General features: G+C 44.0%; 2 protein-coding genes across 7 annotated transcripts; one reads left to right on the top strand and one right to left on the bottom strand.

Annotated features, from left to right (window-relative positions):
• The first annotated feature begins 8,772 nt into the window (after positions 1-8,772).
• Positions 8,773-87,129, top strand: LOC308409651 (ras-associated and pleckstrin homology domains-containing protein 1-like). Of its 3 annotated transcripts, XM_080902555.1 has the most exons (20): positions 8,773-8,982; positions 44,203-44,261; positions 56,644-56,772; positions 56,863-56,971; positions 57,372-57,511; positions 57,600-57,842; positions 58,778-58,933; positions 59,765-59,935; positions 65,422-65,496; positions 69,489-69,566; positions 72,806-72,880; positions 72,973-73,057; positions 75,882-76,003; positions 76,481-76,546; positions 76,687-76,830; positions 76,907-77,017; positions 77,128-77,226; positions 77,871-77,991; positions 79,480-79,610; positions 81,664-87,129. In XM_080902555.1, the coding sequence occupies exons 3-20, from the start codon at positions 56,644-56,646 to the stop codon at positions 84,022-84,024; spliced, it is 4,416 nt and encodes a 1,471-aa protein (XP_080758681.1). In that variant the 5' UTR covers positions 8,773-8,982; positions 44,203-44,261; the 3' UTR covers positions 84,025-87,129. The 3 variants fall into 3 exon arrangements, with proteins under 3 accessions (XP_080758681.1, XP_080758683.1, XP_080758682.1); XM_080902557.1 differs by lacking the exon at positions 65,422-65,496; XM_080902556.1 differs by lacking the exon at positions 44,203-44,261.
• Positions 87,130-93,093: 5,964 nt separating this feature from the next.
• LOC308410584 (uncharacterized protein) lies at positions 93,094-106,391 on the bottom strand. 4 transcript variants are annotated; one of them, XM_080904005.1, is made up of 15 exons: positions 105,888-106,391; positions 104,439-104,525; positions 99,555-99,667; positions 99,314-99,355; positions 99,194-99,220; positions 99,027-99,098; positions 97,338-97,403; positions 97,059-97,085; positions 96,938-96,982; positions 96,817-96,852; positions 96,656-96,736; positions 95,973-96,069; positions 94,765-94,874; positions 94,082-94,201; positions 93,095-93,770 (listed from the first exon to the last, which is right to left on the bottom strand). In XM_080904005.1, exons 2-15 carry the CDS (start codon positions 104,512-104,514, stop codon positions 93,753-93,755), a joined length of 930 nt encoding a protein of 309 aa, XP_080760131.1. In that variant the 5' UTR covers positions 104,515-104,525; positions 105,888-106,391; the 3' UTR covers positions 93,095-93,752. The 4 variants fall into 4 exon arrangements, with proteins under 4 accessions (XP_080760129.1, XP_080760130.1, XP_080760132.1 ...); XM_080904003.1 differs by having other exon boundaries at positions 93,094-94,201; XM_080904004.1 differs by having other exon boundaries at positions 93,094-94,201; positions 104,439-104,658.
• Between the last annotated feature and the right edge of the window lie 37,788 nt (positions 106,392-144,179).

The following is a 144,179-nucleotide window of genomic DNA, read 5'->3' on the forward strand; positions in this document are numbered from 1 at the left end:
TGAGGGGGGTTATCACAGTCCTCACTACGTGAAAGCTATTTGCCACGTGCTAACAAACACCATGTTCAGTAAAGAGAAGTGAGTGACTGTCAGGTAGGAACATTTCCTGTGTGAAGCTATGAAACCATAGAAAACGAATACCCACGTGTCCCCACACACACACACGCACAGTTACAGTTGCTTTTGTTTGTTTGTTTTGTTTTTGAAGCAGTGGGCACTGAAACTAAACCTGCACTTTGTTGTTGTAGCTGATACTGGCTGTCAGTCAGCTTTTATTCGCAGAGTAACAAAAAAGAACACAAAACAGAGACTTTTGATGTGATCCACTTTCACCCATCTGTGTGACTTGCTGTGGTCTGTAGTTCTCCCTCACCCACTAACTGCATGTGTGTTTTGTTTGTCTCGCATGTGTGTGAAAAATCCATTGTATGTGCAAATGTACACTTTCAGACTGGATATGTTTGTTGGACGTGTTTATATGGGTGTACATGTTGCTGCAGACTCACCTGTAAACTGTGTGTGTGTGTGTGTGTGTGTGTGTGTGTGTGTGTGTGTGTGTGTGTGTGTGTGTGTGTGTGTGTGTGTGTGTGTGTGTGTGTGTGTCTCCACATGTTTCACTTTCACACATTTTTTTAATTCTTTTAAGAAATTAAAACAAAATGGAAAAAAGACCAAATCTGTGGGTTTTGAAAACCAGCTTCAATGACACAAATGAAAAGGGGGGCCCATATGAACCTATCTCTCTCTCACTTTCTGTATTAATTAATTAATTAATTAAAAAGGTAGATAGATAGATAGATAGATAGATAGATAGATAGATAGATAGATAGATAGATAGATAGATAGATAGATAGATAGATAGATAGATAGATAGATAGATAGATAGATAGATAGATAGAGTAAGTCCACATCATCCTCTTCATGCATGTTGTCTTACTCCAAGCTGTATAGGCTCGAAAGCCTACTACCAATTAAGCATATTAGGTGATGTGCATCTCTGTAATGAGAAGGGGTGTGGTCTAATGACATCAACACCCTATATCAGGTGTGCATAATTATTAGGCAACGTCCTTTCCGTTGGCAAAATGGGTCAAAAGAAGGACTTGACAGGCTCAGAAAAGTCAAAAATAGTGAGATATCTTGCAGAGGGATGCAGCAGTCTCAAAATTGCAAAGCTTCTGAAGCGTGATCATCGAACAATCAAGCGTTTCATTCAAAATAGTCAACAGGGTCGCAAGAAGCGTGTGGAAAAACCAAGGCGCAAAATAACTGCCCATGAACTGAGAAAAGTCAAGCGTGCAGCTGCCAAGATGCCACTTGCCACCAGTTTGGCCATATTTCAGAGCTGCAACATCACTGGAGTGCCCAAAAGCACAAGGTGTGCAATACTCAGAGACATGGCCAAGGTAAGAAAGGCTGAAAGACGACCACCACTGAACAAGACACACAAGCTGAAACGTCAAGACTGGGCCAAGAAATATCTCAAGACTGGTTTTTCTAAGGTTTTATGGACTGATGAAATGAGAGTGAGTCTTGATGGGCCAGATGGATGGGCCCGTGGCTGGATTGGTAAAGGGCAGAGAGCTCCAGTCCGACTCAGACGGCAGCAAGGTGGAGGTGGAGTACTGGTTTGGGCTGGTATCATCAAAGATGAGCTTATGGGGCCTTTTCGGGTTGAGGATGGAGTCAAGCTCAACTCCCAGTCCTACTGCCAGTTTCTGGAAGACACCTTCTTCAAGCAGTGGTACAGGAAGAAGTCTGCATCCTTCAAGAAAAACATGATTTTCATGCAGGACAATGCTCCATCACACGCGTCCAAGTACTCCACAGCGTGGCTGCAAGAAAGGGTATAAAAGAAGAAAAACTAATGACATGGCCACCTTGTTCACCTGATCTGAACCCCATTGAGAACCTGTGGTCCATCATCAAATGTGAGATTTACAAGGAGGGAAAACAGTACACCTCTCTGAACAGTGTCTGGGAGGCTGTGGTTGCTGCTGCACGCAATGTTGATGGTGAACAGATCAAAACACTGACAGAATCCATGGATGGCAGGCTTTTGAGTGTCCTTGCAAAGAAAGGTGGCTATATTGGTCGCTGATTTGTTTTTGAATGTCAGAAATGTATATTTGTGAATGTGGAGATGTTATATTGGTTTCACTGGTACAAATAAATCATTGAAATGGGTATATATTTGTTTTTTGTTAAGTTGCCTAATAATTATGCACAGTAATAGTCACCTGCACACACAGATATCCCCCTAAAATAGCTCAAACTAAAAACAAACTAAAAACTACTTCCAACAACATTCAGCTTTGATATTAACGAGTTTTTTGGGTTCACTGAGAACATGCTTGTTGTTCAATAATAACATTATTCCTCAAAAATACAACTTGCCTAATAATTCTGCACTCCCTGTAATATTTCTAATAAATACAAGTAAAGGATAAGTCCGTTTATAATTAACAATGAACCAGTTAAGACGTTATATCCACAACAGTGAAATTCATTTGGTGAGTAGTTGCCCTGTATGTTAGTACATGTACTAACATACAGGGCATGTCAAAGTTGTAACAAAGTTGCCTCGTGAAGAATTAACACGCAATGTTAAAACATTCAGTTTTTCAGAATTTACATAAATGTTTCAGTAATGTGGATTCAGTTCAGCCACATAAATTCACACGGTGCCAGTTTACAGCAAGAGTCGCTTCAACGTGCTTTGTTGATGATCCCTATGAGCAAGCACTACCCGCAGGTGTGGGGAGGAAGACTTCTGCTCTGTGGAAAGGTTAATAATGTGGTTATGCTTCCATCTCATGTGTTGAGTTGATATTTAAAATATGCATCTTCATAGACGGGTTGAACACACACACACACACACCACACACTGTGTGTACATGTGCAGCCATTAACCTTCCCTTGTTCCTCCAGTGACGAGCTCACAGCTTTGTGCAAGGGGATGAAAATAAAATGTCCCGACATTTCAAATTAGCAGCGTGGGCTGTGAGTTGGAAAGCTCGTCAAAGTACTGAGATACGTAATGCACATTTAAAAAATATAGATATATGTAATAAGTGGGTGGAAATCTTTGATTGCTTTTTCCATTGTCTTTCTATTATAAGTCAACAGAGGAAGCCAGCAGGGGACGTCCCGCTCCCGCTGAGCGCACCACCAGGTTAAAGTTCCACTGCCTGCTCGTCTCTGTTTGTCTAATCTGCGGCTCTTTGTTGGCTTTGGCTTTGGAAAATTGGTGTTCTTATTTGGCATGCAGTCTCTTTGCACCCCACAAGTGCAGGGTTGAGCTCTAAAGTTTGAGCAACAATAAAAAAGTTAACCCCATCAGAGATTTATAGCAATGGCTCTCTTCAGCTAGTTAGTGCCAAACACAGCATGCAAGTCTGTGGCTGAGAGCTGCAGCTTGTACCTCCTCCTCTTCCTTCCTCTCTGCAGCAGCCCCAAGTGTTCTGCTGTAAAAAAAATCAACTGTCTTATTGAAGCCAGCAGGTCTCCCATTTAAAATGGTTTAATTCCATCATTGTAACACTGACAGGTGGATTCTTGGGATTAGACAAAGTTTTTTTCTGTGAGTGCAAAGAAAATGAAATACAGCTGCTACATTGTTAAACTCGGTTGTGTGTGTGTGTGTGTGTGTGTGTGTGTGTGTGTGAGAGAGAGAGAGAGAGAGAGAAAAGCTAATTTAGCATCTTTTACCCAGCTCGAAATCACAGCATAGTCGTGTCCAACCGGCTCTAATGTTCACCAGCTGGGCAGCACCTTTATCTGGGTGCAGTGATGATAATAGTCAGATGTGACTTTGTGTTCACAGGTTTCTTCGTGAGGCGCAATGAGGACATTTTCACTGTCCACTGGTTGGACCTGGCTGAAGCTCAGGAGGTAGAGTGGGTCATCCACTGACTGGAAGACTGGTGGGTTGATCCCTGGCTGCTCCAGTTTGCATGCCAAATATGCAAATATCAATGGGCAAGAATCCTCTTAAGCACAGGAAAACATGCGGCCTGTTGTATAAAGTGCTCTGTGCGCTCCGGGAGAAAAGAAAAGCAATCAGCCCATTTAACGTTCAAGTCATGTGTGAGGGCGTTCATAAGGGACAGGTGTGCGAGTCTCTCCCATCGTCTCGTGGACCATAACTATGATTTGACACATGGAGAATGTTGTGCTCTTTGTAGCAAGCTGGTAGCTAGAAAATAATAATAATACTAGTAATATTTTCATATTGGCTCCTGATGGGACTCAGCAGATAGTCCATTGTGAAAAATGCACCATGTTTGACTATGATGATGATGCTTGGCAGTACAAACAGAAAAAACAGTAACTAATAACTTTCTGTCACACATTGACAGAGAAATGTCAAAAGGAAGAGTAGAGTGTGTTTGAACGCTGTGATACAGGTGTTACAGCACCCTCTGCACTCCTGGCCTTTCTTTGCTTTCACACAGATCTTTGAATTTTGCTGCGCAGAATGACGAGTCAGCGCAGTCTGACAGTCTGACACTAGAGGGAGCTCTCTGGAAACTCATTTCAGTTCTACATATTTGTCCTATGGAGAGAGCCATGATTGTTTTCCGCTAACTGACGTACCTCCTGCAGACCGTGCTTTGAAGAAAGCATAATATTTTTTCTTTTGTACATATAATGATTGATTTTAAAAGTGTGCTAGGTGTTAGACCCTTTAAAATAATAATAATAATAATAATTGTTGGGTTGTGTTAATATGAGCTACCAGACATACCAGAAAATAACGTATTATTATTATTTGATCCTGTCGGGGTCTCCTTTTAGTAAATTAAAATATGAAGCTTGTGTGGATCTGCATACATCACTGTGTGCACACCATAGATGGACTGGCCATCGGGCATACCGGGCATTTGCCCGGTGGGCCGCTGGCGATTTTTTGTTTTTATGGGCCGATGGATTTTTTTTTTTTTTTTTAGGAAGGGTATATATAATGAAAGGTGTTGGATTGGCCAATTGGTCATGATCGACTCTGGGCTGGACCAATTACAGCCGAGGAGGCCGGATGCACCCTCCCCCTTGTTTAGCAATCACGTGATTTTCGCGCATTGCATGCCGGGAACTCGTGGCAAAACAATCCAAGTACCGCATCAAATGCAAGCATTTGCAGCACCGCAAAACGTTCATTCTCCGGTTCCAATACCTTCTTGTTTTTTCTTTGCCGCACAAAATAGGAATGTACAAAACAAAAGGAGAACAATGCCGGTCCGTACAAAGACAGACTCGACGAAAAGTCAAAGAAAAGATACACAGCAAATCCATCATGTCCAAATTAACACTGTCGGATTTGATTTCAACACTATTAAAGTGTCTATATGGGTCCACACCAGAGAGTGTTAATTTAACTCTTTTTGGAGAGTTGGTAGTTAACTCTGATTTAGTGTTAAACACCAAATCTGTCTGGAGTTGATAATTTAACACTTGGTGTTAAGAGTTTATATATTAACTCTCAAAGAGTATTTTAGTTTAACTACGTAAGAGTTATCTTCTAATTCATTCTAAAAAGCGGGAATTTTACTGTTCTGAACTTCTAGAAATTTCTTTTGGAAATAAACATTTACTAAAAAGATGCAATGGTTTTTGAAAAACATTTATTCTGAACTGTGCACCACAATTTCAAAACATTTTCTGAAAGATGTAACAGTATACATGTTCTCACTTTCATTAGAATTTTGTTTATCAAAAGGTCTGACATGGTAAATGCAAATAACAGCATTCTCATCACCTATTTCTTCAATACAATATGCATGTCCTTCATTCATCACTTTGTGGAACTTCAACGCACTTCTGCTCTCCCCCATATTCCATCTTCACAAGCATATCCTGTGTGGAGATTGAATAAAAATTAGTTGACAGTAATTAATGGCACAAATAATCCAGTAAACAATTGCAGCACAGTAAAAAAAAAAAAAAAGGAATCCTCTTTGAGCCATTACTTGTGTAAAGTATTTTCCCAAAAGACAAGGACACAGGCAACAGGTAATACTGAACTAAATGTAAAACCTCAACCTTTTTCATTTTTACCTAAACCGTGTGCACAAAACTCTGGAGGGATCTATGCTAACGTAGAATCCAGTCAGGACGTCTGCTACTGCTCGTGTTTTTTTTTATTTTTTTTATGGGCGATCGTTTTCAGGCTTCAAGTAGCACCATTATACCAACATTTCACATTCTAGACATTGTTTTAGGTGTATTTGACCAAAAGTTTGACTGAAAATTCACATGCAAGCTTTTTTTCAAGGCTGTGGTATTTGCCCGCAAACAATACCTTTCAGCTAGCTAAAACAGAATATTATGCTATCAGCGAGCAACATGGCTAATGCCTTTCACACAGCTTTGTCTCAACTCCAAAGAGCCACAGAAGTAAAAGCTCATAATAACAATTGAAACAATCTTTGAAAAAATGACTTACCAAGCATGGCAAACAACTCAAATATGTAGAGCAAAATGTTCTGAAACGGCTTCACTTCAGCTTCGATTGGAGCCGTGCTGGGGGCGGAGTCTGTGAATTTACTCTGTTGGTGTCATAGCCCCTGTAGGAGTTCAGAGTTAAGAGGTCAAGAGTTAATGTTTCCATTGTAACACCTCCAGATTTGACAGAGAAACACTCATTTTTAACACTCGATTTTAACTACTATCATTTTACACCTCAGAGTTACATTAAAAGAATGTGACTCTGCTTAGAGTAAAATTAACTCTACTTTTGCAAGGAGACTATTAACACCAAAAAATTTAACACTTTTGAATTTGCTGTGTACGAGGAAAAAATCAAAGGAGTGAACGGGTCAGACCCTTACGAGCACACAGAGTGGACAAAAGACGTTAGCGTGCTGCCCAACTTTCACCACGCTCAGATTTATAATTATACGGTTCTTGGAGTGAGTGCATACACTCGTGAAGTTTAGTAACTTCAGGTCACTGCAACAAGCCCAGGTACAGTTTACCGACGGATGGGTGCAGGACCTTGAAATGCACCGTGTAGAACGAAAGACCATCGTACATATCATAAGTTTACCAGTCTCACAAATCGTCTTCATAAATACACATTCGTTAACCGTTTATTAATAGGACCTTTGAGCTCAACGGTAATTAATTAGTAGTGGAAATAATTTCTGGTACAGAAATGTAGCAGTGACAATAATACTGTATGCTGTAATCGCACTGGACAATTAGTGATACAAAACAACTGTTTTATCCTGTGAATAAAAGTATATGTTTTTGTCAATGTACCATAATAACAGAAGCGAAACACAATATTGTGTCAGGACAATTCACTATTTATGCACAATAAATAAAGGAGCATAGCGCGACAATTTCTGTTCAGCGCCAGACTTGCTTGTAACCTATATCATCAATTATGTTAAGAAAAATGATGTAATAACTACTACAAAACTCTGACCTTTGTGGGAATGCTTGGAGCAGACTAACCTGTGAGCTGGAGTGTTCTGGGACGTTATATTTGGTATATCCAGACCATCCGTTGGCTCTTACTTCGGAAACATGGCTTAAAAAATTTCTCTTCAACGACGTAATCCGATTAAAAAAAACGATCTCTTTACCCGTCGGCTTCCCGTGGCTGTCATGCGACCGGCTATTGCAGTTAATAATACAACAGCTTCTTGACATTTTTTGGGTTTCTTATTATCGCTGTGTGACTGAGTTCAATTGAAAGCCTGCGTGCGCTAGTACCTCTTGCCACAAATTCCCAGAATCCTTTGCTGTTTTACCCCTGAATGACATCACATTTTCAATCTTTATCCTGGTGGGCCGGTCTCTAGTCAAAATGCCCGGGCCGATTTTTTGTCCCAGTCCAGCCTTGGTGCACACATGCACACAGTGATGTATCCAAGTCTGACCACGTGGATGTAAAAAGCTTCTTAAATCGGACCAGGTGCCTATTTTGTGTGTGCGTGGTACATGTTGGCCCATTATATTATATTATATTATATTATATTATATTATATTATATTATATTATATTATATTATATTATATTATAAACTTTTCAAACAGATGACATGAGAATAGAATAGAATGAACTCATCAGCACCGATTGGTTAAGGCTGATTTAAGGGTTGGGCAGGACAGGAAATGAGCCACCGGGAACGCGCAGTGTGAGGATACGCGCTCCCACAAGTTTTTTTGGGATCCGGTGTAGCGTCAAGTCAAACTGCAGAATACCGGAAGTGAGGCGTTTTCGGCTTCACAGTAAAAGCTTAATTCCTATTTGTATGGTCCTTATATGCACTTTATTCTCAATCCTTAAATCTAAAATTTGATATACAGAGAAAAAACAAAAACTTCCTTTTTTTATGTAATATACACTGGTCTGTGTGGAGTCTGGAACTGGATTATTTCCCTCAGTTTAACTTCTACAATGACAAAAAAAAAAAAAAAAATCCAATCTAAATTGAGATAAATAAAAAATAGAACCTAAAAGTGTTTAATATTGTGTAGCCTAGCCAAATAAACATGAGAAGTGGCATTCTCAAATGTCAGTACTAATAATAATGCTTTTTTTTTCCTAAGGCAAATGAGCTACAATTAATATACAAGAGAGTAGCCCGCTACCACGAAGTTATCATTACAATGTAAACACATAAATATGACATAAATATGTTATCATTATTTATTGTCAGTTATTAAATAATAATAATAATAATAATAATAATAATAATAATAATAATAAGGGCTCATCTTTCTAGTTTTATTGTGAAAGTCACGCCGGAAGTGCTCCGAGTGCCAGCCTCCAGTATCAGCAGCGGTGTTGGGATTCAGTGTAGCAGCAAGGGAAATCAGTGGAATCTGGGCTATCTGGGAAAAGGGCAGTCGGTGAAAACCGGCAAGAATCCCGGCGAAGTGTCCACCGTGACACCGCAGAAGCTCCCGGCGGACTCCTCGGTCCCGTCTCCCGCTGCTGGCTGCGGTTTTTCCTCCCTGGATCCGCACAGTAAGTAGCCCGATTCCTCGCTCACCTAAACGCATCTTCATCGCACCGCATTCACCCTTTCCCTCTCTCTCGGTAACCTTTGTGGATCAAGCACTAAAGCGGCTTCTCCTGGCTGCTGGAACACCGGAGCTTTTTCGTTTTGTGACAAATGCATCACGATTTCCATTCGTTAACATCCGCTGCAATAAGAGCTAATTAATTCCGTTAGAAGCTGCATGTGTGCAAAGAAAGGAGAAGGATGTGAGGGGGGGGGGGGGGGGGTGACAGAAAAAAGGCACTGGGGTGTCTGCATGTGCACACACGGGCTCGCTGCTCGTAGTGTCACACTGCGCCGGGGCCTGCTGCGCACACACTCCCAGCCTGTATGCGCAGGGTCGCCGGGGAACAGCAGCCGGCTTGCATCGCCTTTCCAGGCGGAATATCGGCGTAGCTCCGAGGCCAGGCATGCCGGGCTGACGCGAGCTAGGCGTGGCCTTCATATAGCATTACACAGATATGGGCGTGTCCCCCGCAGCTGCCTCACAACTCACTGCTGTCCTGTTAAATCGCATCCACATATTACGCGCATTGATGTGATTTGAGCATCAGTTTCCATTTTCGTGATGTTTTGTGTAATAAGCAGACGAAGGCTCGCCCCGAGGCTTCTTTAAAAGTCCTTCCAAACGCAGCATCATTAGACATGCAGGCCTGCCATCTGTCTGTCTGTCCTCCTCCCGTGCACCGTCAGGGTCTAACTTCCTCTCTTGTCTGTCCTCCTGCTCACACTCCTGTCCGTCTACACTGACGGACCCAGCAGGGTTAGAAGTGGTGGTCAGCCATTTTTATGTGTGTTGCTGTAAGCTGTCAGGTGTTTAAATGACGTGCTCCACTCCTCAGTGTTGGTGGTTACGGTGTGTGCAGTGTTGTTTGTTTTTGAGTCCATAGAGATGTGCAGTGGTATTAGGAAATGCTAGCAGGGCGGTTAGCTGAACCCACAACTGTACAACACACAGATTCACATGTCAACAACCGACCTTTTGGAAGCCTTTCCTGCACAGCCAGCCATATTATTGACACTAAATATAGGGGCGTGGTTTAGTTGTGTTACAGCCATTAGAGGTGTGGCTTAGCAGGCGCTGATTTGATACAGCTCCCAACAGGCCATGTTAATAATAATGCTAAAATTACACAAAATTATCTTATTTTTTAATATAATATGCAGACACTTACACAATATTTCTGCCAAACCACAGTTATTGTGATTGTTTTTTTTATAACCAAGAAGAATATCATCAGTACTTTTTATCACATGCTGGTATTACTATTTGAATTGTATGTTCCATGCTGGTGTGCATGGCTGAATGCGTGTTGTATAAAGTGCTGTGAGTGCTCAGGTAGAGTAGAAAGCACTGTATAAGAACCAGTCTGTTTATCATGACCACTTCAAAAAGTAGTGAGATGGCAATGACGAAAGATCTTCCTTTTGAAGTATCCAATGGTTACTCATGTCTGTCTTTTATATACAGTCTATGAGAGAGAGCAGAATATGGAGCAGTTTCTCTGATTAACGTGGTTACGGTTAATCTTAAACTCCTGAGTGCAAACCAGACCGAACAGGCAAACAGCTAGAAGGGCAAACCTGCAGCTCCACATGGGAGATTGTTCCAGGAGCTTTGCTGGGAAGATTTCAGGTATGAACATCCTGACGCGTTCACTTGCCGTGCTCGTCTCTAAGGTTCTTCGACAGGCTTCCTCCTGTCATTTCAGAGCGTCCGTGTCGAAGCATGTTGGTTTTTGCTGGTCAGATGCTCCAGCATCTCCATACAAGACTCATGTTGTTTTTCCTGCTCGTGTCTCCGTGGACCTGTTGCTACAGCTGCACACGTTTTTACACAAGTCTCTCCACAGCTACAAGATCTAAGCTTCATTCACTCACCATTGTAGTAAAAGGAAGGGCTGTGGCACACACTTTGTACCAATGTGTGACTGAAGATGTAGGAGCAGTGTAGTGTGTTCAGTCACAGAAGCCTGATGTAAGTGTACTGATGTAGTGCAACATGAAGTTGTACTTACAACTGATTTTGTGGGAATGAGACTGTGATCACAAACTCTTCTTTAACTGAGGAGTTAATCGCGTCCACTCGTGACACAAGACAGGAAATGATATATAAAGTATTCAGAATGATTTCACCACACTAACAGCTTTAAACGTTTCTCATTCAAATGTGTGATGCCTCATTTCAACCAAATGTTCTTAAAACCACTCGTAAAGGCGTAAACGTCTGGAACTGGGCTCGTCAGAGCTCCAGTCTAATCGTTCTGGCAGTTTTGAGAAGTCCCGCCTCGATAACGCGCTCGCGTGCGGCAAAGTGGGGCAGGATCCCGTGTCTCCGGGTGGTGCTGAGAGTGAACTGGAGTATAAAAATCTCAGATGCCCTAATTCCACTCAAGGCTTCCCCAGCTATGTGTGACCAGCCCCTGGACTACACTGTCCACTGTGCCCTCACTAACATGCTGATTTAGTCACCTGGCGCCTTTTTAAACAGCGTGACACCATTTTTGATGGTTTTAGCATTGATGCAGTACGAGTTGCTGCTTATTGCTGGCAAGGTGTGGATTACATGTTTAAATTGTTTAAATATCGTGAACATCATTTGGCTAACCATTGCAAGGCTCTCAAAATTTCAAAATCCCTGGTAGCCCTTCGGGCAGGGACTCTTCAGTTTTTGGTAGCCCAAAATAAATGTAAGTAGCCCGAATAAAAAAGAGAGCAATTTTTTGATTGATGTTTTGTTTCCTTTACAATATTATACATTAAAGTATAATATTGTAAAGGAAACAAAACATTCATCAAAAAATTGTTGAAACACAAATTACAACATTGTATAAAAAGTACAATCATCAACTCAAACACTTGGTTCTAATTGAACAGAAATTTCTATGAACTTGTAAGAACTGTGTAGGACATGAATCAGTCTGTGTCAGATCCTGAATTTGAAATTTCCACTGAAGTCACGGGTAAGAGGCAAGTGGAACCAAGATCGAGGCCGTTTGCTTTTTGAAGTTTGCACAGACTGCTACATTGTGCCAGTGGTAGTTCACTCTTTGCAACATAGTAGCTGTTCTAAACTGATTTTTCAGGTTTATTTTTAGTATGTTATTTGCAATTGGTGTTTGTTCTGGGAAAGATATTGCAGACTGAACAATAATGCATTTCTTGCATTTCTCATGGGTTCTAATGGGGGCCTTTCTTAAAATGACTGGTCCCAGTAACAAAGGCGCTTGTCGACTCAGAAATCGAGAGAAAACCAACGACACACCCGGCAGAACATTATGTTATTTACACGGGTGCACATAAGTGGTCCGCATGTGCGCATTCGCTGTCAAAATAAAAGACGCGCACCAGATAAGAAGTTGCAGCGCGCGTTTGCGTCCATATAAAAAGCGCTGTTTTTTGTCCTAGAGTGGGATTTTCAGGGCACATTCTGCACCACATCTCTGTGCGTTCATCATTTGTTTGAAGCCAGCTCACCTCCTGCAACCACTTTTCCAAGAATACGTGCTTCTTTTGTGGTTCGGACTCCTTCTGACATTTGTTTGGAGGTGGAGGAACATCACAGTAATTGCTTAAAGGAGCTTCTTCGACATCTTTAAGAGTTCTAAACAAATGTCTGTCCTCCTCCTGAAAATCTTATGTACACAAACACGCGTTGCAACTTCTTATCTTGTGCGCGTCTTTTGTTTTGACAGCGAATGCGCACCTGCGGACCACTTATGTGCAGCCCTGGTTATTTAGCTCGTCATATTGCAGCCACAGAAACTCTTTTGTCCATGAAACCATAAAGCTGCACTTTCTTTTTGCCTTATAGTCTGATTTGTCACAACTTTTCCGTTTTGTGGTAAGCTTTTCTTTGGCTGTCACTTCTTCCCCCTGACCTGTCTTATTTGCCTCAGCAGAACTAAAATATATATCCTGCTGCTTTTACACACGGACTCACATAAGCTCAGTGATTCTCTGCGCGATCAACCTCTCACATGTTTAAGCTGCGGGAGATTTCACTTGTCATGTTTGCATAGTGAGCTAACGATTGATAAGACGATGTCAGAGGAATTGGTGCACAAATTATCATCACTCACAGATCAGTGCTGTCGCTCTCTATACACAGTTCGTGCGATTGCAAAGTGAAAGCAAAAAACAAGCGCAAATTCAAACACGATTTCAATATGTCACATATTGACAGTGGCTCACCGATGCCAATGACATAATTACCCAGCTACATTTCCGAAAGAATGCAAAAGCATTGACATATATTTTTCCTTCCTACAATAGCCCGACGGGCAGGGCAGAGAGAGATTTTGGTAGCCCGACTGGAAAAATCACTAGCCCCGGGACGTCGGGCTAGCGATTTTGCGAGCCCTGCATTGCAGTTAAACTCACCTAATTACCAAGCGCATAAACATTATAAACAATAATATATTGTTGAGTAATCATCACTGCTAATAAGTATACTGGTTGCTTTTCTTGGCAAACCAGAACATGAACAGGCTTCGCTGATTTGGTGCAAGGAGCATGTTGCATAAAGCACTTAATGCTGGGCTCACACTCTGCAATTTTTGGCCCATTTTGAGCTGATTTTTGAGTCGTGCGACCTTTTTGGTGATCGGCCCGAGTTTGCCCTTCATCGTGCATCGTGTAGTATACGTGGGGCAACGACAAGCGATTAACACCTCACGACCAGCTCCCGATCATCAATCGCTTGGTCGGGAGGATTTCAAACTTGTTTGAAATCCTCCCGACCGTCGTGAGGGTGTCACCACATGTCGGTGAAAAAATCGCACAGTGTCTGCCCAGCTTAATGAAGCAGCTGTGAAAACCTGCGCATGTGTGGTACAAGTACAACCTGGGGGGAGAAAAGGTGATGTTCTTTATTTCCCAGATATTTTGATCAAATATTACTGATAATTATACTGCATTGCACAAAAGTGTTGAGGCTCTCTTCAATATTTTGCTCCCAACCAGTCAGAATTTCCTGTAGTCTTTTAAAGCAGTGTTGAGCTGCCAGGCTTCTTGGGACATTGGCTGCCTTACCCACCTCAGCTCACCAAGGCAGTACAGGCACTGCCTTTTAATCCAGTCCTTGTACCCATGAATCATCCAAGCATAAAACACCTAACTAGAGAGAGATGAGTTAGTGTTGTGTTTACATGTACCAGACTTAGCAGTTGTGCCATTAGCTTGATTTTGTTCCCATTTCTGTGGTTGAATCCATGAAAAATGCTCCAATGGAGACACTTTGGAAAACTGCACCTCTTCCTCCTGTAACTATATACACTATATATCTATGTGCACTGAACAGATATATTTTAACTTTCATGTAGAGTCTTAAGCACAAGACATTTTGCTTCACCGAGGTTTATTAAGGTTTTACAGTAACAGGGCAGGTAATGTAAGGGGAGAGTTCTCCGGTAACTAACCTTCCCCAATACACACTCAACGTCTTTGAGTGTTACAATGTTACCAAAACAGTAACATTGTAACAGAGATCCTGAACACATCACGATAAAATATCATACGACGATATAATCACACACACACACACACACACACACACACACACACACACACACACACACACACACACACACACACTTTGAACTACACTGAAGTGTTTTAAGAACCTATGTAGTTATAAGATTATATATTAGTAATTAGGATTAATGTGTGGCCTTTGACCATGCTGTGACCTATTGTCAGAAGGCAAAGCAAAGGGCTAACCTGAGGGTGTCCCCTTGGGCAGGGCCCTCAGCCAGGGCTGCCCGTACCCTGGCCTGTACCTGACCCCTGCAGCTGTGTTTGGACGGGTGGGAAAGTTACTCAGCAACAGTGGGCGGGGATACTGATCCCTATATATCAGGGGACCAGAGGACACCCCCAGCACTCGTTTCCCCTCTGCTGATGCTCTCTGTCCGTCTCTGTGTTGTTCTGCTGTCTGTGCTTAAGGCTGTACACCCCGGGGTTTTGCTTTGCTTGCTTTCTGCTATGTAATTCTCTTGCTAAATGTCTGTATGTATTTTTCCTGCTGTTCATATGATTCAGTGTATTAAACTCTGTTCCAGAGCATCTTTTTAAGTGTCTTGATTTTAATTGGATCTAAAGAGGTTGGATCTCCACATCCTTGGTGGGAGAAGGTTATCAGGATGGCTTCAAAATTTACGACCACAACCTCAGACACTTATTTCTACTGTTAGGTTTAGAGGTGCTGGCCTCTCTTTTACACCAGCGTCACTACAGTAATGGGGGTGGGGCAGAATGCAGATGGTATGTAAACTGTATGGAGATCCTGTTAGACTGTCGGTTCGAATGAATCAGATTGACTAATAAATACGCATGGTGGTCAGAACAAAACAGTCCGGTACAAACTGCAGCAGATGTTAGTAAATGAGGTCCAATGATCTCAAACATGCTGCCAATGCAGTAAAACATACATGGGTTGAAAATAGGGCTGCCATGATTACTATCAAAATCGTCGACAACTAACTTAATAGTCGATGTGTCGTTTGAAGCTTTGTAAGATCCCGAAAGATACAGGAATAAGTAGTAGGATTTAAGAGTGTAATAACGGACTGAAACAGAAGATGGCAGCACTGCATGTACAAGGAGTCCAGCTGCCGTCAAACCCCGAAGAAGAAGAAGCTGTGTCCGGTATCGTAGCTGTGTCCAAATTCAGGAAATGCATCCTCCTGAGCCCGCATTTGTAGGCCGATTACGTTACAGCGACACGACAGACTGTCCAAATTCGAAGACTCCTCCAAATGTGGCCTTAGCCGTGTAAACTTCAAATATCTGTTCGGTTTATCAAGACATCACATATTTGCAAGAGCGCTCCGACGTTTTCGGAGACGTCTGTTACCGACCAGCTCGATAGTGGGGTTCAAGGCTCACTAGAGCACAGCGAGAACAGCGGACTCCCTGCACATCATTTTCAACCCCCCGCGGCCTTTGGCTACTCAGGTTAAGCATGATATATAAGTCACTTAGATAACTTAAAAATGTTGTTGTTTGGCTTTTTTCAGTATTTTATTTGTTCCTGAGTAAATCGGTTTGGCTGAGATTAAAGTTATAGTTTTTACACAGCTGAATAAACGTCAAGCAGAGAACTGATTATCAGAAGTGTGAGACGGTGGAGAATATACTCCGGTGTCCTGTTATATTTTAGATAGCAAGGAGCAGACGGCTGAGTTTATTAAACTTCACCAAAACAATCTGCAAATCTGCAAACTATCATCTTGATTATTTTTAGTTAGCACAGACCTGAAACACTTCAAGCTGTAAGCTAATGATAGTCAGTGTTGGTGAAGTTTCTTGAAAAAAGTAATCAGTAACTAATTACTGATTACTTCCTCAAAAACGTAATCCCGTTACTTTACTGATTACTTATTTTCAAAAGTAATTACTTAGTTACTTAGTTAGTTTTTAAAAACACGATTTACAACCTGAATAGGTGATAAAGGGATAGATCTTTCAGCCCAATTCTACTTTTTCTACATAATCCATCATACAAAATGTAATCAAATGGAAAAGTCTCTTTTTAAAACTTGTTTTATCAGTTTTAATCTTTTAACTTTATGCATCAAGCAAACATTTAATTATATGCAACATTCTCTGACTGGAAGAAATTAGTTTAACATTTAAACCTATTCCAGCACATAAAATAAAATATTTTTTGTGTTTACACTCACTCTTTCAGATGCAAGTAAAACACAGCAGAAAATAAATAAAGTCAAAGACTCAGCGGTCCTGTTGCTCTATTTTCACCTGTAAAGCAGGAGTGGGTAGGCGGAGGTTTACCCTGGTGCAGGTGTGCCGCGGTCAGTGGAAGAATCCGCGAGTTTCTCTGTGAGTTTCCCATTACGTCGTAGCGCACTCGGTGCTTGCTTGGAAGTTTAGGGGTTTTTCGCTGTAAAAAGACGTTTTCTTCCCACGCACAGCGGACGCTAATGTTTTTGTCACTTTTTATGGAATCAAACTCAAAGTAAGGTCAGTACTTCCACGCTTTAAACGCTGCACGCTCATACTCTCTCCTGCACTCGATATATGATCCATTGTTGATCTGCACACAGCTGTTGTCACGAACGTCGCACTCGCTTATGTCACTGTCATGAGACATTCTCGCAAAAAAATATCACGGTTTTAGTAACGCAGTAACGCAGCCTTCCTACAGGAAAGTAACGGTAATCCAATTAGCTTTTTTGCAATAGTAATTCCTTACTTTACTCGTTACTTGGAAAAAAGTAATCGGATTAACGCGTTACTGCCCATCTCTGCTGATAGTTGTATAAGAGCAGATGCACGCTGGTGCAATAAGCCGTACGTTTTACATGATCTGATTAGTCGACTGTCAAAATAGTCGTTTGTGGCAGCCCTAGTTGAAAAACCAAAGTGCAGCTGTGTCATTCATGGTCTGGCCTCCTCTGCAATCTAACAGAACAAAAAGCAGCTGACATCCAAAGAAGAGCTTTGGAGCGCCCTTCAAAAAGCTTAGAGAAATATTTCTCAAGACTATTTAAGCAATAACTGGAAAGCTTGCCTTAGAGTTCAGGCTGTATGGACGAATGAAGGCGGTCATACCAAATACTGACTGTCAAGCTCAACTGTTTCATACTTGATATTTCCATGGATGTCTGCACATGTTTCAGTAACTGCACCTTTTTCCCATTTTCCTAAAAAATCGAAAGAAATGTGGGAAGACTTTTGCACAGCACCGTACCTGCTTTACATCTTCACCAACTGCCCAACAATAAACTATAATACACATAATAACTGTAAAATGATGTGGTACATAGATTATAATTTAACATGTAATGAGGGCCGTAGGTCGATGATCGATTTTGTAATCGTATCACCAGACCTGCGACCATATGTTCTGGACACTCGGGTAAAGAGAGGGGCTGAGCTGTCAACTGATCACCACCTGGTGGTGAGTTGGATCAGGTGGCGGGGGAGGACGCTGGACAGACCTGGTGCACCTAAACGCGTAGTGAGGGTGTGCTGGGAACGTCTAGCAGAGGCCCCAGTCCGCGAGATCTTCAACGCACACCTCCGGCAGAGCTTCAACAGCATTCCGAGGGAGACTGGGGACATTAAGTCCGAATGGACCATGTTCAGCGTCTCCATTGCCGAAGCTGCTGCATTGAGCTGCGGCCGCAAGGTGGTTGGTGCCTGCCGTGGTGGTAATCCCCGAACCAAATGGTGGACACCAGAGGTGAAGGGAGCCACCAGGCTGAAGAAGGAGTCCTATCGGGCTTGGTTAGCCTGTGGGACTCCGGAGGCAGCCGACAGGTATCGACAGGCCAAGCGGAATGCGGCTCGGGCAGTGGCTGAAGCAAAAACTCGGGTGTGGGAGGAGTTCGGAGAGGCCATGGAAAAAGACTTCCGGACTGCCTCGAAGAGATTCTGGCAAACCGTCAGGCGTCTCAGGAGGGGAAAGCGGTGCTCTACCTGCACTGTGTATAGTGCTGGCGGAGCGCTGCTGACGTCGACTGAGAAAATTGTCAGGCGGTGGAAGGAATACTTCGAGGACCTCCTTAATCCCACTGACACGTCTTCCGAGGAGGAAGCAGAGTCTGGGGATGAGGGGAATGACCCGCCAATTTCCGGGGGCGAGGTCACTGAGGCAGTTAAACAACTCCTTGGTGGCAGATCCCCTGGTGTTGATGAGGTACGCCCCGAGTTCCTGAAGGCTCTGGACGTTGTAGGGCTGTCCTGGTTGACACGCCTCTGCAATGTTGCATGGAGATCAGGGGCAGTACCTGTGGACTGGCAGACCGGGGTGGTGGTCCCCATCTTTAAGAAGGGGGACCGGAGGGTGTGTTCCAACTACAGGGGGATCACACTCCTAAGCCTCCCTTGGAAAGTCTATGCCAGGGTGCTGGAAAGGAGAGTTCGTCCGCTAGTCGAACCTCGGATACAGGAGGAACAATGCGGTTTTCGTCCTGGTCGCGGAACACTGGACCAGCTCTTTATCCTCTCAAGGATACTTGAGGGTGCATGGGAGTTTGCCCAACCAGTCTACATGTGTTTTGTGGACTTGGAGAAGGCATTCGACCGTGTCCCTCAGGGTGTCCTGTGGGAGGTGTTGCGGGAGTATGGGGTGTCTGGCCCATTGCTACGGGCCATTCGATCCCTATACAACCATTGTAAGAGCTTGGTTCGCATTGCTGGCAATAAGTCGGACTCGTTCCCGGTGGGTGATGGGCTCCACCAGGGCTGCCCTTTGTCTCCGGTTCTGTTCATAATTTTTATGGACAGGATTTCTAGGCGCAGCCAAGTGGCGGAGGGCTTTCGCTTTGGTGGCCTCAGAATCCCATCTCTGATTTTTGCGGATGATGTGGTTCTGTTGGCTTCATCGGGTGAGGGCCTCCAGCTCGCACTGGAACGGTTCGCAGCCGAGTGTGAAGCAGCGGGAATGAGGATCAGCACCTCCAAATCTGAGGCCATGGTTCTCAGCCGGAAAAGGGTGGAGTGCCCACTCCGGGTCGGGGATGAGTTCCTGCCCCAAGTGGAGGAGTCCAAGTATCTCAGGGTCTTGTTCGCGAGTGATGGGAGAAGGGAGCCGGAGATCGACAGACGGATTGGGGCTGCAGCTGCAGTAATGCGGATGCTGCACCGGTCCGTCGTGGTGAAGAGGGAGCTGAGTGTAAAAGCAAAGCTCTCAATTTACCGGTCGATCTACGTCCCTACCCTCACCTATGGCCACGAGCTGTGGGTAGTGACCGAAAGAACGAGATCGCGGATACAAACGGCAGAAATGAGCTTCCTCCGAAGGGTGGCTGGCCTCTCCCTTAGAGATAGGGTGAGAAGTTCGGCCATCCGGGAGGGGCTCAGAGTAGAGCAGCTGCTGCTCCACATCGAAAGGAGCCAGCTGAGGTGGTTCGGGCATCTGACAAGGATGCCCCCTGGGCGCCTCCTGGGTGAGGTGTTCCAGGCATGTCCCACCGGGAGGAGGCCCCGGGGCAGACCCAGGACACGCTGGAGAGATTATATCTCTCGGCTGGCCTGGGAACGCCTTGGTGTTCCCCCGGATAAGCTGGAGGAGGTGGCTGGGGAGAGGGAGGTCTGGGCCTCTTCGCTTAGGCTGCTGCCCCCGCGACCCGGCCTCGGATAAAGCGGATGACGATGGATGGATGGGATGGATGGATGTAGAGCTGGGCGATAGAACGATAACGATATGTATCGCGATATAACTTTTTCTCGATAGAAAAATTTAACTATCACGATAGACCTCGCCGCTCTTGTCCTCTTAAAAAAAAAAAGAAGAACAGCCATTCCAAATTACGTAGCGCAGAGCCGAACCAATCACAGCCGCAGCGTCACGTCATGTGACTTGTTACGTACAGCACAAGTGCCAAGCCGCACATGTGTATTTGTTTGGGAAGCAGCCAGCCACCGCACCGCCCGGGTAATGGAGGAAATGAGTGTGCCGACTAGAAAAATCAACCGAGCGTGACCGAAGGTTACCGAAGAGAAAACAGATGATGGTTCCAATGCCATAGAGATTGTCGAACGGAAGAGCCATAGAAGTTCCGTAGTGTGAAGGTATTTCGGCTATTTCAAGTCTGACAAAAAACAGAGTAGCGTGCACTGTAAATTGTGCCGAAAGCAAGTCTGGAAATACAATAAACTGGTGCATGCGCTACGTCCACACGTACCCGGGTATTTTTGAAAATTTTTTCTATGCGTTTGCACCTTTCGTCCACACGTAAACGGCGTTTTTGGTCACTGAAAACGAAGATTTTTGAAAACTCAGTTTTTGCATTTACGTGTGGACTAGAAAAACGGAGAAAACGCAGTGTCAAAGGTTTGCGCATTTTTTGACGTCACACTGTGCGCCACGTTATTGTTTCGGTGAAATGAATTTCTACAATACTGTTACTGTTAATTCTACTCTCTGCAGTGTTTAAATGCTTACATATACACACACAGTTACTGTCCCTCCACACATACGACTCGGGTCTGCTTCTATGCCCCAGCTTTGTTTACTTTTTCCCACCGAGGCTTCTAGACTTCTGATTGGCCAACATTTCTGCACGGTTAGGAATCTAGCGCCACCTGCTGCTTTGGCATGTTCATAGCAGCGTTTTCCTTCATTTCTGCCTTTATGTGTGGACGGGATTATTTTTTTAAAACGAAAACGGAAAATCTCCGTTTTCAAAAATACCCGTGTACGTGTGGACGTAGCCTCAGTCTCTGACTGGAAGCGCTAATTCGTCATTCGGCTTTTGTCAGACTAAAGTAACTGTTAAAACTGTTTGAAAAGCTAAGCTATACAACAAGGAGAGATTGAGAATTTCCTTTTAGTTCTCAGTTTATTTGATATTGACAAAAGTTAGTCAATTTTGTCTGTTCTTCTGTAAAACAAACTAAGATTTATTTTTAGAATTAATATTTTGTTTCTAAGTGGAATTGACAATTTAGTAGTCTGTTTCGTTTGTTCTATTTTGAAACTTAAACGCTTTAGCGGCTGCCTTTTGTGTAGTTTGCAATATTTGCCTTTATTTATCTGAAAAAGTACATCTACCCTGTTGAACTTATTATGGGAAATAAATATTTAAATAAAAACAAGCTGCTGATTATTTCACATTTTACTTGTGAGCAACGGCACATTTAAATCTTACAAATGTAGTTATTTGGCTTATATCGTGATAGATATCGTTATCGCCTGAAACGAAAAAAACATATCGTGATATGAAAAAATCTTATATCGCCCAGCTCTAGATGGATGTAATGAGGGTAAATGTATGCGTTTTGATGACGAATGATGTCAAAGCTGATCTAAACAGTTATGTTTTGATTGGCTGTTCCCATTCCACGCTTGTATCCACTGTGTAACATGCATTTACAGCATGATGGGCTGTGCACCGTTAGCACAAACAGGAAATGGCACTAGACTTAAGTCAATCAAAGCATGGCTTTGGGATGTCGTGGACAATTACACATTACAAACAAACATGTTTGTACAAAGATGACGTTAGTTCATTCACGAGGCTTTCCAAACACACGGCCACATCATTAGAAGCACGCTGACAGTTCTGAGGAAATTAAATTTCCACCATGAATGTTTGCAGCATGGAGCGAGGACACATCGAGTTAACCTGTTATTTCTGCTGCCTTGAGGCCTTTGCCCTCGCACCTTCAAAATAAAAGAAGGATCTGCTCTAATGTATTGACACAATGGAAGGAGCAGGTTGCTGTTCGATTAATAACGCAGACGATGAGTTTGTTTCTTTTAGCTCTCTCCGGTCGTCTGTTGCTGCTTCCACTGTGCGTTCTCATTTTGTTCCAGTTGGACATGCATTTGATTGGAATCATTATTTTGATGAGAGCTCTCAGTGACTGTGCGAGGCTCTGCTTGGTTGCTCAGCAGCACTTAGACCTCTGTTATGGGAATTAGCCCATCTGCGTTTCCGAGCAGCGCAGAGGCCTACGAGCACAGAGTCGACGTTTGGCCTCGTGTGCTTCCTCTGGCATCTGTATCAGCTGCTCTACTGCAGTTTGTCAGTATATTGCCACTGGAGGCTAAGAGAGGTCAAACTAGGTCACCATCTGATGTTTTTGGGGTTTTTCTTTTGCATGTCTGTCCTCCTCTAGCCAAGTGTATGGAAAAGTCATCCCTCCTTCTCTCAGGAAATTCCATCTCATCCCAGGGGTGAGACAGACAGAGGGTGTGACGGAGCAGCACAGCACATCAGCAGGGACACTTTTCCAGCACATTGAACTGTTTGTGTTTAGACAGTTTACCTTGGACTAAGGGAGTAAGAACTCCAGTTTGATTCACACACTGCAGGGACAAAAAGCACTGGACCAAACCTCTGAATCTTTGAATTCAGCTGTTTTCAGTCCCACTGCCACTGGTGTAGAAAATCAAACAGCCAGCCACGCTGTCTGCCTTCACGAGCTGCTGTGAATGTATCGAGATATCCCATAGTCAGCTGTAAGTGGTGAAGTTGAACCGTTTGGAAACGTGGGATTAGTGCTGGGCGATATGACGATATATATCGTGTGGACATTTGTCTTCTATCATTTCTAACATCCATCCATCCATCCATTCGCTTCCGCTTATCCTTTTCAGGGTCACGGGGGGCACTGGAGCCTATTCCAGCTGTCATAGGGCGAGAGGCAGGGTACACCCTGGACAGTTCGCCAGTCTGTCGCAGGGCCAACACACAGGGACAGACAACCATTCGCACTCACATTCATTCACACATTCACACCTAGTGACAATTTGGATTATCCGATTAACCTATCCCCACAAGCTGCATGTCTTTGGACGGTGGGAGGAAGCCGGAGTACCCGGAGAGAACCCACGCAAACACGGGGAGAACATGCAAACTCCACACAGAAAGACGTGATGGTGGAATTGAACTCAGGACCTTCTTGCTGTGCAGCAACAGTGCTAACCACCGTGCCACCGTGCTGCCCAGTCCTTGATCCGAGGTACGTTATGCCCGGTCGTTAGTAAAGTCGAGTTGCCTCGCTTATACGATGCATGCCGGGCCAAAGTAGAGCAGGATGTTTGCAGTGTCGTGCATTAAGCCTTGGCTGCTGACCTGTGGACGAGCAGAGATACGCAGCCCTACACGAGCGTAACCATCCGTTTCATTAACAAAGATTGCACCCTCTTCTGCTGTTTACGGACTGCGAGGTGGTGTATCGTGATATATATCGTTATCGTGATATAAAATAATTCATATCGTGATAAATATTTTTTCCATATCGCCCAGCACTATGTGGATCTCAGCCATGAAGTTCTTTGCTTTAAAGAGGAGAAATAACAAAAAGCAAATATGATTGTGTATCATGTTAGCCCTTTGATGTGCCATTATGACAGCCGAGGAAGGCTCTAGGACCTGCAGTCCTAAGCAGCTCAATAGTTCTTTAACCTTAAAGCTGTCACCAGACTACAGCGGGTCACTCCTGAGGCCGTCATCAACCCAACCGGAGCTCTGACGACAGTAACAAAAGGAAAAAATGTCGCTCAAACTCCCAAGATATTGTTCATAAAACAAAGGTCACATGGTTAGAAACCTCAGAGCGGGACTAAAGTGGACATTAACACCACCCCTCAGACGTCGCGGTGCACGTGCAGATGTTTCACCTTTAACAAAGACATGATTTCATGCTAAAGCACCTCTGACATCGTCTTTCCCACATATTTCAGCTGTTTGAAGTCTGATTGGAAATGTCCTTGTGTGCACACAGCGTGTCATAAATGGCCAAAGAGTGAGCTGCAGGGTATTGTTACACACCACCTGTGCGTGGTGCTGTGTCAGTGTGAAGCCTGCAGCCACACATTATCACACAGCGGGATTATGGTCAGCACCCAGAGAGGCTACATGCTGTCTGCTTGGTCACAGCTTGGTGGAAGCAGCTTCCTCCTCAGCTATTTGTTTTCCACTGGTTGTCAACAGCAAGTCTAAAAGTAGACATCAGTCCACTGATGGTATCTGCCCCAATGTTACACCCACACCCACTGGTGATTGTGCGTGTTGTTGATGTTGGTTGATATTGTTTCAAACCCACACACGGGGTTTCCACGTTAACCCCTGATAAGAGCTGGGTTTTTCCTGCTCGTTAACTTTGAGGCTGGTTTAAGATGAGGGTTGGACGACCGAGTTATGCATGAAGTGTTTAAGCTCTGAACATATGGATTTATGAAGGCAGTGCAGTGATGAAGCTGCACGTGTGTGTGTGTGTGTGTGTGTGTGTGTGTGCGCACACTGGTAGAAGTAAATGGTTTTTACTGTTTGTTGTTGAAACAGGCAGCTGGCAGCTGAATGCAATGACTCAGCCTGTGTGTGTGTGTCTGTTTGTGTGTGTTTCTCTGCCTCCCACATAGACACACACAGTATTAATGGAGTATCCAGATGAGTAGCAGTACTCTGGTCTCCAGTGTCTCCCCTTAGTGGACAACTTTGTAAAGAAAACACCCAGCGGGTAAATCAGAGACTGGTACAATGATCCTTCCTGTACTTGTTAGCAAATCTCAGTGGTTTTTATTGGATTGTGCGTAAGGGAAACACGTACACGCCACTCAAGGTTCAGAGGTCAGGGATGCCATAGAGAAGGCTGCTGTTGGTCTGAGATAGGGCTGGGCGATATATTGAGTTTTTTAAAAATATCGATATATTTTCATATGAGATATAAGATGTGACAATATCGTTTATATCGATATAGTCTATGTTACGTTATAATTAGCCGCAGGTTTGCCTCTCTTTCGTCCACTCTTGTCTCTACGCAACGTTACTCGGCCTCGCCTCTCCTTCACTGAACACAACTCCCCCTCCCCCATAGCTTCACCTGCAGGCAGCGACAAGATGAAAGCGGAAAATCTCCGTTAGCGAGTTACCTCGGATCGCCCCGTGCGTGGGGCTGGACGGCGTCAACGTGTTAGCGAGCTAACCGCGCTAACGAGCTAACCGCGCTAACGACATGCAGCCCGAAGGGGCTGCACGGCCTAAAATCCTTTCATTTTCTCAAAACTCGACAGTGCGCCTTATGTATGAATTCTGGTTATGCTTACTGACCGCGAACCGATTTTATGTGGGACACGGCGCTCAGCAATCTGTCAAAAAATGTTTTAATATGACTTTGCTAAGCTACGGAGCTGCACCACTTGATGGATTGTCGGAGGATTACGGCTACCGAGGAGGAGCCTCGCGGAGTGATACGTTCTGTGCTTCAACGTAATATTACCGTACTGTGTGTGTATAAGGATGGCACCTGTTCAGAGACGTGGTGCAGCTGTGAAATCTGTCTCTTTGTTATTATGCTCAGCGTCTATTAGTTTACATTTTGACTGCACAATTGTGAGCTTTTTGTTATGCACAAAAACAACATTGTTTTCTTTTGTTTATGGAGCATGATTATTTAATAAATGCTGATAATTTATTTTTGAGTAATTTCTTCATGTACATCTACGCTGTATGTAAATAAAAGTGCCCGTGTGACATCTGGGACACAGTGTGACTAAGAACTCTCTTTTTGTTCTTAACTTATGGCTTTAAAAAAAATATCGAGATATGAATTTTGGGTCATATTGCCCAGCCCTAGTCTGAGACACATTCCTGTCATAGTTTCAGTGGCTGAACAACACGACTCCTGGAGAAGAAACAGACTCACACAAATCAAAGTAGAACTAAGACAAATAAGGTTCAAACATTAATACTGCATCAATCTCTAATGTGACAACTAGAAATGTGTTTTTGTAAAACCCAAAGACGTCCACATATAACTGAGCATTAAAATGGTATGAAACACCTGACACAGGAAGCTCAGGACATGTTGCTGTGGAAAGCAATGGTTAGCTGTCTGAGGTATCTTAGCAAGAAAGTGAAGCTGCAGCAGCTGAGTTTCCAAAAGGTTTCAGTACTTCTGTGACAACGACAGCCCGTCTCCACTGGTCTTTATCCACCGTGATGCTGCCGTCAGCCACAGATGTCAACAAATCCAACTCGAGCATCAAGAACAAAAATGCTTTCTTTTTTATATTCTGGAGTTTAAATGGTTCCAACCCCTGCATCTGACAGCTCGGTGCTTATTTATTATAAAGCTGTGGCTTCTAAATAATAATAATGGATTGGATTTATATAGCGCTTTTCAAGGCACCCAAAGCGCTTTACAATGCCACTATACATTCACTCTCACATTCACACACTGGTGGAGGCAGCTACAGGTGTAGCCACAGCTGCCCTGGGGCAGACTGACAGAAGCTGCCATATCGCGCCATCGGCCCCTCTGGCCAACACAAATAGGCTGTAGGGTAAAGTGTCTTGCCCAAGGACACAACGACCAGGACAGAGAGAGCTGGGGGATCGAACCGGCGACCTTCCGGTTGAGCTTCCCAACCCCCTGAACTATGGTTGCCCCACAGCAATGCAGCACAGCAGCATGTCCTGTACTGTCCTATAATGTGAGACACGTGGACAGCGAAGTGTTGGTATGGATGTGTGTGACGTTTGCAGATGTGTGTAGTCATCTGCAGCAAACGCTGAAGTTCAGCACCGCTGCGTCTCTTTAATCCCACACAGATGTGGAGACAGATGCAGGCTGCTGTTGCTGTATTACTGCACAGCCCTCATTCTTGGAAAATTGAATGTGATTTCTTCTTCTCTCCTTTTTTTCCTTCCATGTTTATCCCCTGAGCTGCACGACTCTGCCAAGCCACTCTCTCTCTTTCTGTTTCCGTCTCGTCTTTGTGCGTCTATGTCCCTCGACCCTCGCGGAGATCCAGGGGCCGGCTGTGCAGCTGGGGATCAGGACTATCGTTCTGATTGCACTGAGTGGAGCCTGACATTGTTTCCTTCTTTTTAAAGCTCGCCTGGGGAACAGTGCAAGAAGCATTCAAATGCTTTACGTCAGATTCAAATTCAAGAAAATGCTCATGGCCCTCACAAGGAGGCGGAGTCTGACACGCAGTAAAAACAGGATCAGCGTTAAACCCTGAGAAATGACTGGACTCAGAATCCAGTCGGTGCTTTCTGCAGGCAAATAAAACAAGTTTTAACTAAATGCACGTAAACATGTGCATGTGCCTGCATCGTAATAATTCCCTGTAAAGTCATTTCCAGCACAGAAATCTCTGCAGTGACTCAGTACGTGCTTTATTTTTCCAAATTTCCAAATTCAGTGGAATTTGGCTCAAGCCAGATAACACACACCAATGAGTTAAACTGCAGGAATGTCTTAAAGACATAAAGACCTGGATGGCCGCTAACTTTCTGCTTCTTAATTCAGATCAAACTGAGGTTATTGTACTCGGCCCTGAAAAGCCTAGAAATATGGTATCTAACCAGATTCTTACTCTGGATGGCATTACCTTGGCCCCCAGTAACGCTGTGAGGAACCTTGGAGTCATTTTTGACCAGGACATGTCCTTCAACGCACATATTAAACAAATATGTAAGATTGCGTTCTTCCATTTGTGCAACATCTCTAAAGTTAGAAATATCCTGTCTCAGAGTGACGCTGAAAAACTAGTTCATGCATTTATTACTTCCAGGCTGGACGACTGTAATTCATTATTATCAGGATGTCCAAAAAACTCCCTGAAAAGCCTTCAGCTGATCCAAAATGCTGCAGCAAGAGTCCTGACAGGGACTAGAAAGAGAGAGCAGATTTCTCCTGTTTTGGCTTCCTGTTAAGTCCAGAATTGAATTCAAAATCCTGCTCCTCACATACAAGGTCTTAAATAATCAGGCCCCATCTTATCTTAATGACCTTGTAGTACCATATCACCCTATTAGAGCACTTCCCTCTCGCTCTGCAGGCCTACTTGTTGTTCCTAGAGTATTTAAAAGTAGAATGGGAGGCAGAGCCTTCAGTTTTCAGGCCCCTCTTCTGTGGAACCAGCTTCCAGTTTGGATTCAGGAGACAGACACTATCTCTACTTTCAAGATCAGGCTTCAAACTTTCCTTTTTGCTAAAGCATATAGTTAGGGCTGGACCAGGTGACCCTGAATCCTCCCTTAGTTATGCTGCAATAGACGTAGGCTGCCGGGGATTCCCATGATGCACTGGGTGTTTCTACACCTCTCTGCATTGAATCATATCTGTTATTAATCTCTGTCTCTCTTCCAAAGCATGTCTTTATCCTGTCTTCCTTCTCTCACCCCAACCAATCACAGCAGATGGCCCTGTCCCTCCCTGAGCCTGGTTCTGCCGGAGGTTTCTTCCTGTTAAAAGGGAGTTTTTCCTTCCCACTGTCCCCAAAGTGCTGCTCATAGGGGGTCATATGATTGTTGGGTTTTTCTCTGTATCTACTCTACAATGTAAAGCACCTTGAGGCGACTGTTGTTGTGATTTGGCGCTGAATAAATAAAACTGAATTGAAAATTAAATTGAATGTATTTATAAAATATATAAAATTCCAACATTTGTTTATCAGTTTTAATCTCTCCCTCAGAACATGCTATATCATGTTTAGGTGGAATCTAGCGAGCTAACTTCCTGCTAACTTCTAACTTAAACTGAATAAATCCTGTTTTCATGGATGTTAAACTGATTTGTTTCACTAATTTAGGTTTTAATAAGCTCACGTTCAAACAGGACAGAATGCTGCATTTACAAAACAGTGACTATTCCATTACAGAAGATTCCAGAGAAAACTGGAAAAGGTTCACTGCTTCCTGTACGCGTCTTTTTCTGCTTTGCTGTTAACGTCGCCGCCTGTTTCCCCACATCTGCAGATCTCTGTACAGGGAACAAGGAAACTTGGATTTACTGAGAACAGCAACAAACTCTGGAGGTTAATGCGCTCGAATGACTGGATCGCAGGTTGTAACTTGTGAATGATGCAGTGAGTGATGGTCAGATAAACGTCTCCCTATCATCACCAAGCAGCTCCTCTGTCAGGAATGTCAGGTGCTTAAAGTGAAAGTCATTCTGATTGAAATTTGTCTTCTCTCTTAAACAATTTCCTTTAACTGCGTTCTAAATATGGGCCATGCCGTTGGTCTGCACTGTGGAGGCTGAAAGACCTGAGCATCAGGTAACAGTAGGTTTGTTTGGTTTTACAGACACGGCGGCTACACTTTAACTGACCTGTGAAACACGTCTATTATGAATGTGAGGAGTCTTTTTCTCAGGGTTTTATTTGATTTCTGATTTGGGCAGAACTGAAAATCAGGAGTAATACTTGGAAGTACAATTAAGTATTTTACATGTAATTAATTAATTTTGCATGATTGTTACATTGTAAACAACATTTTACACAAGTGATTATTTAATGTCCATTATTAAAAAAAAACTGCAAAACATAATAATAATCAGACATCAGAAACAATTTGTGCTCCTTTGAAACACAAACCAAATGTGGCCGCCGCCTCGTTTTGTGACGCGCGAGAGCTTCTTCAAATCAGTTTCCTGTACGCTGCTTGAAAGTGTTGACCCTGAACTACATCTACCATGATGCATTTCGATTGTGTGAACCCCACTGCCCCCGGTGCGGCGGGTGAGAGGGAGAACATGTAGTTCGACGCGATGTACCGCCGGATCTGTTAAATACAGACGTGTATCCATGGAAACGTCAGAATCTCCGCTGAAGCCATTTCAACGACCACCAAAAAGCTAAAACGCCAAACGATTAAAGAGCAGCTAAATAGATTCCGCCGAAAAATGGAGACGCCAAGCGCGGCTCCCACGTGCAGGACGTGCCCACCGAGTGTGGAAAGCCCACAGATTCTGAAAATCCAGATTTCGTCACTGCTGAACCAAAAGCAAACGAGAGCAAAACTTCATGTTTGAAAAACAGAATTCCCTCTCAGTGCGGCTGTTGCTTCCATCACGGTCGCACTTCCTGCACAGCTCTGTCCCTCAGTGTGCCTCATTTCTGCTGTTCAGTACCAAAGAAACACCTAGCTGTGTCTCTAATAAAACCTCTGTACCTTTGTGAAAAAATGCTTTTATGACTACAGTTCAAAGAACAACACAAACATGGGCAGTGTGGGCGCTGAGCTACCACAAGTTCTTCTGTAACTTTATACGTTTATTTCTTCCAGAGTCGAGCTGACAGATTTGTTTCTGTGTCACAGCAGGTTTTTTGAACAAACAGTTTAGACAAACAGTTAAATATAACAAAGGAGGGTTTCACTGGTCCACTCCAGATCAAAGTGGGCTGTGGGCCGTCATAGATAGTTCGTAGAGTTAGAGCTCGGCTCAAAGAGAGAGCAGCACTGATGCTCTTAGTTTGAAACTCAGTGAACATGTTTTCACTTATTCACTGAAAATGATCAGAAGCCGCTGTCAGAGGGAAACGCATCAAACTGTCCTGCGGAGTGGGCTACGTGACCCACTGGATACCCCAGTACACCCAGTGGACCACCTGCTGGATCCAGCTGCATAAAGGGGTCTTGGTTTGACCTCCCACACATCATAGCTGGTCTCACTACCATCTTGTAAATCTTTCCTTTCACTGTTTCTAACAGCCGTCTCCGCCCACTTCACCCTGGCTCCGCCCTCGTCTTGTGTGCGGTCAATGTTTTTAGATACCAGCGGTGTTTAAGCTCGCTACCGCTCTTCCACCAGCCTCCCTGTCATTCTCGCGCACACACGCGCACACACACACACGCACGCACGCACGCACGCGCACACACACACACACACGTATGATGATGGTGTGAAAGACTGAGGTTACCTCCTCACAGGCAAACAAATCGCAGCAGCGAGTGGTGCAGTGTGTTTGTGTCCCGTAGCCGTTCATGTCTGAAGCAGAAGACGTTGGAGAGCACGTGTGTGGCAGCGATGCACGTGTGTGTGTTTGTGTGTCTGACTCGAAGAGCTTGTGTTGATTGTGTGTGTTAGCTGCTCGCACAGAGTGCAGAGGGACAGATAGGTTTGTGTTTGGGGTTTGCTGGCTGGTCGTCTTGATGTAAATGCTGACAGAGCTGTGTGTGTTTGAAGACTGTGTCCATGCTGCCTGTTTTCCGTACAGGAAGCAGTGAAGCTTTTGTGTGTTATGGCTCGCAGTCCTCCTGGAACAGCCACTGTTTTTCTGTGCTCACTCTATCACATGTGAAAACACACAGTCTCATAGGCGCACCACGTCCAAACCAAACCGCAGCTACCTTTTTATATCCAAGCAGCTCTCCGCCACAGATGGAAAGTATGTGAGCCGTCCTCCTGTCTCTGTGTGGATCCAAACACTGTCTGGATGGACGTGGAGCGACGCTCAGACCTATGCTGCTCGTGGCATTAGCCAACTTGATAATTATGGACTTTTTCTGTGCAGTGAATATTGAGAAACTAAATCCAAGAGTTAAGTCTGGCGGCCTTTTCACTGTGGAGTTGGAAGCTCAAATCCTCCGCTTGGTTTGAAAAAATGTGTGGATGGAAAGAATGAAAGAGGAGTGTGTTCACCTCCTCCAGCAGCTGCTCTGTAGGTGTCTTCAGGCAGGAACTTCTTCACTATGTTAAAAACAGCTTCATGCACTCTTTTGCTGTTAAGCACATCTTTATTCTTCTGATGCAGAGCGGCTCAGCATAGAGCACTGGTGCTGTGCTGGGCCATGATATTTCCATCAGCTCCAGTGGTAACATTGAGCTTGTCTCTATGATGGTTTAGTCAGTGCGTGCTGGTCTTCTCCATAATCACAAGTACCTGGGTCAGTATCAAAAGGCCTTTGGTTCTGGTAGATCAGGGTTAACAGGTTAGGTTAAAGCTGATGTTGGAAGCAGCACTAGGGTTTGTGCGATCGTGTTTCCACTGCGTGTCAGGCTGTAGGCTGGATTCCAGGTTAAGAGGTTGGGTGGAAAGTATCACCAGTATTCTAATTCCCTTTTTATAATACAGTGTAATATAATGCTACACAGACTCGGGTATGTTGGTGGTTACCACTGTGAGCTTAGGGGCAGGAAGAAGGGGAAAGGAGCAGGGGTGACTGTGTGGTCTTTGGGTTGCTGTTGTGGCGAGGACCGCGGTCAGGATCAGACCCATCAGCTGATCTCCACCAGGCTGGGATTCGAGCTCGACTACCGTCGCATTAATATCAGGGTCAGGGTCGTCACCTAACAGGGTTTAAAACAGTTCACTTATTAATAGTCATTTCTAATAATTGCTCTCAGCTCAGGTCTGCGCTGGCAGACAAGGGTGTGGGACTCATCGCTTACGGCGAGCGACGGGAAGTCAACAGCCCTCGGTGGGGGTCCAGGTGACCCCGAGCAATGCAGAGACAAACTGCAGGCGAGCATTAACTTTCTCTCTTTTACTCATCTCGGCTGGAGTCGGACTAAACAGCAAGCAAGTCGGGACTTTTACAGCGAAAATAAGAAAAAAAGCGTCATAGGAAAAATAATTTCTATACTTGTTAAAAAATCCCAGTTATCAATGTTTCCATATTATTTGGATCACATATTTAGTGAACAACAAGTTTGGAGGAAACAGGCAAGACCGCCATCTGGCCTAATGCATTTATTTAGGTGTCATCATGCCCCAGTGACAGTGCAGCTATTATCCCTCACTGGTCTGTTTAAAGCGTCCAGATGACCTGTTACAAGTTCTTTTGCAGACAAAAGCAGAAATGAAGGAAACCTCTGCTCTGGCTTCCTCCCGTACTTTAAAGACATCTGTAAATCAGTCAGGTTAGACTGGTTACCGTGGGTGTGGGTGAAGTGGGCAGGATCATCCTAATCCTGTATGAATATTAGGGGTGGGGGAAGAAATCGATACTGTGTCGCATCGTGATATTTTGTTTGCTAATAATGTATCGATGCAGAGACAGCAGAAATCGATATTTTGTTACAAAAAAGGTTTTTGTGCTCTGACTTCAGAGCATGTTGATCCTTTTTCTGAGCAAGAATCCTGACATTCCTTCACTGTCCAAATGTGTTTAACTGTTTTTGGCAGCAATAAACATGACAGTTTACTTATTTTAATTTAAGACATGTTTTATTTTAATTAAGTTTAAAACTTTTTTATTTAATGTAAAATTATATTTTGTTTTAATTTACTTTCAAATTCTTCAGTTGCTGAAGGGGCTGCATAGTTTTCATAAATTGCATAGTTCAGAATAGCTGTAATTGTACCAGGTGGTTGCATTCAGTTAAGTTGGACTAGACTGTAATACAAACCGTTCAGTTTGTCAACAATAAAACTGACTGAAATGAGAGAAAGACTGAGTGTGAGACTTTGATATTAGATAAAATGAATATTGATAAAGTTTACCTTTATGTACAGAATCTGAATATCGCAGAATATTTTTAAAAATTGCAATAATATCGTATCGTGCGTTAAGTATTGTGATAATATCGTATCATGGGATGTATGGTGATTCCCACCTCTAATGAATATGTCTGAAAAGTCTATACACTGCTTTAAACTGAAGCACTTTAAGTGTTCATGATCTCTGCGTTTGCCCGATTATCTTCTATAATATCACATTTCTACATTTCAATGAGTCTCACATTTTCCTAACAAAACAGAAAGAAATGGGGGCTCAAGACTTTTGCATGGTCCTGGGTCACTGGGATAGTGCGGTGAAGCGGGGCCTGGGGCCTGTCGGTGAACTTGTTGGAACTGAACCGCTCTGGTAGATTCAGCTGAGTCAGATTCGGTGTCTGCTTTGTTAATTATACGATTAGCTGCAGGAATCTGTAGAAGCCTCACTTCTGTGTTTGTATGTGCCTGAGCACGTTTTTCACTTGGTCAGTATTGCTTGCCTTTCCCCGTCTTGTACTTGTGTGTGTGTGTGTGTGTGTGTGTGTGTGTGTGTGTGTGTGTGTGTGTGTGTGTGTGTGTGTGTGTTCTTTGTACAGTCTCAAAAAGAGACAGAAAGTAATCGGGGGGGGGAACCCACTCTGCTGTGGTCATGGTGTCTTCACCCTTTGCCTGTTTTTCTCACATGTTGAGGAGGTTGTCCTTGGTTCCTAGTTGTTGTTTCTGGCAGGAATCATTTCAGCTGAGGACCGAAGTGGAAAGTTTTATTGTACGTTTAGCTTGGGTGTCACAGTGTACATGTAGAAGCAACGTTTTTAAACACTGTAACGCAATAGGAGCTAAAATGATCTGTTTTTGGAGTCCTGGCTGTCAGCACAGCTGTGGACACTCAGGGTGTCCTCACCTGTGGAACCGTCACTCTGACCGTGTGATACTTTACACTGTGCTTTAGTCCAGCATTATTCTGTGATGTTGTTAATGAAGGTTTTACACGAGTTTGTGTGTTTGTGTGTGTGCGTGGGTGTCCATGCGTGTGGGTGTGTGTGTGTCTGTGTGCGTGTGAAGGCCGTCCTCCTTCTGTGAAGTAACATTTCTGTTTTCCAAAAAAGCAGCTGACAGGTTGTTTGTTAAAGTTTCATATTCATGGTTCAGACGCTGTTTATTTAACTGATGGATGTTAGGCTACGTCACTCTGCAGGTCTTGATGCTCAATTCAGACTTTTTGATCAAATCCGACAAATTTTTTTTGTCTGCTCGTTCACACTACAAATAAAATGTGACAGCAGACGCGCTCTAGTGTGAAAATATCGTTCACACTGCAGGCAAAGCGCATCAAATCCAACTTCTTTGACCCTGTGCGAAACATATCCGATCATGGTGTGACAGTGTGAACGGCACAAATCCGATCATTTTAATCCGATCTGGGTCACCTTTGTATGTGGTGCTGAATCCGATACATATCTGATGTTTTAGAAAGCGACTGCTGTTTGAGAAGACATCGCGAACGCTTCCCGACCATCCCGTGTAGATGTCAGTGAAACTGCTGGGAAGACAACGCTGGAGAAACATGAACATTTTATTTGTTCTGTATAATCTGCAGATTCTGACAGAACTAGAAGCAGCGCTCCTCTAAAACAGCAATAAGCATCATTATTAGGCCAAATGTAAATAACACAATAACTTTATAACTTAAAGCAAAATTGGGAAACGTAAAGTCCGAAGTCTTTATATTAAGGCCATCAGTCAAACATGCTGTTGGTCTGGGTCTAAACAGAGCGCGTTGTGTGTGACGTCTTCTTTTGCGCATGCGGCCGCTTTGAGCATTTTTTGTTTTTTTTTAAACAGTGCATTGTGTTTTGCGTCCTGATTGGCTGTAGACCCTCGTCAATCACTCTCCTCCATGCTGTGTCTCCTGTACAGTACAGGATGTGTTCAGTGTGTCAAATTTACATCAATCTTTGATCAGCAGCAGCGTGACTCTGAAGTTTTCTCCCCAACAAACACAACAATGTCGACGAAACGTCGTCACCTGCGGGTGCCTTTGGTTTCATTCTATAACACTGGGCTTATTTTTCTACAAAGGTTTGAACTTTGAGAGTTTAAACAAGAGAGAAACGTGTGAAAATGTTCATGCCTGTCTGAGAAAAGTGCATAAAGTGTGTAGTGAGGAGTTTTACAGCCTGTAAACATCTATATAATAATTGAAAAAAGATGTGGATTTCATCAATCTGGATTATTTTTAGACGGTAACTCTAGCGATAAATGAGGGACCGCTGTCCTGGCTGACTGACATTATTAGCTTTGTCGTCGTTATTACCGTGTTGTTTGGAAAATACGGCGCACTTAAAATCAATCCTTTGATTTTTCTGAAAGTCAACAGAGCCCCTTATAATCCCGTGTGCCTTATGTATGAACTCTGGTTGTGTTTACTGACCTCAAACGATTTTATGTGCACGGCGCTCGAAAATCTGTCAGATGTTTCAGTACGACTTTGCTGAGCTACGAAGCCGCACCGCTTGATGGATTGTTGGAGCATTACGGCTATCGTAGGCGGAGCCTCGCGGAGTGATACGTGCTGTGCTTCAACATAATATTACCGTATTGTGTGTGTATAACCTCTTTGTAAGTTTTGTGGATGTTATACATGGTTATGCTGAGGATGTGTCGGCCAGTTTCCACTGGAAACGCCTTTTGGTTAAACTGTCAGCGAGGAGTTTGCACTGTTACGTTTTTATAACTTTAATGCAGATAAAAACAGCTGCTTGTTTAAGTGAAAATACACTGATGTTTGTTTGTTTTTTTGCACTAATAAAGTTGTGGAGTTGTAAAGTATTTTGTCTCGTGTCAATTATATCGTCAGTTATATCGTTATCGCAAATTTTCAAACGTATATTGTGATGAATATTTTTGGTCATATTGCCCTGCTCTAGCTACGTCCACACTAGCCCGGATAGATTTGAAAACAGCGTTTTTGTCTGAGAACGCTCCGCGTCCACACTAGCGTTTTCAGTCGTTGTGCTTCCACATTGCAACGGCCGGAAACGTTTACGTTCCAGTCCTGCGCAAAAGTGAGTGAGAATTAAAGAATTTGAAGAAAAGCTATCTGGTCATTTACAAAGTGATATTAATCCTTTTTAGGGTCAAAATTGAGAGCAATCAAAACAACCGCTGTATAACGCCCTTCGCTATCTTTGTTTAATTGGTCACATGACTGCATCACATGACTAAAATGCGTCATCGTTTTAGAAAGTCTGCGTTTTCGAGTCTCCACACTGCGACAGCAGCTCCGTTCTGAAATGTGTGCGTTTTCGAGAGCGTTTTCAAAACACTGCGTTTTTCCTTGAGGAAAACGGTGTCTCAGTGTGGATGGGAGGCCAAAACGGAGAGAAAACAGTGTGGACGTAGCCTCAGTGTCTTGGCAACTAGTTAGTCGCTGCAGCTGCTTTCAGTCGATCTCTGACTGCAAAAAAATAAAATCAATCTAATTCTGAGGTCAAACATGAGCAGTCCAAATCCTTTCTTCCTGTTGTGGAGTAGTCTGCCCAGGCAGGCTTGCTGACCTCCTTCTTTGCTCTTCTTCCTCCCAGCAGCAGTTTAACCCAGCAGCTCAGTGACATTGCATTAAGTGCCTGAGGTGTTGACTCTGTGTTTGCAGCATAGCGAGTGCTGTGAATCTCCCTGACAGCTGCAGTGTGACCACTGCAGCATCACTGTAGGACTTCTTGAACAGTGCTACGTTGGTAAATCTAAAACCGTTCAGCTCGGCATCAGCAGGCTGTCACAGTCAGCAGCCGGCCTTCAGATTGCAGTGCCTGGATGTACACTGAGGTGGCTCTGTCCTCCATGCAGGGGGGTTACCGCATGCGTGAGTGAAAACTGTGACTTGGGACAAACTTTTCTGTCCTCATTCAAACTGTGCCGACACAGATTCTAGTTAAGAAAGTGCCCGCTGGAATATTTCAGACTTGATATGACAGCTAGCTAAAACAGCAACAGGTGCTGCGCTTGTGCCGATGGTCACCAGTGGAGAAATGACACTGTGGCACTGAGGAAATACTGTTTGCTGTGTCAGCAGCCATATTGGATGTAGAGGAAATAATACCCTGACACAAGAACAGGGTTTCCTGCAGTGCAGGTGTCGGCTTACTTCCAGGAATCTTGATATTTTGCAACAGCAGTTAGAAAATCAGAAAAGTAAATCCATGTGTGTCATTTTAATCCAGCGGCAAAATGATTTTTCATCCATGTTTATGTGATGTTTAAAAAAACTTTGAATGTTTCCAGTTTCCTTCTGTCTGATTGGATGTGCCCTCTAGCAGCGCGTACCCATCTGAATAACGATTTAAGGAAAAAAATGGCACGCAGCCGATGGGGCATGTGTGCTCGTCTGCGCTGCTCTAAATAGGTGCGTTGGGGGTTTCTACCAGCCCAGCTTCTCACTTTCAAACACGTCACACGCACACTGGTGTTTTTATAGCTACGAGGATGCTTGCTGACACCCCCGAGTCCCTAAACCCAAAGCAGGGATTATTCTTGGTTGGACACCAACAGCTGCACGCGCCACACGTCAGCTGTCATTGTGTTTGGCTTCTTTGAAGTGTGTAGTGCGGTGTCTTTGTGGAGGGCATGCCAGCATTGACATAGAGCCGCTGTCTAATGACACATCTTAGGTCCTTGCAGGTCCCTGTGATTCATAAAGGCCTAAGCCTAATGAAGTCTAACCTCCACAGCTGGACTAGTTCAAACTTGCACTCTTTCCAAATAGCGTTAGAGTCTGTGTGTCAGGGATTTTCTGAGGAACGGCACACGATGGTCTGGAAATGAGCTGTCGACCTGCACAATGTGTTTATTAGCTTTGCTCTTATTTTCTTGGAATACTTGTCAAAGTCATGCATTTCACTGCATGAACTGATTAGATGTGGAGTGAACATTTGTGTAGCTGCTAGAAGAGCCAGCTCGCTTTTTCCTCTGGTTTCACATTTTTGTGTTGTGCGTCTGTCCCTTTGTCACAATGTCTCAGAACTGCTCCGACTGCTTGGACGAACAGCTGGCTTGATGATGTTTTTGAATTATGACGTGATTGTCAAACATCAATATCAAAAAGCAGTAACAGTGAGAGGAGGCAGACGCAGGACGTCAGAGAGCTGCTTACACATGTTGTACACATGTACAAAGAAATCCTTCAGCTAGTGGCTGTCGCCCTGACAGTGGCAGCTTTCCTTATAAATGACTTTAAACGTTTTTCTCCTTCACACACATTTAAACGTGAACAGCAGAGAGATTTCTACATTCAGCACAGTGTCAACGTACGCTCCAAGATTAATGTAATCAGTTTAGTATTCAAACAGTCTCTGAGAGCATTAGCAGCCTGGCAGCTGCTGGGTCTGAGCCGACCTCTGGCATTTCAAGTCTGTCTGCTGTGATTCTGTGTGTTATGCTTGTATTTGTAGCTCAGTGTGTGTTTGACATCCTTCAACAAAGTCCGATCAGCTTTACTGATGTATCCTAACCATGAGACGGTCACCCCAGCTACTACAACACTCCTGAACCTGCAGCACATCTCTAATAACAGCGTTGTTGTTTTGAATGTGACTCACTAATGGGTCACGTACAAACATGCTGCATCATCAGAATCCAGTGGGCGGAGCCTCAGTCCTGAGGATGTTTGAGGAAGACTGGAGGAAGAAGTCCTGCATTAGGAGTGTTTCAGTTCCTCTCTGCTCTGCATTCATAACATCAAACTATTAAGTCCTCTTAAAGTAATAAGGTTTATAATAAAGTCCTATTATGACTGAAGTAGTAACGCCATTGTTTCCAGAGAGCATAAAGCCTCTGCCCATGTTTCATAAGACTTTTTAATGGGGCCCGTTTGGCAGCCGGGAGTAACCAATCAGGACAGGCAGAGCTTTAATATTACAAGCATATTAGCGATCCCTTCACGGCCATAGGTTGGTAACACAGTGTTGTTTAACCTTTGCCTCTGCACCTGTCAGTGTTTTGAAGTCCCCAACAGAAAACTGTCAGGTACATGTTCTGCTTTGTGCTGGTGGGAGTAGAACAAGATATTTATACGACTGATTTTCAGGTGGTTCCGTCTTTAAGTGTCAGCGTGAGGTCCACGTACGTCAGGGAGGTCGTCATGAGAAACGGGACGTAACAGACGAATCACAGTGAGGGCAGGAACGCCAACATATACTTTACATCTGTGGAAGAGAATCTGTGGATGAATTTGGAAAAACACCAAAAAAGGTCTCAGGATCTGTTCATCTGCCAAACATGGTGGAGACGATGCACGGCTGTTGGTGGGAATGGACTGATGTTTGGCGATGCAATGGAAATATGACATGTATGAAAACTATTCAAGCCAAAGAATAAATAAATGAGTAAACAGAATGATGAGTGGAAAAACCCACAAACTATTGAAGTCAGCTGGAGCAACGGCAGAGCATCACAAAGAAGGAGTCTTTAGAGACGTCCATGTTCCAGACTTTAAATGAGCTGTTTGGAAACACTGTTATTGGCTAATGCTTTCTAATGCTTTCCAATTGCAACACAGCAGGATGGGGAACTGTTTTAAACGACACATCAGTTTTTAATTCCTGAAAGATATGAATGCCAAGTGATACGGCACAAACATGGGTGTGCAGCTGAGGTTACCACTTTAAGGAAGAGCACACGAAAGCCAAAGGTCATCCAGACTGAACTGTTTGATTTGTTGAACCCTTTAAACAGTCCCACACCAGTGTACTGTGCATCACTCCCATGGGTTTACACAGTGGATTATCTACAATGTCATATAGCTTTAAAAAACTGGGTAACACTTCCTGTTAGATGGCTGAATGACTGAATGCTGGTTCACTCACTGTTGAGTGACTCTTATGCTGGCAGATTAACAGTACAGGGGGATGCTTTGGCCTCAGCCTTTGTTATATCCCCATGTTGTGAGACTGACCGAGTTACTCCCCTCTGTCAGTCTCTCACATGCTCCCATTCTTCTCAGCACACAGACTAAAAGTGTCTTTGTGTTCAGAACAGCTTGACTACACGCTGAAGTTTGAACACCTTTTTCCAAACGATATGACCTCAGCTGGTGTTTTGAGGATGGTGGCAGAGAGCACTGCCCAACACTCGGTGCTTGCTGTAGGATATTATAGACATGCTTTTCATCAAAACATCCTTCTCATCCGGAGAGAAGTGTTTAAATCTAGGATAAAAGTTGTCTCGACTTCCGAGCGACTCGCTGTGACTGTTGTGCTCCAAAAACAACCCTCTGATTGTTTCATTGCTGGGAGGTTACTGACCTGTAGATGAGATGGAAGTTGCCGACTCGTCTGCGAGCGCTCGATAAGTAAAGTAGACGACCAGAATCTGCTGGTGACCGGAGCAGCTGTGAGGTGTATTTTGATAAATGGCCTGCATTTGTATAGCGCTTTACTCAGTCCCTAAGGACCCCAAAGCACTTTACATATCCAGTCATCCACCCATTCACACACACATTCACACACTGGTGATGGCAGCTACGTTGTAGCCACAGCTGCCCTGGGGCGCACTGACAGAGGCGAGGCTGCCGGACACTGGCGCCACCGGGCCCTCTGACCACCACCAGTAGGTAAACACGGGGTTAGTATCTTGCCCTTGCATGCAGCCAGGAGGCAGCCTGGGATTGAACCACCGACCTTCTGATTAGTGGCTGACCTGCTCTGCCACCTGAGCTACAGCCACCACCAGACCTCTTTTCAGTCAGTTTCACCTACACTCAACAAAAATATAAACGCAACACCTTTGTTACTGCTCCCATTCCCCATGGGATGGACGTAGAGACCTAAAATTCATTCCAGATACACAATATAACCATCCCTCCCAAACAGTGGTCACAAATCAGTCCAAATGTGTGGTAGTGGGCACATCTGCCATATTGAGATAATCCATCCCACCTTACAGGTGTGCCACATCAGGATGCTGATCTGACATCATGAGTAGTGCACAGGTGTACCTAAGACTGCCCACAACAAAAGGCCACCCTGGAATGTGCAGTTTTGTCTCACAGCAAAATGCCACAGATGCCACAAGCAATGAGGGAGCGTGCAACTGGCATGCTGACAGCAGGAATGTCAACCAGATCTGTCGCCCGTGCATTGAATGTTCATTTCTCAACCATAAGCCGTCTCCACAGGCGTTTCAGAGAATATGGCAGCACATCCAACCGGCCTCACAACCGCAGACCTCGTGTAACCACACCAGCCCAGGACCTCCACATCCAGCAGGTTCACCTCCAAGATCATCTGAGACCAGCCACCCAGACAGCTGCTGGAACAATTGGGTTGCACAACCAAACAATTTCTGCACAAACTGTCAGAAACCGTCTCAGGGACGCTCAACTGCATGCCCGTCGTCCTCATCGGGGTCTTGACCTGACTCCAGCTCGTCGCCGTAACAGACTTGTGTGGGCAAATGCTCACATTCGATGGCGTCTGGCACGTTGGAGAGGTGTGCGCTTCACGGATGAATCATGGTTCACATTGTTCAGGGCAGATGGCAGCTGAGAATGTCCCAGTTCTTGCATGGCCAGCATACTCACCGGACATGTCACCCATTGAGCATGTTCGGGATGTGCTTGACCGGCGTATACGACAGCGTGTACCAGTTCCCACGAATATCCAACAACCTCGCACAGCCATTGAAGTGGAGTGGACCAACATTCCACAGGCCACAATTGACAATCTGATAGACTCCATGCGACGATGTGTTGCACTGCATGAGGCAAATGGTGGTCACACCAGATACTGACCGGTTCTGGGTCCCCAGACCCCCAATAGCGCAAAAAACTGCACATTCCAGGGTGGCCTTTTGTTGTGGGCAGTCTGAGGTACACCTGTGCACTACTCATGATGTCAGATCAGCATCCTGATGTGGCACACCTGTGAGGTGGGATGGATTATCTCAATATGGCAGATGTGCCCACTACCACACATTTGGACTGATTTGTGACCACTGTTTGGGAGGGATGGTTATATTGTGTATCTGGAATGAATTTTAGGTCTCTACGTCCATCCCATGGGGAATGGGAGCAGTAACAAAGGTGTTGCGTTTATATTTTTGTTGAGTGTAGAAACTGCGAGCAGCTTGCCACAGTCAATACTTGACAACTGGTCAGGCAACACACATGTTTACTAGTGACCAGTGGTAACTATTTGCTGGCTAACTGGTCTCTAGGTCGATGTGACTGGTGGAGTCATGTAACACTGCTGATGGGGAAACATTGTTGAGCGTTAGTAAAGGGCTCCTCCTCATTCATAGCGTACAGTTAGCATTACATGTCATCATCGATGAGGACGTGGACATCAGAGTTAACTTACCCTACGGCAGTGGGAGGGGATTAACCTCTTTACATTTACCTGGTCACCAGCAACCCATCTGGGGTGAGCAGCAGGTTTAGCTCAGCATCTGCTCAGTTTTATGGATTTTTTGCTTATTTGTCGTAACCAAATGTAACAGCTGACATGATTGTGTGAGCCTGAGATTAATGAGGTTAATGAACAAGCTGGAACGTTCCACATGTGACAAACACTAAACTATAGACGGCTGGTTTTACACTTCCTGTTTATTCATGTTCATGAGCTGTTTTGTTAGTAACTGTGCCAACAGCACTAAAATAAGACACGCTCCACATGTAAGCTTCCCAGGGAACAGTTGCTGGGTTGAATGCCGCTGATGTGCCCGTGAGCACTGTGTTGCTCTTTGTTCGCTCCAACAACAGCCTCCTTGTTGCTTCAGCTTTCAGCTACTGATCACATGAGAGCTGCTAATGATCTTATACAAGTACGACCGCAGCGTTGGTTTGTTCGGTGAAGTGTTGACGTTTTTATACATTTGTCCACTCAGTTTGTGGAGACACACACACACACACACACACACACACACACACACACACACACACACACACACACACACACACACACACACACACACACACACACACACACACATCCATGTGACAGGTGAGCAGTGTGAATCTGAGAACACACACGTGGTTTCACACGTTGTGTTTGTGTGTGAGGCCCGATCACAGCACGACTGGGTCGGAGGAGCCCAGTGATGCTGTGGCTGGTTCAGCAGGTACACACAGAGGCTCACAGGGTGAAGATGGAGGCCGGAGCGTGGACGGAGCCTGCAGCAGGGTCTTCAAATGTTGGGGCCTGTCAGTTATTTTTAGGTCACACACAGGCTACACTCAGCACGGTAGATGCACACACTAGCGCCACCTGCTGACAACATATCAGGTGTGTAGACAGCCACTGTGTGTGTGTGTGTGTGTGTGTTATCGCATGTAGCGGAGCTGGTCGGGCTCTCTAAGCCAAAGGTCTTCTCTGTAGTGACGCTGCTCTCCTCTGCACCACATTCAGGCTGTAAGCAGGTCCCACACACCCACAGCCAGCTGTGACAGGACCAGCGTGCTTTCAACAACATGTGAGTCTCTGTCCATGTGAGGGAAGTCTGCTCTTGTACTTGATGCCTTTTCTGTCTGTGTCTGCAGGCTGACTGGATCATCACTGTGCTGCGCTCCAGCTGGACTGAGCTGTTAGCAGACCAAAGGTAACTGGCCTGAAAGCACGTGAGCCCTTTGAATCACGGACACATGCATGTGCTGACTGGTTTGAATGGTTCACTTCACACAGCTGTTAAGAAAAGTGATTTACAAAATGATTTCTAGAAAAAATAAAAACAAATAGAAGAGCTGCTACAACAGGCTGCAGGCACATGGTCCAACCGTCCTCTGCAGCCATCAGCGTCACATCAGCAGAGACAGACTCCCCTCTGCCTGCTGCCTCTGTAGAGTGCTGCTCCACACATGTACACCAGCTCCAGTTCAGACCCTGTTTCATCAGGAAGGATAAAAAACTGTGCAGCCCCTCGTGAGTGAGGGAGCAGCCCAAAGTACTCCTCTCTGTTTCTGTCACATGTCCAAAAGTCTTTGAACTGCAGTCTCATAGTTGATCTTAAAATTTGTGTTAAGGGTAAGTGGGTGGCGTCCAACTGATGGTGCAAAGTTCTGTCGTGATTTCCAAAATAAAAAAGGGAACAGCAGTCCCACACCTGCTTTGAGTACTCCAGGAGAGTAGACTCCACTGTGAGCTCTGTGGACAACTGAACAGCTCTGTAGTGAGTGGCTCCAGCCTTCACCCACAGCCAGTTCTGAGTGCTGGTGGCAGGGCTGTGACCAGAATCTCATCTCCCGATATAAAACATCTATCGTCCGATAACAATATAAATCACAAAAATGTAACATTTTCTGTAAGTTCTGTGAATCTCGGGCAGCTCGACTTGCGTGAAGTGTTTCCAGCTGGGCGTCGTGTAGCTGGAGTCGAGTGTTTTAACTGATGCATGAAACGATACATTTTTAGACAGAAGCTGTAACGGTTTCTTTATATTTATTACACGGCGTGCTGCGGGGAAAAGCCTGTTCTAATGTTGGAGTCTTTATTTTTATTTTTTAGCACCTGGCGGCTCTCTTTTGCTTCTCATCTGTAAATAATCTGCTCTTTCACGTGATTCAGTTTATTTTGAAAAGTCTCAACAGGATCTTGAGCTTTATTCTGGAAGTGGACATGCGATGGTTTTACCGCCATTGTTGCATAAAAACAGGCGCTCGTCCGTCCGTAGTGTGGTTATATTAAATATAGGAGAAAGAGAGAACTTTAAGAAATTAATAATAACTACAGTGACATCAGAACATGAAAACATATTGCTGTAAACAGTTTATTTTGCGACACCACGAAACAAACGATAGTGTGAAATCAAACGATGTTTTTATATCGTCATCTGATATATATCGTTGTATCGAACAGCCCTAGCTGGTGGTATAAATCTGTGAACTCCTCCTAGAGCATGAGGTGTGTGTGTGTGTGTGTGTGTGTGTGTGTGTGTGTGTGTGTGTGTGTGTGTGTGTGTGTGTGTGTGTGCGTGCGGTTTAGGAGCCCTGAGATCACACAGCGTGTTCATTATGAGGCTGCTGCTCTGATATCTTTAGTTTCACACAAGTCTAAATGAACCCACTGCTGCACACACATGTGTACCACACTGGTGACATATCAAAGTGTGGTATGACCCACACACAGTGTGTGGTTGTGAGGGAGTGGTTTGTGTCAAAATACATGAGTGAAGTTAGATCAATAGTGTTTATTTCAATTCTTTTTAATATAGATGTGAACTAGCGTATGTAAAGTATGAATCCCAGTGCACTGGGAGTATATGCATCTGTGCGCTCTGTGAGAACAGATGAGACCACACCGGTGCCCGTGTGATGACTGTTTACAAACATCAGGCAGCTGTGACCGATCACATGATCAAACGTTAGAAAAGCTCTGCATGTCATCTTCTACAGGCTCAGCTCATATGCACGCAGGATTTTTAAAGTCACTCCATAACTAATACAAATCTTTCAAAGTCAAGGGCAGAAGTCAAGTTGTTAGGAAATCTTGTGAATGCTGTAACTAAAGGCGGGTTTTTAAATTCTCCTCTTTTTTTGTTTTTCAAACCACAAATATTTACAAAACTCAAAGGTAGCAGAGATGTGGGAACAGCACCCAGCACAACATTTAACTGGATAATATTCAGCTGCATGCAGGTTCATCAGAGCACAGGTGAAGACCTACAACATCCTGAATATAACAAGTGGAACTATAACGGTTGTCTCACCACGTGGTGTCTGACGTACAAACTCCACATACGGTGGGTGAAAGCATGCAAGAGTAAAAGGTTTTTCATGTTTTCGTCCTGTTGTGAGTTCTTTAAGCCAAAAACGATAAACTACAGGAACACAGCTTTGTGTCTTTGCAGGGTCGGGTTGTCTGTGTTGGTCATGTTGTTGTAGTGTCACTGTGCCTGTATTCTCACCTCAGCTTTCAGCCTGCTTGTGTGCAGGCGAATTACTCAGGGCAGCGAGTGTGCACTTACTCAGTCGTACAGTAGAATCAACTTCCTGCTGCCTCCTGTTTGTTTCTATGGGAGCAAAAATAGATCTCATTTGTTCTTTGTGTGCGTGTGTGTGCGTGTGTGTGCGTGTGTGTGCGTGCGTGCGTGTGTGTGTGCATGCGCGCATGTGCGTGTGTGCATGTGCGCGTGTGTGTGTGTGTGCGTGCGTGTGTGTGTGTGTGTGTGTGTGCGTGTGTGTGCGTGTGTGCGTGTGTGTGCGTGTGTGTGCGTGCGTGTGTGTGCGTGCATGTGCATGTGTGTGCATGTGTGTGCGTGTGTGTGTGTGCGCGCATGTGCGTGTGTGTGTTTGCGTGCGTGCGTGCGTGCGTGTGTGTGTGCGTGCGCGTGCGTGCGTGTGTGCATGCGCGTGCGTGCGTGCGTGCGTGTGTGTGTGTGCGTGCGCGTGCGTGCATGTGCGTGTGTGTGTGTGCATGCGCGTGCGTGCGTGCGTGTGTGTGTGTGTGTGTGTGTGTGTGCAGTATCATGTTACATGGCTGCAGCTGAGCCCTGTTGGGGATCTGCTGGGTCTTGAGGTTCGGACGCTCACCATCATTTCCACCACACACATGCGCACACGTGTCCGTTTGCTTGTCTCTGTTTCTGTGACACAGGGTTTGTCCTCCAGCACGACACCTGCAGACACAGTGGCCACTGCGTAACATGTGTCTCTGGCTGTGATACGCAGTGTAAGCCAGCAGAAAGGCTGCAGCAGCACAGCACTCGCTCTCTCCACCTCCCACTCTTTCTCCGGATTCATCTCATCTCCCTTCCTTGAGAAACAGAAGCAGGTGTCGATACGAAGCAGGGAAACAGAAAGGAAATGATGTAATGCCTGCTGCGGGTCTCGGGGGAAGTGATATCATTGTGCTGGATCAGCAGGCGGCCCCCCCGCTCGTCCTCTGCTTCCTCTGCCTCCCACCGTCCTTCTTCCTGTGTGATATGAGCTAAACCTGTGCTGTGCAGAAATTACACTCTGGAAACTGTATTTACGTGAAATCTGCTGATGTAATCTGCTGTTGCTTTTGTACGTTGCTAAGAGAATCAAACAATGTGTGTTATATTATTAGTGACCTTTTTACAAAGCACAGGAAGTACAGGATGGCCTTTTTGGTCTTTCGGGGTAATTTCCTGCATCCTGTTTGAGCTGGTGATGATGTAACAAAGTTAAAGATGGCTGAATGAGGCGAATGACATCGGTGACAGAACGTCCCCCTGATGGACGGATGGCCTTTCCTGCTGAAACTGAAATAAAAAACTAATTTCATTGTTAAAAAAAACCCTACATACTAGTCATTTGGTTTAACCTACAAATACACCCTGATCAAAGCTGCTCACACCAGCTGTTTTATTGTTTCTAACATTTGTAACTCAGTTTGTATTTATTCAGGTCAGAGTCCGGATGAGATGAGAGTCCAAGAGGTGAGCAGAGGTTAAAGTAGGAAACTGGGGAGCCACTGGTGTAGAGGTGAACGTATTCGCTTGTTCGATTGCAGCTGGAGACACAGATTCCCTTCTGGGGTTGTGTCAGAAACCCCTCGGCCTCATCCAGATAGCAGCTGGTGTCGTCTGCATAGCAACGAAAACGTCTTATCTAATAATATTAGCTGGATCGATAGAAAAACGACGTGTGTCTGTGGGTGGACGTGGCCATCGACGACATCCCCACACCACCAGCAGCATGGACGGGATGAGTCCATGCTGGTCTTACTGGACAAATGTCACAGCAGAAATTCAGACGCATCACACCAGGAAACATTTTCAATCTTCTGTTGTCCAGTTTTGGTGAGTCTGTGAATTTTTAGCTGTGAGTGTGGTGTGGACGTGTTGCGCATGCAGAGAGGCTCTTCTTCATGCTGTGGTCGTACTGAGTGTTAAAGTTACTTCCTTTTAGCTCAGACCTGTCTACCAAGTCTCCTCTGCCCTGTGGTGCTAACGAGGGACCTGAAATCTCAGACCATCTGACACCAACAACGATGCCTGAGCTGCTGCCGTTTGTTGATTAGATATTTGTTTACATGTCATGGTAGCGAGTTTTAAAATGACCTCCGAGCTGTGAGGGAGCTTTTGAAAGGAGAGCGAGGCTAATAATCATCATGTCGCCTCACCGCGCTGCTGAGTGTTGTGAACTAATGACTCTGAGTGTGCTTCCTGTGCTGTTAGCAGAGCTGCAGACGACTCTGGCACCATCACAACGATGCACATAGAACCAGAGTAAACAGAAAGCATCCTTCACCACACTCTGGGGTAAACGTGTGTGGACCACAGGAAGCCTGGCTCGCATCAGTCTGACTCACAGCTGTGCCCGATGCCTCGTATTTAACCTTCACTGTAGTAAATGATGCTAACTCACAGCTGAAACATGGCTGGTTTCCATGTTAGACAAACTGGGAGACTCCCAGTATACACGTCTGTCATATGAAGGCAGCATTGTGGGAGAGCCTCACTACAGAACCAGCGTTAGACTCTGACACACACACACACAGTGTAAAATCATTCACACTGATCTCATCGTCAGCACGATCCTCTTTGGCAGAAATGTTAGGGGCAAAGTTAAGAGAGGAAGTGAGGAAGAGACATCCCGAAAACATGACTCGAACAAATCTGCTCAAAGATCCTGGATTTGAGACGGAAGCATCACCTCTGTTTGCTTTGAATCAGCTTTGACTCTAGACTTTAGTAATACCGTTTGCATTTGTCCATGATCAAACCCATCAAACTGGAAGCTCTTGTATAGGGTGAACTATTTAAGCTACCCTAGCCCAGGGACCCCTTACTGGGGATAAAGACTTTCCTAGGACCACCCGCCCCGCTGATAAAACTCTTCAATCATCGTTCTGATGGAAGCAAAACTCGAGGTAACTGTTTCTAATTTTAGCTGGTTTGGTTTTTGCATTGCTTGATTAAAATATTTGTCCAGTGTCCTAATTGGCTCAACCCTGGATGATGCACAAGCTATGACTCGCGGACCGCTGGAGGTCCGGGGACCGCAGTTTCAGATGTGCATCTTCTCTGGACCGACCCGGCCCTGACTGAAATATCTCAAGAAAAAGTGAACTGTGCTTGTAAGTGTGGTAATTAGACAGCGCTGTGCGTTTGAAGCTGTTGAGGGAGCCTTTTAGTGTGAGTGCACAATCAGCAAGCACCACAGAGGAACGAGTCCCACCCGGATTTACTCACTGCTGCGTTTCTCTGGACCTGATTTATAGCTTCGCTTCACAGAAACCCAACAAACCCAACAAGCAGGCCTAAAAATACCGTCCTCTGTGAGTGTGCGTGTGTGTGTGTGTTTGATGTCCTGATATAGAGCCGTGGGAACGAGCCACATTGAATGCACTGGAGCTGGAGGGGTCTGTAAAGGCTTTTCTGTTGTTGCTCTGTTATGGCAGCAGACCAGTTGTTGCGCTGCCACAGTTGGAACTGGCCAGTACAGATGCAGCATTTTGCTCAAGGGCACTAAGACAGGAGCTGTTGGTGAAGTCATGAAGGACTGGAACCCTCTGTCTCCTCTTCCCTCCTTTTGAACTCGTCTCCTCTCATCGCTCTCTTCATTTCATTTCTTTTTCTCCTTTTTTCACTTTCAGTTTCCTTTTGTCATTCCCCTGTTTACTCACCTCCTCTTCACTCATTTCCTTGTCTCCTTCCTCCTTGCCTCATTTCCACTTATCTCTTCTCACTTTGTGTCGTTCTCCACTTGTTCCCTTTCTCTCTGCCTCTCCTGTATCCTTCTGGTGTCCTCACCTTTTTCCCTCCTTCTCCTTTCCTTTCGTCTCTTTAGTCCTAGTGTGCTTATGAGTTTGTTAAGAGCACTCAGACTCTGCATTGTTGCTGCATAGTGCAATTCAATCACAGAAAACTGGAGGGCAAGCAGACGTCCAGAAGGAGCCTGACATTCGCTGTCTGAGGCCGCCCTGCTGCGTCCTAGAGGGAGATGGGCCTTTGTATCCTCAGACATACAAGCCTGAACACTGGCTCTACAGTTTCAGGTCTGGGAGGGGCTGTCTATGTTAGCGTTAGGAAGTCATCTTTCTGCTCTCGTCTGTTATTTAACGCTGTGGGCGAGAGGTTTAGGCCCCTCCCGTCTGTAATGATTTGTAGTGTTTGCCAGCTGGTTACAGGGCGTGGCGTCGTTGGAGTTTGCTGGAAACAAGATAAAAGCTCTCAGAGGTCGTTGTGCTGTCCGTCTCATCTCACAGCATCTTTTGTCTAAATGTCCAAAAAATTAAAAAATGTCAGTTTTATTGCGGCCAAAGACGTGCAGTAGGATTCAGCGCTGAACGCAAAGCCAACATGGCTGACCTCAGCTCGCTAATATGCTGAATGATCCCATGCAGCTTTCTGCTTTCTGTCTTCATGAAGACACTTTGTTGGTCTGCGTTGTGCTGAGAGCCAGAAGGTCGATACAGACTAGTGGATTCTAGCTAGCATTAGCTTTGAAATAGCAACTCTCTGTGAGTAAGTACAGTTATAATAAGAACGGGCACAGTTCCTCGTTAGAGACAACTCAGGGTGAGCAGCGTTCTCAGCACCAGTGTGCTTAGACACCTGCCTGCATGCTGAGCTGTGCATGCTGAGCTGTGCATGCATCGTGTAACAGCGCAACGTTCACACTGTAGTGACGTCCTGCTCATGTGAGGGCGCTGTCGTCTCTACAGGATATCGAGAAACACTGTCTCACTCCCTCTAAATTGTAACAGACAAGTGGGAGAGGATGGGGGAGCGAGGGAGGAGGGGGACAATAAACGAGGGAGAGACATGAAGAAGGGAGGATGGGGGATGATTGCATGGTTTCATTGTGACACACAGGAGGAGTGTGGCTACAGCAGCACAGTAATTACTGTTTACTTTGGACACACACACAGACACACTCACACAAACACTCACACACACACACTTACAGCCCATCACAATGAGTTGCTGTCTCAGCTGTTTGACTCAGAGCTGTTTTTAAGGCTCCACCTGAAGGTGCACTTGACAGCATGCCGATGCTGGAGGGTGGAGAGAGTACAGCCAAGCTGGACGCTGACATCGTGCTCTCTCATCTTTTTACACGACACTTACATGTAGCCGTGCAGTGCAGTCATACCTCCTTCATGATGTGATGACAGATATTTAAAAAAGTAAAGGCACCAGCCGTTTGCTGTTTTAAATCAGTCCCAGTCTCCTACTGTACTGGTGCACAGCAGGACACTGGTGTTTTGATTTTGGCGTTTTTAAAGCCAGATTTTGTGATGTCACTGTGAATCTGCTGACTCACTGGCTAACAACTGGTCAGAAGCAAGAACCGAAGCAACGATGACTAAAATGTACAAAACGAACTGAAAACAAGTGAGATAAGCCCAGGCTACGCCTGCAAGCCCCTCTGAGACCCCACGGCCTTACCTGACATCATGTCACACGTCAGGTGTTTCCATCTCAGTTCAGACTGATCTGTGAGAGAATAATGATCACTGTCTCAGGATAAAGAGTCATAGGATCGAGAAATGTCAGCACATTTCTGGAGTGAGAAACTTGAGGGACAAATATGTTTGCCACCGAAATACTCGAGGGGAAAAATATCAGGTTTTTATTGTTTCTATCAGCCGACACAGGAAAAGAGCCACAGAGTAATGAAGACAAAAGCACCAGCATGAGCAAGAATGGCAACGACGCCGTTGACTCACCAATGGACTCTGAATCAGGCTTCACACGGACCCTCTGGTCACCATTTCTTTATTATTATCTTTATTCATATATGTATTTACTCAGTGGTTTCCTTTTGCTTTTTACAAACTGTCACGATCGGGCGAATTACACACAGTAGTTCGGCGTGCCCGTGTGGCGGGCTGGCTAGACCCAAACATGGCGAAGACTAGCAGTGGGTTGGAACAGACACGCAGTTATTCTAGTAACGATCAGTGCACGAAGCGTGGCTTCAGAACTGGCGTTACAGACGGAGAGCGAGAGCGATGAGAAAAAGGATCGAAGGGAAAAACACTCACGGTTGCTGAATCAGGCGGAGACTGACATCGGCAAAATTTCGGAGCTCCTGACATGAAGAGAACAATGTCTGAGCGGCGAACAGGTGGGTGGCGTCTCTCTTTTAAACCCGGCCCCGTGATCAGCTGATCACCGGCTGACACAAACGGTGCTGCCAGAACGAGCCATAGTGGGCGACCAGTAGCCTGACACAGCTCCTCAGCCTGCTGCTCCTGGTGTGAAGCTAAGCTAACATCCAGCAGGGACGTGCTCGTGTCCGCTGATCCCAGAATGAGTTTGGAGACTCTCCGGAAAGAGGCCGACACACATGGTGGTCAAATAAGTGCTTTGTACATGCAACTGTTCTCTACTAGCATTGTAAAGATGAACATGAAGCACGGTGACAGTCTGCCTGGTAGCTTTGTAACTAATATTCTAATTGGTGTGACGCCGTTGACTCACCAGTGGACCCTGAATCAGTTTTTGAGTGTCAGAGAAAAATAATTGTAACAGCACATTTAAGACTTTTGATATTGATTCCAGGCTTATTTTTAGACGAATGAACTCTTTGTGCAGAAATACCTGATGATTCATCCTTAAAACTATCCTGACGCAGTTTCAATGTACGGCAACAGCGTTGTGTGACAGTGTGGTCTTACGTCTTCTTCCTCCATTTAAAATATGTGGTGCAGTGACCAGATGTCAGAGCATCAGATAAGCTGAACCCAAGCTGAGTCAGACCTGATGAGAGGAGACTGTCCAACCTTTGGCTGCATGGAAACAGCAGATTGTTGCAGAAGAGTGCAGCTGTGAGAGCTTTCACAGCGCTCCTCTGGTCCCTCAGCAGCCCCAAACCACACACACACACACACACACACACACACACACTTGTCTAAATGACAGACCTTGCTAACCACAGGGATCTAATTGTAGCAGCGCTCCTCATACCCGTGTGTGTGTGTGTGTGTGTGTGTGTGTGTGTGTGTGTGTGTGTGTGTGTGTGTGTGTGTGTGTGTGTGTGTGTGTGTGTGTGTGTGTGTGTGTGTGTGTGTTGGTTGGCTATGTATCTCCATAAAGGGGGCAGAGTGGTGACGAGTAAGCAGCGCTCCAGGAATAGCATACTGTGCCCTGGGCAGCACTGTGGGGTTGTCTGGGTGGAGAGCTGGAGGAGCTGCTTATAGGAGGCCTGCAACACTGTCACTGTTGAGTACAACTCGATGAGCTGTATGTGCAGCTTCACTTCACAGCTAATCTTTACCAAAAGACAGTTTTTTCACATGTACTGGAAAAGAAAAGAATAGTGTGTAATATCAACTATGATGATTTCATTTACCTTCAGTGTGACGTTAGAAACGGCAGAGTCGAGATCCCTACAGTCAAAATAAGACTGTTTTCCTTTGCATTGATGTTCAATTTACAACAGTCGTCTCAAGGCGCTTTATGTTTGCGTGTGTTGATCTTCTCTGTGGCCTTCTGCCCTGCTATGAGCTGGTCTTAGAAGTGTGATGTAGGGAGAGAGTGACTCCTTCTGCATGCATACATGCCAGAGGTGGGGAGAACAGCTGAACAGCAGTTAGGGTGGCAGTGGGTTTCAAAGCAGCTTGTAGATGCAGTTTGAAGTTTCTCTTGCTGAAATATTCATGAGCTTCCCTGAATAAAATGTTGTCTGAGCATGTGTTGCTCTAAAATCTACTGATGCACCCCCCGTACTATCAGACCTGAGGCTGATGACAATCCCGACGGTCCCGCTCCTCTTTAGTCCGGAGGACACAGCATTCGTGTTTTTTTTTTTTTCTGAAAAGAATTTTAAATTTTGATTTGTCTGACCTCAGAGCAGTTTTCTGCTTTTCTCTGGTCCACCTTAAACGAGCATTGGCCCTGATAAAAGGATTTCTGGATCAGGCTCTTCTTTGTATGACAGACATTTGACCTCCACTCATGGATGGCACGATGACCTGTGTTCACAGATGTCTGGAAGTCTGAGCCCATGCAATGATTCTATGATTGAATCATGTTTTAATGCAGTGCTGCCAGAAGGACCAAAGATCATCCACATCCAATATGGAGTTTAGGCCTCGTGTCTTCCACACAAAGATTTTTTCAGATTCGCCGCACTGAGCATATTATGTAGTCGATGAAACCCAGTCGTGCTGCTGACGTGTGACCAGTTACAGTTACATACAAAATGGTAAATGGCCTGTATAGCGTCTTACTAGTCCCTAAGGACCCCAAAGCGCTTTACACATTCAGTCATCCACCCATTCACACACACATTCACACACTGGTGATGGCAGCTACATTGTAGCCACAGCCACCCTGGGGCGCACTGACAGAGGCGAGGCTGCCGGACACTGGCGCCACCGGGCCCTCTGACCAACACCAGTAGGCAACGGGTGAAGTGTCTCGCCCAAGGACACAACGACCGAGACTGTCTGAGCCGGGGCTCGAACCGGCAACCTTCCGATTACAAGACGAACTCCCAACTCTTGAGCCACGATCGAGACAAATGTTCCTCCAGCTGATTTCAGCACCACTTACTTTCCGTCCTTATGCTTCATTCCAAACTTTTTTTGAGCCGACTTCAAAATCATCATATTTTCAATGAAATAATAAAACATGTCAGTTTGAACATTTCCGCTGTTGTTTTATGAAATAAATGTGGGTTTTTGAGAGCTGCAAATCATTTCTTTCTATGTCTCTTTTCATTTTACACAACTTTCCAGTTTTTCCTGCACTGGGTTGATATCACATCATGTAGCCAGACAGTCTTTGACGTTAGCGGGTCCACCATGAGATGCTAGGTTAGTTGTATTCATGGTCTGAGGGCTTTCCCATATTCTGTATATGCTGTGTTAATATGGGTGTCGTGAGTGTCAGTGCAAATAAAACAAGGTATGATTATTTTAATGTGTCATGATACCTTTCTAATATTGGTACTGTGTTTTTATGCTAGCTATCTTCTGACTATTAGCTTCTGACATAAATGATACTTGTGTAACTCTGGCGAATAAAAGCAATTATTTCTTAGAATAGTCTTCAAAGTTAAGCGATTCATTCAGCTAAACTGTTGTCAGCAGTATTTTTATTTACCAAAGAAATGAGCTTGTAGTTGGAATTAGCCTGATGACTAAAGCGATGTTTGGTTGCAGGTCATGGTTTTACTTTGATAAACCGTTGGAGCATTGGTTTCATTACAATAAGATGTGTTTGCTGCTGGTTGTCAGCAAAGTATTTAACAGCTGCTGCGTGTCTCTGATCTGTTTCTCAGTATATTTAAATAACTCTGAGAGACGTTAATCAAAGCAACGCTCCCTCGCTCTCTGTCTGGGGACACAGACAGTTAATCTCTCTTAACCTTTCCCCGGTATTTTCATTTCTGGCTTCGGACTCTTTAGTTCTGTGGAAACAAACCGCTCCAACTCTTCCTGTGAATAAGATTCAAAGGGGTCGAGAAATTAAACAGATCTCTTTAAGTAATTTATAGAAAATGTTGTTTTTGACCACAATGTCAAACATATCAAGATGGGCACAACAGAGACTGAAGGTCAAAGGACCAAACAGTGTAACAGCTGACTGCAGTTCTTACTGGCTCACACTCGTCTTATAGCCTCATCATTTAAACTTTAGTCCAGTTACTGGTTATCTGTAAGAGGGTCACTAACCATCATTTGGGCTTATTAAAGGCGTGCTGGGGCAGGGATTATTTCCTGAGACATTTTAATAATTCCAATCTGAGAGATTATCAGACTACAAATATATTCTGAGCAGCTTCTAATGTGCATTTGAATTGTTGGAAAATCCCAAAGGAAACGATGAACGTCTCAGGGACGTCAGAGTCCATCCTGTCTACTGAATCCAGCTGGACTGAAGCCGGATTCCTGCTGCCCGTCGATTTATTACACGTTAACCACTTGCACTGAATTTGCAGCTTTCACACAACAAGCTTCAGACAGGGTTTAAGAAGGGTGTAGTACACACTATTGACCACCAGATGGAGCACAGAGATCACAGGTGCAGCATTAATGAGCATGACTCTTCTTATCCTCAGATGGATCAGTTGTCAGATGAGGAGGTGGAGGTCAGAGAGGAGGAGGAGGAGGAGGACAGTGACAAGGAGGACCAGGACCTGGATAAGATGTTTGGTGCCTGGCTGGGAGAGCTGGACAAGCTGACACAGGTACACAGAGCATGAACAGTCCGTGCTTATCTGTGTTAGAAATGCAGCTGCATGTAAACACTCTCCTTTCTGCTTCGCCTGCCAATCCAGAGCCTGGATGACGGTCGCTCAGAACGGCCACCTCAGGAGAAGCCTCCGCTCAGACAGGAGACCAACATAGCCAACTTCTCCTACAGATTCTCCATGTATAACATCAACGGTCAGACATTTTATTTTTATTCTCCCTGTTTTCCTTTTTCCCCCACAGGACGATGCAGCCCACACCTTACTGTTTCCTTAGCAATTAAATAACAACCAAGTCCTAATCAGACGTACACACATCATCAGCAAGTGTGCGTCTGTAAAACGTTTCAGCAGCTCGCTCATCTGCATTTTAAAAGCATAATAAAAAAGTGCTTTTCTCTGTCGTATGTATTTGCCCTGATGTTTGGTGAAAGATAAACTCTGTCGGTACATTTTCAGTTACCATAAAGCGTGTTGTCATTCTAGTCTATAATGAACGGCCTTCTGCGTACAGGTCGCTGACCTTTCTCTGTTCTTGTTCAGCCATGCCTGCTTGCTCCTCTTTGTTCCTGCCTCACATCCTTCTGTCTCTGCAGAGGCCTTGAATCAGAGGGAGAATGTGGATCTGGATGCTCTCATGGCCGACCTCTGCTCCATCGAACAGGAACTCAGCACCGTCAACGCCAAACCAAACAGCTCTGGTAGCATGGCCCGTCTGGGCATAACCGATACCAAGGTACGCACAATCGTCCCTCTTGTCGCTGGCTGTACGTTTACCGACTGCGCCTCTTACGCTAACGCTTTCTTTTTTCTCGTCTCTCCAGGTTCGCCAGAAGCCCCCAGCTGGGCGCAGCAGCAGGCAGCAGCCAGCAGGGGGCAGCAGCGGTGCTGCCGGCAGTGGTAGTAACAGTGTTAGCGGTGGGGGTGGCAGCAGTGGGGCGAGCAGCAGCAGCAGCAGCACCAGGGCGTCACCGGCCGGCACCATCAGAGCTCCTGCTGGGCAGCAGGGGAGACCAGCCCTGGCTTCTAACTTCAGTCTGGATGACATCACAGCCCAGCTGGAGAAGGTAACAGTAAAAAGTACACATTTGATTTTATTACAAAGAAGTGTTGGGACTCAACTCAACCCTAACTTGATGCAGAGAGAGTGAGGGGAGGGCAGCTGGAGGCTGAGCCCTGTTTCTCTGAGCTGTGGTCACGTTCTTCTGTTTGTTCCTGTCATAGTCGTATCACAGACATCACAGTGCAACAGTTTAACACACAAACTTCACAGCACAGATAAAGACGTGTGCAGCCTGCGACAGATGTAAGGCTGGTCTCTGTGGACTGTGTCAGCTTCCCAACATTTGGATGCTCGTGGCTGATGTGATGGACAGCTGTAGCTGCAGGCTGATGCAGCTTGTACCCGAGCTGCCAGCTTGGTTGTCTCCACTGTCACCTCGGTCACCTCGAGCTCCAAAAAAATAACATGGCTGTGGACATGTTGATGCTTCAGAACCCACAGGTGGCGTCACAGTGACCACATCCATCTTTCATGTTCGCTGTGCTGCCATGAACGTCATCTTTGCCACTCCCTTCATTCCCGTGGCCTTTAACACAGCTCAGGGTTCAGGTTCCAACCAGCACTTGGACCAGTTAAGGATGTTAGCGCTGTTTCCTCTTTAGCGTGATAAGCCAGACGTGTGACTGACCAGCAAATAAAGGCCTTTCCTGCTTTTCTGGGGGGGGGGTCGGTCTCCAAATGCTTCCTAGTTAGTTTTTTGCGTGTGCAGATGTTAGGCCTGAACATAAGACAGTCCTGGATACACACCTGGATGCCCTGAGGATACAATAAGATGTGACACAGCCCTGATATTAGTGGGTAAAACTTTAAGGGCGGATTCATCAAGCACCACCTGCATCACCTGTCAGTGATGACACATCCACAGCACCACCAAAGTGCTCCCTTCCTGCAGACGTACTCGGTCTGTCCTCTCATTTCTTCTGTTTGTGTCTCCTTCAGGCTTCGCTCAGTATGGACGAAGCTGCTCGTCAGACCTCCTCCCACTCTCTTAGCTCAGCCTCCTCCTTCGCATCCTCAGCCACGATGCGAAGGCCCGGATCCTCTCAGAGGCAGCATCGACGCACGGGATCGGTCGGCACGGTCAGCGAACACGAGGTGAGAGCAGAGCTTGTGCTTCATCACAACATCAGCGTTACAAAGGCAACAAAAGAAACGAGAAAGACAGAAGTAAAGCGGCAGCAGGAGGATGGAGTCAGCTCAGTGAACTGGTCATCGGTCTCAGATGTGAGCGCGATGGCTCTGCACTGTTCTGCAGGCTTTATAGGAGGAACTCGAGTCCCGTCGACTCGGTTTCTGTGTCCTGGCTGTGGTTACGTGGAGCCGTGTCATATAAAATAAAAGATATTTGTATGTTTAATGAAAGCAAAGCAACAGTTACACAGCGGTGCTGCTTACAGTGTCTGTCATCAAGAGTTCTGTTACACAGAGACTGTAGTTGGATGAACGCTCGTTTCATGGGTACCTAAACCTTTTTTATAGCAGACACATTCCCGGGACGGCCTTCGTTCTTCTTTTCAGTGTTTTGAATTAGAAACCACTGTGACTCTCAGTATTTAAATAGCCCATCAAGTCATTTACTTGTAGACTGATCTTTAGAGACGTTGATTCGTTTGCAGTGACCACAGTCTGTTTGAAATGCTCGCCGTGGTTACTTGCAGGCTGGACTGGGTCTACCTCACACTGCAAAGCATGAGTAAACATAAGTGCTGACTTGTGCTCAGGGTTAGTGTTTAAAGACACTCTGAGACGAGCAGCTAGCAGCTTGTTAGTAGTTAAACAGCAAACTGCTGTCTGAGCACATCATCTCAGCGTTTTAAGCTCATTAGCGTATTATCTCTACGGGCTTGTCCAGCGTTTGTGTCCAGCTGGTCTGACGATGACAGGGCCTCTCTGCTCCTTCTTATGTCTTCTGGTTTGCCACTTTAGGCACGTTCGATTGTCCACTCGTCACGCTCCTCCATCACCTCAGCATCCGGAGTTTCCGTTAACTCGGCTTCTTCCATGGACTCGCTGGACAGCGTTCTGTGCGCTGACCCAGACGGCCAGCAAGTGACGCCCCCAGCAGAAGGAGCCGGTCGAGGTCATCCCAACACAGAGGTACACGGCTCTCTGTTTGTACGGTCCTGTGCTGCTGTAGCCGAACATAAGATACCTTACTGTAGATAATGTGATGACCAGTAAACTCACAAACAAGGAGGTCCTTTGGTTGGTTACAGGTTAAAAGTACAGATATTCACTGCCTGGCATTACACCTGCACATCACACAGTAACTGCATTTACACGACACACACACACAATTAAAGAACATGCGGAGCGCTCAGGAAATCCAAACACAGCTAAGTTCTGTTCATTTAGTTTGCTCCTGCAGTTTTAGTGGCTTGAGGGTGAAAATACGCTCATAACGAATCATATGCACGATATTATTAATGGATGCATACATCACTCTAGTGTTGCAGCTGGAGATGAGTGTAAAACGTATACACTGCAGTTTCAGAAGACTTCCAACAGCATGGACGTTTCCACAGACTGTATGTAAAAGATGGACATTATGACAATAACACCAATAGCCTTAAACATGGATTCTAGCAGCCCAGCAGGAGGCAGCATGCATGCAGTTGTCCTTACTTCATGTGTGACTTGGGTCAACAGTTCCAGGTGAGGTTACTAGTTTAAGGCCTCCTTATTGTTACTGCAGCCTCGTGTCTGTTCAGTAAACTCAGACTGACGATAAATGGATCAGAGACTGTTGTGTAGCTGTCAGTCTGATTCATGTTCTCCTTAAAGACAAAGAAAGCTGAAGCCCTGACAGCCACACAGTGTGGAAGTGTACACTATACAGCAGTGTGGGTGAGCACTGGGTGAACCCACACTGAAAATGATCATTGGCAGCTGCCGATGGTTCAGATGGGACAGGAGGCTGTGGTTCATGCTGCCTGCCAAAGTTTGACGACAGAGACGGTGCTCTCAGTGAAAAGGAGCCTTTAACCCCCAACGACCAACCAGCCGTCTTTTTCCATGAGACTCAAAGTGTTTGGGACCAACGATGCAACGTCACACTGTCTCCTCTCCAACAACACAACCTTGTCGGCTGTTTGTTACTGGTGTGTGTCGGGTTATGCTTTGTGCTGCTTCAGGCTTCGTCCTCGCCTCTTTTATAATCCACACTGCTCCAACAGAAAAGCTTCAGTGACGCGCACATGCCACCACAAATAACAGCTTCTTCTTCTTCCTTGCTGAGGAAGTTGAACCTCCAACCTTGTTAGTGCTGTCACCTTGTTTAACAAAAACCAAACACACCCTGTTACTGTGAGGAAACGGGGCTACTGCTCCAGTTTGTCTGAGAGAGCAGAGAAGAAACAATATTAGAATAATGGAAGAAGCAAGAGTGCGTCAGCATGTGAGAGTAAGACATGTTAGCAACACAAAACATCCAAATACTGAGAGGGCTGAGGAAGAAAGACACACAGAGGAGGAAGAGGAGAAGTGCTGTACTGTGTTTGCCGGAGCATTTCTCCCACAAGCTCATTAGAAAGTGGGACTCGTGCAGTCTAATCCCTGAGGCTCTCACTCTGACCGTGGGCAGCAGAAATAACCCCGTCGCTGGACTCAGTAAATTGAACTTTCTAGTTATGGCTGCTCTCGCGTGGACGCACAAAGGTTAGTCAGACATGAGCTCTGAGTTAGTGGGAGCCTGACTGTGGTTCAGTTCAGGACACGCCTGCCTGTTTTCTTTCACCACACAGCAGAAATATATTGATGTTGAATGTTTGAAAGTCCGATCGTAGAAACACAGTTAAGTCAGTATCTGGGCAGTGACACATCATCAGCTTTGATAGAAAACAGTGACCCTGTGATTGAAGCACACGAGCTGCAGGAATCGAACTTAAGCATGAATATAAGGCATGTTTCAATACTTGGATGAAATCCTTCAGTCTTTGTCTGGAACTCGTGAAAACAGTCACGTTGTGTTTCATCACGCTAACAGCAGCAGCTTTAAATGCTAACGTGTTTCAGTGCAGAAGATTTATATGTGGTGAAATTAAAAGCATCATTTTAACTAAGTGCATGACGTCACGTTACTTTAGATAAAACAATCAACTGTCAGCGTTTACATGCTAGCAAGTCTATAGTGTAACGCATGGAGTTGTACTGAGACGCTAACAGTGTTGTAACTGGTGTGTGTGACTACACAATCAGACACCTTTGGGTTCACCACGCACTCTGGTTAGATTACGCTGAGTTAGTAGTTGTGATTATTATTAGTCTGTTATCGTCTTGTAAACACACTGAGCTGCTCTAACGGCACCAACAGTGTCATAATTCCTGAGAGCTGTCCATTCAGAATATTTAACATCCCAGTCATGTTTCCAGCCTCGCCTGTCTACATGTGACAGGACACGCCTGATCTGGTTGTTTCTGGGTAGCAGCTCTTTTTGTCACACACGCTGTGGACGGGTCAGTTATGTGTGTCTGACCTAAATATTATTTTTAATCTGCGGCTGTCACGACAGACCTAATGCTTTCTATAAAATAGTTTCTAGAGATTGAAGCAAATGTGCAGTGATCAGATTATAAAGATGAGAAGAGAGAGGATGGGTTCGCATCATTTTAACATGACCCCAAAATAGCAGGTCAAAGAACCTGTGTCATTGTTGAAAGTGCCTCCTGGTGTGTGTTTGGTCAAAGAGTTCACACTCGGTGCAGTGGCTCTGATCATGGACAGGAAGTCTCACCACGCCACAGACGTGTCTGCAGTTTCTTTCTTAGCTTTGCCTTTAAATTCGAGTAAAACTGTACATTTAGTGACTCAGTCGTAAACACTGTTTTACTGCACGGCTGCTGCGACTCACTGTACTCGTTTCTGTTTACATGATTTAGCCTTGATGTCACGTTTCCCACATTATTACCCAAACTGCAAACTAAACAGTTTGTCCTTGAATCCATTCAGCATGTTTGGCACCATTTTCCTCTCCTTGATGGAAAACTGCAACCAAAGCAACAGTCTCATTGTGCTCCTGTCTTTATTGTGGTCTTTAGAGAATATGTGCTGACATTTGCAGAGACACATAAAACCTGAAAGTCTCCACTGTGACACCGATTGCCTGACACTAAGTGCTCTTTGCCATCACCGTGGTGGTGCTGTGAAACCACAGCGTGTCCATGTAAGAATACCCTGCTACATGCTCCATGTTCAATAAGAGACACACTGGTTTGTATTAGCTAGTGTTGGAGCCCATTACTGGACGTCTGTGGGACTGCTGCTTGTGTTGCCTCCTGCTGACTCTGAGAGAATGCAGGTTTGATGTCATGCTTTCAAATCCAGAAATGACGACACAGACCTTTTACAGAGAGCCACAAAAATCAGCCCAAAGTCCTGAATTAACTGGTGTCTTTGCACTTGTAGTTTCCTGAGCTTTGTGGTCATGTGACTGTTTTGTAGTTTATTTTAAAAGCCCTCAAACTTCACCCAGGGTCCGTCCCACATGATGACATGATTTGTTAGTAGAGTCGGCTCAGTCTGGTCTCTGCAGACAGTTTGTACATACTGCTGCTGCTGAGCTGTACAGGGAGTGCAGAATTATTAGGCAAGTTGTATTTTTGAGGAACAATTTTATTATTGAACAACAACCATGTTCTCAATGAACCCAAAAAACTCATTAATATCAAAGCTGAATGTTTTTGGAAGTAGTTTTTAGTTTGTTTTTAGTTTGAGCTATTTTAGGGGGATATCTGTGTGTGCAGGTGACTATTACTGTGCAGAATTATTAGGCAACTTAACAAAAAACAAATATATACCCATTTCAATGATTTATTTGTACCAGTGAAACCAATATAACATCTCCACATTCACAAATATACATTTCTGACATTCAAAAACAAAACAAAAACAAATCAGCGACCAATATAGCCACCTTTCTTTGCAAGGACACTCAAAAGCCTGCCATCCATGGATTCTGTCAGTGTTTTGATCTGTTCACCATCAACATTGCGTGCAGCAGCAACCACAGCCTCCCAGACACTGTTCAGAGAGGTGTACTGTTTTCCCTCCTTGTAAATCTCACATTTGATGATGGACCACAGGTTCTCAATGGGGTTCAGATCAGGTGAACAAGGAGGCCATGTCATTAGTTTTTCTTCTTTTATACCCTTTCTTGCAGCCACGCTGTGGAGGACTTGGACGCGTGTGATGGAACATTGTCCTGCATGGAAATCATGTTTTTCTTGAAGGATGCAGACTTCTTCCTGTACCACTGCTTGAAGAAGGTGTCTTCCAGAAACTGGCAGTAGGACTGGGAGTTGAGCTTGACTCCATCCTTAACCCGAAAAGGCCCCACAAGCTCATCTTTGATGATACCAGCCCAAACCAGTACTCCACCTCCACCTTGCTGGCGTCTGAGTCGGACTGGAGCTCTCTGCCCTTTACCAATCCAGCCACGGGCCCATCCATCTGGCCCATCAAGACTCACTCTCATTTCATCAGTCCATAAAACCTTAGAAAAACCAGTCTTGAGATATTTCTTGGCCCAGTCTTGACGTTTCAGCTTGTGTGTCTTGTTCAGTGGTGGTCGTCTTTCAGCCTTTCTTACCTTGGCCATGTCTCTGAGTATTGCACACCTTGTGCTTTTGGGCACTCCAGTGATGTTGCAGCTCTGAAATATGGCCAAACTGGTGGCAAGTGGCATCTTGGCAGCTGCACGCTTGACTTTTCTCAGTTCATGGGCAGTTATTTTGCGCCTTGGTTTTTCCACACGCTTCTTGCGACCCTGTTGACTATTTTGAATGAAACGCTTGATTGTTCGATGATCACGCTTCAGAAGCTTTGCAATTTTGAGACTGCTGCATCCCTCTGCAAGATCTCTCACTATTTCTGACTTTTCTGAGCCTGTCAAGTCCTTCTTTTGACCCATTTTGCCAAAGGAAAGGACGTTGCCTAATAATTATGCACACCTGATATAGGGTGTTGATGTCATTAGACCACACCCCTTCTCATTACAGAGATGCACATCACCTAATATGCTTAATTGGTAGTAGGCTTTCGAGCCTATACAGCTTGGAGTAAGACAACATGCATGAAGAGGATGATGTGGACGAAATACTCATTTGCCTAATAATTCTGCACTCCCTGTATAAGTAAACTGAACTGAACTTGTGAGTGCAGGTGTCCGTGGGCAGTGTGGGTTGTTTTTATGAAAACAAGTTTTTGCATATGACTGTCACATGATATGTGTCTTATTCTCTTGATATCTGCAGTAACCTTGTATTTGTGCTACACGCTACAAAAACACTTTAAGATGAAGAAAGTTAAAGGCGTAACCTTTGAAGCTTTTTGAACTTATAGGCGAATCGGGGAAACCTGCATATAAACAGGTTGTAGTCAGGGCTAACCTCACACGGGTCACTGGGATGTAATATCCTTCCATTAAGAGCTGATCGGTGCTTTAATGTGTTTGCTGTGTGTGCAGTTCTCCTCCACAGGTTTCCCTCTCTGATCTCTGCCTGACCATTGAGCTTTCTGCTAAACTACCACGTTCAACCAATCAGCAGCAGATCGATTCACCGGCACTCTCTCTTTCTTTTTCAAGCACTCGTATTTGGACAGGGAAACCTCGCTGATTTTGAGAAACATAGCGGGAAAACCTTCTCACCTACTGACCAAGGTGACACCCCACATACTTCTGCACACTGCCCCTCTGCCCTCATGCGTCAGCATCCATCCTCTCCTCCACCTTCTTCTACATAAGTCAAATAAACATGCATGTGCACGATAAAACAAGAGTTTTGGCGATGTGCTTGTTAACTCTGTTCACCTCGCTCTTTGCCTTCCTTTTCTAACTCTGTGCTTGAGCCTTGTTTTGCACAGCTTTGTGGATGCTGCCCGTTGCTGTTCTGATGTTGCTGTGTGTGCGTCTCACTCAGCACCTGCTCGGTTTGTTTGTCACAGTGATGCAAAAGCTGGTTTGCCTTCAGTCGTACCTGCAGCCAAGTGCAGAGACACTTTTGAATTAAGGTTTGCTTCATGTATGAGTGAAGGCAAATGCTGCTTCACTGGACGTGTGCTACGTGTGACATATGTGCGTTTCACTGGTGTACCAAGTCTTTGAAGGTGCAGACCACACAGGACAAAGTTGTCATAAACTCAGTATGTACCTGCTAATATGTCATTATTTCTGTGTGCATGTTGAGTTATGAAACCTCGCCTGATGTGAAACATCCACTAAAAACCAGTGAGCGTGTCGCTGGAGCACACCCCACCTGTGTGCTTTTCTGTTTGCCCTGTTTGCCTGTAACTGTAAAATCTTGGGGATTGTGAGGATGTAGGATTACTTCTGATAATGAGACCAAGCACAGGTAAGCAGGTGTGACAGCCAACTCTTCTGTGTCTGCTTTTACAAGCTCCAACCAGCTCAGCCGGTGTTGGACGCTGCATTCCAGTAAAAAAGACTAAATGTGTGTGATAATATTTCAATATTTCATCTTGTGGCATAGCTCGGGCTGAATGTGTGAGCGCTCTCCTGGACAGTTTAGTTAGCTGCTGTTAGCAGAAACCACGGTCCACAGGCTGTCTCTGTGCTAACGAGCGTTTGCAGCCAGCAGCAGTAACAGAGACTGGTGCTGGTATTGATAATGGGACCAGCTACCCGCTATATAGAATAGTTACTGGGATCAGCATCCCGGCTGCTGGTGGAGATCAGGCGTTCCCGGTTTATTTTCAATAATTTTTTTATTCTTTTTTAAACTCGTTTTTCTTCTTATGTTATTTTTTACCAACATTTTCACGTCTTATGTGTTTTACTGTTTATTTTGAACTTGCACTAACTGCAGTGGGAGTTGTATTAACACTGAACGTGGACGTCCGTGGACGGGAGCGTGGCAATCGTAGCTGTCGGAGAACCTGTGGTTCTTAAGCTGCAGGTTGTATTTGTGTGTATTAGGAAGGCCAGCTTAAATAGCAAGCAAGTAAGGAGGCTTTATCCTGATTGGATCGGCAATGACAGGATTTCATTGGAAGAAAAAGCAACTGTGGCACTTTGATTGGATGTTACAGGAACGTGCCAAATTTGCAGGGGTAATCTCCTTTGGAGGACAGAGGGGTGATTCCCTTCCTAGGAGCATCAAACGTAGACACGTGCACACAACGCAGCCAGCTGCCCGCAAAAACTCCAATTTGAGGAAAAAGGAATATCATCCTAGAAATCGACTGCATCAAACAGCGTTTAAAGCTGGACGTTTACATAGTGCTGAATGATCAAATTATACTTGAAGAACTTTCTAATGATGCAGTATCTCATTGCATAGTATTTGTACTGTTCCTGGCTCTTGTGTCTAAGAATTCAGTGAATATACTGGAACAAATGTTTTACCAGTGTTCTCACACCGCTGTGGGTCAGACCGTCTCGCTGCTGCCTCGCTGCTGCCTCGCTGCACTATTCCTGACTCTGATTCACACAACATGCTCGAGCTGTCTCTGGGAAGATGGAAACAGTCCGTGTTTTCTTTTCATCTGTGTCCCAGATTAGAGGACGCATAACGGCCCCGACCATCCAGGCAGATTATGAGCTTCTGGGCCAGTCTAATTCCTGCAGCAGTGATTGCACTGCGGGCGTAATTATCTGCAGTCATTAGACTGTGTGTGTGTGTGTCAGTGTTACACTGCCTCAGCAATAAGTCCACCCACACTCTGTTCACACACTGCTGGCCCAGTTGTGCAGTTCATCTGTGCGCTGTGTTTTGAGCTGCAGCACTGAGGGGACTCATCCTAGAAAACTTCAAAGGCAGAAGAGCTCTCCCTGAGCACAAGCTCGTTTTAGCTGCTTCATTATGTAGGCCAGCTGAATATGTGTGAGACAGAGAGACGATGATTATGCTGCAAGATGGAAAACACAGTGATGTCAGAGGTCGGCGTGTTCAAGTATTCAAAAATGAAGCTTTGTTAGCTCTCTGGGCTTTCTTTGGGCATTAGCTGTGGTTTGTCTGACTTTCAGTCAAGCCATGCATCAGACCGTTAGAGCCACTTGACCCTCTCTGAGTTAATCAAGCATCAAAACGGCCCCAACTGAAAGGATGAAAGAACCAGTTTTAAATATGTCCAGAGACACTTTGTTACTAACAGCCCATCACAGAAACCCACCATTTGTTTCACTGGCTTTAGTCACGTCCTGCCAAAGGTTTGACAGGAGCCCTAAAACTGATCCACCAGCAGTGAAGACATGGCCTCAGTGGAACGGTGGCTGTCAGGCCGTATCGGTTCAGTCTGTGCACATTTGGTTTCATTTGTTTCTTGGCAAAAGATAAAGAAATGAGGGGTGGCTCAAAACTTTTGCACAGTGCTGTACCTCTGAATGATTGTCTGCTTCCATATATGTTTGTCACGACAGTTAACTGTGGAACCAAGTGGAATAATTAAGGCCAGTCAAGTATGGGCACTGGATTATGAAGCTCTTTATGAGCTTAGGCTGTTCGCTTCAGTGCTGCTTGGAGAATTGTGTGCGTGTGCGCGCGCATGTGTGTGCACATCCTTCGGTGTGTTTTGGGGGTGGGGGAGGGGAATGAGGGAAAGTGGCTGCTAATCTCCTCCTCCTCACCACATGGCTCCTGTTTTCATGCAGCCTGACTGACAGCAGAGCGCCTCCATACTCAGACCCCTTAAAACTGGATCCAACTCAAAGAGAATGTGAGCGGTAGAGAGGTGAGGTGAGGACAGCAGCAGGAGAAAAGTGAAGGAGGAGATGACTGTGTTGGGCAGAGCACAGCAGGAGTGTGAGTCTGTGAGGAGGGGGCATGAGAGCCTGAGATAAAGAGATCAGTACTCTTCCATGTAAGCTTGCACAGCAGCAATGCCCCTCCCCCCAGCTGGGTGCATCTCTCCCTCCGTCTCCTCCTCTCATTCCCTCTGTCTCGCTTGGCCGGGGAGGATGTGACAGGACAGGGTAGCATCTTTCACTCTGGGATTGACTCAGTAAGTCTGATAGCTCGTTGATACAGGAGGCTGTTAGTCTGCAGATCAGCTGATGGTTGCATCAGCATGAGCGTAAGCGGTCAGTCTGTTTGATCCCAGGTCTTGTGCCTGAAGCTGCTCCGATCCACCGTCTTCTTCCTCCGCTCCTTCCTCTTCCTTGTTTTGACGTGATAAAGCGGCGTCTGTCCAGGCCGAAGTAGCGGCGTGCGCTCAGTTTGGATAATCCAACAGCCGTGCATTAATCCAGTCTCATTTTCCTGTGCTGTCCAATAACGCGCTGATGACGATGATTAAAATGAAGAGACGCAGGAGGAGAGGCACGCCTGCCAGCCAAACTCTTCCCGTGGTTCCTCGTAGTTTGGGCTCCTGAACAGCAGCTCTCTGCGGTGGCGCTAACCTGTTCGGCCTTTCTACATCAGCGCATCCGAAGCCTGGTGAGACGGGAAGCTGGCACACAGCCAGCTGGGAATGCATCGATCCTACCCAAACATTAAACGCCGGCATTTCCTGGAGTTGGACTTCTCTTTAATTAAACCTCGCAAATATTATTTGACATCAAGCAGACACAGAAGTGTTGGCTGTTTGAGGGAAACAAACGATGAACTCATGTTGGAGGAGTCAGGTAGGTGACGGGCTCGATGCTGAGTGACTGCTGGCGTTTGCATTGACTGACCGGTGTGTGTGTGTCTGTAGGAGGAGCAGGCTGCCAAACTGAAGGCAGAGAACATCCGACTGGCCCTCGAGAAGATCAAGGAGGCCCAGGTGAAGAAGGTGAGCCACGCATTTGTTGTCTGGTAGCTGCGTCTGCGGCACGTGCTCGCCGCACTTCATTTTCTGGGTCAAGTCAGTGTTACTCCACACTGAAAGCTCTGGTCAGTAACAGCTGGGGTCAACATGCACATCAAACACACACGCGCAGACACACACTGAGCACTCTACATAATGACCGCTGCAAGTTAAGTTCCAATCCCAGAGAGAGAGAGGAGGGATTACCAACCTGGATTTACCCCACACACACACACACACACACACACACACACACACACACACACACACACACCCAGCTACCTGTGTGTGTGTGTGTGTGTGTGTGTGTGTGTGTGTGTTGAATCATCTGTATGTTGATCCTGCACAAAGCTCCAGAAAAGTGATCTTTCAGCACCATGTCTGCAAAAGCCCCATTAGAGAAAGAGGCAGATGTATGAACAGCTGTGTGCACAAAGCCCATAAAATCACACTCAACCCATCGCTCACGTTTTTTAATAATACAAGAATGAACACTTACTGGCTGCATAGAACTGGCTCTATACGAAAGTGTGATATAAGGTGGCTTTTGAGATGAGGTTGTTAAAAATGTAATCATGTATGTGGCAGCGTGGACCCACCACAGAGACCAGATCACGTTTCTGCTTTGGAAACTGTCAGAATTACAGTGAAATCTTTACTTTGACTCAAACGCACTGCTATCACTGGTGATTGGTGGTGATTAACACAAAGAGAACCAATCACAACAGGCCGTAATTCAACCTGACAGCAGCCTGTCTGGACTTTACCAAAGCCTGCAGGAGCTGTGCTCACCCCAGCTTCTGCCAATATGAATGTCAGAATCTACGTGCAAGCTTTCTTACTGAAAACAGTGTATTCAGATGTTTTCTAACATTTGAATTCAGTTCATGATGCACTGATTTCGGTTCTCTGACATCACTGCGTAGATCAGGGGTGGGCAACTCCAGGCCTCGAGGGCCGGTGTCCCTGCAGGTTTTAGATGTGTCCTTTAACCAATACAGCTGATTTAAATGGCTAAATTAGCTCCTCGACATGTCCTGAAGTTCTCCAGAGGCCTGGGGCCCGTTCTTCGTACGTCGCTCACTACATCCAAGATCAAATGACACATCCAAGACCAAACCATCGCGCTAACCGTGAGCTCGCTAATCCGGTTCCCCGAACACACCTGCTGTTGACGATTAGTACAGCTGGCTGAAGTAATGTGCGATCACTGGGTGTCGTAAAAGGGGCTACGCATCGATAGCAGAAACAGTGATTGGCAACCCTCTGATTGGTCGGCGAAAATGTCGAAGGAGTGCGCTCGGTATTTTTCGGCAGCAGAGCAAGAACTCTTGAGTGAGGGATGTCAGGAGTTTCAGAGTTTAATCAGAACGCAAGGGAACACTGCAAAGGCTGCAAAAGCAAGGAGAGAGGGCTGGCAGGAAGTTGCTGACAAATCAAACTCGTAAGTAATCTAATAATAACAATAATAATGGAGTGGATTTATATAGTGCTTTTCAAGGCACCCAAAGCGCTTTACAATGCCACTATTCAGTCACTCTCACATTCACACACTGGTGGAGGCAGCTACAGTTGTAGCCACAGCTGCCCTGGGGCAGACTGACAGAAGCCAGGCTGCCATATCGCGCCATCGGCCCCTCTGGCCAACACCAGTAGGCGGTAGGGTAGATTTATTATATTATATTATATTACATTATATTATATTATGTTACATTATATCCTCTTTCACATTAGAGCCACGACAGGACCCACTAGAACATGGGAACAAGTAAAAGTGAAATATAAGAATATCCTACAGAATGGTAATATTTATCACTTATATTGCTTTTAGTCTCTTGGAAAGAGACCCTGAAATAATCTGTTTGTTTGTTTATAACAGCAACCAAGAAAAGGGCAGAGGAAAAAAAGACAGGTGGTGGTCCTGCACCCCCTCGTCAACAAGTTGGTTAAGTAAATAATACCCTCACGGGAAAATCGATATCTCTCTATGAGCACACTGTCGCGCTGAGCTAAAGGATCCTGTCTGTCCCGCAATATACGCTGAATTCTGAGGACTCTCCTTATCAATCTTGCACCTTCCGCAATGGGTGGCTCGCGTATACGGACAGGACATGGCTGCGACAGACTTCCCAAATCCACCTTCGCTTTTATAGCCGTGGTCTCTCATCTTGATTACACGAAGTAATTTACAATTACTACTCTGAAATATGAATTACATCTGTAATAATCACATACATGTAATAGAATGTTAATAGTACATTTCCCTTTTTTAGGAAATGACCTGTATGTATCTGTGTGAAATCAATAAAAGGATCAGGTACTGCATTATCTTTGGTTACATTGATGTTATTTATTTATGGTGAAACAGTGGTGGAATATCGCTGTTGCTTTCGTATGAATGACGCGGGCATACCTGCGTGGCCGCGATCTAATCCTGTTTACATAAAGTAAACCTGCTCCCCAGCAGGTTTACGCTTACGGCTCTGTTGCTATGACAGCAAGTCCCGGATGAGCTTCGGGGAACCGAACGATCCAAGATCACGCGAAATCGTCAACAATCTAATCCAGCTAACCTACTTAGCGAGGTACGAAGAACGGGCCCCTGGTAACGAACTAATCATGTGATTCAGGTGTGTTGACCCAGGGTGAGATCTAAAACCTGCAGGACACCGGCCCTCGAGGCCTGGAGTTGCCCACCCCTGGCGTAGATGATGGTAAACCTGAAGAGTCTAGAAAGTTTGCACTGTTTCGCAGCATACAGAATGACATACACCGTGCTAGGAGATGGGAGAAATATTCATATAGCAACATATTTTATCATTTTCAAAAAAAAGGAACAAGCCTATACTAATGCTAACCAATAAATGAACGAGTACTGTAAATATAAAGTAATCACGTTTGTAACTTTCTGGAGTCATTTCAAGAAAGGCTTCAATAAAACGAGTGTAGCTCAGCGCTGGTTTCAGTGTCCGAGATTTAATTAAAAACAAACAATAAATTGTGAAAACAAGAAGCTGAAAACAACGATACTATTAGCTTATATAAAACATTGTGTTAGCCATTCCTCAACCCATAAAAAGCTAACATTAGCCAGTGCGCTAGCCTAAAAAGAAAACGTTAGTTGCTAGCAACATTAGCCTGACTAAGGTTAGCTTACGAGATGTTAGCAGCTCACATTTAGCCGTGTTACGTACTCTGCTCTCTCCTCCTGGTCCTGCTCACAGCTGGTGATTCGTGTTCATCTGTCAGACGAGAGCTCAAAGACCATGATGGTGGACGAACGGCAAACGGTCAGACAGGTACGGCTCCTGCTGGTGTAGTCATGCAGTTAGTTTAAAAAGCAGTAGAGTATGAGCACAGCGCTAATCTCACAGTTGGTCCCTGTCTTTAGGTTCTGGACAGTTTGCTGGAGAAATCTCACTGTGGCTACAGTGCGGACTGGTCACTGGTGGAAACCATCAGCGAGTTGCAGATGGGTGAGTGCACGTGCACACAGAGGCTCTTCTGTCTGCTCATGACGTCATGTGTACTCCTGTTTCCTGAAAGCAAACACAGGGAGAGAAGTTACTAAAAAATTATATAATATGTTGGGTTTTTTAATGTGCAGCTCTGCTAAAAGTTCGTGTTGAGGGTCCCTGATGTGTACAAACTAATGCAAACCCTTCACACAGCACACACAGAGGTTTCCACCACAAACGCGTTCCAGTTCAGTCCTCCAAAATCCCAAATACACGTCCGTCTGACAAGTGGGCCAGAAATGGGAAGGGAAAGAGGAGCATAAAAATAAACACACACTCAGCAGCATATTAAACATATCAGGTCCCCATAAGGAGAATCATGTGCTAACAGCTGTCTAAATGACTCGGGTAAAGTTTGTAGCATGCTGCTTGTTGTTTTTGTCTGCTTCCACTTGTCTTTGCACTAGGATGATGTCGGAGTAAATGTGCAGTCATATTCGTTGTGTTCCCACTAGTGCTGTCAGCGTTAATCTGAAATGACGTTAACGCCACAACACGGCGAATCTCCGTTAACGAGCTACCGCAGATCGCCCCGTGCGTGGGGGACGGCGTCAACACGTTAACGAGCTAACTGCGCTAACACACAGTTACGCACATCCACAGTATGTCGGATGTGCCATTGCGTGGCACATCCGACATACTGTTTTACTTTAGTCCATGACGCGCTTACCTTCAGGGTCATACGTCACATGAAAACCAAAATAGTTCCAAAGGCCAGATCTGAATGAGGGTGGGGGAGGTTCAATTTGCCATGTTGCAACGAGAGCTTAGCGTCTGTCTCGCTAGCTTGCCCTGCGCTCAGTGAATCTGCGTTCGACTACTCCGCCTAGGCTGCACTGTCGAGCGCAGATCCACTGAGCGCTCAACACAGACAGCATCGTCAGAAGGAAAGTTGATAAAATAAATTACAAATGTTGTATTGTTCGATACATATGCGTACCGAACCCAAAGCACTGTATCGAGCGGTTCAATATCCATACGAGTATCGTTGCACCCCTAATATACATATATACATATATATCTATATATCTCACAGATGGAAAATGCAGTATGAAAGTACAGCTGGTGGCTGCAGTGGACACTTAGATGACCTCATCCCTAAACACCAGCTGTTGTGATCCACAATCAGAGCCTGAGTCATACTTTTTTAAACTGTTCCCATATTTACACATGGACACTACGTGACGTGTCTTCTTTTTGACGTCCCACGCTGCTGCACCTACTTCCAGTCATACAGTCTTTGTCTCCAAAAGTTGGTTCTGTTCATCTGGACGTAGCGTTTTGTGGGAGAAACGTTTCGTCATCATCAGGTGACGTCTTCAGTCTCAGCTGACTGCAGGTTTCAATCTTATAAACAGGACATTTGCACAATGACTGAAACCAGCCCACTGAAGGAACAATGGGCTGGGAGGTCAGTTCCTTAATCTTAATTATGCAAATTCTCACGACCATTGATCAAAACCCGCTGATCAAAGACCATTGATCAATGGCCATGAGTCCCATTCACAGAGAGTTGGGGAATGGCTGCAATCATACAGTCTTTGGGAAAACATGTTGCAGGTGAAATTCTAGGCTCAGGCACTTATTTTGGGACAAAAATATGGAGCGTTAAATCCGTGTTTTGATCAGATATGGCTGATGAGCAGTGGTTGACAGATATTACTGTTCGGTCCCCCGTCACTGTCACATCTGGTTTAGCATCACTGTAGCTCCGTGTTCAATGTGAGCTCTTAGAAACTGAACCTGGTTTTATGGGTCATCAATCAACAAGAGGATTCTTTTTAAAATGCTCTTACCTGTTGTTAGATGAGTGTAACGTGTTCGTGTTCACCGTGTGAAGCAGACTGGGATTTGTGATCTGGTGCTACCAGACTTTAACCAAACGAGTGAAGCTCAGTTCTGCTGTTTAGCTTAGATTTGTAATTGTGTTCAGTGATGTTTCGCCATCAGTGACAGCACAGATATTCAGCTGCAAACACACACACTTCCTTTGGGGGTTGAACTGCGTGTATGTAGCACACACTGTACTACAAGCTTCCACTCAGTTTAACAGACACACACACACAGTCTGTTTGTAGGTCCAGTGCAGTGATGCGTGTGATCTAACCTACATCTTCAGGGCTTCTGCTGAATTGCGGTCAGCAGTGTTATGAAAGAGAGCGGGACGTCAAAGTGTGTTTGATCACATCCAGCTGAATCTAAAGCTTCCTCGTTTACACAAATCCACACGTCTCTCAAAGCTCTGCTTACAAACACAATCTGGGGTTAGATTTAAATCCAGCTGTACTAATTAATCAAGTAAGTGATGCTTTCCACGTCTATTTCCACCCACCACCCCCCTCACATTCCCACACCGCCACCAGCACCCTGCTGGGCACCCTTTAGCAATAAATTGACTTCCTGTTTCAGACCTGAAGCTGATGTCGCTGTGCACAGCAGGAATGATCTAATGAGGATTCTTCTGCTGATTGAAGGAAAGCTGACGTGTATCAACAAACACGCCTCTTTAATCACATGTTAGTATTCATAAACTGGTCAAAAAACTCCCATCTAAACATTTTTGGGTTGTTATTGTAGGAAAATTAAAGTCTCCTGTTTTGAGATTTTAAACGTGGACGTACGGAAAGCTGAAACGTGTCAGGGCGGCGGGGACATTTCCAGATCTTTAGCTCGTGTGAAACACTTTGTGCTTATCGTTTGCTTCATGACAAAATCTTTGAAAGTGTTAGTGGTGGACTAGCAATGATTTTAATGCTGCGGTCTGGACTTTGACTGTATGCAGAGCGGCTCTTTGAGGATCACGAGAACCTCGTGGAGAACCTGCTGAACTGGACCAGAGACAGCCAGAACCGCCTGATGTTCACTGAGCGCATAGAGAAGTATGCTCTGTTCAAAAACCCCCAGGTGAGACATATGCACATGTAAAGCACCCTGCAATTATGACCCAATGTTCAAAAGTTCAGGAATCGGCTGATAAGAATCAAACGCCGTCGCAGAGACACGCGTGACAAGCCGCCTTGTCACGCGTGTCTCTTCTTGGAAAGCTGGGTGTCAGAGGAGGTGCAGAAGCTTCCAGGCAAATCTTGTAAAAGGTAACAGGTGATGAGCAAGGTGGAGAAGTGGCATGTTGTCCCTCACAGCGCCGCAGGACACCGCTCTCATTCATGGGGCGGATTCTGGCATGTTGCACCAGCTCGGAGTGCTCCTCCACATGCAGCATAGTGCAGGTCACAGCGGGACTTTTTCCTGAACATTAGGGTTGACCTTAAACCAGAAGTTGGACAATAATGAGCCGATTGCTGCGACTTCTCGACTGAACCTTCTCTTGGACTTCCAGCTCCTCACCTACCCCTTCTTTCTCATGCTCACTGTCTACTGCAGAACTACTTGTTGGGGAGGAAGGAGACATGCGAGATGGCCGAGAGGAACAAGGAGGCTCTGTTAGAGGTCGGTCTCTATTTTTATTCTTTTTTTCCTCATCAGATTCCCTTCTGTTGGGTCCTTACATGAAATGCTAAACATGTAGAATGTTTAGCATGATGGTTTTAATTTCAGGCGAAAATAAAAATGGTGTTTTTGTATATCAGGAGTGTTTCGGGGGCAGCTCAGTGTCCGTCCCTGAGATGGAGGGTGTCTTATGGCTGAAGGAGGATGGCAAAAAGTCCTGGAAGAAGCGCTACTTTCTGCTGAGGGCTTCGGGCATCTACTACGTTCCCAAGGGCAAGGCCAAGGTGTGTAATGGAGGCAGCACTTTGTCATACAGTCAGTGTTTGGGTGCAAAGTTGTGAGATACGTGTGTTTGTGCAGGCATCCAGAGACCTGGCGTGTTTCCTCCAGCTGGATCATGTTAATGTCTACCTTGGTCAGGACTACAAGAGCAAGTACAAGGCTCCCACAGACTACTGCATGGTGCTGAAGGTAGGTGGACATGATCTTCCACTGCCATCTAGTGGTGAAAAACTGTAGTGACGCTTGGATGGGTCTAAAACTAATAGTATCCAGTGAGTTAATGCAGCGTGTTTTTGTAGCACCCTCAGATCCAGAAGAAGTCACAGTACATCAAATATCTCTGCTGTGACGATGTCAGAACGCTGCAGCAGTGGATCAACAGCATCCGCATCGCTAAGGTAAACGTTTCACAGTCTCCCTGTCGTATCACACGACGGCTCTAATCGGAGATGATTCACTCGTAGTGTATGATGTTGGTGCGGCTCACAGGCTGTGGGACACAGGACCATGCTGGTGCACCATGAAAAACTGGGAAACTATTCTGGATATGATGTATGAAAACAAGTATAAATTGAAGAGTTTGCCCGTGTTTAGGATGCTGTTGTTTATTTAAAAACAAACAACAACAACTCCTGTTTTTATTGTTAAATGATGTGCTCTAATTCTTTTCCATGGTCTAACACCCTGTGCCAGCTAACTTTGCCAAACTTTCAGCGCTCTGATTGCCTGTGTGCTCCTTTTCTCAGCCTAGCTGTTTATAAGAGTGTGTAACCTGAGACTAAAGTCCACAGAGCTGTGACTGTGTGTGTGACAGCCCACAGATGGGATCTAATAAGCACGCCTCATACTGCCTGCTATTACTTTGTCATTTTCACTTATTCACTACTGATTTATGATCGGCGTGCTGTTACTGACACCTCCCCCCCAAGTGTTTATTCCTGCCCACAGCCTGATGCACATGGGGGGAGCACTGTGGGGACGCTGTGTACTTGCTGAAGCTGCCTTTCTTGTGTAAAGTGTCACCTGTGTATGTGTCCATCAGTACGGGAAGCAGCTGTACATCAACTTCCAGGAGGCAATGAGGAGGTCGGAGGCAGCCTATGATTGGTCCTCCCTGTCTTCGTCTTCCATCAAGTCTGGATCCAGCTCCTCCAGCCTTCCAGGTCCGTGTGCCTCCTTTGGTTGAGATCACTGGCTGGTAGGGCGGGGCTATATCATACCGTTCATGGTAATACTGGTGTAATGTTGGGAAACGCTAAGAAAATGAAATATCGTGATAGAATATGGGTAAAACGCACATACACAGTGCCTTTGTTTACATACGCACATGGCGGAGAAAGTGGATCGTTGAATGAAACAGATGAACCTGAACTGGTTTGTAAAAATGCTGCAGCTTCACTGGTGTGGAACTGGTTTAGCTTTCGTCCCTCAGACACACAACAAAGCACTATTTTTGGTAGCGCATGCTAGCGGGCCGTCGTTATTACCGTGTTGTTTGGAAAATACGGCGCACTTAAAATCAATCCTTTGATTGTTCTGAAAGTCGACAGAGCCCCTTATAATCCCGTGTGCCTTATGTATGAACTCTGGTTGTGTTTACTGACCTCGAGACGATTTTATGTGCACGGCGCTCGAAAATCTGTCAGATGTTTCAGTACGACTTTGCAAAGCTACGAAGCCGCACCGCTTGATGGATTGTCGGAGCATTACGGCTATCGTAGGCGGAGCCTCGCGGAGTGATACGTGCTGCGCTTCAACATAATGTTACCGTATTGTGTGTGTATAAGCTCTTTTTAAGTTTTGTGGATGTTATACATGGTTATGCTGAGGATATGTCGGCCAGTTTCCACTGGAAACGCCTTTTGGTTAAACTGTCAGCGAGGAGTTTGCATTTGCACTGTTAAAGTTTATATAACTTTAATGCAAAAAACAGCTGCTTGTTTAAGTGAAAATACACTGATGTTTGTTTGGTTTTTTTGCACTAATAAAGTTGTGGAGTCGTAAAGTATTTTGTCTCGTGTCAATTATATCGTCAGTTATATCGTTATCGCAAATTTTCAAACGTATATCGTGATAAATATTTTTGGTCGTATCGCCCTGCTCTACTGGCTCGTTCATACACAGCAAAATCTCCAGTGTTAAATGAACACTTTTGACAGTGTTGTATGTTTAAAAGTAACCTAGCCAGTTTTGAAGATTAACAATGGCTAACACTGAGCAGTGCTGATTTTCTAACACTGGAATATTTCTAACATTTTGAGTTATTTTCCAGTGTTAGAAAATCAGCACTGCTCAGTGTTAGTCTTTGTTAATCTTCAAAACTGACTAGGTTACTTTTAAACATACAACACTGTCAAAGGTGTTAATTTAACACTCAACAGTGTTGTATTTAACACTCAGAGGTGTGGACCCATATAGACACTCTCTAGTGTTAATTTAACACTGGAGATTTTGCTGTGCAGTGTGTTGTTATGTATTACATGTGAATGTATATCTCACCTACAGATAAACACATTAGGGCTGAAGGAGCACTCAGAGCCTGATAAACATTGCTGTGGAAAGATCCCTGCAGCTGGATTCTTTCAAACATGAGCTAAAAGACACACTAAAAGCACTGTCATCAGTTTCTCAATGTTTTGTTAACCCTCCAGAATCCCAGTCCAACCACTCGAGCCAGTCAGACAGCGGTGTATCAGAGATGACATCATCGGGCCACACCCGCTCCCAGAGTGTCGTCAGCTCCATTTTCTCTGATGCTTGGAGGAGAGGAACACAAGGAGAGGTGCGGTCATGCTCACAGTGTGTTCCTCCATCATCTGTTTGCTTGTGTTCTGCCTTTGCCCATGTTTCCCCTCTGCTTTCCTACCAGCGATCAAAGATGAAGGGACGTATGCCAGTTCCACTTTGTGCAGGAGGAGGAGGGAGTGGAGGTTAGACAGGAAGTGATGTAACCGGCATGTTAACAGCTTGGCTGCAATCTTTAAAGCACTGGTTTTATTTGAAGTGACACTTGAGCTGCAGTTGTATAAAAATGGACAATCATGACATTGAACAGTTGAGTAGATGTGACAGATGTGACAGATGTTTTCCTCGACTTTAGGCCTACGATGCTTCCTCCAGCATTTCTGTGCATTAGTTTGAAGGCCTTGAAAAGCTGTTAGTGAATCACAGTCTGTGGTAAATCATACGTTCATTAAAACCCAAACTGTACGAGTCTTAAAAAAGCTACAGTAAAAACAAGCAAATGTAGATGTTGCAGATGTGTAGTTAGGATTCAGGACTTTTCGTTGGTCGTCAGAAAGCAAGTAGCTGCGAACACAAAGCTAATCATTCAGAGTGTTTGCAAGTCAAAGATGTTCTTTTTGCTGCTGCGCTGCAGCCAGTGTCATTATATCATGTAATGTAACACAGGCTTGTTGCCATTACTGTACGTGGAGTGGTCACGCTCACGGGCACGATGACCCCAGTCAGGTTAGAGTCAGGACCATCCCGCCAGCTTGTCTCTATGGTAACATGTATATGTTGGTTTCCACCTGTTTTAAACGGCTGCAGCTGACCTGTTGGATTTTCTTCCTAACCTCGTGGTGTGAATGCCCCCTGCAAACATTTAATGAATGACACTGTTTAACTAAAGCTAAGCAGACATGTTTGAGCCCGGCTCACGGTGAACATCGTTGAGTTTGATGCCAGATCAGAGGCCAAACAAAGAGTTTGTAAAGAAAGCTGGAACGAACGTGGAACAGCAGCTCAACCACAAACTGCCTAAGACACGCGTGTCAGAGGAACCTGACACCTGCCCAGAATATGAAACGTGTTAATAACATTGAACTCTAACGCTAATAATAATGTTGAAATATGCATTGTTTTTCTGTTTTGATGAACAAGTCCTAACTGACTTGGACATGCAGTGATTCAGCAGTGTATTGATTTAATGAGAAGGTTTCCACTGTTCATTGCTAGTATGCTGACAGCCTGCTGCTGGCCTTACGTGCCCCTCTGCGCTAAAACGTTAACATTATAGTAACTTCAGAATCAGAGAAACTTTATGAATCCCAGATGGAAATGGAGCAGCAAATATACAACAAACAACAAGAACTCGTATTAAATTAGTTTAGGAACAAAGTTACAATAGATAAATATTGAGATAAATAGATAAATATATAGAGATATAGGAATATATACATATGAATATAAAAGGACAACTTGTAACATTTTATACGAGATAAAATCAGTTTGGGGGATTTAACAATAAACTATGTTGATACAACTGCAACAAATCAAAAAACTGACTGAAACGCAACAAACAAACAAACAAGGCATGTTTTCAGTTTTATTGATATAGCGTCAAATCACAACAACGAGGTGCTTTATATATAAGACGCTCCAATAATACAGAGACAATCCCAACAAGCAGACAAACCCCTGTGAGCCAGCATTGGGCGACAGTGGCAAGAAAAACTCTTTTTAAAGGAAGAAACCTTTAGCAGGGAGGAAGACAGGAAACAGAGCACTGTGGAGGATGTTAATGATAATTAATGATTAAATACAAACTGGTGTATAAACACATATTTAATAATATTTCTTTGCAAGCTCCTTTGATTAATAACAAACACATTCAGTACCTTTGTATGTAAGGCATGTTAAGACCTCACACGATTGGATTGTAATGACTCTTCAGTGAATGTTTGTGTGTGTTCTCTGCACTCGTTTGATGTTTCGCCTTCTTGTGGATTTTTTCATTTTTAGAGCTTGTGGTCATTTTTTCTTTGTTCCCTCCTTTCTCACCACGTCTTTATCCTGCATCCCACTCCCCGCTCTGATCTCTGTCTCTGCAGATGATGAAGATCGACCCGATCAGTAGACCCATCCCTGTGCAGATACCCAGCCTCTCCCCCCAGCCGCTCCCTCTCTCTCAGACTCCACCATCCCGGACCAGCTTCACTGACAACCTCGTCCCATCTGAGGAGTCCTCCCCGTCACCGCCGTCGCCTCCCGCACTGCCCCCTGTAGCGAGCGTGGCCCATCAGCCGGCTCCTCCCGCCTCATACGTGAAGTACAGCACGCTGGCTCGCCTGCAGAGCCAGAACCAATCCAGAACACAGCAGGCGGGTGCCCCCCCACCCTCGCTTTCCAACTACAACACCCTTCCAGCTGCCTACAGCACCTCCCCTCAGCTACCACCATCTCCTCCCCCTCCTCCTCCACCCACGGCACCAGCGCCGGGCTCAGCCATGGCAGCATTGAAATTTGGCCCTCCAAGCCCATCCGCTCTTCCACCACCACCCCCACTGGAGGAGGAGCTGGCACAGGAGCCCTCCTATCTCCCACCCCCTCCTCCCCCCGAGAGCCCGGATGCCAATGGGTTGCCACCCCCACCACCTCCAGAGCCCATCCCTAGCTCATGCACTCAACTCTCCAACACGGGCCTCCAACAGTTCCTGGCACAGAAGTTTCCCAACATGGTGTATGACTTCAGCCCAGCAGTGCCTGATGATAACTCTCCCCCACCTCCTCCTCCACCTCCCACTGAGCTGTCTCCTCCAACCTCCCTGCAAGGTCTCCGACCTCTGTCACCTAATGCACCACCTCCTGCACCTCCCAAAACCTTCACTGGAGGATTTCCCCCTCTCACTGCTCCCAAACCCTCAGGCCCCTCTTCCCTTCCCATCGCACTCTCACCTGTGTCTCCAACGCAGCCACAAGTTGGACACGGATCATTTAAAAAGCAGCAGAGCTTCTCCACAGGACACTCCCCAAATCAGCCACCTCCCACTCTGCCAAAGCAGCACAGCCTTTCCTCCAAAAATCTTGCCATCTCTCCCTCTTCCACCTCCTCTGCTGTCTCCATTGCAGCTGCTACCTCCTCTTTGGTCAAACAAATTGTCAATCAGTTCCCAGGAAACCCTGCCCCTAACTCCAACATGGAGGGATCCAAGATCGCTGCCCCTCTGTCTCCTCCAGCAGTTAAGGCCAAACCAAAGTGGCAACCTGGCAGTGTCGTGGCTCCACAATCCCCAGAGTTCCCGCCACCTCCTACCGACAGCTCCCTGGGAGAGTTCCCTCCTCCTCCCTCTTCTTCTTCGTCCTCCAAGACAAGTTCGCCCATAAAGAGGTCGCCTTCCTCCTCGTCCACGGGATCCTCCAAACGGGGCCCTCCACCTGCACCTCAGAGAGCCTCCTCTATCCGCTCCAGTTCATCAGGAGAGACCCAGGAGGAGAGGCCCAAGACGGTTGAGAGCCTGGTTAGCAAATTTGGCCAAGCTCCTCAGATGGGCACCTCGTCGAGCTCCTCGTCAGCGACAGGGTCACCTTCTAAAGACTCTTCCTCACTTCCTGCTCCGCTACCCAAACCAGGGAAACTGAATCTGGCAAACCTGCCGCTGGCACTCCAGGGACTGCAGACCGGGCAGCACCACCAGCCGGCTGACTTTCAGTGTCCTCTGCCCCCACCTCCTCCTTCCCAGCCTCCTCACCTCGATTCATCCCCAGACTACTTCCCACCTCCCCCCAGTGACTCTGAGCTCTTTCCTCCTCCTCCTCCTCCCCACCCATCAGATTTTCACCAACCCCCAAAAGTGGCAGTGGTAAACCCCCAGCCCCAGATGCAGTCACACCAACATCCGGCAACCTCCTCCTTATCCTCGTCATCATGGAAACAAGGGTCACTGAAAAAGGGGGCGGTCCTTCCTCCAACACTGAACCGGCGAATGAGCAACACGGCCCAGTACGATAATACAACTTCAATGCCCCTCTCACCACCACCTCTATCTCAGACCCCACCCCCATCACTGTCTTCTTATTCCTCCTCACCTGTTCCCCCCACCTCCCCCAAATCAGTCGCTCCAGGCTCCCTGGCACTAAAGTCTCACTTCCTGGAAGACCTAAACCGAACCCTTAAGAGGAAGTCTGTGTCTCGCCACGGCTCGCTTACCTCCTCCCACCTCATATCCTCCTCCAAGATGGAGCTTGTGGGCACCATGGACGACATGGCACTCCTCCCCCCTCCTCCACCTGAGCTCCTGCAGCAACAGCAGCAGCAGGGAGTCCGAGGACACTCTCAGACTTTATCTCGCCACCACGCACACTCCCACTCCGCCAAACACGCCAACATCTCAGGCTATGCAACGCTGCGGCGAGGCCCGCCTCCTGCTCCGCCGAAACGGGACCAAAGCACCAAACTGACCAGTGAGTGGTAGGGGAAGGAGGACGCTGTGGGTGGAGCTTAAAGAACTGAACTCAACAATTTGGTGTAATTGTTCCTGAAGAGAAAATAATTAATGTCTCTCTCTCCTTATCCGTCTCGCTCCATCCTAAACCATCCACCCTCGGACTCTGAGGAAGTAGCAAGTGTCCTACTCTTAATCTCAGACCCTGATTGTTAATATTAACCTCATTACTCTTATCATTAACAATACATGTTTAATCCAATAAGTATGAAATATGTATATATCTGTATACAAGCGAAGCAGAAAAGTCACCTATCGAGCTTTTTTCACAACGTCTGTGCAGCTTAATTGAAACGCGACAAGAGACAAAGACTTTAACGGCAACAGAGACCTTTTGCTGCAAAACAACAGGTACTGCATGGAGCAGTGGCAGTGATGTTACTGATCAAGGAAGGGAGGGGATCATTGAAGGACGGCACAGTGTGTAAATGTGTATTGTGAACTGAGGGGGGGAGGCAGGCGGGGAGCCCTTAGAGGGAGGTTTGCCATTTATTTCCAACTGTTTTTGTGTGTTTTTATATAAGATTATTTAATACTGGAAAGATATTGTTGTTATAGTTATTTTAAGATTTTAAGACGTGTCCGGAGTGAATGAGTTTGACTGGGGATGGGTCTGCCTTCTTCTAAAGATCTGGGCTGCCAAAACTATTATACAGCCAGTTCCTCTGGGTTTATATTTGGGTCATTTCTAAATAAGTCTCTTTTGTTCCACTCTTAACAAACCGCCAAGTAACTAGCAAACTGTTTAGGGTTAGCTTGCATTTTAGCCACATGTTAAACAAGCCGAGTTTGAGAAACGAGAAGATGCTACTTTTGAAATCAAGTCCCTCCATAGAAAGGAGCAGATGTGAGGTTCATGTTACGTAGGTTCACCAGTTCACCAGTGCTGACTCCCAGGGCGTAAAACCAATCGGTTGAATATCTGCTGATTGAAAACATGTTGTATGTCAGGTAGACATTCAACCAGGGATGCTGGGCACAGATTATAAACAAATTAGGACTGAGATTACATCACACGAGTATATTTGCGCCAGTTGTTTTCTCGTCTTCCCTCTGTAGAGGCCATCGGGATAGACCTGGACTTCTTTTCTCTCAGCTGTCTGTATTTAAGTGTTATGATGAGTCAGGTTCTCTGAGCTCAGCTTTAGTGCTCCAATATCAAAGACATCCTTTTAATGACAGACACAATCACCACATTGTTGTTGGTGGGCCTCCCTCAATGTTGTAGAGGTCTTCCTGTTAAAAGGAAGTCATCCCCCCCCCGCTGTCACCACTGTCCTCACAGAATATCGTCACACTGTAACGTCTTTGCCCGCACAAGTACAAGGCACTCAGCCACTCGTTTTGGTCCTATTGAATAAAAAGTTCATTCATTAAGTTCATTATGTAAATCCTTGTCATGCTGTGTTTATCAGGTATACTTGTAACTGACAAGTCCTTAGCCGAAGAGCGTTTCACAGTCAGACCTGCCTCTCTTTCATCAAATGTGCTCATGCAGCCAGCTTCAATGGAAATGGGTTAAATGGAAATTATAATGTAGACCAGAGGTCCCCAACCTTTTTTGCTCCACGGACCGGTTTATGCCCGACAATATTTTCGTGGACTGGCCTTTAAGGTGTCGCAGATAAATACAACAAAATAAAACTAGTACCGGTACCGAAAAAAGAAGATTTATTCATAACACACGTGAAAAGACCCAGGAAAACAGAGTTAACGATAAAAACGACAACAAAATGACGCTGAAAACCGATAAAAACCCTGAAAACTATACATTTCACACCTGAGCCTCAACTCTCGCGGCCCGGTACCAAACAACTCACGGACCGGTACCGGTCCGAGGCCCAGGGGTTGGGGACCGCTGATGTAGACTGATGCAGCAATCTCACAGTAAGAAAACCACCCCGCGTGTGACTAATGTTTGAAGTCCTAGCACCAGCTGATGCTAGCCTTCCATGTGTAAGCTGTGTCAGTGTCAGTAATTAGTTTTTTCTGGGTCATGGCTGAGTGAAATTTACATGCTACTTTCCCACTGTGCAAGCTGGGGTCAGGGTGGGGGCGAGATGCAGACAAAGTACATAGAAAAAATCCAAACATGAAATAACCTGGTAAAATATGACAAAGATGCTGCCCAAGCCTAACAGTCCACCAATGAAAGAAGACTGTACGAGTGTGTGTTGTTTTAACTCTTCAGTCACTTTGTTAGTTAGCGAAAGTGTGCGACCACTAAAGTAATCAAACACTAAAGGATATGCTGGGAACAAGTGCCTGAAAAGCAACATGCTAACTGTTAAAAGCATTGTGTTTACATCACGCCCTGACCACCCTAAAGCCTGGACTCGTATGATCTGTGACATACTCACTAGCATCTTTGTGTGACGATGTAGCCAAAAAACACTCATCTCGAGCTTTTATGGGGCAACAACCTGATAGGATGACCGAGAGTAGCACAGCTCTCTGTTGGCCTTAATGTTCCATTGCTGGAACGTGCTTTTGAAAATAACAACAGCTTCTATTAGGACAGGTTCAGGTGCAATTAACTCATAGAACCATGAAATGCACAATTTCACTTTTCTATTTACTTTTGCGCCCCCTGGTGGTGGTTTTTTGTTTTAAAGAATAGATGGGGCTTCAGTCAACTGCAAGTCTTTTGAGCCCTGTTTAAACAGTAACACTGTTCACACTGAGCCCTGATGTTAACCTTTGGAGTTGAAATATCTATCAGATTAAGGTGACAGCTCTGTGAACTGTTCACCTACAAGATTCACTGGTTGCAGGATCCCACCCACATGTACAAACATTTGGGGTTAACGTTTGGTTAAAATAATATTTTGGGGGCTGTGGGAAATGATTGTGGATATTTTTCAGCACTGCCTGACACGAGGAAAGAGCACCCTGTTAAAAAAATACACTTCTCTGGTGCTAAGAGTGTGGATACAACCCATGACACTAGTCAGCTATCGCAGTTAGCCTTTGTAAGTCAGTAGATAAAGTCACACATGAATGACTCTGTTTTTAGCAACATGTCTTCTGGTAGTAGTCAGAGGGTACATGTGGTTAGAGTAGCAGCAGGACGTTTCAGGTCAGTCAAGTCGTTCGTCTCATCCTTCCACTCTTATAGTTACTGAAACTTGCTCTGTCATTTTTGATAAAGTTTTTAAATCCATTTTCTGATCTTTCTTTTCTATTTCATGTGCCGCTTAACCTCACTCTGTCTCTACCTTCCAGTTTTTAATCCTGAATGAAATGATGAAAATCCTCTGCATGACATGTCACCACCACTGCACCAGCACAGATGCCAAAAATATGATATTCCTGCCCCAGTTTGGCAATCATCTCAGCTTTCAATTGTTTTCCCCCTCCGGTTTGTAATTATGGTGAGAAAATGGTTTAAGTTTGTTTTAACATTTCAACCACCTGTTTTGTGATATTGTTGGGGAGGTTGGAGGGATTCACCTGAGAGAAATACTTCTATAACCCACTGCCCTGCAGGAAAGTACTCACTCGGTGTGTTTCAGCGACACTCGAGATACAGTTTGACGCTGATTGATGTCTTGAAAATGTCTTGCTCAAGGACACCCAGCAGAGCTGTTTGGTGTCACGACTGCTGTTGCATTTAAAATAAAGGAGAAATGATTCAAACGTGTGCACATCTGAACGTTTGTACACAGGTCTGTAAGCCGTGTTAGTGTGTGGATCCATGTTTCTGGCAAGCTAGCAGAACTCCATCATGAGCATGCCTGTTAGAGGATAAACTGATGCAACGAAATGCACACAGTGCTGTATGCTTAAAGTGTGTGATATTACATTTATGCTGCAGTCTTTGTTTATAAAACATCCACAAAATGAGTTGATCAAGTTGATCAGCAAAAAGTGTAGTTTGTCTATAGCAGGGGTGGGCAACTCCAGGCCTCGAGTGCTGGTGTCCTGCAGGGGTTTTTTTTGTTTTTAAACCTTTATTGAAAGAAATTCTCATATACAAAACAAGTCAAGGAAACAGACCAGAATTGTAACAATTTACATTATAAAGATGGTGAAGCAAGTCATAACTTTACTGGGAGAAAATAAAAGTTTCTACGGTAAAATAATAAGGAACATGGACCTTTTGACACAAGCAGGAACATTAGAATAGCAAGTACTTTGTGATTTTACAGCATAGTACAGCAGTCTTTTTATTCATATTTGAAATAAGCTTGAGTGACTTAAAATATTGACAAAAGTAATTCAAGAAGATGGTAAACAGAGGAGAGGCATCTTCCACTTACATGAATGAATAAAATACACAGCACTATTACAAAACTGACAACATCTGAGATTTCAGAGTCCAGGTTGTCCATAAAGTAAAGAACATCCTTAGATGTGAAGGAAGGTGTATTGGAAAATCTGAGTGAAACCCAACAGAGTATTTCAAACCAAAAAGCATCAACATACTGACAAGTCAGATAAGAAGTGTTTCTTTCATTTTAGGCACAGGTGGCTACTTTAGGTAAAAAGAAAATGACTTTTCTTTCAACGTGTTATCGAGGTCATGTCTGACATTGACATTATAGTTACAGAATACTGTTTGCTTACAGGTATTAGAGATTAAATTGTTTGTCCTTTATTGAGGTATTACCTATCGTCAGTGAAGGTGAGCATGTTCTTATTAGTGAAATCTTTCAAGTATTCACGATAAGATTTAACAGTGGTGTGGGTATCGCTTTACAAACATTATAATTATTAAATGAAACGTCTATTTTATATTTATCAATAAATTCTTCATAAGATAGCAAGTTTCTGTTTTTATCAAGCAGATCAACAACAAACACACACCGCTATCATACCAGTCTGATTTAAATAAGGACTCTTATTGATGACTATGACCCTGTTATTCCACAACACAGAATTGCGGGGGAAAATTAGTTTCCCAAAATTCAAAGCTTGCTTATAGAAACTAGACAACTTAAAAGGAATCTTAAACATTTCAAAATCACATCTGAGCATAAAATCTACCCCGAGCTTATTAAAGAGTTTGTTTGGATTATAGCACCACATAGATTGAGGGAAATGCAGTCGTTCATCCATCTGAGCCTGAACGCAGCAATAATGGATTCAAAGTCTAAAGCTTTCAAGCCCCTGTTTTCATAGTCTTTAACTAATTGTGATTTGCGTATATAATGTGTTTTATTTTTCCAGATAAAGCTGAATATAATGGAATTGGACAGTTTAATCATTTTTGCAGATGTAAAAATTGAATAACAGGGGTATATGAGTCTTGAGAGTCCTTCTGCTTTAGACAGTAAGATACGACCTAATATGGACAAATCAAATGTTAGCCAATGATTAAATATTTTTAACTACATTTAATCTAGGAGTTATGTTATTATTCTCTCCATCCTTAATATTTTTACTGATTATTAAACCAAGGTATTTTACCTCCTCTTTTACTGGAATATTGTTAATAGTATTTTGATTACAGCTGTGTACAGCTAAGATTTCACATTTTTTAAGGTTTAGTGTTAAGCCGGATGCTTTGAGAATGAAAGGATTTTATTAATTGCAATAGAGACCATATTTACATTCTTTAGAAATAAGGCCGTGTCATCAGCAAATTTTAAATTCTTTATCAAGAATGTTTATTCCTTCCAGATCTGAAGAGAGTTTGATATAAATGGCATTTCGGCTGCAACAATAAACAATAACGGGCTAATAGGGCATTACTATTAGCCACGATTCATTTTAAAACTATTAGAAAACCCTTGATCGAGTGCAATACTACTTGTTATATCTTTGCACAACATTTTCACTACACTAACAAATCTGGGACCAAAACCCACAGACTCCAGAGCTTTAAACAAAAAATTATGCTCCAAAGAATCAAAAGCTTTAAAGAAATCAGGAAATAAGGCTATCATGAGGAATTAAATAATTGTAATCCAACATATCTAATACTAAACGGGTATGATGGTGGATATGACGTCCTTTTATAAAGGCTGACTGTGTCTCGTCTATTATTTGAGTTATTCCTGTTTTTAATCTGTTGGCATAAACATGAGCTAACTTGCATAAACTAGTCCTTGTTTGGTTTAGGAAGTAAAGAAATTATTCCTCGTTTCATAGTTGGAGAAAGCATGTGATCATTTATACATTCATTAAATACCTCTAGTAATCTTTAATGTCACAATGTCTGTAAAATTCAATTGTGATTCTGTCGGGACCTGGTGATTTACCACTCGCCATTTGGGAAACAGCAGCATCCAATTCAGCCAAAGTGATTTCAGACTCATTGAGAATTTTAAAGTACGTATCAATTTGAGGATTTTTCCCCGGATAGAACTAAAAAAAGAATTGGTTTCTGAACTGGAATAATTTGTAGTGTAGAGGGCTGAATAGAAATATTAATATAATTGTTTATTAATATAGTTTTTGATAGTCTGTTGGTCCAACAACAACAACGACAATCCATTTAGCCCTTGAACTAATGAAGGCACATTTTGCTTTGTCTATATAAAGTTCATCTGTACTACATCTGGTTTAGTTCTGTAGAGTTTTCCTCTGTCAGACATGATATGTCTGACAGAGGCTGCCGGACACGAGGCTGCCGGACACTCTGACCACCACCAGTAGGCAACGGGTGAAGTGTCTTGCCCAAGGACACAACGATCGAGACTGTCCAAGCCGGGGCTCGAACTGGCAACCTTCGAATTACAAGGCGAACTCCCAACTCTTGAGCCACGATCGCCCATAAGACCTACAGTTCAAAATAGCACCCCTCTGACAGAAAACCCATCTGTTCTCTGATTGGATTGTTAAATTTGTGATTGACATGACATTGACCAATCAGCTGAAAGGAAGAAAAATAGGGTCAAAATTCATACTTGTAACTTGAAACTAGAGTGCAGTTTCACACATATTTTTGGCTAAGTCCACACACAAATCTTTTTACACATACAAAACTGATTTACAAGTACAAAATATTTATGACCACAATTTGAGCCCATAAGTTCCTTTTGAATTTGATGGCACCAACATAAAACATTGAGGAGAGCCGTGTTTAGCATAGTGTAGGACCCACCCGTCTTTAACATCTGAGAACAGCCGTCGCCTGGTGTTTGATGATGTAGACAGTTTTTTGCAGCTTGGTGAACCTCTGCCAATCTTTCTCTCTGAGAAACTGTGTATGCTCAGTCATGTTACTGACAGAAACACTGTGGGGATGTGGTCCATTAGAAGCCAGCAAAGAGAGCTGAAGACAGGCAAGCAAAAGAAACTATTTCCATGTTTTGCAGTTATATGGACGTTTCCTTGTTAAGAGAGTGTAACCAGGTTAGTTTTACAAATCTCACCTCAATGTGACAATCATAAGTTTGACAACTGTTTTGAAAATTGGAAGGCTATGTATGTACAGTGGGGCAAAAAAGTATTTAGTCAGCCACCGATTGTGCAAGTTCCCCCACCTAAAATGATGACAGAGGTCAGTAATTTGCACCAGAGGTACACTTCAACTGTGAGAGACAGAATGTGAAAAAAAAAATCCATGAATCCACATGGTAGGATTTGTAAAGAATTTATTGGTAAATCAGGGTGGCAAATAAGTATTTGGTCAATAACAAAAATACAACTCAATACTTTGTAACATAACCTTTGTTGGCAATAACAGAGGTCAAACGTTTACTATAGGTCTTTACCAGGTTTGCACACACAGTAGCTGGTATTTTGGCCCATTCCTCCATGCAGATCTTCTCGAGAGCAGTGATGTTTTGGGGCTGTCGCCGAGCAACACGGACTTTCAACTCCCGCCACAGATTTTCTATGGGGTTGAGGTCTGGAGACTGGCTAGGCCACTCCAGGACTTTCAAATGCTTCTTACGGAGCCACTCCTTTGTTGCCCGGGCGGTGTGTTTTGGATCATTGTCATGTTGGAAGACCCAGCCTCGTTTCATCTTCAAAGTTCTCACTGATGGAAGGAGGTTTTGGCTCAAAATCTCACGATACATGGCCCCATTCATTCTGTCCTTAACACGGATCAGTCGTCCTGTCCCCTTGGCAGAAAAACAGCCCCATAGCATGATGTTTCCACCCCCATGCTTCACAGTAGGTATGGTGTTCTTGGGATGCAACTCAGTATTCTTCTTCCTCCAAACACGACGAGTTGAGTTTATACCAAAAAGTTCTACTTTGGTTTCATCTGACCACATGACATTCTCCCAATCCTCTGCTGTATCATCCATGTGCTCTCTGGCAAACTTCAGACGGGCCTGGACATGCACTGGCTTCAGCAGCAGAACACGTCTGGCACTGCGGGATTTGATTCCCTGCCGTTGTAGTGTGTTACTGATGGTGACCTTTGTTACTTTGGTCCCAGCTCTCTGCAGGTCATTCACCAGGTCCCCCCGTGTGGTTCTGGGATCTTTGCTCACCGTTCTCATGATCATTTTGACCCCACGGGATGAGATCTTGCGTGGAGCCCCAGATCGAGGGAGATTATCAGTGGTCTTGTATGTCTTCCATTTTCTGATGATTGCTCCCACAGTTGATTTTTTCACACCAAGCTGCTTGCCTATTGTAGATTCACTCTTCCCAGTCTGGTGCAGGTCTACAATACTTTTCCTGGTGTCCTTCGAAAGCTCTTTGGTCTTGGCCATGGCGGCGTTTGGAGTCTGACTGTTTGAGGCTGTGGACAGGTGTCTTTTATACAGATGATGAGTTCAAACAGGTGCCATTCATACAGGTAACGAGTGGGGGACAGAAAAGCTTCTTACAGAAGACGTTACAGGTCTGTGAGAGCCAGAGATTTTCCTTGTTTGAGGTGACCAAATACTTATTTGCCACCCTGATTTACGGATAACTTCTTTACAAATCCTACCATGTGAATTCATGGATTTTTTTTTCACATTCTGTCTCTCACAGTTGAAGTGTACCTCTGGTGCAAATTACTGACCTCTGTCATCATTTTAAGTGGGGGAACTTGCACAATCGGTGGCTGACTAAATACTTTTTTGCCCCACTGTAGGTGTGGCTGCAGATCAGGTGGCAGAGCAGGTTGTTAATCGCAGCAAACAAACAAGCATGTTCACAACAAGGTAAGACAAAGTATTTGTTTTTATTGAGCTCTTTGTAGGAGGTGGATCACTGCAGCATCACAAGAAAGAAACACTTTCCTTTTGGTGTGTTATGATGAAGACTTGTTTAAGTGCTTTTAAATGATGCATGCATAAATCATCAGTTGAGACAAAAGACAGGCATAGCTTCCAGGTCTGGAAAGGTAAACGATACAGGAACATTATTTTAAGTGACTTCTGTTTGTGTCTGTGAGGAAATGAGCCTCCTTACTCTGTGACCTCAGGAGAGTCACACAGCACAGTCCTGATGACGTTATGCTTTCAGTTGTCAGATCTTATCAAATATAACATGTAAACTTTGTAAATGATGGTGATTACTAAAGTTAGAACTGCTGCAGGGGTGATCCCGAGGATGTTCAGTGACCAACAGTCTGTGATGGACAATTAGACAACGCTGATGATCCTTCCCTCACTCATCAGGCCACAACACCAACTTGGTGGAAAAAACCTTTCAGCTCGAGTTTTCACAAAAGGATATTTATAGGTCATATTAGAGTGGTCACACAAATCCAAGGGAATGCTTGTAAATGTTAGAGGAGCTGGTCAGACGCTGCTAATGGACAGCTGAGGCTGGAGGTCTGGTTCAGCTTCAGTATGCCGTCAGTGTCGGGGATCCTGCTGCTCCATGCAGGGAAAACACACAGAAAAGACGACACTGTGACTGTTAATAAAGCCTGCCCCCCACTTCGAGCTGCGTAGCTGTTGATATATGGGCTACACCGATTTGTGCTTGTTGCCAAAATAAAAAAAAAAGAATAATCATTATCATAATCAATAATAATTTAAAGCTTCAGTATGTGGAAGAAGAAACACTCAAATCGTGTGTTTGTGTGGACAGAGAGCAACACAGAGACTCTTCATTAAACATCAGACAGTTGTGTATTGTGTGTTGGATCTTGTGTTTCCATTCAATTGTTGCTGTGTGTTACCAATACGTTGATCCACTGAGACTCAGTGTAGATGTACAGAGCCTTTTTGTCCGTGCGAAGCACCATCACATTCTCCACGCGCAGCCTTCTCATCGCTTTCTCTCCATCCGCAACAAACACCTGCAGAGTGACACATGAGCCTGCTGAGGTCAAAAGGATTTGTTTCCACAACGGTACAAAGTCCAGGTCTCCAGCTGTTTTCCTCGTCATGACAACTGCACGTGGGGTGAAAACATTTATAGCTCCTGTGTTTGGACCAAGGATTACTGCCGCTTTGATTGACAGCTGTCACAACACGAGCAGTCATGCAAGAATTGCTTTGTTTACAAATTAGAAATTCGATTACAGCCTAACTGAACATGTAACTGAACAAGCACATGAACCTCATGGCATGCAGAACTATTCTGTGACTTGTTTAAAGTTTACTGGTGGCAGTGGTTTCAAAATGAGGAATCCAGAGCTGCTGGGTCATCATAGCTAGAATCACATTTCATAGAAGGTCCATGGTAAGCTAGCATGTGTGAATTCTGGTCCATTTGTCTGTGTTGCTGTGGGTGTGCTGCTCCACACTCTTTCAGATCCAATAAAACAAAAGTCTTGCTTTAAAAAATGCACTGGGATGAGATGGTGTAAAGATTACTCCCCAGCAGAGTAATACAGTTTAACCAGAGTGTGACACTGACCGTGTGCACGCTGACCACCAATCGTTGTGGGCTCTGAACCTGTGAACAGTTGCATGTGGCTGGAGGACCTGGGTTTCCTGTTTCTCCCTCCATGCCTGGTAGGATATACACTAAGAAAACACAAGGCATAATCAGCTTTCTGCCAACAAGTTTATATTTTAAGTGGTTTCAACAAGGCCATCATGTCACAGCTTTATCCTTTCTGGGTATGTATGACTGCTCCATGCTTGCGTCGTTGGCCTGAACGACATTGCCCTATTAAATAATGTGTAACTAAGTAAAACTTTATTTATATAGCACCTTTCTAGATAAAAGATCAAAAAGTGCTTGACACAAGGATGACAAAGTATAAAACAGAAACAGACAAAATGCAGCTCTAAAAAGAAACTACCGAGTCCACACATCTTACGCTCAGTGGGAGAGAGTTCCACAGTCTGGGAGCCACAGGGGCTAAAGCTCTGTCTCCCTCAGTTCTCAGCCTTGTACACTGAATAACAAGTAGGCCCTGATCACATGACCTCAGGGAGCTGTTGGGGACACAGGGCTGCAGACCTTTAATGATGTAAGCTGGTGCTTGTCCATGAAGAGCTCTGAAGGTCAGAACCAGAATCTTGAAATGGACTCGATGGGGAGCCAGTGCAGCTGTATCAGCAGCGGTGTCACGTGTGTGAATACTTCGATGGTTCGCCTTGCTGCAGTGTTTTGGATAAACTGCAGACGCTCCAGGAAGTTTTTGTTTAAACATGTAAACAGTGATGAAATGAAGTGTGAACTAAAGTGTGGTTTTATACCGATTATTACGCTGCATGAAAGGATTATTACAGGTTATATAAACCTGCAGCATTAAAATGGTTCTTGTGGCTTTAGTGGTTGTGCAAACATCTGGAAAAAACAATGTCACACAATAAGGCGTGATCAAAGAAACAAAAAGTAATTATATACATTTTTATACCGTGTAGAGATGTAGATGGGAGTATTCTCTGTAACATAAATCATTACATTACAGAACATAGTTTCTTCAGCACAGTTTCATGCCTCCCTGATGCCGTCACTGTCTAAAAAGCAGTTCCTAACCTCAATCAGACTTCTCTGGTGAAATGAAATTTAAATACAACTTTATAAATCTTCATCTTCTGTACCAATATCATGACTATATATTTACATGCACTTTAAAGTAGATCAAAACTGATACACGTGTTGTCACAAACCTTGTCCAGGAAGTCCAGGTTCTCCAGTCTGACCATGACGCCCTGCATGACCAAGATGACCTTGAAACCCTTTGGGCCCACGAGATCCCTTCGGCCCCTGCACACAGTGATCACTCCATTCATTTGGTTTGCATGCAGCAGACAAACTGAGGTACAAACTTCTTACATTCAGCTATATCCTATTAAAGGTAACCAAGCAGCAAATGTCTGTGGACAGTGAGAGGTAAGAAGTTTCACATCAACAAAATGATATTTAGAAAATAGGTGCCTTTTTAAATATATGAATCTACTAAGCAGTTTTTCAGATATGTGTGTGTGTCAAAGGATGAAGTCGGTACAAAACTTCACGGTTAGTAGACGTTTAGTAAACGCCTACCTCACAGCTAGCTTTTGTTTCAACAGGCAGCTCTTTAAACAAAAAGGCATGAATGCAACGGGAACAATATCACACGCACACACACACACGCGCGCGCACACACACACACGCACGCACGCACGCACGCACGCACGCACGCACACACACACACACACGCGCGCACACACACACACGCACGCACGCACGCACGCACGCACGCACGCACACACACACACACTTGTGTGTCATTCTTCCGACTCTAGCACTGCCAACCCCTTGCAGGGTTTCCCACCATGCACACACTCTGTGTTTCATTCTTCGTGCCTACCGTGCTCCCCCTGTCCCCAGGCTTTCCTCTGGATCCCTCCTCCCCCCTTTTCCCTGCAGCGCCCCATTGGCCTGGGTCTCCCTGCACCAGCACAACAGAATGGCCTTAACACACTGCACAGCCAGAGATTTTCACCGAATGTGTCTCAGCCAGTTCTTCACCTTCTGTCCTGGGTTTCCAGGGATGCTACGCTCCCCCTGCAGAGACGCACAGATTCATCAGCCAACGCAGTCACATAATGTCTAACAGGAGCAATGTTTTTTCTTCTTTTGATTTCTTCACCTTCACTCCCTCCAGGCCTGTTTTTCCTTTGACACCTTTATCACCCTGAACAATAAAAATAGCAAGTGTCATCGGAACATATGTATAAATGTATAACAGTAAAAAAAGAAAAAACACTTACACTGAATCCGCTTTGCCCCTTATTGCCCTACATAAACACACAAAGGAGCTTAGTATCAGTAGCATTAAAACAAAATACAAATGGGAAACTGCTGTTTGGTTTCCAGACAGGAGTCGGGATGAGTGTGAATAACATATATGTCTGCATGTGGGCAGGACGAACTCATCTATTCAGCACAGTCTTTAATGTAGTTTATGAGATGTGTCCTAAATCAGGTAGTATATACTATGGCTACTGGCTGGTTAGTCATATAAATAATATATCCAGCCTTTAATGTACCTTCATCATCCCAGGAGTTCCTATATCTCCATACAGGCCCCTCCAGCCTCTGTCTCCCTTCTCTCCCTGTGGAAACATTGACTCATATCAGCTCATATTTTCACTGTGTAAACATTTAGATTTATACATTATTTTAATAAATGGAACATTGATGATGTCTATCACATCTAATATTCTTAAAACCTATCTGGCTTTGGATGGAAAGGCGACTGATACACCTGAGAAATCAAGTTAGTGATATGTTTTCTATGCTCGGTGTTTCCTGTAAAAACATGAAACTTTGCCCCTTTTTAAAGGATGACTGTGGCGGGGGCGTGGTTTGCTGGCCTGCTGCAGAGGAGGGGTGACATAGTGAACTCTGGGCGGCACGGAGGAGGAGAGGCAACAGGTGTACGGGACAGTGTTAATGAGGGAGATGTCTTGTGTGCCCACAGTGAGATGGAGCAGATGATGCTGGGAGGGAGTGGCTGCGTCCGAGGCAGGTGCCAAAGGTTATTTCCAAAATAAAAGACACTAAGCATAACCCGTGTGTGTGTGGGTCTTGTGTCACAATGACCTAAACTGTATAAGATGAGTCTTTTATACTTATTGAAAGACCTTGGTGTGCACAAGAAATAACAGGTAGCACAAGCATTACAACCATGATTAATAACAAAATCAACCCTGGCAGCCAACAGCAAACCAAGAACAAATGCCCCACCCTGTATGTCCGTAAATGAAGCTTTTTATTTTCATCAGGGACCTTGGGCCAAAGAAAAAAACCCTGAAGTGCCTCAGTGTCACGTGCAGGGTGCAGTGGGAATTGTATTGGGGCAATTGTCATTGTCAGTCCATCTGCGCTGTAACTGCAATAATTTAATCAACCGATTCACACTACAACCTGCTTTGCCTCTTATCTGTAGTTATTTTTATTTAATTTAATAACTGTACAGTACTCTGCTTATAGTAACCATTGTCCTTAATGTAAATATGTAAGTAGCAGCCTCGCCTCTGTCAGTGCGCCCCAGGGTGGCTGTGGCTACAATGTAGCTGCCATCACCAGTGTGTGAATGTGTGTGTGAATGGGTGGATGACTGAATGTGTAAAGCGCTTTGGGGTCCTTAGGGACTAGAAAAGCACTATACAAATACAGGCTGTTTACCCGTTTATTAGTCATAGCTTTACAAATACAGGATATGACTTTATTATTGCATAAATGCACACCTCAGAGTTCTTAGTCACACAGTCGCATTACTGAAGACATGAACTTTGTGTTACACAAAGAGTTTCTTTTTCATTTTTTCACCATTGTTTCAATTCTCTGCAATTCTCTATTTTACATGTTAGGTCTTTTTATCCATTACTTTTACACTCCTGACATTTTAGTTCAGTTTTCGTTACAGCGCCAAATCACAACTACAGTTACCTCAAGGCGTTTTATATTGACCCTACAATAATACATACAGAGAAAACCCAACAATCATATGACCCCCTGTGAGCAAGCGCTTTGGCAACAGTGGGAAGGAAAAACTCCCTTTTAACAAGAAGAAACCAGAACTTCTTCTTTTCTCCTCATTTTAGTTCTTTTTAGCTCTTAAATTAAATAGTAATTTCTGTTTTTATTTGATCAGAGCAAGTCTTTCCTTGACCATGTAGTGACCATGCAGTCAGTGTTGTGGTGTATGTCTGTATGGACGGACTTTGTATAACCTTTTGACCTGGCTGTCCCATGGCTCCTTGCATTCCACCTTCTCCCTCTGGACCTAACACACCAAGCTGACCCTGAAATACACTCACCAGTTAGCTTTTGCTTTTATGACATCTTACATGCAGTATTTATGAGCCTGAAAAGATGGGATAACTGTCTTACACTGTACCTTCGATCCTCTGGCTCCCCTACAGCCCTGCAACAGTAACAGTACCATTACCGTAACAGTACATATGGCGGGGGGGGGGGGGGGGGGGGGTTAAATATGTAAAAAGATGGTCCTGCATACTTTTTCTCCTTTAGGTCCTGTGATGTGTTCTGTTATGTCAACCTGGAGAGTTACAGAGAAATTACAAAAAATGAGTTCTTTTACATCATGCTTCAATTCTCACACCTTTTCTTTCTTTGAATGAATCAATGTGGGTGCTACAGGTTGGGCTAAAGGAACATTTATTCCTGAAGAAAGTCTTGAAGGAATAATTTTAAAACAAAGCTAATTTGTGGGTAACAGAGAGGAGGGAGATCATCACCATTAGCTCTGCTTTCCATTTGATTGGAGGAAACATAGGTGGTGGAAGAGGAGGAGTGATGAAGACTTCACATTTTGAAACTGACCACCTGCTGCCTCTGCTGGATGGGAATCCTGCACAGGCAGAGAGTACAAAAATCATGTTAATTACTGTGTTCCCTGTGCATTCTGGGAAAGGAGGGCACTGAGATCAATCAGATCTATAATCATGACATAGTGACGGTTGTAGGCAGTATGTGAAGTGAAAAACACTTTCTAAAACAAATCACATCTTGTGTTTTGATTTTACGTACCATCCATGACATCATGTTATCCAGAGTGGTCCTATGATCAAGGCTCTGTGGCTCAGACATTAAATATTGTGGGGCATTGATTCTTGATTTGTATATTTCACTGTCTGACTTGTCTGCACAGCAGTCATGCTGCTGCATGTGCAGTCACCAACCACCTTTCCACTCTTTATTCTCTTCATAGCGGCCCACACTTCCTCCTTGCTAATGCCCTGCACACGTGTGGGCCGCTGTGAAGAGAATGAAGAGTGGAAAGGTGGCTGGCAGATTTCTAGGAGAGAGGGCAGCAGACCTTTTAGGCTGTTTAACCAGACTGTTCACCACAGTCCTCATGCCCGAGGAATGGAAAAGAAATGTACTGGTACCCATCCCAAAACGTTGATTCTTTTCATCTGGACGTTTTCAGTGAGAGAAACACGGCACTCATCCAAGAGACGTCTTCAGTCTCAGCTGACTGCTGGTTTCCCCAATCTTATAAACAGTACATTTGCATAATGACTGAAACCAGCAGTACTGAATGAACAATGGGCTGGGAGGTCAATTCGTTGATTATTAAAATGTAATGTCAGTCAGCTGAGACTGAAGAAGTCACTTGGATGAGTGACGAAACATTTGTCCCACTGGAAACGCTGCATCCAGATGAACAGAATCAACTTTTGGGGTTTACTTACCTGGATGACTGAGCATGCATCAAGGCACTGGAACTGATGTTCAAGAGCAAGGGTGATATGCAGAGCTCTAGTAACTACACAGGTTAAAGTTAATGACACATACTATGAAGATAAAGTAAAGTGTTGTGGAAGCTAGGCTGAGAAGAGAGGTGACAATCAGTGAGCAGCAGTGTGGCTCCCTATCAAGAAAGAGCTCTATGTGATGTTTGCTTTGAGAGTGTTGATGGAGAAGAATGGAGAAGGTCAGAAAGAGTCTCACTGACTCTTTGTGGCTCTCAAGAACGCAGATAATAGAGAGAGAGAGCCAAGAGAGGACGGACTGTTTACTCCAGAGATGAGCTGATCGCCCTGATGCCGGCCGGCTCGCTGGCCAGGCCCGTAGAAGTACCAGCTGATATTTGGAGGAAAACACATCGGGGATGCAGAGGTCAAGGACAGAAGAGAAGAAAGAAGGAGACGGTGAGACAGCGGAGGCTCGAAGCAAGGAGGAGCTATAAATCGTGTCTGCCGTCTATCGTGATGGGAAATGTGCGATCGTTGGCAAATAAAATCGACGAGCTCTCAGCACTGGTACGGAGTCAGAGGGAATACCGAGAGTGTAGCCTGATGTGTTTCACCGAATCATGGATGCACCAGGACATTCCCGATGAGAATGCTTCCGTGGAAGGCTTCCACACTGTTCGGGCGGACAGGGACAGCATCGCTAGCGGTAAGCGGAAAGGAGGTGGGCTTGCTGTTTTAGTTAACAACCAGTGGTGTAACCCTGCCAACATAACAATCAAAGAAAAGATTTGTTGCCCGGACACTGAACTGTGTGCTGTTGGACTCAGGCCGTATTATTTACCCAGGGAATTCTCTCACGTCATCTTGGTGGCTGTTTATGTTCCTCCCTCTGCTAACCCCACAGCTGCATGTGACACTATCCACTCTGCCATAGCTCGGCTACAGACTCAGCACCCGAGTGCCTTTATTGTGATCTCGGGTGACTTCAACCATGTATCACTGGACAATACACTAACAACATTCAAACAATATGTGGACTGTCCCACCAGGGGAGAGAAAATTTTAGGAGGTGGTCAGAGGAGGCAATAGCAGAACTACAGGGCTGTTTCGAGGTGACCGACTGGGAAACACTCTGTGAGCCTCACGCCGAGGACATCAATGGGCTTACTGAGTGTATCACAGACTACATAACTTTCTGCACCGACTCCATTGTTCCAGCTCAGACTGTTCATTGTTACCCAAATAACAAGCCGTGGGTGACTAAGGACATCAAAGCCCTCCTCAACAACAAGAAGAGGGCTTTCAGAGGGGGCAATAAAGAGGAGGTGAGGAAGGTCCAGGTGTTACTAAAGGACAAGATCAGAGAGGCTAAGGACAATTACAGGAGGAAGCTGGAGTGGAAACTCCAGCAGAACAGCATGAGAGAGGTGTGGAGGGGCATGAAGACCATTACTGGATTCAGGCCAACCAACAGCAGGGGAGCTGAGGGAGGTGAGAATAGAGCCGACGAGTTGAATCTGTTTTTCAATAGATTCGACACCACAGTGTCTGCTCCCACCCCCACAACCTCACCTGTAGTCAGCCTGGAATCCAGAGCCACACCACTGTGCCAGCCTCTCTCTTCACATGGCGCTGTTGCCTCCTGTGAGATTCCTGACACCCCTCCCCCACCCATCACCTTCACTCAATACCAGGTTGAGATGCAAATGAGGAGACTTCACTCAGGCAAGTCTGCTGGACCAGACGGAGTGAGTCCCCTCGTCCTCAAGACCTGTGCCCCCCAGCTGTGTGGAGTCTTTCATAAACTGTTTATGCTGAGTCTGAGTCTGCAGAGGGTCCCGGTGATGTGGAAGACATCATGCCTCGTCCCTGTACCAAAGACGCCACGTCCCAGTGGCCCCCAGGATTACAGGCCCGTGGCACTGACCTCCCACATCATGAAGACCCTGGAAAGGCTCATCCTGGACCAGCTGCGACCCATAGTAAGACCACATCTGGATCCCCTTCAGTTCACTTATCAGCCTCGTCTCGGAACTGAGGACGCCATCATCTACCTGCTCAATCGTGTCTACACCCATCTGGACCAGCCGGCGAGCACTGTGAGGGTCATGTTTTTTGACTTTTCTAGTGCTTTCAACACCATCAGGCCGACCCTCCTGGGTGATAAGTTAGCAGCGATGCAGGTGGATGCTTCTCTGGTGTCCTGGATTGTTGATTACCTGACAGGAAGACCACAATATGTACGTCTCCCACAGTGTGTGTGTCTCCCACACAAGGTGATCAGCAACACAGGGGCACCACAGGGGACTGTCCTCTCCCCCTTCCTCTTCACCCTCTACACCACAAACTTCAGCCACTGCACAGAGACCTGCCATCTTCAGAAGTTTTCTGATGACTCTGCGGTGGTTGGATGCATCAGCAGGGATGATGAGACAGAGTACCGGGCTGTGGTCGACTCCTTTGTCACGTGGTGTGAGCAGAATCATCTGCAGCTCAACGTGGCAAAGACCAAGGAACTGATCGTGGACTTCAGGAAGACCAGGAAACACTTGACCCCTGTTTCAATCCAGGGGGTCAGTGTTGACATTGTGGAGGACTATAAATACCTTGGAGTACACATTGACAATAAACTGGACTGGGCTAAAAACACCACAGCACTTTACAGGAAGGGCCAGAGTCGTCTCTATTTTTTGAGGCGACTGAGGTCCTTGATCTGCCAGAAAAGCATTCCAGCGTTAAGCTTAACAACCGATATATGGAGCAACTGCCTCTCTCTCTCTCTCTCTCTCTCTCTCTCTCTCTCTCCCTCTCCTGCTGCTACTTCATTCATAAAACTGATCAATGATCATCTGATCGGCTCTTCTGTCGCGACTCCGTCTCTCTTGTTTGTTTTTGGCTCACTTTACACCAGAAAGAGGAAACCAGCAGATAAACAATTAAAAAATACACTATATCGGATTCATATTGGTATCAGCAGATATCTAAATTTATGATATCGGTATCGGACATAAAAAAGTGGTATCGTGCCATCTCTAGTGTGAACGAGAGGGAGACAGGTGGAAAGGTGAACATGGAAGGAAGAGAGGTAATAAGGATAGATGAGTTTACATACCTGAAGTCAGCCATCTAAGGCAATAGTGCACAAGAGTGGTCAAGAAGAAAGAGCAGGTAGGGTGGAGTGGGTGGAGATGAGTGTCAGGGGCGATTTGTGACAGAACAATAGCAGCAAGAGTGAAAGGGGAGGTGTCCAAGATGTTAGTGAGACCTGCTATGATGTATCGTTTGGAGATGCAGGTCACGGCCGCAGCATTAAATCACGGAAAAGCAGGGTTATGAGTGGTCTTGTGGTGTGATGTGCAGCTGGCAGCTTGGGTGTAAATAAATGGCTCAAAATTACAATTTGTGGTCCCGCCATGCCTTATTCACACCACAATGAGTTCATCACAACAGTTCTGCCTGAGCAGTTTGGAAACAAAGGGGCAAGGCTGAGATGGTTTGGACATGTACAAAGTTGCACAGGGGATATATTCAATAAAGGACGTTCAAGATGGAGCTGCCAGGTAGGGGAAATGCTCATTAACAGACAGTTACTTCAATATTTTTGATTAATTTCTCCGGCCCCAACTCAGCTCTCTCCTTCACCAGGCTCAACACAGAAGTGTTTTCAGCCTCTCTCCATGCACAGATATATCACGTTGACCTCCTTGGTCAACGTGATATATCTGTGTGGCCCCTCCCTTGTTCGACCACACCACCTAATATCCGCTACTTGTCGTGTGACCACGAAGGGCCCTTGCCATTTGAAGTATCAATCACATCTTAATGGTTTAATCTGAAACTCACTGAGGTGGGTGCTTTACCTTAGGAGGCAAGAAAGTGTTAGTGTTTATGGACTTAACTGTTATCCAGTGTTTGACTCACTTGTTGTAATAGAGGAAGCAGCCGACGGGAGGCTGCTTAGCAACGCAGTCCATCCTAGGATCAGCTGAGTCAGCATCTCAACACTTCCTGCAACCACAAATCATGACCACTAAGGAAAGTACTGCTTCCCTCTGTGGTCATTTAAATATGGCTTCATGTCTCTCCTTCCGAACCAACACCCACCATCTTTTTCTATCAGGTGGAAAATCTGATGAGGAGACTAGCAGAAAGATCCATGAAACCATCAGTGATGACAGATATGTAATTAATAATTCAGACACAGCATGAAAGAAGGGTTTCAATGGGTTGCAAAGCTGCTTGGAGATCCACACCAACGTCAGGCAACGGATGTGTGTGGGCCCTGAGATCAGATATTTTAGGACAGATGGCAGGAATATAATTTGTTTAAGTTGAGCTAATATGAGACAACAGTTTAAAGAGCAGAAGCCTCATTTATTATACTTCAGATCAAAACATTTAATCAAATGACTGTAGTTTAAGTCAGATCTGTCTTTAGACAGGTGCACATGTGTGTGGATGTGTATGTGTTGTGAGATTATTATATTATCTTATGCCACGTTAGACCCCTAATTAAAGATTGTGAAATCATTATGTAGTTTTAGTTTGCATTATTCTCCTGACTTAGAAGAAGGTGAAACTATTACACTTATTAAACTGAGTTGTATTACACTAGACTGCTGATTTATTGTGAATGAATGATATTGTTTATGATGCATTATACTGCTGAGTTATAAGAAATACTGTTTTCAGAGAGTCATCACCTTATTTGTCTGACTAGAAAAGAACAGGACAGACTGCACAGGAAGCCGAGGTCATAACTTGGACTTACTGAGAGAGAAAGAATGTGGATGTTTAGGCTTTGTGACTAGGTGGAGGAGGGGCTGAAGCTATAAGAATGTGAGGAACGCTCAGACGCTTTGAGATCAGGCGGACACCCTCCCGCGCTCATCTCCCATCCGGATGGTTTATGCTCATAAAGTGTTGAATTGTATGGAATAAAAGATTGTTGATTGAGCATTTATACACCGAGTATTGTCCTTCCTTCAGCCCAACGATCAAAAGAATTGGGAGATTTAACAGTGTGCACGAGAGGCAGATTTAGAACTTGTTCGCGTCACGCTTAAAATAATTCACCCTTCGCAGTTGTGACTCTTCCAGCTCACAGTGGAACTTAAGTTTTCTTAGCCTGGACTCGGCTGCAATGCCAAACACATATTACAAACTTGAAGTTAAATAATCTGAAAGACCTCCAATGCAGGACCGTAGTCCCTCCACTGTAAACTCTAATTTAATAAATGGAATTTATTAATGTTCTTGTCCTGTTCATAAAACCCAATAAATAATGGAGAAGAACTTTTCCCCTAATATGTAATTAAGTATAAGAGTTCAGGTATGTTCATGCATTATAGTCAGTGTAGCGTGTCTTACCTCAGTGCTGTTTCCTGCTCAGTGCCTGGGAAAGCTCTAGTCCTGTACTGGAGATGTCTGTTGGAGCTGCATCTCTTCCTGGTCATGGTCCAGCAGAACTGCAGCCCAATCTGCTATGCTTGCACGTTCAGTCTGGCTTAATCTCAATCAACTGTGGAAATGCAATGCAGCTTCTGGCACTGCTTCACAGGAATAATCAGATAATTACTTTAACACTGAGCCAAAGAGGAGCCTGCTGATCAGGACACATGCTGTGGAGGATGTTGGGTCTGTGTTTCCACAAACCCCGCTAATTCTAGAGACTTATTCATCATGAAGAAAACAAGACAGTCGATCGATCCATTACTTGCGCAAGGGAGGCCTCTCATCTGTGTCCAGCACGACAAAGACCCCAATGATGGCCTCCTCTCGCTGCCTTTTATTGACAAACTTCAAACAATAGTTTACAAAGCACCTCCCCTTGCAACCCCCCTTTGGTTACAAAGACAAGGCACTGTATGTAAATGTATATGTGTGAACTTCTGTAAGAGTGTGTGTGTGTGTTATGTGAGAGTGTGTGTGTGTGTGTGTGTGTGTGTGTGTGTGTGTGTGTGTGTGTGTGTGTGTGTGTGTGTGTGTGTGTGTGTGTGTGTGTTTGACCTCCTGCTGACCAAAGGGTCATAAACCCAGGAAGCTTACATCGAAAGAAACAGATCTTTCAGATAGGATGTATCTACAATAAAACCTCCCCCAGCACAGAGTGGCTGGAGAGGTGGTCAGGATCAAAGGAATGGCTTTGATCCTGCTGCTTAAACTAAGACTGTACAAATTTAAGAAACACAATGGCAACATTCAACAATTAGACTTAACAGAGGATGAAACTTTGAAAGCAGTCTGTAGCACTTTCTGTCATAATATATTACATGAATATATCAGAGCCCCATCAGTGCTGTTCATCCTGCACTGCAGCAATGGTCATAGTGGGTAACTGAAATAGTTTAAGTACTTTTTGCCCCGTAGAAATCAGCTGATCTTCAGTGAGCCCTTTGGATAAATATTTAGACCTTCGTACATTTCCAGGTGCGGGAGTGGGCTGATTGTTCCCTCAGTGGTCATGAGAATTTGAATAATTATGATGAAGAAACTGACCTCCCAGCCCATTGTTCATTCAGTGGGCTGGTTTCAGTCATTGTGCAAATGTACTGTTTATAAGTTTGGGGAAACCTGTAGTCAGCTGAGACTGAAGACGTCACTTGGACGAGTGACAAAACGTTTCTCCCGTTGAAAACGCTGCATCCAGATGAACAGAATCAACTTTTGGAGATTTACTTTCCTGGATGATTGAGCATGCATCAAGGCATCTGAAATAAAGCTGATCCATCTCTGTCCTCACACACTCGGGATCTGAAGTTCTACTTTTACATTTTTCAGTTCTACAGTTCTGCTGACATATGAGCTGTTTCTTTGTGAACATACCTCATTAACAATTATTCAGACAGTGTTTTTAAGCTGAATATTTGCAACAAACTCAGTAAAAAAAACAACAAAAAAAAACACAGTCAGTACTAAAAAATTAATCAGTGGAAAAATTAAACACACGTTTACTTACGCTGCCAAGTGGGAGTAGTTGGTTTCAGTACATAAATATTGGGCTTTGGTATTTAATCCGTAGTTATTGGTGTGACTATGGTGTGATTATTAATCACTGTATTCAAAAGTGAGTAGAGGGACAGGGTGGCTTGCTTGGCTCCTTTGGGTGGCACTGTCACTTGGTGTTAACTCGCTCTGCGGTAGAGTATCACTTCCTGTTCCTGCTCAAACACAGTGGTGTTTCTGAGTAGCTTATCTGCTTGGCAATTTAATTAAAAACCGTAAGATAAATTTTTTCCATAGTATAATCTTCACGTGCTTCATCCGAAGCACACTTTCTGTGTACTCACTCCCTAATTTATAGCCAAAGTATTCACTCACTGAGTCTTTACTGTTTCGCTAGCTTAGCTTAACTCATAGCCAACTCACTAGCACCATGGCCTCTTCACCTGTCCGTCCTGCAGTTTTTTGCTCATTGTGTCAGATGTTTAGTTACTCCTCGGCCTCCTTTAGCAGTAATTATATCTGTAACAAATGTAGCATATTTGCAGCTCTGGAGGAGACTCGGCTTCGCACCCTTCATTCACCCGTAGCTAGCCAGGCCCCTGTAGCGGTGCAGCCAAGATAGCGTAGGCCTCGCTCCCTGTTCCCCGGCAGACCCCAAGCAGCTGGGGAAAGAGGGCGGCTGGGTGACAGTGAGGAGGAAGCATAGTCTTAAACAGAAGCCCCAGGTACACCACCAACCTGTTCATGTGTCTAACCGTTTTCCCCACTCGGCGACACACCCGTCGGGGGTCAAACTCTGGTAATTGGTGATTCTGTTCTCAGACATGTGAAGCTAGAGACACCGGCAACCATAGTCAATGGTCTTCCAGGGGCCAGAGCAGGCGACATTGGAAACCTGGTCTTGTTTAGTGATGTTCGATTCGTGAACGAATCGTTCAATACTCGAGAATCACTTTACTGACTCGTGAATCATGATTCACAAGCCCAACTGACTCACTGACTCATCCCTGTTTCTGTTAGCAAACTAATTCGCTTAGTAGAAATATATCTAGCTTATAATTAAAATTGCGGGGGGAACAAACAACAGCCAGTTTCTTAACAAAAGCATTTCTGCTCTGAACTGGAAGAAAAAACCCTGAGTAGAAGCTCACATCAAGAAAATAGCTCCTCGGTTCACAGTAGCATCGCTCTGCTAACATGCTAACAACACATCACTCAATCACTCACTCACTCACTAACCCCCTCCCTCCTGTGCTGAATCATAAGCGTAAGCGAATCACTCAGGACTCACCAACCCCCTCCCTCCTGTGCTGAATCATAGAGCGAACGAATCACTCAGGACTCACTAACCCCCTCCCTCCTGTGCTGAATCATAGAGCGAACGAATCACTCAGGACTCACTCACTAACCCCCTCCCTCCTGTGCTGAATCATAGAGCGAATGAATCACTCAGGACTCACTAACCCCCTCCCTCCTGTGCTGAATCATAGAGCGAACAAATCACTCAGAACTCACTAACCCCCTCCCTCCTGTGCTGAATCATAAGCTTAAGCGAATCACTCAGGACTCACTAACCCCCTCCCTCCTGTGCTGAATCATAGAGCGAGCGAACAAATCACTCACTCACTCACCCCTCCTTCCTGGCTCACAGCTTCTTCTTCTTCTTGGTTGGCAACCAATGTTAAGGCGCATTACCGCCCCCTGGCTCACAGCTCAGTGGACATTTAGATGAGAAAATATATATTTAACACATTTAAGGAAAATACTAATAAAATAAAAATAAACAAAATAAATGTTTATTAAGCAATTTTGATAGGAAACTGCTTAATTTTAGAAATGTTTTTGCTCTTTTATGCTCCATAAAATAGTTTTTTTTTTTTTTTAGAATCATTCATCTTAGCAGTGGGATTTACATGAAAAGAGAAAAGTGTCTGTTAGTACATGACTTAATAATTGATCAACAAATCGATTTACTCTGCCTTACAGAAACCTGGTTGCAGCAGGATGATTATGTTAGTTTAAATGAATCAACACCCCCGAGTCATTCTAACTACCAGAAACCTCGAAGCACAGGCCGAGGGGGCGGTGTGGCAGCAATTTTTCACACCAGCCTATTAATCAACCAAAGACCCAGACAGACTTTTAATTCATTTGAAAGCCTGATGCTTAGCCTCGTCCACCCCAGCTGTAAAACTCAGAAACCAGTCTTACTTGTTATCATCTATCGTCCACCTGGGCCTTACACAGAGTTTCTGTCTGATTTCTCAGACTTTTTATCTGATTTAGTTCTCAGCTCAGATAAAATAATTATTGTGGGTGATTTTAACATCCATGTAGATGCTAAAAATGACAGCCTGAACATGGCATTTAATCTGTTACTAGACTCAACTGGCTTCTGTCAAAATCTAAAAGAACCCACCCACCACTTTAATCACACTCTAGATCTTGTGTTAATATATGGCATAGAAACTGAACATTTAACAGTGTTTCCTGAAAACCCTCTCCTGTCTGATCATTTCCTGATAACATTTTGTTACGGATTCAAATATTGGGATGGACACAAGAGGAAAAACCACAATAACAACACTGGTCCGGCCGGGTTGAGTCAAACGATGATTTTAATGAACACACGCGTGGGAGATGGATGCCGTACGCAGACAGCCTCAGATCTCAAAATGGTGGAGCATTGATCAAACTCTTATAGCCTCTAGTGGCCCCCACCTTATCATAAAAGCCTAAACATTCACATGCTTTCTCTCACACAGCGCCTAAGTTACGACTTTGGCTCCCTGTTTATCTGCTCCTGTTGAGATGGGGCAGAAAACTCCAGCATGTTCTGTTCTCTTCTAATCAGACAAATAAGGCGATGACTTTCTGCGAACAGTATTTCTTATAACTCAGCAGTATAATGCATCATAAAACAATATCATTCATTCACAATAAATCAGCAGTCTAATATAATGCAAATCAGTTTAACAAATGCAATAGTTATCACCTTCTTCTAATTCAGGAGAATAATGCAAACTAAAACTACATAATAATTCACAATCTTTAATTAGGGGCATAACATGGCATAAAATAATATTATAATCTCACAATTTACATTTACAATAATTGATTACGCAGCAGTGGAGAGTAGACTTTATCACAGTAGATGTCTTTCTGAAAGCGCTGTAACTAAGTTTAAGAATATAATCCACCCACTGTTATCATCTTCAATGCCCTGTACCAACATAGAGCAGAGCAGCTATCTGAACGCTACCCCAACAGAGGTCGATCATCTTGTTAATAATTTTACCTCCTCACTACGTACGACTCTGGATACTGTAGCTCCTGTGAAAACTAAGGTCTCTAATCAGAAGTACCTGACTCCGTGGTATAATTCTCAAACACGTAGAATAAAGCAGATGACTCGTAAGCTGGAGAGGAAATGGCGTGTCACAAATTTAGAGGATCATCATTTAGCCTGGAGAAATAAAAAAAAAAAAACATAAAATGAAGGAACAACAAGTAAGCCTGCAGTGCGAGAGCAAAGTGCTCTAATGGGGTGATATGGTACTACAAGGTCATTAAGATAAGATGGGGCCTTCCAGGCATCCAGGTCTTTATGTCTTTAAGACATTCCTGCAGTTTAACTCATTGGTGTGTGTTATCTGGCTTCATGGACAGATAGAGCTGGGTGTCATCTGCATAGCAGTGTAAATGTATGCTATGTCTTCTAATGATGCTGCCTAAGGGAAGCATGTATAATGTAAACAGAATTGGTCCTAGCACTGAACCCTGTGGAACTCCATAATTAACCTCAGTGTGTGAAGAGGACTCTCCATTTACATGTACAAACTGGAGTCTATTAGATAGATATGATACAAACCACTGCAGTGCAGTACCTGTAATACCTACAGCATGTTCTAATCGCTCTAATAGGATATTATGGTCGACAGTATCAAACGCTGCACTGAGGTCTAGCAGGACAAGCACAGAGATGAGTCCACTGTCAGAGGCCATAAGAAGATCATTTGTAACCTTCACTAAAGCTGTTTCTGTGCTGTGATGAGCTCTGAAACCTGACTGAAACTCTTCAAATAAGCCATTCCTCTGCAGATGATCTGTTAGCTGTTTGACAACTACTCTTTCAAGGATGTTTGATATGAAAGGAAGGTTGGAGATTGGCCTATAATTAGCTAAGACTGCTGGGTCTAGAGATGCTTTTTGAGTAAGGCAAGGCAAGTTTATTTGTATAGCACAATTCAACAACAAGGTGATTCAAAGTGCTTTACAGAGACATTAGAAACAAAAACAAATAAAAAGCATGATTTAAAATTGATTAAAACAAGCAAACAAACTAACTAACTAATTAACAAACAAACAAACAAAACAGTATATAAAATCAAAACAGATAAAATCAGAACAGTAGATAAAATCAGTAGTTAAATGTAAGTTTTGAAATTTAAGCTTAAAAGTGTGGATTTGGTGCTTTATTCAAGGTTCAAGGTTCTTTATTTGTCACATACATAGTTATACAAGTATAACACACAGTGAAATGTAGCCTGACACGCTCCTTGACATGTGCAAAAATTGTGTGTGTGTGGGGGGGGGGGGGGGGGGGGGGGGGTAGAGGAAGAACATTATATATATATACACTCAACAAAAATATAAACGCAACACCTTTGTTACTGCTCCCATTCCCCATGGGATGGATGTAGAGACCTAAAATTCATTCCAGATACACAATATAACCATCCCTCCCAAACAGTGGTCACAAATCAGTCCAAATGTGTGGTAGTGGGCACATCTGCCATATTGAGATAATCCATCCCACCTCACAGGTGTGCCACATCAGGATGCTGATCTGACATCATGAGTAGTGCACAGGTGTACCTCAGACTGCCCACAACAAAAGGCCACCCTGGAATGTGCAGTTTTGTCTCACAGCAAAATGCCACAGATGCCACAAGCAATGAGGGAGCGTGCAACTGGCATGCTGACAGCAGGAATGTCAACCAGATCTGTCGCCCGTGCATTGAATGTTCATTTCTCAACCATAAGCCGTCTCCACAGGCGTTTCAGAGAATATGGCAGCACATCCAACCGGCCTCACAACCGCAGACCTCGTGTAACCACACCAGCCCAGGACCTCCACATCCAGCAGGTTCACCTCCAAGATCGTCTGAGACCAGCCACCCAGACAGCTGCTGGAACAATTGGTTTGCACAACCAAACAATTTCTGCACAAACTGTCAGAAACCGTCTCAGGGACGCTCAACTGCATGCCCGTCGTCCTCATCGGGGTCTTGACCTGACTCCAGCTCGTCGCCGTAACAGACTTGTGTGGGCAAATGCTCACATTCGATGGCGTCTGGCACGTTGGAGAGGTGTGCGCTTCACGGATGAATCATGGTTCACATTGTTCAGGGCAGATGGCAACTGAGAATGTCCCAGTTCTTGCATGGCCAGCATACTCACCGGACATGTCACCCATTGAGCATGTTCGGGATGTGCTTGACCGGCGTATACGACAGCGTGTACCAGTTCCCACGAATATCCAACAACCTCGCACAGCCATTGAAGTGGAGTGGACCAACATTCCACAGGCCACAATTGACAATCTGATAGACTCCATGCGACGATGTGTTGCACTGCATGAGGCAAATGGTGGTCACACCAGATACTGACCGGTTCTGGGTCCCCAGACCCCCAATAGCGCAAAAAACTGCACATTCCAGGGTGGCCTTTTGTTGTGGGCAGTCTGAGGTACACCTGTGCACTACTCATGATGTCAGATCAGCATCCTGATGTGGCACACCTGTGAGGTGGGATGGATTATCTCAATATGGCAGATGTGCCCACTACCACACATTTGGACTGATTTGTGACCACTGTTTGGGAGGGATGGTTATATTGTGTATCTGGAATGAATTTTAGGTCTCTACGTCCATCCCATGGGGAATGGGAGCAGTAACAAAGGTGTTGCGTTTATATTTTTGTTGAGTGTATATATATATATATATATATATATAAAAAAAACACCCAGCACGCCCCTGCGGGCGGTTTATCCTTCAAGCTCGGGTCCTCTACCAGAGGCCTGGGAGCTTGAGGGTCCTGCGCAGTATCTTAGCTGTTCCCAGGACTGCGCTCTTCTGGACAGAGATCTCCGATGTTATTCCCGGGATCTGCTGGAGCCACTCGCCTAGCTTGGGAGTCACCGCACCTAGTGCTCCGATTACCACGGGGACCACCGTTACCTTCACCCTCCACATCCTCTCGAGCTCTTCTCTGAGCCCTTGGTATTTCTCCAGCTTCTCGTGTTCCTTCTTCCTGATATTGCTGTCATTCGGAACCGCTACATCGATCACTACGGCCGTCTTCTTCTGTTTGTCTACCACCACTATGTCCGGTTGGTTAGCCACCACCATTTTGTCCGTCTGTATCTGGAAGTCCCACAGGATCTTAGCTCGGTTATATATATATATATATATATATATATATATATATATATATATATATATATATAGTATATACATTGGGTGAATGTGCAGTAGTAGCAGCAAGCAGGTGAATTCTGTACATTAGTATGAATAGACATCTGACTATTTTACAGGATAGACAATATAAACATATTTAAAATTAAAGGAATTGAAATGTACATTGTTCCTTGGTTTAGTGTCTGGAAGAGAGTCCTGTCTCAGTCAATTATAGATGATGTGAGAGGGCGGGTGTGTGTGTTTAGGGCCCGGATGGCTTGGGGATAGAAGCTCCTCTTGAGTCTCTCTGTCCTTGCCCGGAAGATGCGGAACCTTCTACCAGATTGCAGAAGTTGGAACAGTTTGTTGCCAGGATGGGACGGGTCCTTCAGTATCTGCGCTGCTCTAGTCCGGCATCTCCTGGTGTAGGTGTCCTGAAGCGGGGGGAGAGCAATCCTGCAGCAGCGTTCTGCTGTACGGATCACTCTCTGGAGAGCTTTTTGGTCCTTCACACAGCTGTTCCCAAACCACGATGTCATGTTCTGTGTGAGGATGCTCTCCACAGCGTCTGTATAGAAAATCCTGAGGATCTTTGGAGAGACCCTGAACTTCCTCAGTTGTCGTAGGTGATACAGGCGCTGCCTAGCCTTTTTGGTCTGGACCTGAATGTGGGCAGCCCATGTCAGGTCTGAGGAGATGTGGACACCAAGGTACTTAAAGGACTGCACCCTCTCCACTGGAGCTCCATTGATGATAATGGGCTTGTAGTCTCTGTGCTGACCCCTTCTGAAGTCCACCACCAGCTCCTTGGTCTTACCGACGTTCAGCTGGAGGTGGTTGTCCTGGCACCATGATGCCAGATTCTTCACTTCATCCATGTAGGCCGCCTCATCGTTGTTGGAGATGACACCCAGCACCACTGTGTCGTCAGCAAACTTCACAATGGTGTTGGAGCCATGGGTGGCCACACAGTCTGAAGTGTAGAGGGAGTAGAGCAGTGGCGAGAGGACACATCCCTGAGGTGCTCCTGTGTTGATGGTGATGCTGTTGGAGAAGCACCTGCCCACCCTCACCACCTGAGTTCTGCCAGTGAGGAAGTCCAACACCCATGCACACAGACGGCTGTTAAGTCCCAGATCCCTGAGCTTTGTGAACAGTCTGCAGGGCACTATTGTGTTAAACGCTGAACTGTAATCAACAAACAGCATTCGCACATAGTTACCCTGTTTCTTGTCCACGTGGCTGAGAGTGGTGTGTAGGACGTGGGCGATGGCATCCTCTGTGGATCTGTTGGATCTGTAGGCGAACTGCAGCGGATCTGTGGTGTCTGGGATGGAGGAGGAGATGATGTTCTTCAGCAGCCTCTCAAACACCTTCATTACTACCGAGGTCAGTGCAATTGGCCGGTAATCGTTCAGGGATGAGGGTTTGCTGTTCTTGGGCACAGGGATGATGGTGGATCTTTTGAAGCATGTGGGGACCACAGACTTCGCCAGGGACTCGTTGAAGATGTAAGTGAACACACCTGCTAGCTGGTCAGCACAGCAGCGCAGCAGACGGCCGGTGATGCCGTCTGGCCCCGCCGCTTTCCTTGTGTTCACTCTCCTCAATGCCGCTCGGACGTCATGCTCCGCGATGCTGGTCACCGGTCTCTCGCTGATGACGTCACTGTCCTCGGTAGTCAGGCGGTAGATAGCATTAGCCGCCTGGCTAACCTCAAAACGGGCGTAGAACTGATTCAGCTCGTTGGTGAATGCAGAGTCAGCGTTGATCGGTGCCACATACTCCGTGTGTCGCCCTGGTGGAAGCGGGACTCCACACGTTCCCGGTACCGGCGTTTGGCATCTCTCACCGCGCGCCGCGCGCCGCACGCCGTATGAGGCCACTTTGTAGGCGCTCATATCGCCAGTGGCGAGACCCGCGTTGTAGGAGGCGGTCCTGGCGTTTACTGCAGTGCGGATCGATCTGTCCATCCACGGTTTCTGGTTTGGGAATGTGGTGACTCTCGCAGTGGGGATAATCTCCTCCGCTAGCATATTGACGAAGCATACTGCTACTTCCGTAAACTCGTTGATGTCGACTGCGCATGCTCTGAACATGTCCCAGTCGACGTCGTTGAGTGCGTCCTGTAGCGTAGCTTCTGATTGGGCAGTCCACCGTTTTACCTCCCTCGTGGTCACGTCTTCCCTCCGTATGTTTTGTTTATACTGGGGAATGAGGAAGATGGCGTTGTGGTCAGACTTCCCAAAAGCCGGGTGTGAGACAGCTTTGTAGCCCTGCTTGTATGGCGTGTAGCAGTGATCCAAAATTCGATCCCCTCTCGTTGGACACGAGACATGCTGGTAAAAGTTTGGCATGACTTGTCTGAGTTTCGCTTTGTTAAAGTCTCCTGCTACAATGAGGGCTGCGCCCGGGTCCTTGTTTTGAAGTGAGCTCAGCACATCATATAATTCAGACAAAGCCATACCTGTGTCCGCTTGGGGTGGGATGTATTCAAATGCAGCTGAGAACAGGTGAGTCTTCAACCTGGATTTAAATAAACTGAGTGTTTCAGTTGATCTGAGGCTTTCTGGGAGTTTGTTCCAGATATATGGAGCATAAAAACTGAATGCAGCTTCTCCGTGTCTGGTTCTGACTCTGGGAACTGATAAAAGACCGGATCCAGATGACCTGAGGGATCTGGAAGGTTCATACTGGGTCAGGAGGTCACTGATGTATTTTGGTCCTAAACCATTCAGAGCTTTATAGACCAGCATCAGGACTTTAAAGTCTATCCTCTGACGGACAGGCAGCCAGTGTAAAGACCTCAGAGCTGGACTGATGTGGTCCACTTTTTTGGTCTTAGTGAGGACTCGAGCAGCAGAGTTCTGAATGAGCTGTAGTGGTCTTACTGATTTTTTAGGTAGACCTGTAAAGATGCTGTTACAGTAATCAAGCCTACTAAAGATGAATGCATGGACCAGTTTTTCCAGGTCCTGTTGAGACATCAGATCTTTTATCCTTGAAATATTCTTGAGGTGATAGTAAGCTGATTTTGTTATTGTCTTAATGTGTTTTTCTAAGTTTAGGTCTGCATCCATCACTACACCCAAATTTCTCACCTGGTTTGTGGTTTTTAGATGTATAGATTGAAGTTTTCTGGTGACCTGTAATCGTTTTTCTTTGGCACCAAAGACTATTACTTCAGTTTTGTTTTTGTTTAGCTGGAGAAAATTGTGGCACAACCAGTCATTAATTTCCTCAATGCATTTACCAAGAGCCTGTACAGGGCCTCGGTCTCCTGGTGACATTGTGATATATAGTTGTGTGTCATCTGCATAGCTATGATAGTTTATTTTGTTGTTCTTTATAATCTGTGCCAGTGGGAGCATGTAAATGTTAAACAGAAGGGGTCCCAAGATGGAACCTTGGGGAACTCCACATGTGATACTTGTCTGCTCAGATGTGAAGTTACCTATTGATACAAAGTATTTCCTGTTTTCTAAGTATGTTTTGAACCAGTTTAGTACAGTTCCTGAAAGACCTGCCCAGTTCTCCAGTCGTTTGAGTTATATGTTGTGGTCAACTGTATCAAATGCTGCACTGAGATCCAGTAAAACTAAGACTGACATTTTTCCACTGTCTGTGTTCAGACATATGTCATTAAACACTTTGGTCAGAGCGGTTTCAGTGCTGTGGTTCTGTCTAAAACCTGACTGGAAGGCATCATAGCAGTTATTCTGTTTTAAGAAGTAATTGAGCTGTTGAGAAACTGCTTTTTCAATGATCTTACTTAAAAATGGGAGATTTGAGATCGGCCTGTAGTTGTTCATTTGTGTCTTGTCAAGATTGTCCTTTTTCAGTATAGGTTTTATTACAGCAGTTTTTAGTGATTCTGGAAACACACCTGACATTAAAGAAAAGTTGACGATCTGTAACAGGTCTGACTCTAAAGTCTTTGAGACCTTTTTGAAAAAACTTGTTGGCAGGACATCTAAACAGCAGGAGGAGGAGTTCAGTTGACCTAAGATGTCCTCCAGGTCTTTGCTGTTAATAGGGTCAAACTGTTTCATGGTGTTTAAACAGTTTTTCGGTGGACACAGTACATATCCTGGATCTGCTGTTGAAGTACCAATTGCTTGTCTAATCTTTTGGATTTTGTCTGTGAAGAATTTGGCGAAGTCATTGCAGGCCATGGTCGAAGTTCAGCTGCCACTGACACAGGAGGGTTTGTTAGCCTGTCAACTGTAGAAAATAAGACCCGAGCATTATGGCTGTTTTTAGTGATGATGTCAGAGAAGTAGGACCTTCTTGCACTCCTCAGTTGTAAATTATAATTGTGAAGTTTCTCTTTATAGATGTCATAGTGAACCTGGAGGTTTGTTTTTCTCCATCTGCGCTCAGCTTTCCTACACTCTCTTTTTTCATTTTTCACTAGTATGGAGTTTCTCCATGGAGACTTTTTCCTTCCAGAGATAACCTTCACCTTAATGGGAGCAATTGTATCCATTACATTTAACATTTTTGCATTGAAGCTATTGACGAGCTCATTGACTGAACCTCTGGACAGATCAGGTGTTAATGGGAAGACCTGGTTAAAAATCGCACTACTGTGTTCGGTTATACACCGTTTTGTGATCACTGTTGTTGATATATTTGTGTGGGCTGAGATTTTACTTTCAAAGAAAACACAGTAATGATCAGACAGGCCCACATCAGACACAGTAACCTTTGAAATGCTCAGGCCTTTGGAGATCAGTAGGTCAAGAGTGTGTCCTCTATTATGTGTGGCCTCTGTTACATGCTGAGTCAGCCCAAAGTTGCCCAGAGTGTTACTCAGGTCTTTAGTCCCTTTGTCCTGAGGGTTGTCCACATGGATGTTAAAATCCCCAACAATAATTACACAGTCGAAATCAACACAGATCACAGACAGCAGTTCACTGAGGTCATTAAAAAAGTCTGTGCAGTATTTGGGAGGCCTGTAAACATTAAGAAACACAACTTTGGATGGGGCCTTCAGCTGTAAAGCCACATATTCAAAAGCCTGAAAACGTCCAGGAGATAGCTGCTTACATTGAAATGATTCATTAAATAAGACAGCAACCCCTCCTCCTCTCCTGCTCACCCTGGCCTCACTGATAAAACTGTAGTTAGGAGGGGTCGTCTCGATGAGAACAGCTCCACTGTTACTTTGGTCCAACCAAGTTTCAGTTAAAAACATAAAATCAAGGCTGTGCTCAGTGAATAAATCATTAATTAAAAATGTTTTCCCAGCTAAAGATCTGACATTTAATAAAGCCAACTTAAGTGTTTTAGAGGTATTACTTGCCCCCTCATGTTTGGGAGCAGTCTGTGGCACACAAGGTATGTTTACTATGTTTAAAGATCTTTTAGAGTGCAGCTCTCTGTGTTTTGACCAGGCCACATGTCTCCTTCTGTCACCTAAAAGTACAGAAATTTTAAAACCTTCTAGTAAACAGGGTCCCAGCTTCTCCTGGGAAAAGTCACCACTGCCATAATCCTCGCAGCCCGGACCCTTCACACATCACACATCAGACTGCGGAGACAGGGCATGAAGGTGGTAAGGAGGAACTAAGGGGGGCGAGGCTGGGCAGTGTGACTTCAATTGCTCTGTTGAGGGTGGGGCTCGATGGCGAACCTTTGGCCGCTCTGGTGGGGGGTTTATGGAGGACAAAAAGGGATTGGGCCGGGGGTAGATCTGAGCCCAGCATTGACCCGCTCCATCATCTCCTCAGTGAGTAAAGGTGTAACTACAGCCAGCTTGAAGGCCTGTGGTACATAGCTGATTATTAGAGATAGGTTGATCACATTTAAGATTGGAGCATTAATTAATGACAGGATTTGTTTGAGCAGTTTTGGTGGACAGCTGGATGGCATCAATGCTTTAATGAGCTAACCATGCTAACGCGTTGACACAGCGCAGCCCCACACACAGGGTGATCCGCGCTAACCTGTTAACGGAGCTTTGCCACGTTAATGCAGTTATGGCATTAACATCATTTTAACAAGATTAGTGTTGATAGCACTAAATATTATTACTATTATTTTGAGTGTCAGATGAGCAGCAGAATAATGTATTGTGTAGAGAATGCCGGGAAAGCATCCCGACTAAAGGTTGGAGCACTACTAGTATTTTCAGTATTTACAACAGCGCCATAAAGTGCAAAATGAAGAGTGTGTGAAACTTTGTGCTGTATCCCAGACCGCGAAGTCTCCCAGCCTCTTGCCCCGAAACAAACCGACTTACAAAACTTATATACCGTATTTTTCGTACTGTTAGCTTACACTAAAATCATTTCATTTTTAAAAAATTGACAGAGCACCTTATGTATGAATTCTGGTTGTGCTTACTGACCGTGAACCGATTTTATGTGGTACAAGGCACTCAGCAATCTGTCAAAAAATGTTTAAGTACGACTTTGGTAAGCTACAGAGCCGCACTGCTTGATGGATTATCGGAGCATTATGGCTAGCGTAGTCAGGAGCCTCGCGGAGTGATGTGTACTGTGCTTCAACGTAATATTACCGTATTGTGTGTGTGTATAAAGACCACAGATGGCTCCTGTTCAGAGACATGGTTACAATGCGGATTTCAAACTCCAGGCTGTCAGTCACGCAGTAGAGGTTGGGAACAGAGCAGCTGTGAAGTCTGCCTGTCTTTGTTATTATGCTCAGCGTCTGTTAGTTTACATTTTGACTGCACAATTGTGTGCGTTTTGTTATGCACAAAAACAACATTGTTTTATTTTATTTATGGAGCATTATTATTTAATACATACTGATAATTTATTTTGGAGTAATTTTGTTCATGTATATCTGCGCTGTACGTTAATAAAAGTGCCTGTGTGCGAGCTGGGACACAGGTTTGACTAAGAACTCTCTTTTTGTTCTTACTTTATGGCTTTAAAAAAAATATCGAGATGTATATCGTATATTGCCATCCAGCTAAAGAATATCAAGATATGAATTTTGGGCCATATCGCCCAGCCCTACCTCCAGCTGACGTAACCGGGTGTCATTACTGGTGACTTGAATTAGGATTTTACTGGATTTATATTTACCCTTAGCCAGCAGTTTTAAGTTTAAAGAGGCAATTCTTCTAGCAAGTTGGCTACGAGCTAAGCTAAGATAGCGAAACTGTAAATACACAGTGAGTGAATACTTTGGCCACAAATTAGGGAGTGAGAACACAGAGAGTGTGCTTCAGATGAAGCACGTGAAGATTATACAATGAAAAAGGAAGTTATCTAAAAAATTTTAATTAAGTTGCTATGTAGATAAGCTACTCAAAAACACCACTGTGTGTTGGAACAGGCACAGGAAGTGATACTCTACCGCAGAGAGTGCGAACACCAAGTGACAGCACCACTAAGACAAGAAAGAGATAACTTTAAGGGAACAGCTGACACTGCGTCACACATCAAAGAGTCTGTGTGCACATTCCATGAAGCTTAACGCTGTGATGAAACCGTCGTGTCCACCACAAACAAAAGCAGAGGGTTGAACAACCGTCAGTTCAAGGAGCTACTCAGCAAGCTTCAGTCAGAGTACAGCCATCTGGTTTATCACTGTGAAGTGCGATGGCTGAGTTGTGCTAATATGCTTGCATGATTTTATACACTGTGGGAAAAGTCAGACGCTTCATGGAGATAAAGGGGAAACCTGTCATTGAGCTCAGGGATGGCAATTTCCTCAGTGACCTGGCTTCATAGTGAACATCACCAAGCACATGTCAGAGCTTTATGAAGCGCCTTGAGGCGACTTTTGTTGTGATTTGGCGCTATATAAATAAAATTGAATTGAAATTGAATTAAACATCAAGCTGCAAGGTCCCAACCAGCTCATCAACTCTCTGCTTTCAAATGTGGAATCATTTGAAGTGAAGTTAAGGCTGTGGCAAGGACAACTGGAAAAGGGAAACACTGTACACTTTCCCACCCTGCAAGAGCAAAAGCCTGACGTTACAACTGAATATGCCAGTGAGTGTGCAAAACTCATTCAAGCAGGAGAGGTTTCAAGATGTGAAGAATATCCAAAAGGAATTGGACATGTTTGCTACGCCATTTAATGTACAACCATCTGATGTGCCAGACACCTTCCAATGGAAATAATTGGGCTGCAAAACAAGTACGAGCTCAAAGCTAAAAAACAGCTTTGAGCAGCACCATCACGATCACAGCCAGCTGACATCAGACACCTCGCCAAAAAGAAACAGTTCCAGCCATCTCATTAGGTGAGTCTGACGAGCGGAAATGCAGCAGACATGAGGCTTAGTAACACAGTAGTTATAGACTTTACTTTTTTCAAAACAAAAGGAAAAAACTGCAGTGTGGGCAATGAGCTGTCAGGGCTTTTTTCTGTGATTTTACACATTTATTTCTTACGATTTAAGTACAAAAAGCCGTGCCAACAGATTTCTGTCTTTGTCACAGCAGCTTTTTCTTTATCAAGTAGAAAAACAGTTAAACATGTCACTTCTTTACACTGACAGAAAGGGAAGTTTCACTGGTCAAAAGCCAGACATCATGCCAGCATCCTAAGAAATCAGAAACAAATGAATTGAGATCTGTCAGTGTGGGTTATAACGCCATGTCTAAAGCTATGGCACTCCACCAAACCGGAACAGCCGTGAACCTTCCAGGAGTGGCCATCCAGCCACGACTAATTCAAGAGGTCACCAAACAGCCCAGAACATCCAAAGAGCTGCACAGCTCACTCGCCTCAGTTCATCACAAGGGGGAAGCAACAAAGTACATATACTTTGTACTCCACTATACTAAAGTAGAACTTTAAGGTACCTGTACTTTACTGGAATACTTTTTACTTTTCCTCAATACATTTTAAACAAATATCTGTACTTTGGACTCCTTACATTTTCTCGTTACTTTTGCTTTAACAAATTTACAGGGACTTATTGTTTTTGTCACTCTGAGCCTTCAGTCCTCTTTAAAATAATCACCAGGGGACGTCACATACAAAGAGATGACATGTGCCATAGTAACGGGTCCAAGTGGGCCACTGTGTGGTTTTGTTTTTTTGGCACAGCTCTGCAACGACTGCAGCTGTCCGTAAGTTGTGGTTGCTGTACTCCAGCATCTAATGAGCCCTACAGAAGACGATCAAACGTAAAGGGAGTAACATGTTGTGGCAGGTAATTTCAAATGCAACGTATCTATCAGCTCAACAAACATCAGCAAACACACAAACTGTTTCGTTGTGCTGACTTTTTACAGTCAGTTACAATAACTCGTACTGCGTACTAGCTAGCATGACCGAGTTTCTATACAGTACAGTTGGGTGGGTGCTATGATGTTCGTGATGTTGAACTTTATTCATAAGGTTAGTTATTAGAGTTTCCAACCGTTCCGTAAAAAACGGAATCGTCCCGCATTCAGAGAAAATATTACGCGTTTCGTATTGAGCTGAAAAGGAACACAGTTTGTCCCAGACTACAGCTAGAATGGAAAAAGACACAAGACATGCAAGTTACGTCTCTCTTGTTTGTTTATCGCCCACTTTGCGCCAGAAAGAGGAAACCAGCGGATGTCAGGCTAAACAACAGCAGCACGTTTAAGCTTGATCAGCTGTTGTTAGAATTTATTCAATATTAATTTCAAGTATCAGCTGATGTTTGCTGGAGCCACAGCTGTAAAGCTGCTGGTCATGATGTCGGTTTGGATATGTGGTGAGAGGGAAACATGAAGATGAAACCAGGAGATGTCCTTACTGAATCATCAGAGCTGAACAGGTGATGGAGAAACAGGTTTACCTTTTAGGTGACATGAATGAGTTGAAGGGAAGTTATGAACTGTTTCTGAGAGACAAATAACACCAGGATCCTTTTCTAAGTAGCTGACAGCTGGTAACTGTGCAGGGGCGGGTCTAGCAAAGTGTTGCCAGGGGGCCACGTAGGGCATTAACAGGGAGAGGGGGGCACAAAGACATGCTTTTCCTTCTAATGCTCCAGCTTCAAGTTCTTGGGGACACTGAAGAAGAACCACCTGTCTACTCATATACTGGTTAACTTCTACCGCTGTGTGATAGAGAGCATCATAACCAACTGTGTCACAGTCTGGTATGCAAACTGCTCTGTTGCTGAGTGCAAGGCACTGCAGCTGGTGGTGAAAACCAACGCATCACAGGGACTCCACTTGCTGCCACTGAGGATGTCCACAAGAGGGTTAGGGTTAGCCGAGCATGCATCATTCTCAGGGACTCCTCTCATCCTGCCTCCAGCTCCTCCCCTCCAGAAGGCGCTACAGGAGCCTTCAGACTAAAACCAGCAGGTTTAGGAAGAGCTTCTTCCCCACAGCTGTCACCCTACTGAACTCAGTCCCCGCTGAACCTTTCCATCCACACTCAATGATCCCTTCTACACTCCTCCTCCCAGTGACCATGATCATTTCTTTCTCAACATTCACCATATGTTCACATGGGTTACTGCTATAGTTTTAGGACACTGACAGAGTCTCTGTTATAGTGCCTACACTGTTCACTATTATAGTCTGTTCAGAGAGCTACACTTCCACTGCTGTAGATATATTCATAGCACTCTGTAGATCTGTTTATCTCACACTGCTACATCTGTATATATGTAGCACATCTGTATATTTGTCCATAGTACACCTGTATATCTGCCCGTCTGTACAGCAATATAAACATCTGTATGCTATACATTTGTCTGTAGTTCAGCTGTATGTTTGATCTCTGTTCATAACTATTTCACTATTTATACTAATAATAATAATAATAATAATAATAATAATGGATTGGATTTATATAGCGCTTTTCAAGGCACCCAAAGCCCTTTACAATACCACTATTCATTCACTCTCACATTCACACACTGGTGGAGGCAGCTACAGTTGTAGCCACAGCTGCCCTGGGGCAGACTGACAGAAGCGAGGCTGCCATATCGCGCCATCGGCCCCTCTGGCCATCACCAGTACTACCCTTGTCTGTATATATCAGTACATCTGTATATTTGCTCTCTACTGAACTTCCTTTTATATCATCTGCTTTTATTGCACTTACTGATTAGATGCAAACTGTATTTTGTTACCCTGTATTTAGACATGTGTAATGACCAGTGATGGGAATAACGGTGTTACAAGTAACGGCGTTACAAGTACAGGGAGTGCAGAATTATTAGGCAAATGAGTATTTTGTCCACATCATCCTCTTCATGCATGTTGTCTTACTCCAAGCTGTATAGGCTCGAAAGCCTACTACCAATTAAGCATATTAGGTGATGTGCATCTCTGTAATGAGAAGGGGTGTGGTCTAATGACATCAACACCCTATATCAGGTGTGCATAATTATTAGGCAACGTCCTTTCCTTTGGCAAAATGGGTCAAAAGAAGGACTTGACAGGCTCAGAAAAGTCAAAAATAGTGAGATATCTTGCAGAGGGATTCAGCAGTCTCAAAATTGCAAAGCTTCTGAAGCGTGATCATTGAACAATCAAGCGTTTCATTCAAAATAGTCAACAGGGTCGCAAGAAGCGTGTGGAAAAACCAAGGCGCAAAATAACTGCCCATGAACTGAGAAAAGTCAAGCGTGCAGCTGCCAAGATGCCACTTGCCACCAGTTTGGCCATATTTCAGAGCTGCAACATCACTGGAGTGCCCAAAAGCACAAGGTGTGCAATACTCAGAGACATGGCCAAGGTAAGAAAGGCTGAAAGACCACCACCACTGAACAAGACACACAAGCTGAAACGTCAAGACTGGGCCAAGAAATATCTCAAGACTGGTTTTTCTAAGGTTTTATGGACTGATGAAATGAGAGTGAGTCTTGATGAGCCAGATGGATGGGCCCGTGGCTGGATTGGTAAAGGGCAGAGAGCTCCAGTCCGACTCAGACGCCAGCAAGGTGGAGGTGGAGTACTGGTTTGGGCTGGTATCATCAAGATGAGCTTGTGGGGCCTTTTCGGGTTGAGGATAGAGTCAAGCTCAACTCCCAGTCCTACTGCCAGTTTCTGGAAGACACCTTCTTCAAGCAGTGGTACAGGAAGAAGTCTGCATCCTTCAAGAAAAACATGATTTTCATGCAGGACAATGCTCCATCACACGCGTCCAAGTACTCCACAGCGTGGCTGGCAAGAAAGGGTATAAAAGAAGAAAAACTAATGACATGGCCTCCTTGTTCACCTGATCTGAACCCCATTGAGAACCTGTGGTCCATCATCAAATGTGAGATTTACAAGGAGGGAAAACAGTACACCTCTCTGAACAGTGTCTGGGAGGCTGTGGTTGCTGCTGCACGCAATGTTGATGGTGAACAGATCAAAACACTGACAGAATCCATGGATGGCAGGCTTTTGAGTGTCCTTGCAAAGAAAGGTGGCTATATTGGTCGCTGATTTGTTTTTGTTTTGTTTTTGAATGTCAGAAATGTATATTTGTGAATGTGGAGATGTTATATTGGTTTCACTGGTAAAAATAAATAATTGAAATGGGTATATATTTGTTTTTTGTTAAGTTGCCTAATAATTATGCACAGTAATAGTCACCTGCACACACAGATATCCCCCTAAAATAGCTAAAACTAAAAACAAACTAAAAACTACTTCCAAAAACATTCAGCTTTGATATTAATGAGTTTTTTGGGTTCATTGAGAACATGGTTGTTGTTGAATAATAAAATTATTCCTCAAAAATACAACTTGCCTAATAATTCTGCACTCCCTGTCAAGGCGTTACAAACGGCGTTACTTTTTTCAGTAACGAGTAATCTAACTAATTACTATTCCCATCATTACAACGCCATTACAGTTACTAACAAGAAAATGCGGTCTGTTACTATTTCAACAAACAGACGGTTGAAGCTGTTTTCAGTTTACCGCATCTTATATCAGCTGCAGGAAGTAGCTGTAAGTAATCTGGACGCTGCAGCTTTAAGCAGCTGCGCTCCCGCGGACGGTGATCACGATCTCTGTCTAGCACAACACCTGGAGCTCAGGGGGCAAAACAATCGCATGAGTGCTGCTGTTTGACTGAGGAAGAATAAAGTAGTCGTGGTAAGCCAATCACATGACCACTTAAAGACAAAGCAACAAGGTGACATATACCAGTTTATAAACTGTGTTGATAGGCCACGTAAAACCAGAGTCATGATAAACTATATACACGCGGCGTTTTTTCCTCAATAGTTTCGTCACGTTTACTGTCTAAGGACTGCGCAGCGAGCACTCTCTGCTTATGAGGAAAAAAAAAACAAAACAAAAAAAAACCAAGGGAAGTTTTAGGAGTAACGGCGAGAGAGAGAGGGAGAGAGAGAGAGAAAGAGTTTTGAGATGTGAGATTTGTGACGTTTAGCGTGTTTGGAGTGTGTAGTTAATGTGTTTTCTTGTGTAGTAAGTGTGTAGTTCTGTGTTGTGTGTCAGAACAATGAGGCGACTGCTGTCTCCAGGTAAAACAGGAGTGATGCACCTGCTGCTGTCAGACCTGCAGGTATCAGGCTGTGATGTTCTCACAGTGGCACAAATAATTTGTGGCATCTTATTGAAGAACAGCTGATTGTTCTGTAAATAGTTTGAAATGGTTATCGAAAAATCAAGGTAGAAGGTAAATGAATGCAAATAACTTTGACAATTTATATAATTTATATTTGCATTTAAAGTTATGAAATATGATTCATTAAACATGCTTGTGGTTGTTACAGTAAAAAAATATCACTTTTTCTACTCTGGTTTTATGTGTTTTGACTGATTGTAGATCAATTGTGTTAATACAGTTTGTCAAAATGAAAACATGACTGTAAATTCAGACACGTGAGGTTGTGCTGAAAAGGATGAGACCAAACAAAGTAAATAGTTTTTAAAGGTAAAATGTGGAGGGAAGATCAAAAGTAGTTAAAATGGACAATTATACCCTGGACCCCAGAGGGTTAAATGTTTTTTTAAAAGTAATGCAATAGTTACTTTTCAAGTAATTAATTACTTTTAGAATATTGTAACTCAGTTACTTTTTTGAAGAAGTAATGTAGAGGTTCTTTTGGTTTGGAAGGAAAAATAAGCAAAAAAAAAAGTCCAAAAAAGTGATTTATTAAACACACACTGATAGTACAAGTGTGGGAAGACGTCTTCATCCCACTGCCCTGTTACAGCAAACTTTATAGCCATTTATGACGTCAGAAGAATTCCCCTATCTCCTCTATCTCCAGAACAACAACATTTTCCCAGAATTACAACCAGATGTTTTCAATCATCAGTATCTAAGAACATAAACAATTGTGTATCGAGTGTGCAGTTATGTGAGATTGTCGTCCAGGCCAAAGAAAGTCCAAGTATCCTTATATAACCAGGAGGATGTTGCAACAATCTGATGTAATCAATTGGTTACTGTGGTCCGCCTGGAGCTGCAGCTATGCTGGTGGTTTTTTGCATGATAGAATATTACAGAGGAATGTGTCTTATTCTGCGTGCTCTAGAATACAAGATTAAGCAGATTTACTCAATGATAAATGATACATGATAATACTGATGATAAACTAATACAGACTAATGAAGTAATGATGAAATAATGACAGTGCATGTAAATGATAACAAAGTGACAGTAAAATAACATGTTTTTCTTGACAACTCCTCCTCTTGGGCTCGCTTGCGAGTCCAACCTAACAAACAAACACGTTATAACACTTATCAACCCCAACATCCCCGTTATTTTCCAATTTTCCCACAGTTTCATGATCACTGTACCCAGGCTCTTTTACTTTTACTTTAAACTTCGTGATAAGCGTATAAAGTTATGAGTATAATAGTATGCGATTAACGTACAAACTATTACGATTCCTTTAAACTATCAATTACTTTAGACTAGAGCCCTAGCCTATAAGGAGCCTGGAATGAATTGATGCTTAGCTCGTGACACTCCTCTTCTTTCTTCGTCTCCCCAGGTAGACTACTGGGAAGAACCGCTGCACAGGGGGAGAGGATTATTCTGCCTCTCTGTTCCCCCCTGTGTTACTTTGGGCGGAGCTTATCTCGAGTAAGCTTTCGTCAGCCCCTGCACATTGAGACCAATGGAACCAGGTCTCCCCCTTTCCCTTCAGTTGAACCGCACTGGTGGTTCGAGCCGTCACCTCGAATGGCCCCGTCCACCTCGGGTCACCGCCTTGGCGTCGGGGACGGACCTGTCCACCGCATTCACCCCTGCTCCAACCTGTTGTGTGAAACTAGACACAAGAGCTTTTAATTCTTTCCAACATTCAGCATGCTTTCTATTACTTTTTATACTTTCTTCCGCCGGGACTGTTGTCCAAGGACCTGGAAACTGTCGTCCTGTCAACAGCTCATATGGTGTGAAACCTGTGGATTGATTAACACAACATCTTATTATCATCAATGCAATTGGCAGGGCTGCAACCCCATTTAGCCCCGTCTGAGCAGAAATTTTGGCTATTTTGTTTTTCAGGTTTAGATTCATTCTTTCCACCTTCCCCTGGGACTGAGGATGATACACCGTCCCAAATCGGTGCTGCAACCCCAGCTTCTGTTCTACTTCTGCCAAATCTTTATTTTTAAAGTGAGTTCCATTGTCTGACCTAATTCTTTTGGGAAAACCATGCCGGGGGATGTAATGATTGATTAAACACTTAATCACACTTTTTGCATCCTCCCTCTTTGTTGGCCACGCTTCGGGCCACCCTGTCAGCGCATCCACACTTACCAGCAAATACCGGACTCCTCCCGGTCCCACATCAATCATGTCAGTGAAATCAATGACAATCTCTTCCCCTGGTCTTTCTGGAATGGGGAATTTACCTGCCTCTGGTTTAATCACTGGCTTTGGATTGTGCCTCCCACAGATCAGCCACGTCCTAGCTTTTTCCTTAATCATATCCCTCAAAAAGGGATGCCACCAATGGCACAGATGTCTCTCCATCTGGGCCACACCCACATGGCCAAGCCCATGTGCTTCTGCAATCTTCTGTTCCGCTAGGTTGGCTGTCAACACCGGTCGTCCGTCAGGTCCTCGCCAAAGACCTCATTCTTCCCATGCTCCTCGAGTCTTCCAGACCCCCTTCTCTTCCGGGGCCGCCTCCTCTTGGGCCTTCCTGGCCTCCTCTAACATGTTGATTCCTAGTTCTTGCCGTAGTGCTTTATAGCCGGCTACCTCTTTCGCCGCTCGATCGGCTTCCTGATTTCCTCTGGCCACCATGCCAGTCCCCAAGGAGTGACCTTTACACTTTATGATACTCACCTCCTCTGGGTCTCCCCACTGAGACCTGTACAAGAACGTTACACATTCTCTCTAAAACAATCTCCTGCCAACCTGTAAGCTTGTGTAAAACATCAGTCAGCAGTTACATGTTAAGCTCATTTAACTCCCAGCTCCACCTGGAACCTGTATCCTGGAAAACAAATCTGTTAAATCAAACATCTTATTTATAACCAACTATAGATCATGAAAGTGACAAAGTACTCAGCACAACAGACAAGTATCACGTTCAGGATTTCCCAAATCATTACATCACTATTATTGCCGCAATTTATTTTATCCCGAATTTAATTAGTGACTTCCCTTAAGCAATGTCACTCCACTTGTTTTATCACTATGAGCCCCCTAGTAAACTGTTCCATAGAAACTGCATCCCTTATTTGTTTTCTCATGTCACTTGTCTGTTTTCTACTGAATCCTCCGCATGCACTCTTAACAAAAGCAAAACAAACATTATCAAACCACATTGATCGTGTGGTGGGCAGGCGTCGGCCATCCACATTCCAGAGGTGCCATAAAAACACCATAAAGTTAGCCATCCATAGCTGTAGAAAGAATGCTAACCTTCAACATTTTCCCAACAACACAGTGTAGCAGCATCAGCAACTCATAACCTGTAATAAAGAAACAAACATCCACCAATTGTTCTGTTAGAAATCACATCATCAAATCACATGAAGAACTGTAATGCTGTAGAAAAAATGGAAATGTTAGCGCTGCGCAGGTGTGTACACACTTTCTCACAGTTATCTCTGTGAGCAACACAACACAAACCCCTGAACAACCACCCTGGTAGATTCACAAACACAGAAAGGAACATTTAAAAGTTAAATCGTCATGCAACCTCAGATGTCGCTGTCATCTTTCTGCTCCTGTAAAAAGAAACACACCTAAATTCATCCACCCTTTTGTCCTATCTAGGTGGAGGTTAACCTTGAGTCGTGGTCAAGTCTTGTCAGCTTTTACCAGTCAGTCCGTTTGTTTTTATTTCCAGTCTTTCATTCATTCACCCATTCATTCATCCATTCTTTCTTTCTTTGCTGATAGTGGAAACCATCGCCGCATTTAGATTTCCGCCCTCAGCAAAATGACGTCATTTCAAAAAAAAAAAACAAGAACTTTAGATCGGATTACCTCGCTGAATCCTTCTTAGGCAGGGGCCCTCATTTTCTAATTGTCCCAATAAGTGGCTTTCTCCAGAGCCCATTTTAATGTGGAGAAACTCACTTGCAACAATTTTCTCGCCGACGTGTAATGCTTGTAATTTCCGATGTGCAGATCTGCTTAAAGAAAAGATTCACAACCAAAAATCAGTGCACTGTTCAAAATATGAATCAAAAATCAAAAATAAAGCTTTAAAACAAAATTAAATAAAAAGAAGCCCTCTTGTGATCCAGAGATCTTCTACAACGGAAACAAAACCCCATTTCCACTTTAATCAATTGAGTTTAAACATATAAGCAATTACTCCTGCATAAATTTCATCATAGCTAAATGCTGCCTACAACCAACTCCTGTGTGTTAACACTAACTTCACTTTACCCTCACATTTCCTATGTTATAACCTGTTTTTGATATAGCTCTTTTTATTTCATTTTGCTCCTTTTAAGGTAAAAATACCTTCTAATTCTAGTTTATCAGACGTAACCAAAATATATGCTTTCCTTCCTCTTTGGTCCGTCTTTAAGTTCAGTTAAAAGCTAAACGAATTTGAGGCCTCTTGCCTGGAATCAATACTCTCATGTGTGTTTCTGGACTCTGTGTCTGTAAGCGTGTGCAATCCTTCAATAACTCATATCATCCTCACAGTAGATTGGCCAATCATAGCGCTGGCCAAAGGCTCGTGACCCTCAAGAGACGAATTGAGCCACAACTCCTTTAAAGGCACAAAATGCAATATGTATAAAAATCATCTCTATTTATAAGCTCTCCCCTTTATCCTAAAAATAAATCTATGTAATATCTGTATGTGTAAGCCTACCTTATAACCACTACTTCTAAAAATCAAAAAAGAAATCAAACCTGTTCTCCTTCTTCAACCCTCACTCATTTTCCCCAAAGCATATCTTTTTGTCAACGTGTCCCACAATTTCCCTCTAAGATTTGCATACAGCTTTAAAACCACTGGCATTGTATCTAATAAACAGGATTCAGTTCACTTTACTCCTTTAACCTTAACATAAAAATAACAGTTTCTGTTTTACCATATCCAAATGACCAAAAACCCAAAAGTCATACAATGATCCCAAATGATTAAACAATTAAATTATTAAACCCTAAATTCCCCCTTTATTTTGACACATTTCCTTTATTTTGACACATACCCCCTTTAGCATTTGGCATTCTCCCAACAATACCAGTATACTATAATCCCATAATCTAACCCCACTCAATAAAACAGAAACTTTCTCTGGTAAAAGCAAATTGTTTGTCCACATTTATTCCTCCCCTCCTTCATCCAGTCACACATTCACTCACATGCAGTCACACCATATTTTGCTAATAGCGGAGCCTCCCGCGCAAGTGATCAGATTCTCCACCCTCAGCAAAATGAGCTCCTTCATTTTTATTTTCCTGTAAAAATAGTTCCTTAGGTTTTGGACTGGATTGACTCGCTACAATCCTTTTAGACAGGGACTTACGACCTGATCAGGTCCCCACAGGTAGCTTTCTCCTCAGCCAGTTGTAATCTGGAAAGCCCACCTTATATTTGCTCTTGCCGAGAATTTGTCAGCGCTGTTATTCACTGTTGCAGGCCTGCTTAGAACAAAAACGAGAAAAAAGAGAGCTGATTATTAGCTCATAAAAACACAAAACAAAATCACCTGACAGGTTTTCTCTAAGTGCACTGTTACAAAAATAATGGGCCCCTCTCAGACATGTCCATGTTTCCTAAAACTCCCTCTATTAAAAACAAAAACAACAACAACCCGAACCTCACTGACAGAATCAACCCATCACCACAACCTCAACAACCTCAAACACACAAATATTGCCACCGCAGTCCTGACACTCCCGGGTCAACTCACATAATTTCACCTCCTCAATACACCGAAAGTCTTGTTAAAACCACACAATTTGCACACAACAATCACCCCCTTTATGCACTTTAACATACTTAGATTCAACATAAGACATAACCCCCTTACGACAACATATAATCATGCAACTTCCTCAACTTCAAACTCAAATGCATTCTATTAAACATTCACACCATTCTATCACTCATACAAACAGCAAGCTGTTCTTCATTGCGTATGTTTGTGTTCTTAGCCCGGTTTAATCAATGTCTCTGCATTAATCTCTATGAGCTTGTCCTTGTAAGGTAAATGCATTTTCTGCTTGTGTATGTGAATTTGCATATGTTACTTTTGCAGTGTTTCAGACTCCTACACATTTCTCCACTTAAGCCGTCAGTTTTCTTTCCCAAATTTGCTAACTCAAATTTTAAGTCCCCACCTTATTAACAGCATTCCTGGTCCTCAGCCAGAAGTTAGGGCCCACTTGTCAGGTTTATGGAGACATGGCGCTGTGAACAATTCAACCAGAAACTTGCCTTAACATATTCAATCATGTTGACCTATAACTTTCTTCCGACCGCTGCATGTGGAGAATCGATCCAGGTCTGTTTTGCACCTGAAGAAACACAACTGAGACATTTTATTATTATCACGAGTACTTAAACTACCAGTTTCCCTCTCTCTGGTCAGACATACCAGCTTATGTCATGTGTATAAGTGTAAGCTGGTCTTCATTGCTTTTCCTATGTATTTTTGTTAATGTTCAGTGAGTGTAAGCTGCTTTCTTCATTGCCTCTGTATGTTATAGTCAGGATTAATTCATGCATCGTTTCACTGATTTCTTAATTCAAAACTATCTGTGTTTTCCATTCATTCATGTAATTGTCAGTTATTTTCTCTCTTCATTTTACCTTCTTTTTGTTTACCTCTTTAGTTTTCTGGTGGACATCTCTAAACACCATCATGAGTTCAGGTTTTCATTTCACTCCAATTATACCCTGTATTCTCGCAGTCGAACTCGTCCGGCTTCACCTCTCACTGGTCCCTGTCCTCTTCTCTCAGTGTCCTTTTGTTGTCTTGAATTCTCCAGCAAACACAGTCCGTTTCTTCTCTGTTTCTCTTCGGTATTTTCCTTTTGGATTAAGTCCCAGCCTGAGTTTTTCTTTGAAAGAAGCCTCTAATGTCCATTCTTATATTTCAGTACATAACTGAAACCGATTTAGTCGAGGAGGGTACTTGCACTTTCGCCGTCCATGTTTCATCACGTGGTTTCTTCTTTTCTGTTGATGCTTTCAGTCGTCTCTTTCAAGATTACTCCAAGCATGGCAAATCTGACAATCAGTGTCCAGTGCTTTCCCACCGTTCAACTGCCCAGCCTGTAATTCACAGTGCATGTTCCCATCTCGTAGTTCCTTCCATGCTGCTGGTCCCTTCAGTTTGGTTTCAGTGTTAACGGTTCAGTTGCACTGTCTTTTGGCTGCTTGTAAATTCTTCTCCAGTCCACGATGTTCTGTTGGTCTTCATCAGGAGATTAACTGTCCTTTGAGCTTCTTCTCAGGATGGGGACAAGTGCGAGGTCAAGCTCTAAAACTTTAAGCCAAAATCTGGCCTGTTTTCTCCCAATTATGCTACTCTACTGGTTTTGGCGCCGTACTCAAAATTCCAGGTTGAGAGAAGTCCACCTTTATTTATCTGTAACCTGTATTAAACACTAAAACATACGATTAATATCCTTTTCATTTCTTTTTCTTAAAACCTCCATTCGCTTTATCTGCCTAGAGTTTAACTCATCTCTCTCCTTGTATGGGCATGCAAACTTCCTGTCACACACACACACTCACAGCCCCCACCTTTTCTTGGCCGCGGCTCTCATGCACTTCACAACTTCTCAAGCTGCGCCACAGACTGCAGTTTCTCTACTTTTTTAAAAATATAAAACCAAACACACTCTTTATTCAATCGTCACACACTCAGCTTCTGCATTAAATCATTTTCACAGCACACGCAGTTATAATCAATGTAAGCACTTTACACAGCCGATTCACACTTTATTTATATAAACAAATAGAGAAAAACAGTTTTCCCCCATTTTCCTTTAATACTAAATGGGCACATGCGCGGCCCCCCCTCTCTCTCTTTCTCTGCTCATCCACACACTGCGGGGTTAGAAGCCCCCCTCCTTGCAGCTGCTCGAGACAGAGAGAGACTCGCTTTTCTTTTTTCTGCACCACCACAAACACAAAACCAAGTCTATACATGCAAGCTTTTTTAAACAATATAAACACTTCTCCACCGGTATTTACACTTTATTTACATACACGGGCCAGTATAGACATAAACACACCGCATGCCAGAACAACTTATCTCATTTATTTCTCTCTTTATTTCCATACCGATATTCCTAACTTTTTGACTAATTTAAAAGCTTCCAAGCCCAGGCCTCGCCTTGCTGGTCAATAAACCCCGCGTCGGGAACGCCCTCTCCGGCCGCGGTCAGATTTCTAAACACTAAAGTAATTTATAACCGCTTCCCGCAGGTGAGAGAGGAAGGAGCTCCACGTCCGGCGCCACACGCTTTCAGCTATACTTAAAGCTCACCAGTCCCCTACGTTTGAATGGTAACGGCCGGGTCTCACCCTTTCAATCAAAAAATGCAGTATATTAAGGCCATCACCCTTAGATTTGCCTCGCCTGTTAACGGGAGTTCGAGCCCCGCGGAAGGCTACTCCGGGCTAAAAATAACCACGCGTCCGCAGCTATTAGTCGGTGCCAAACGCTGAACGAAACTGCACTCTACGGAGCTGCGCTCCGGTCCTAAATCAATTTATATACTTTTAAAAGCATCCGTGTGAGCTCTCAGCCCTCCAGTTATCCCTTGATGCCCGAACCGCGTTCTGCTGGACAATTTAACCGAGTACCCTGAACTAAAACTTGCCTGACTGACGCCACAGTCAACAAATATAACACATCAGTTTAAGCCCATTTTGTTCACTTAACCACACTACCTATTATCTTAAAATTCACCCCAGAATTAACAGCAATAACTCAAACTTTTACCACCAATTATCCTAATTAAATAAAATCACTATGGACAGAACTCAGCAGAAGGCCCCCCTGAGTGAACATTCAATTTAGTTTAACTTCCAATTTAGTACCTTTGGATAAAAAGCATTCAACAGGTGGTACTAACCTTTCATACCGCGGTATTTCACTCAGATGGATGGCTCTCTCCTGGGTTCCCTCCCGAGGAGCTCCGCTCACAGCGCGTCCTTCTTTCCCTCCAAACCGGGTTTCGGCACCAAAATGTAAAGGTTCTTTTGGTTTGGAAGGAAAAATAAGCACAAACGGAGTCCCGGAAGTGTCCAAAAAAGTGATTTATTAAACACACACTGATAGTACAAGTGTGGGAAGACGTCTTCATCCCACTGCCCTGTTACAGCAAACTTTATAGCCATTTATGACGTCAGAAGAATTCCCCTATCTCCTCTATCTCCAGAACAACAACATTTTCCCAGAATTACAACCAGATGTTTTCAATCATCAGTATCTAAGAACATAAACAATTGTGTATCGAGTGTGCAGTTATGTGAGATTGTCGTCCAGGCCAAAGAAAGTCCAAGTATCCTTATATAACCAGGAGGATGTTGCAACAATCTGATGTAATCAATTGGTTACTGTGGTCCGCCTGGAGCTGCAGCTATGCTGGTGGTTTTTTGCATGATAGAATATTACAGAGGAATGTGTCTTATTCTGCGTGCTCTAGAATACAAGATTAAGCAGATTTACTCAATGATAAATGATACATGATAATACTGATGATAAACTAATACAGACTAATGACGTAATGATGAAATAATGACAGTGCATGTAAATGATAACAAAGTGACAGTAAAATAACATGTTTTTCTTGACAGTAACTAGTAACTATAATTAATTACTTTTTCAAAGTAACTTGCCCAACACTGGTAATGACAGTAAAGTTGAATCCTAAACATCTAAACAAAAGCTGCTACAGGAGAAGTTTTAGAAGGCCAGTAAAGAGAGCGTGGAGGCAGATGGAGGATGCCAAGTCCACTGAATCTACACACTTCCTGTTTCCACCTCATCCTTCCAGTGCTTTACAATGGCTGTATCCCAACTCAGGGTCTGCAGCCTTAAAGGCTGCATTTTAAGGCTGATTACGTCACAGCGACGCAACGAAGGCTGTCCCAATTCAAAGGCTGCTCGAAATGCGGCCCTAAAATGCGTCCATCATTTCCCTGAATTTTATCGATGTGGCAGTGTAGACTTCATGGCCCAATACAGCCCAGAATGCATAGCGCAAAAAACGGCGGAAGAGGGGCGCCCAAAGAGTAAACTTTAAGTAAGTACTGAATATTATGTCACTTATTTATGTGCAAATGTTTAATAACGAAGAACATGAAAACATTCCTGTTGGCCACATGTCGGCAAAGTTATGTGACATTAGTGACATTTGTACTAACTTGGTTTTAAAGCCTTTACTTTAAAATATACACCGTTCAATAGCTGAGCTTAATCTTACAGAGAATGTGATGATTTTATTTTTAAAGTAAGCACTGAGAGACAAATTTAGTAATGCAAACATATTAAAAGAACAATATTTGTGTCTTATATATAACACAGTTATATATAAGACACTAGCTGCCGGACACTGGCCCGGTGGCGCCAGTGTCCGGCAGCCTCGCCTCTGTCAGTGCGCCCCAGGGCGGCTGTGGCTACACTGTAGCTGCCATCACCAGTGTGTGAATGTGTGGATGATTGTGTATAGTGTAAAGCGCTTTGGGGTCCTTAGGACCAAGTAAAGCGCTTTACAAATACAGACCATTTTCCATTTATATACACAGAGAAGATTTAAGGTGACAGGAAATGTAAATAAATGCAGCTTGAATCTTTACTGCAGCTCAGTATTTGAAACAGAGTCATTCACTGCTGTAATAACTAATAATGACTGAAATGATAACTTTTTATATTGGCCATATTATATTTACATTACCAAAGTAAGATGACTTTAGTCTCATGAGCAACATGAGCTAATTGTTATTTACTAGCTAATCTTAAATGACTGTTCAGTACAGAAATGACGCCCAATAATCATGATTTCACAGTCCTGTGGTCTCAGCCTCAGATACTCAACTAATCAAAGCTCATGTAGAAACAAACAAACAAATGAACAAAAGATTTTCTCCTTCATTTCTGTCAAACAAAGCTGTATGAAACGTTTCCAGCTGTTAGTATCATGGTTGCTAGGCAACCTGGGCAGCGCGACAGAGGCTAGACCGTCCCATTTCAGAAGCCTCGCACTTCCGGCCTTAGCGGTCTTTGAGTACGCGGCCCTTGTGGACCGTTAAGGCTGCATACTTTAAGGCTGCAGACCCTGAATTGGGATGCAGCCTATACTCCCTGCTCTCTCTACCACAGCTGCCTTTGAACTTGCCTGGGCCAGGTCTGAGTCCAGCTTTGCCAGGTCACATGACACAGGGGTGTGCTCTGATGTCAGCAGGCAGGTCAGTGGAGCCCTCTGGTGATGGATATATGGCAGTGAAACAGGAGGAGGCCTGAGAACAGACAGCAGGCTTAACTAGCAGGACAAAGTAGCATGTGGTACTTGAAGGAGTCATCACAGCCAATCAGCTCTCAGGAAAATGGAACATCACATACATTTTCTCTTCTTTGATTTTCATCAATGTATTTCCTTTGATAGATTTTCTGTCAACACTAATGCCTGATTAGAAGCTCATAGGCAGTTCCTGTCACTCTACAATAAAACAATGAAGATGCTGCGCTCTCTGCCCTCCCACTAGCTGACACAAGTAAACTGTGCTAAGATGCCCTACATGGACTAAGGTTCTTGGCCACATACATATAGATTTTCTTGGCTGTAGAAATCCTTGCCATGAAGCTCCCAGCGCACATTTTTGATGCTTCTGTTTGTGGCAGAGCAGGTTTGGAGCTCTGCAGAGCCTTGGTGACTTTTACTGACTATGCACCCCTACCCACATGTATGATTTAGATTTATACTTATGTGGCAGCTATTCACTGACTTGACAAAGTTATTTTAAATGATGTCATCAATTACACAAGTTTGTTTCCATGAAAACTAAAAGTGGGGAGATTCTTATGGGCTCAAAATGTGGTCATAAATATTTTGTACTTGTAAATCGGTTTTGTACTTGTAAAAAAGATTTGTATGTGTAAAAAAAATTTGTGCATGTGTAAAAAAGATTTGTATGTGTAAAAAAATTTGTGCATGCGTAAAAAAGATTTGTATGTGTAAAAAAGATTTGTGTGTGTAAAAAAGATTTGTGTGTGTGTAAAAAAGATTTGTATGTGTAAAAAAGATTTGTGTGTGTAAAAAAGATTTGTGTGTGTGTAAAAAAGATTTGTATGTGTAAAAAAAATTTGTGTGTGTAAAAAAGATTTGTGTATGTGTAAAAAAGATTTGTGTGTGTAAAAAAGATTTGTATGTGTAAAAAAAATTTGTGTGTGTAAAAAAGATTTGTGTGTGTAAAAAAGATTTGTGTGTGTGTAAAAAAGATTTGTGTGTGTGTAAAAAAGATTTGTATGTGTAAAAAAAATTTGTGTGTGTAAAAAAGATTTGTGTGTGTAAAAAAGATTTGTGTGTGTGTAAAAAAGATTTGTATGTGTAAAAAAAATTTGTGTGTGTAAAAAAAATTTGTGCATGTGTAAAAAAGATTTGTGTGTGTAAAAAAGATTTGTATGTGTAAAAAAGATTTGTGTATGTGTAAAAAATATTTGTGTGTGTGTAAAAAAGATTTGTGTGTGTAAAAAAGATTTGTATGTGTAAAAAAGATTTGTATGTGTAAAAAAGATTTGTGTGTGTAAAAAAGATTTGTGTGTGTGTAAAAAAGATTTGTATGTGTAAAAAAAATTTGTGTGTGGACTTAGCCAAAAAAACCCTGCAAGTTACAACTACGAATTTTGACCCTATTTTTCTTCCTTTCATCTGATTGGTGAATGTCATGTCAATCACAAATGTAACAATCCAATCAGAGAACAGATGGGTTTGGCTCTCGGAGGGGCGCTTTTTTTGAACTGCAGGTCTTTGAAGGGAATAAATGCCCTTTTACATGCCAACCCAGCGTTTTCCTTCATCACCACGAAGGAAAACAGTCTGTTGTCGTCCGAGTTTGGTGATTGTTGTTTCACAGGTCTACGTGTTTAATACAGGGACTTCCACAGCCTTTTCAACAGCGCTGCGGACGCAGGGGGGGCAGGCAGTGTTTTGGAAATGACAGTCTTTGTTACAAAGCTTTCTTCGTTATGAATTAGCATACATGATTTTATTGAACATTTGAAGAACTAGCAAAAAAAACAGAAACTCTTGTAGTTCACATAAAGTCAGCGATAAAAACGACAAGGAGCAGGTGCATCTAGTACAGGTAGAGCTGCTGCAAAAACCCACAGAGCTCAGCAGCCAGCAACAAATTCTAGATCCTTTGCTTTTAGTTAGCAATTAGCATTAGCAGCACATCCTGCGTCCGATGTGAAAGGACTTTTATGCTGCGCACTGTGACTCACAGCAATGGTCCCGGGTCAGCCCTGACTTTGTGTTAAACTAATCCTAAAGTAATAATGGTATTTCTAACCACTGACATACCACAACTTTATCTTTTCAACAGCTGCTGAAAGTAAGGGGACCTAACTGCTATCGGATATTTATATAGAGATTACCCTTCAAGGACCTGCAGTTCAAAAAAGTGCCCCTCCGACAGCCAAACCCATCTGTTCTCTGATTGGATTGTTTAATTTGTGATTGACATGACATTGACCAATCAGCTTAAAGGAAGAAAAATAGGGTCAAAATTCGTATTTGTAACTTGCAGGGGTTTTTTTGGGCTAAGTCCACACACAAATCTTTTTTACACACACAAATCTTTTTTACACATACAAATCTTTTTTACGCATGCACAAATTTTTTTTACACATACAAATCTTTTTTACAAGTACAAAACCGATTTACAAGTACAAAATATTTATGACCACAGTTTGAGCCCATAGATTCTCAAAAAAAGGAATGAGACGTGTAATTTGACTTATTTTGTTGTTTTGTGTGTGTGTTTCTCTGTGTGAAGTTTTGATGTGTATCTGAAAAACACAATTTCGAAAACACTGGAAAGACCTCAAAGACATTTTTCCTTTACTTTCTATGTAAACAAAAAATTTGATTTTATTTATTTTCTGCTGTGTTTTACTTGCATCTATTTGAAAGAGTGAGTGTAAACACACAAAAAATATATATTTTATGTGCTGGAATGTGCAGAAAATAGGTTTAAATATTAAACAAATTTCTTCCAGTCAGAGAATGTTGCATATAATTAAATTTTTGCTTGATGCATAAAGTTAAAAGGTTAAAACTAATAAAACAAGTTTTAAAAAGAGACTTTTCCATTTGATTACATTTTGTATGATGGATTATGTAGAAAAAGTAGAATTGGGCTGAAAGATCTATCGCTTTCTTACCTATTCAGGTTGTAAATCGTGTTTTTAAAAGTAACTAAGTAACTAAGTAATTAATTACTTTTAAAAATAAGTAATCAGTAAAGTGACTGGATTACTTTTTTGGGGAAGTAATCAGTAATTAGTTACTGATTACTTTTTTCAAGTAACTTGACCAACACTGGTGCACAGTGACACAAAACTCATTTAACAACGCAAACTATTTAAAAAATGATGTAGGCAGATCAAGGCAATGTTACAGATTCAGTAAGAACGGAAGTTTATCCTAATCCTTTAAATATGCAGGGCGTCACACTAACACCAGGGAAGGAGCGTGGGGGTGGCTTACTGGGTTGTTTTGTCAGAAGCCCGGGGTCTTTTGGAGTGTAATTTTTTCATAGTTAGATGCCTGGCTGACAACTGTATAAAACAAAAAGTACACACAATATTCGAAGGACATAGTGCACACCGTGGGAATTTACGACTGTGCGTGAATCCCCCCTGATATTGGTATGATCCGAGCTCAGGCACTAAGTGACTGAGCGAGGGGGCGGGGCAGCTGCTGCCAGCAGTGAGTGCGCTGTTGGAGAAACGGAGCCAGCCATACTAAGGAGAGCTTAAGTTTGACCAGGTACCAAAGCAAATCATTCATACCGTACAAATAATGTAAATATGACGGTGAATCACGAAAGATTGATATCAAACTGATCACTTGACCAATATTACGTTACTCGCTCTTCAAGTGAATCAACAAATGGCGAAATGAAAAGCCGAACAAATGCTATTTTTTTTAGAGTCTTAGCTTACGTGTGTTTATTTCATATTTTCAGTTCTTACCCTCCCGACTAAATCGGTTTCAGTTATGTACTGAAATATAAGAATGGACATTAGAGGGTTCTTTCAAAGAAAAAACTCAGGTAAATGTTATTTTATATATTATGCTTTGTATGTTGTTCAGTATATTTCTATGCAAAACAAGAGGGATTTCAGTACACAGCAGGATATTCACATTTGTAACCAGATATTTACATACACTTTAGGGAGAAAACATAAAACATTTTTACTGTACAACATCAATTTAGAGTAAACTTTTGTTTTAGATAAATATTGAAATATCTTTTGAATTAGTTAAATGTCAGAATAAAGAGAGACAGAGCTTCTATTTTTTATCACTTTGATCAAATTTAGGAGTACATATACACTAAGTTTGTTAATTAATAAGAAAACTGCAGACGATTCCATTCTGAGCTGAAGAAGCTTCTGATAGGTTAGTAGAGTCCATGTGAGTAAATTGGTGGCACAGCTGTGGATGCATATAAGGCAAAACACAGAGCCTGTTTCTTTGACATGGGAAAATCAAGAGATGTCAACCAAAACACCAGGAACAGAACTGTGGAGCTCCATAAGTGTGGCTCAATTTTGAATACAATTTGGTGCCATTTACAATTAAGAAATACAGATAGTTTCTCTCTTTACTCTTAAAGTTAACAAATATGTTTTTTATATTTATCAATCTAAAAAAATAAACATTTAGTCTGATTTGATGTTACAATTAAAAAAGTGTTTGTGTTTTTATCTGAAGAGTATGTAAATATCTGGTTTCAACTGTATATTTGATGATTGTCAGCACAAAGAGGGAGAGAGAGGAACAGAGAGGGAGATGGAGAATGAGGACAGAACAGAGATGGAACAAGAGCAGGTGAGACACACATGTTAGTCAAATGGTTGTTTACCAAAAGTATCACCGTATCACAGGTCCTCACGTATCTCGTACCTAGTGTTTCTTTTTAGGTTTGCTATTTTTCAAATTCTATATTTATTAAGTTATGCAGGCTTGTTTGCACAACAAGGCTCAATAATTATATAAACTTTTCTAAATCTAAATAGTGGACTTTGGTAGAATTAAAAAAATAAGTGTAGTGCAGGTCTATGATGATTTTTAGTGCTACTATCATCTAGTTCTGATTCTGGTTTTGTCTTTGTTAAATCCTCAGTAGTCCTGATTTTGAACTGTTGTAGTCCTTTTTTAATTCCGGATCAGTTCTGGGTCTGGTTGAATTGGGGTTTAGTCCTCATGTCTTGATACAGCCCCGATTTTGTTCTGCCTTGCTGCTTAATTAAAAAACTAGTTTAAGGTGTCCTGCACATGTGATACATATTTTCCCTATATGAAGTCATTCTTTTTTGAACAAAACTCAAAACAGAGTCTATTAATCTTTCAGTCATTTCTAACCCCCCCCAAAAAAAAAAAAAAAATCCCACATGCACACTACCCTTTAGGGCTAAGCCCCAGGTGTTTCAAATGTCTGGCTCCGCCTCTGACTAACACAGCTGCTTATGTCCAGCATCGCTCTGTTATTATCAATTTGATTCGAAACGTGTCCAGTTTAATGTCTTAAACTAAACTGGCATTAAAGCTTCAATGAACTAAAGTGGTCCCTCTGAGTCAGCACCCAGAAAGCTCGTCTCTTTGAAAAATGTGGCCATAAATACGAGCGCTGCTGGGATCTTAAAACACTGGGGCTAAATCCAGA

The sequence above is a fragment of the Rhamphochromis sp. 'chilingali' genome (genome assembly GCF_963969265.1).
Source record: "Rhamphochromis sp. 'chilingali' genome assembly, chromosome: 14".
NCBI lineage: Eukaryota > Metazoa > Chordata > Actinopteri > Cichliformes > Cichlidae > Rhamphochromis > Rhamphochromis sp. 'chilingali'.

Bases quoted from the DNA above. Each gene is read 5' to 3' on its own strand.
- LOC308409651 (XM_080902555.1), top strand. From the start codon at position 56,644: ATGGATCAGTTGTCAGATGAGGAGGTGGAGGTCAGAGAGGAGGAGGAG. The intron at 69,567-72,805 runs GTGAGCCACGCA...TCCTGCTCACAG, and splicing joins AGGAGGCCCAGGTGAAGAAG to CTGGTGATTCGTGTTCATCT. The intron at 77,018-77,127 runs GTAGGTGGACAT...GTGTTTTTGTAG, and splicing joins ACTACTGCATGGTGCTGAAG to CACCCTCAGATCCAGAAGAA.
- LOC308410584 (XM_080904003.1), bottom strand. From the start codon at position 104,514: ATGCTGACTCAGCTGATCCTAGGATGGACTGCGTTGCTAAGCAGCCTC. The intron at 96,853-96,937 runs GTGAAGAAATCA...GCGTCTCTGCAG, and splicing joins CAGGCCTGGAGGGAGTGAAG to GGGGAGCGTAGCATCCCTGG. The intron at 96,070-96,655 runs GTAGGCACGAAG...CACTGTGTGCAG, and splicing joins CTGGGGACAGGGGGAGCACG to GGGCCGAAGGGATCTCGTGG.